At 32.3% G+C, this 115,064-nt stretch overlaps 17 protein-coding genes, 1 long non-coding RNA gene and 2 pseudogenes across 28 annotated transcripts; 7 read left to right on the top strand and 13 right to left on the bottom strand.

Annotated features, from left to right (window-relative positions):
* Positions 1-7,462: 7,462 nt before the first annotated feature.
* LOC123211805 (homeobox-leucine zipper protein HAT4-like) lies at positions 7,463-9,386 on the top strand. Of its 2 annotated transcripts, none has more exons than XM_044630711.1 (4): positions 7,463-7,793; positions 8,121-8,506; positions 8,598-8,677; positions 8,774-9,386. In XM_044630711.1, the coding sequence occupies exons 1-4, from the start codon at positions 7,634-7,636 to the stop codon at positions 9,108-9,110; spliced, it is 963 nt and encodes a 320-aa protein (XP_044486646.1). In that variant the 5' UTR covers positions 7,463-7,633; the 3' UTR covers positions 9,111-9,386. The 2 variants fall into 2 exon arrangements, with proteins under 2 accessions (XP_044486646.1, XP_044486647.1); XM_044630712.1 differs by having other exon boundaries at positions 7,481-7,793; positions 8,196-8,506.
* Positions 9,387-13,056: 3,670 nt separating this feature from the next.
* On the bottom strand, positions 13,057-15,480 carry LOC123211804. Its single transcript, XM_044630710.1, has one exon. The coding sequence runs from the start codon at positions 14,950-14,952 to the stop codon at positions 13,249-13,251; it is 1,704 nt and encodes a 567-aa protein (XP_044486645.1). The 5' UTR covers positions 14,953-15,480; the 3' UTR covers positions 13,057-13,248.
* A 2,689-nt stretch (positions 15,481-18,169) lies between these two features.
* Positions 18,170-18,652, top strand: LOC123210861 (pentatricopeptide repeat-containing protein At5g47360-like). Its single transcript, XM_044629353.1, has 2 exons — positions 18,170-18,355; positions 18,461-18,652. Exons 1-2 carry the CDS (start codon positions 18,170-18,172, stop codon positions 18,650-18,652), a joined length of 378 nt encoding a protein of 125 aa, XP_044485288.1.
* Positions 18,653-20,855: 2,203 nt separating this feature from the next.
* Positions 20,856-24,471, top strand: LOC123210684 (phosphatidylglycerophosphate phosphatase PTPMT1-like). Its single transcript, XM_044629169.1, has 6 exons — positions 20,856-21,616; positions 22,274-22,396; positions 22,734-22,827; positions 23,418-23,500; positions 23,587-23,676; positions 23,937-24,471. The coding sequence occupies exons 1-6, from the start codon at positions 21,356-21,358 to the stop codon at positions 24,324-24,326; spliced, it is 1,041 nt and encodes a 346-aa protein (XP_044485104.1). The 5' UTR covers positions 20,856-21,355; the 3' UTR covers positions 24,327-24,471.
* Positions 24,340-27,978, bottom strand: LOC123210685 (palmitoyl-protein thioesterase 1-like). Its single transcript, XM_044629170.1, has 12 exons — positions 27,785-27,978; positions 27,043-27,127; positions 26,677-26,728; positions 26,564-26,584; positions 26,434-26,487; positions 25,993-26,043; positions 25,806-25,868; positions 25,438-25,503; positions 25,302-25,340; positions 25,099-25,221; positions 24,895-24,987; positions 24,340-24,765 (listed from the first exon to the last, which is right to left on the bottom strand). The coding sequence occupies exons 1-12, from the start codon at positions 27,876-27,878 to the stop codon at positions 24,517-24,519; spliced, it is 990 nt and encodes a 329-aa protein (XP_044485105.1). The 5' UTR covers positions 27,879-27,978; the 3' UTR covers positions 24,340-24,516.
* A 2,987-nt stretch (positions 27,979-30,965) lies between these two features.
* On the bottom strand, positions 30,966-32,333 carry LOC123211989 (RING-H2 finger protein ATL22-like). Its single transcript, XM_044630985.1, has 2 exons — positions 31,429-32,333; positions 30,966-31,148 (listed from the first exon to the last, which is right to left on the bottom strand). Exons 1-2 carry the CDS (start codon positions 32,198-32,200, stop codon positions 31,129-31,131), a joined length of 792 nt encoding a protein of 263 aa, XP_044486920.1. The 5' UTR covers positions 32,201-32,333; the 3' UTR covers positions 30,966-31,128.
* A 511-nt stretch (positions 32,334-32,844) lies between these two features.
* Positions 32,845-37,028, bottom strand: LOC123211990 (deSI-like protein At4g17486). 5 transcript variants are annotated; one of them, XM_044630986.1, is made up of 7 exons: positions 36,894-37,028; positions 36,515-36,560; positions 36,199-36,392; positions 34,278-34,565; positions 34,034-34,114; positions 33,189-33,310; positions 32,845-33,088 (listed from the first exon to the last, which is right to left on the bottom strand). In XM_044630986.1, the coding sequence occupies exons 3-7, from the start codon at positions 36,356-36,358 to the stop codon at positions 33,062-33,064; spliced, it is 678 nt and encodes a 225-aa protein (XP_044486921.1). In that variant the 5' UTR covers positions 36,359-36,392; positions 36,515-36,560; positions 36,894-37,028; the 3' UTR covers positions 32,845-33,061. The 5 variants fall into 5 exon arrangements, with proteins under 5 accessions (XP_044486921.1, XP_044486922.1, XP_044486923.1 ...); XM_044630987.1 differs by having other exon boundaries at positions 36,199-36,386; XM_044630988.1 differs by having other exon boundaries at positions 36,881-36,993.
* A 931-nt stretch (positions 37,029-37,959) lies between these two features.
* On the bottom strand, positions 37,960-41,436 carry LOC123210481 (nudix hydrolase 8-like). 4 transcript variants are annotated; one of them, XM_044628861.1, is made up of 9 exons: positions 40,629-41,436; positions 39,981-40,192; positions 39,684-39,749; positions 39,413-39,550; positions 39,195-39,272; positions 39,025-39,087; positions 38,859-38,893; positions 38,674-38,782; positions 37,960-38,551 (listed from the first exon to the last, which is right to left on the bottom strand). In XM_044628861.1, the coding sequence occupies exons 1-9, from the start codon at positions 40,771-40,773 to the stop codon at positions 38,345-38,347; spliced, it is 1,053 nt and encodes a 350-aa protein (XP_044484796.1). In that variant the 5' UTR covers positions 40,774-41,436; the 3' UTR covers positions 37,960-38,344. The 4 variants fall into 4 exon arrangements, with proteins under 4 accessions (XP_044484796.1, XP_044484793.1, XP_044484792.1 ...); XM_044628858.1 differs by having other exon boundaries at positions 39,684-39,746; positions 39,981-40,264; positions 40,629-41,434; XM_044628857.1 differs by having other exon boundaries at positions 39,981-40,264; positions 40,629-41,431.
* Positions 41,437-44,331: 2,895 nt separating this feature from the next.
* Positions 44,332-47,501, bottom strand: LOC123210860 (annotated as a pseudogene).
* A 287-nt stretch (positions 47,502-47,788) lies between these two features.
* Positions 47,789-49,822, bottom strand: LOC123210007. Its single transcript, XR_006501189.1, has 2 exons — positions 48,560-49,822; positions 47,789-47,998 (listed from the first exon to the last, which is right to left on the bottom strand). It is a non-coding gene; the product is annotated as an uncharacterized LOC123210007 (long non-coding RNA).
* Positions 49,823-55,437: 5,615 nt separating this feature from the next.
* On the bottom strand, positions 55,438-56,735 carry LOC123210003 (ethylene-responsive transcription factor 5-like). Its single transcript, XM_044628150.1, has one exon. The coding sequence runs from the start codon at positions 56,596-56,598 to the stop codon at positions 55,618-55,620; it is 981 nt and encodes a 326-aa protein (XP_044484085.1). The 5' UTR covers positions 56,599-56,735; the 3' UTR covers positions 55,438-55,617.
* A 6,955-nt stretch (positions 56,736-63,690) lies between these two features.
* Positions 63,691-64,855, top strand: LOC123210004 (ethylene-responsive transcription factor 2). The gene has a single exon (XM_044628151.1). It carries the CDS (start codon positions 63,799-63,801, stop codon positions 64,627-64,629), a length of 831 nt encoding a protein of 276 aa, XP_044484086.1. The 5' UTR covers positions 63,691-63,798; the 3' UTR covers positions 64,630-64,855.
* Positions 64,856-64,929: 74 nt separating this feature from the next.
* LOC123210005 (ubiquitin carboxyl-terminal hydrolase 3) lies at positions 64,930-72,833 on the bottom strand. Of its 3 annotated transcripts, none has more exons than XM_044628153.1 (10): positions 72,666-72,833; positions 72,137-72,268; positions 71,970-72,008; positions 71,718-71,823; positions 70,780-70,838; positions 70,591-70,665; positions 68,829-68,877; positions 68,603-68,679; positions 68,028-68,127; positions 64,930-65,099 (listed from the first exon to the last, which is right to left on the bottom strand). In XM_044628153.1, exons 1-9 carry the CDS (start codon positions 72,738-72,740, stop codon positions 68,029-68,031), a joined length of 711 nt encoding a protein of 236 aa, XP_044484088.1. In that variant the 5' UTR covers positions 72,741-72,833; the 3' UTR covers positions 64,930-65,099; position 68,028. The 3 variants fall into 3 exon arrangements, with proteins under 3 accessions (XP_044484088.1, XP_044484089.1, XP_044484087.1); XM_044628154.1 differs by lacking the exon at positions 64,930-65,099 and adding an exon at positions 65,599-65,993; XM_044628152.1 differs by lacking the exon at positions 64,930-65,099 and adding an exon at positions 65,599-65,896.
* A 2,068-nt stretch (positions 72,834-74,901) lies between these two features.
* On the bottom strand, positions 74,902-77,697 carry LOC123210136 (probable enoyl-CoA hydratase 2, mitochondrial). Its single transcript, XM_044628360.1, has 8 exons — positions 77,386-77,697; positions 77,136-77,305; positions 76,679-76,753; positions 76,376-76,466; positions 76,235-76,286; positions 75,849-75,952; positions 75,695-75,771; positions 74,902-75,264 (listed from the first exon to the last, which is right to left on the bottom strand). Exons 1-8 carry the CDS (start codon positions 77,600-77,602, stop codon positions 75,088-75,090), a joined length of 963 nt encoding a protein of 320 aa, XP_044484295.1. The 5' UTR covers positions 77,603-77,697; the 3' UTR covers positions 74,902-75,087.
* Positions 77,698-81,073: 3,376 nt separating this feature from the next.
* On the top strand, positions 81,074-83,723 carry LOC123210859 (increased DNA methylation 1-like). The gene is made up of 8 exons (XM_044629352.1): positions 81,074-81,823; positions 82,107-82,200; positions 82,430-82,509; positions 82,625-82,866; positions 82,937-83,023; positions 83,158-83,257; positions 83,368-83,569; positions 83,653-83,723. Exons 1-8 carry the CDS (start codon positions 81,074-81,076, stop codon positions 83,721-83,723), a joined length of 1,626 nt encoding a protein of 541 aa, XP_044485287.1.
* Positions 83,724-86,347: 2,624 nt separating this feature from the next.
* LOC123210138 (probable enoyl-CoA hydratase 2, mitochondrial) lies at positions 86,348-88,262 on the bottom strand. The gene is made up of 6 exons (XM_044628361.1): positions 87,993-88,262; positions 87,743-87,912; positions 87,286-87,360; positions 86,983-87,073; positions 86,843-86,894; positions 86,348-86,560 (listed from the first exon to the last, which is right to left on the bottom strand). Exons 1-6 carry the CDS (start codon positions 88,207-88,209, stop codon positions 86,449-86,451), a joined length of 717 nt encoding a protein of 238 aa, XP_044484296.1. The 5' UTR covers positions 88,210-88,262; the 3' UTR covers positions 86,348-86,448.
* A 6,989-nt stretch (positions 88,263-95,251) lies between these two features.
* On the top strand, positions 95,252-95,928 carry LOC123210291. The gene is made up of 3 exons (XM_044628558.1): positions 95,252-95,346; positions 95,452-95,653; positions 95,737-95,928. The coding sequence occupies exons 1-3, from the start codon at positions 95,272-95,274 to the stop codon at positions 95,805-95,807; spliced, it is 348 nt and encodes a 115-aa protein (XP_044484493.1). The 5' UTR covers positions 95,252-95,271; the 3' UTR covers positions 95,808-95,928.
* Positions 95,929-98,304: 2,376 nt separating this feature from the next.
* LOC123210930 lies at positions 98,305-100,281 on the bottom strand (annotated as a pseudogene).
* Positions 100,282-104,440: 4,159 nt separating this feature from the next.
* LOC123210851 (increased DNA methylation 1-like) lies at positions 104,441-107,199 on the top strand. The gene is made up of 8 exons (XM_044629342.1): positions 104,441-105,190; positions 105,474-105,567; positions 105,797-105,876; positions 105,993-106,189; positions 106,305-106,391; positions 106,519-106,618; positions 106,723-106,924; positions 107,008-107,199. Exons 1-8 carry the CDS (start codon positions 104,441-104,443, stop codon positions 107,076-107,078), a joined length of 1,581 nt encoding a protein of 526 aa, XP_044485277.1. The 3' UTR covers positions 107,079-107,199.
* A 2,742-nt stretch (positions 107,200-109,941) lies between these two features.
* Positions 109,942-112,707, bottom strand: LOC123210847 (probable enoyl-CoA hydratase 2, mitochondrial). Its single transcript, XM_044629335.1, has 6 exons — positions 112,703-112,707; positions 111,301-111,413; positions 111,051-111,220; positions 110,595-110,669; positions 110,292-110,382; positions 109,942-110,203 (listed from the first exon to the last, which is right to left on the bottom strand). Exons 1-6 carry the CDS (start codon positions 112,705-112,707, stop codon positions 110,112-110,114), a joined length of 546 nt encoding a protein of 181 aa, XP_044485270.1. The 3' UTR covers positions 109,942-110,111.
* Between the last annotated feature and the right edge of the window lie 2,357 nt (positions 112,708-115,064).

The following is a 115,064-nucleotide window of genomic DNA, read 5'->3' as shown; positions in this document are numbered from 1 at the left end:
TCCTCATTAATAAATAATTTAAATTACTAAGAAATTAATAAATTTATTTAAGTCGTGTTTATTGTTTTAATGAAGCAGGGATATATAAGTCTTTTACATAGTTTATGAATTAAAAATTCAAATCAACACACGTGCAATCCAACTGTTTAACATCGACTTAACGGAAATTACAATCTAATCAACGATCTCATTAAACCGTTAATCACATGCTTTGATACGTGGGACCAGTGCAACAAAGCTGGCTCTTTTCACGACTTTGTTGGTAATGGTTGCATTGCACGTGGGAAAATCCCAGATTCAACTGATCCAACGGCCAGCAGAAGTTCACAGGGTATAATAGCAAGATTAAAAATATTACAAGCACATGACTTGGAGCGTGGCTTTTGACTGTTGACCAGATCCAGCGAAAACCAGGTAACTTTGACCGAAAGTCCACGTGCGCGTATCGAACAAACACGTGTGCTTTGTTGTCTCTTGGTTGTATAGAAATCTACGTGCCACGTAGGATTCACATGTTAAGTTAAGGTGCTCTTTAATTCATTGACAAATTGAACAAGGTCAAATATACATATCTCAAAGATTTATGTTAAAGTTTACCAAAATTTATAAAATGTTTTATTTATTTTTCTTTCTTACGTATGCAAAAATATGGATCTATAACCATTACATTGTTTTAATGAATTACCAAGTCAACAAAAATGCTTTCAATATTATTTATTATTAAATAATGATATATTATTATATAATTAAATATTATTTTATTTTTAATATTTAATTATAAGATAATATATTAATATTTATTATATATTAATTTTTTTTTTAATGGATGATAAATCACTGTTGTTCAAGCAAATAGGAGGGATATAAAATTGGTCAGAATTAGGGCAGGACAAGCAGCATGATTTAAACTTTATAAAGAAAGTTGAAAAGAAAAGTGAGTGACGAAAATGAAGTATTGACAATGTAGAGGACTTAATTTCAAGTTGAAATTTAGAGACATGGTGTTGAATTCAAACAACAGAAATCATTCCAACTAACAACTGCTCGCTCGCTCGCTCGCTCTTTCACATGTTGCGGCAAAAAATAAAAAGTTTGATTTTTTTGTAAACTTGAATTTATGATTAATTAATTTATCATTATTATTATTTGGCGTGTGGTGTTGGGAAGGTGACTGTCGATAATTTAAAAATGTTGAGAATTATGCATTCAGACTTCTCCATAAAGGAATTCATAAAATTGACATTAAATAATCAACTATGCCACCACATATGCTGGTCAACCACATCATTTACACATAAATCCTTATTTGTTTGGAGTATGAGAAGGAAAGTTGTGACAATTATAATTGTTTCTCGTGATTATATACATATTTTAAATATATAAATGAATTCATATTTATATGTATTATTATATAACATTTTTTTTGATATTATAAATAAAAGTTTAAACATAAATATTACGACAAAACTTTTTACACTAGTATTGTTCTCTGATGAATATTAACCAAAATCACTAATAATGTAATTGAGAATATAGACTTTCAAGTTATAGATCGAACCACCTTAAAAATGTCATTTTGTTCAACACAATTTTACTATTTAATTCGTTTTAATCCCTTGCACCAAATTGCACCCATGATTTGGTATAATAATCATTGGTGACCAATTTAGAGGGAAAAAAAACCCAATCTTAGTTACAATGTCATTCCTCTAAGACCATAAAATTCTATCGATGAAATCCAACTTTTCATGATAGTTAAAGATCAATTGATAAAACTTAATGAATAGGTGCAACTAAAAAATGTTATTAGAGGTCTGGTCAATGTTATCATTACTTTGATCAAATGACTATATAGTGTTTCCTTGACAGTAATATTAACGACTTTGATCCCTTCCTCATTAATTACAATTATAAGGTTTCAAGCCTCTTATATGACCACTTGATGTCTTTACTAGTAGAGATAACGATAAGGTTCCCCAAGGCTAAGAGGTTTGTCCCAACTGTAACCCCTAGCTTATGTAATAACATAGATAGCCAACAATTTGCATAACATGTCTTATTTATGGGTGGTGACAACCCTAGGATGTTAAGCGAAACTCAAATCATGACAATGTTAACAAAAAAACGTATAGACTAGAACGTGTGTCATGATGACATCAATCAATAACGTGCAAAACAAAACTCACGTTATCGAGGTATCAATCCACGCCATACAAATGATAACTTATGCTGTAAAGATATTGACTTTTGATGTGCAAAATTTATCTCATATTATTGAGATATAATCTACTTGCCATCACAACATGATGGCTTGATGACATCTTTCAAAGATTTTTGTGGCCATTTGAATGCTCAATAAATCTCCTTGAAAATGATCACTAAAAAAAATTTAATAAACATCTTGTTACAAAGGCTCAAACAAACCCTTGACTTAGTGGTTGTCTAAGAAAATGACTTAGAAATTGAAATTTAAGAATTTTTATTTTTTACATCATTGATTTGGTATATCATTTGATAGTGAGAATTATAAAATCACCAATAAGTCAAAAAAATAAAATTATAGATATAAATAAATTTAATTAATTTATCTATAAAAATAAATATAAAAATACATTATTTAATTATATTTATTTTTAATTTTAATTTTATCTCATTTTATTTAGTTGTATTAATTTGTATGGATAAAATATTTAGGATTTTTTTTTTTAGCGTATGGTATTATTCTAAGTTAAAAATAAACACAAAAAATTTAACCTGAAGTGGAAGGGTCGGGCGACTCATGATGATATGATCCAAAGGATGAGATTCATCAATCTGTATGATTAGGACAGGACTATACAGCAAGAGAGAGGTCTAATGATCTATAGAAAAGAGCGGGCCCAAATAGGAGAAAAGACAGCCACGTTAAAATACGCATCATTGAACAATTAATATGCTTTCATTCAAAACAACATCTCAATTATCAAATCGATCACCTTGATTGGAACTAAGGGGGGGCCAACTTCACGTGATTTTCACATGGAGTATGAAAAGACCAATCTCACATTTATTATGGGTCATCTGATGTTAACTTTAATTAAGAAGGATAATTTGGTAAAATAAACGATAAAATATTATTAATTTTTTTTAAAATTATAAATAAACTATTTTCAATTCATACTTAAAACAAATGGCTAATTATAATTTTTTTGAAAACAATTAATTAGTAAATTTAATTAACCAGATTGTTAAATGGGTAATTGGGTGGTGGGTGGGGTAAAGAAATGACAAAATGCAGAAGGGGCCATGTTCACGTGCACACCACGTGAAGAATGAGCCTCGTACGGTTAAGAAGGAGGATGGGACTGATGGTAGGGGGCGACGGAGGAGATAAAAAGAAATAGAAAATGATTTTAATTATTAAAATAAATAATATGTATATATTAGTGGTTAAAGGTTGAGTAGAGAGAATAGGTGGGACAGAGATCACGATTCACGCACCGGTGGGGACATCCCAATCATCATCCGACATCTTGTCTCTCACTTTCACTAGTTAGACCCACTCCCCTGTCTCTTAATTTGTTGTTCAATACTCATCATTTTTCAATCTATTTCTCACTTTCTCTATCACCGCGTGTTCCACACTTTCCCCATCAACATATCTAAACCAATGTTTTAAAACCTAAATCGGATTGACGGTGGTCAGTCCGGTATAGGCCAAAGCCAAAAAAAAACTTATATTCATGATTCATCATTTAGATCGAATTTAGAAAATAAAAAAAATATTAAATTACCTTAATCAATTTTGAATAATCCATTGAAAACCTTAGTTATTGGCGATTTCTTTCATCATTCTCAACATCATCAACTTTTAAAACTCTTTCTCTTGTTCAATTTGAGTTTTCATCAAGAATCCCTTCATTCAATCAATTTATTTATAACAATTTCAATAACGATGTAAGAGAGTTTTGGAGATTAAAACTTGTGATGTAACAATAAAAAAAAAGATCATGATACGAGGGAAGGAGTGGATTAAGACATTAAAATTGTAAATAGATTATCAAAAAAAGGAGATAATGTGGCTGATCAAAGATTCGATAAAAGGGTGAAAGTGAAAAAAATAAAATAAAATTTTTATAGAATTCAAATATTAAAGAGTTTTTTATTTTTATTAATTTAAGATTATATAATAATTTAAAAAATATATATATATAATGATAATTTTATTAATTGAGATTTTCTGTGACAACTTTGGGATGTAATTTACCCTTTGTAATGCCATTTCTTCCGGGAAGGACACGTAATCACATTAATATACGTGTAGTAATTATTGAATGTTTAGTTATGGTGATTTGATTTGAGGGGGGTCACTATTTTATAGTCAAAACTCAAAACACAATACCCTCAATTATGATGGGCAAAAGTTTTGAGTAACTTCGTGCTCCTAACACTAAATTGTTTTATGCAATACAAGAGACAAACGTGCCATGTGACTATGACCAGTGACCAACAATTTATCTTTGCATGTGCATTTCATTTTTTGTTATCATCATTTCTCATGCCCCAAAGCCCCACTCAAAATAATTTATTGGACCGTTTGATTCTTGGTTAAGGAAAATTATTTTAATAATTTATTTTTTATTATTTATAATAATATAATAAATAATATAAGTAATATTTTAATTAATATGTTTATCTTAGATATTAAAAAATTATTTATATTTAATTATTTTATAAATACTTTATTTTTAAGATAATTTTTTATCTTTAATAACAAAATATTATTTAAATCAAGTGGCCCTACAAGTTCAATTTCCATGCGTCAACATAAATTTATTTTACTTTTGGATTTAAAAATTCATTTTAAATAAACAAGACAAAAGGTTGGGTCTCAGAGTTTTGTTACGTGTAAAAGCAAAACAGCAATCATAATAACATGCTGAAACCGTGTTATCATATTCGTCAATGATTAAACCGTGCCACTTTATTTAATTACGGAGTAATCATTATTAACAAGCATCTTTCATCTCAGGGTTAACTTGGTAATTTTCTTTTTCAAATAAGGGTATTTCAGTAAATTAATAGTGAGGAAAACCTGGATCTAGACAAGGACCTATTGTGGATGTAGATATGCAGCAAGCGGTTGATACCAACAGATAGAATGCATCCTTCCATGTGTTGTACACGCTCCATTCAGATGGAAGAATAAGCCTGTAAAGTGGGGGGTGCTGGACGGGGAAATGAGAAGGCGCGTAAGTGTAGGTGCAGGGATATTAGAGAGTTCACTTCAAATGATTGTGAAGAAGAGAGTGTCGGGGCATGGAGGGACAAGATGACACGCACGATCGTGTGGGGGGTGGGAAGAGGAGTGTAGGAGCACGTGTCTGCAGGCAAGACATGTTTGGCCACGTGAGTTAGGGAGGAAGATGGAGAGATGCAGGCAGGTTTTTCTTCCACGCTTTTCCTTCCTAATTTTCTCACCCCGTCCTCAACCCTTCCCACTCTCTCTTGTCTCCTTTCCTCTTTCTTTCTCTTACTTAACCCCAAAATCTACTTCCTTTTTTCTTCTCTTGCTTCCAACCCGACTATTTCAACTATTTCGTTCCTTCCATTATTACTTTAAAACCATCAACAATTTAATTATCAATTTTACATTATTATTATTATTTATAAATTAAATATTTTATTATGTACTGTTAAGCATTCTAATTCTATGATGATCATGGTTTCAACAATGGTATTGTAATTTTAATTTTTTTCATTATTTTTTATGGTTATTATTTTTGTTATATAAACGTCAAATATGCAAGCAAGATTATATTAGATTTTCAAATATAATATATATAACTCAATCGTATATTAAAAAATATAGATTTTTAATATAAATTTATATGATTTTGAATTTTTTAATTTTAATAATTGATTTGAAACGTAATTTTCTTATGATTCATGTTATTTAGTATCAAAATCATTATCACGTTTTTTATTTATAATCATATATTACAGGTAATGACGCTAATTCATAATTAACTCAATAGGATATCGAAATTGTAAAACATGATTATATTAAGTTACATTAACCCAAATAAGTATTAAGACTTCGCATGTAAGTATGACGTGAAGAAGGCATGATTCTCCTTAAGTTTGTATTGGAGTATAATTTACAAATTAATTTTATATTTATATATAAATATATTTATTTATGCTTTTAATAAACAGTAAATTGTTAGAGTAAGAATTTATTAATCATTTAAAAAAAATTAATTTAAGATAATTCAAATGAGTTAAAATCTTAAAAAATAAATAATTGAAAAATCAGAGGCCATCCAATCAATCCGCTCCAAGCCATCTAGCAAAATAAATTATTAGGGACCACTCCACCTGCAACGCTCCATCCTTAAGCGTCAACGATACTTTAGATAGTGGAGAGACGCGTGAAAGACACGGAGATAAATGCGAATGTGATCCGTGAAGATAAATACCAGCCGTTGTTTTATAATAATAAAAAAGGTTAAGAAAGCGACGGTTTTGTCTAAAGAGAGTCCCTGTGGTGAAAAGATTTAAAAATTAAAATGAAATGGGGCCCAATAGAGAGCCATAAAAAAGTTGATCTGTCTGGTTCCACTCAATAACTATCCACTCATGATTTGATGGTTGTGTCGACCTTAACTTAACTGGCTTTGGTCCTAATTATGTAGCACTGGATAGGTGGAGCCCACGTTCGGGGAAATAATCTCAGCCGTTGATTTGATAAAAGAGTGAAGTGTTTTCAGGTGAGTCTGTGGGCCCCAGTGTTGAATGTAAATGATCTTGGGATTCTAGACAAAATATTGCATTGGTTTTGGGTTGGTGGGTTGGCAAAATAATGCATCACACTTTTCTTAAAAACCAATCGAAATTATCAACAGCATTTTCTTTTAATTTTGACTTATTTCAAGATATTAATAATAATTATTATAATTAAATTTTTATATATATATATATATATATATATATATATATATATATATATATATATATATCCATGTATAAGTTTGATTGTGTTATGGTTAAATGATGCCATCAAGCATGTTGCTTTGTCAAAACATGATAAATGCCATTATGCCACCATATCAAGTTTTTTCTATTTTAATTGTTGTATGTATACATCAATATTATTGTTAATTCCAATTTAGATTTTCTTTACCCAAATTAAAAAGAAATATCATTATTGTATGAATAATGCCTTTTTCCATACTATGTTGGTCACGGAAAACATGTTAAATGCCACTTTAATTTAATATATGCCATTTTTGTGTACATATTTATGATAATATTAATGAAATTACCATGGTTAATGAAGGTTAAAAAAATTGAAAGGCGAAAGGGATTTGACAAAAATTCAGAGATGGGTATTATTTTTTGGGGCAAAAGCCATGATTGACATAAATGGCCTCCTGACACAAAGTCATGATTGAATTTGCAGACCACCACTCTCCTCCAAACCTATTCTCTTCTTTCTATATAATCTCAACTCAACCCCTCTCTTACATTCATCAGCTGAGCTCTTTCAGTCTTTCTCTCTCTCTCTCTCTCTCTTTTTCAAAACGAGAAGCCTTCTGCCTAGGTTTTCTCATCATTTTACAGTTAATAACTCAACTGCTTCATCGATACCATGGTTGAGAAAGACGATCTGGGTTTGAGTCTTAGCTTGAGCTTTCCTCAGAATCATAATTCCCTACACCCTAATCTTATGCCTTCACTGGTTCCATCGTCTGCGTCTTCGTCTTCTCCTTCTTCTGTCTTCAATCTTCACAAACACTTCCCTTCTTCAGGTATTTTCTCTATCTTGTTACGCTTTCTTCCTTTCACCGGGTTTCTTTGTTTGTTTTGTTGTAGTTTCTAAATCTGCATGGCTTCTAGGTTTCAGATCTGTGGTTTAAAGAAATTATTTTTATCATACTTATTTTTTGCTGCATCTTTTCATCGTTTTCATTGAAGTTTGGATAAAATAAATTGTACTTTATTGCTTTTTCATATTTATTATCTTTTTCTAATCTATTCAACTTTTTCAACAGTTTTCCACGAAACTTTCTCATTTTCACTCTCAAAAGTTGCTCAATTTTCCTTTTTTCCCCTCATTCAGAAACCCTAATTTGCAGATCCAACCTCAAATATTCATAAGCCAGCTACCAAACCAAGTATTCTGTGTATCTTATTGGGGTTTTCACATGCAGATCCAAATTCCGAGTCCTGCCGTGTTGAGACCCGGTCTTTTCTTAGAGGAATCGACGTGAACCGGTTGCCATCTCAAGCGGATAACGAAGACGAAGCTGGTGTCTCCTCGCCTAACAGTACGATATCGACTGTGAGTGGCAAGAGAAGCGAGAGAGAACCGAATGGAGAAGAGCTTGAGATTGAGAGGTCTTGTTCTCGTGGTATCAGTGACGAAGAAGATGGTGATACTTCAAGAAAGAAGCTCAGGTTGTCTAAAGATCAGTCAGCCATTCTTGAAGAGAGCTTCAAAGAACACAACACTCTCAACCCCGTAAGTACATGTTTTCTCGCGAAAGTTTTATTTTCTTGTGAAACAAACAGGCTACTGAAACTCACAAAAGGATGGGTTTTTTTTCGGTCAGAAGCAAAAGACGGCCTTGGCTAAGCAGCTAGGCCTCAGACCTAGGCAAGTGGAAGTGTGGTTCCAGAACCGAAGGGCAAGGTGAGATATTTTATATATGTCCTGAGGGTATTTACGTCTTTTTATGGTTTATTCTGTCAATAATGGTTTTATTTTACCGTATTGAAATTATTTCAGGACCAAGCTGAAGCAAACAGAGGTTGACTGTGAGTTTTTAAAGAGATGCTGTGAAAATCTAACGGACGAGAACAGGAGGTTGCAGAAGGAAGTTCAAGAGCTGAGAGCACTGAAACTTTCCCCGCAATTCTACATGCAAATGACCCCACCCACAACACTCACCATGTGTCCATCATGTGAGCGTGTAGCAGTTCCACCTTCTGCCCCATCCTCTGCCGTTGATCACCGGTCCCATCAAATGGCTCAAACCCATCACAGGCCAATTCCCATCCACCCGTGGGCCCGGACAGCTCCGATGCCTCATGGACTGTTCGATGCTCTTCGTCCTAGATCGTAATTAGAGGGTTACATGGAAGGGTACAAGTGGAAAAGCAATTGTAATAGCGTAGTAGTAGCGTGGAATGTTCAAAGTCGTAGGCCTAAGATATGGTTAGTAGGGTATGATTTGGTGGGTCTCTCTAGAATTATGTTTTAACTTAATTCTAGTGCCAATTAGTAATTAATTTGGTGCTTATATCAAAGGGAGAAGCGAAACTCGGGGTGTAAAGTTGAATATCTCATTATTGATTTGACCAATTTAAGTAATTAATCTCATTGTCTTCTAATTTACCAATCATATCTCTTTTTACATTATTTTATTATCTATACTTTTTAAGCAATTTATCTGTGTGTTTATAGTCTTGTGTTATGGCTTGATTTCCGGATTTTGCAAGTATGTAAATGGTAGGCTGACAGTAATTAGTGAAGGAAATGGTAGTTGGGTGCTAGGCAGAGGGACCCAAACCTAAATTATTGTTTAATAAATAAACATGTTTCATGGTTTCAGGAGGTTTGGTCGAAAATTATTCCTTAATCATGGTGAAATGCTTCCTTAAAGCAATGGGATTTCATGTAAGTAAATCCATATTTTGTTGTTTGTTGGTCATATCTCATATGAATTAGCAAATAAATTTAAGAGCAAATTATTAATGCTTTTGGGTGGAAACCCATCAACGGACCCATATGAGCTTGGCTCAAACATTATTGAATAACCAAGGTGAGAGTATCGGACTTTTGGATCAAGCACTGAACTCGAAATTTTCTCTTAAGAAGTTTGGTATGGTATGATATGGACTTGATATATTGATTTGAATAATCATATGGGACCCTTCAAACATATATGTCTCTCCCAATTAAATCTACACCACGTACAATTGGATCACTGTGAAATTAGGTGAAGCCATATCTTCTTCTTTATCGCTCGTCAAGGTGTTGGAGATGACAAGCCGTGTGGTTGATGATATTCCTAAAGGAGGTAAACAGGAAAAGAAAGAAAACGTACACTATTTTCTTTAGACACAAGTTATGAAGACCAATTTGGTAAATGATCTCTACATTCCCCCATTTAAGTCAGCAACATAAACATAATTTACCAGACAACTCAACTACCATTTAGGCTTTTAGAAAGTGTGATCATCTTTGAGATTGGCATCGCCATCACAAGATAGAACAGTTGCTCATCACAACATCAGTGGATAGAGAAAAATTGTCGGCAAGCTTCTGTTCAACAAATTGACAGATAATATATTACGTGAGCTAAGTGACTTGTTCTTTATTTGGCCCTCTCTCTGTTCACAGATCACTCCTACATTTAAATCATTAAGGTCAGCTTCAACCTATCAACTGCAATATCATAAAGCAGTTTAGGGTCACTTTTATGGTTACTTGGAATATATATCCTCCATTCAGATAGAACCCTTAAAGATGTATTATGATTTTGCCAAGTTAAGTTCTTCAGAAACAAGATAAAACCTTCTGCCTCTGGTAGATTTATTCTTTTATTTTTGGAGAACAATGTGGTTGTACTCTGGCCTGTCAGAATCTGTTCTAATCCTCTGAAATTGGTGTCAGGAAGATGCAAATATTTATCATTTCTTCTGTTTTTTACCGCTCCAATTGGCCAAACAAAAAGAGAAAACTGTAAAACTGATAGAAATAAATTTTATTGCTATAGACGTATCAGGGGGCTAGAGTTATACTATACTGAACAGTGTTCCTGCCAGGGCAGGGGTGTCGATGTGCACAACATAATCCATCGAAATTTATTTGGATAATTGCTCTTTCTAAGGGGATAGCTGCATGAGGTCAGTCTAGTTTGGACCTATATGCTTCGGCCTAGTTTAGGATCTATAAAAGCCCACTCTGTTATATAGCGAATTTCTTTCCATCACAGTCTTTGGATTTTGGCCATCTGAAAAGACAATAAGAACCCAACAAACCCACAACCTCAATTCTCCTTCAAACTTCTAGAACCTGTAATCACTAACAACAAATCTGTCGTGAACAACTTTTTACTACGTAATTAAATATATTATTATATTATTAAATAATTTAAAATTTAAAATAAAATAAAAAAATATATTATTTATATATTAAATTATATTCTTTAAAAATATATGGCCAAATGACTATTTCCCACCGAAGGTTGGATGTTTTCTCAAGTTTTCATTATTTAACTATAGAAATCTCAAACACCCACTCATAGTCGATTAGATTTAACAAAATCCTAACTCCTAAAAATTTAATCTCATTTTCCCCCATAAAAGTTTAAAAACTAACATTTTTTCTCTAAGATAAGTTTGAAAAGATTGCATTTCCCCCCATAGGGTTTATTTCCCAACCCTTTCACTTTCTCTGACGCCATCGCCGACCGTCTTCCCCCCTCGATGGTTTCTCTTCCACCGACGACCCCCTTTCAACTCCACCCCAACACATTCGACGCAGAGAGAAGTCGTCTGGAAAGAGAAATCGTCTTCCCAGATGAAGACGACTCGTCTTCCCAGAGGACGACGAGTCGTCTCGTCTTTGTTTGGGAAGATGATCATCTTCCCAGACAACGATGACTGGGAAGACACAAAACTTTGTCTTCCCCGATGAAGTTTTTCATCTTTCACAGCTTCTCCGACTCCAATCAGGAGTCCAAATGGGAGGAAAGAGATCGCTGAAAGGAGAGGATGCTTCGGGAGGGAGAGGTCATCGGCAATGGAGCCGGAGATTTCAAAACGAAACCCTAGGGTTAAATTGTGATTTTTTAAAACTTAGGCTGGGGGAAAAATTAGATTCTATTTTAGTTTATTTTTAATATTATAGAGAAAATGATGATTTTACCCTTACCACCATTAGGGTTTTGTTAAAACTAACCAGTCATGGGTGGGTGTTTAGTGTTTCCATAGTTAAAGGGTGGAAACTTGAGAAAACATCAAACCTTGGGTGGGAAATAGTCGTTTGGCCAAAATATATACACGTACTATCGTTTTATCTATTATATTTATGCAACTAGCCTATCGTTAACTAAATGTCACCCATGCACTTATACTAAAATATATTTCTTATTAATAAAACTATATATATTAATTTTGAATGCATAAATACGTACATATTTGATATATATTATAAAATGATTAAATAATTTTGAATTAATAATAAAATAACATTAAGTCACATGATAATACACATAAATATGTATTTATTTATGTACTTAAAATAGGTATACATAATATTATTTATTCCTTATACATCTAGTGTCTATATTGAAAGTAATCATTTACTATCAAATGAAAAATATGGATTAAATTTGAATTTAATGTAACACATAGAAGGGTAACTCTTTTTTATCCTTTGAATAAAGGACCAGGGGAGACATAATTTTCTTGTAACTTGGCTAATGCAATGTTAACATGGAGCCATTGACAGAAATGTAAATAACATAAACACGGTGTAAGTTCTAAGTATAGAGTTGAATTACTTTTAAAATACCATTTTTTTCATTACTCACCGATAGTCATTTATTTTCTTTGTATATAGTTTAGATATATAAATAATATATTATCATATGATTAAGTATTTTTTTATCGTTAATTTAAAATGAACCAATCATACAATAATATATTATTTGTATACTTAAATTATATACAAAAAAATATATATATACGTATAGTTTTATTGTTTAAGTTTAATATATTAAAAAAACCATTTCAGAACCACCTCTTTTATGAACATAAGATTACTTCATTTTGGAGTAATATGATTCCAACTGAAAAAGAAGAATGAATAAAATCCACAAATATGAAATAGGGAAATAATATTCTTATTCTTTTTAAACATGGCCGTAGTGGTGGACTGAATTTGTTCTCTGGGTATCCAAACTAAGCTAATTACAGGCATAATTTATGAGTGAAATTACTGTCTAAACCAATTTGTCAAGTTGGAAGACATCAATTATGCAAACAATTTAAAGAACAAAATGAAGACAACTTTTCTGTAACGTAATTGTTGGTTGCATAGAATTCAACCAAACTTATCTCTGTATAACATCAGCTTAAATTGAAAAAAACTGAAACCAGATAATTCTGTCTATGCTTACAATAAGAACAAAGAAAAAAAGTTTAACGATGAAGTTGAATGACATCATATATAGATTGAATCTATATCCTGGATTACCTTGATGAGTTTCGACTAATTTGTGCACTTGATCTCTTGATAGATTCAATTCTCTGAAGCCTTATTTGCTCTCTGAATTTGGCTATGAACTCATCCGCCTTCTTATCAACATCAGGAGGTCCATCATTCACACTGCTTGAACTTGCTTCTTTATTGTTTGAGCTTCTTTCTGTGTTGGAAAAAATTGGACTTTCTCCAGTTTCATCATCATATTCTTCATCTTCAATCTCTGAATCTACATCAGTTTCCACCATCACCTTATCGATAAACTCCTCCTTTTCTTGCGTTGGAGCCTCCTTGAAAGTTGGCTTTGGCATATAAGTCATACTTTCACGGTTCAGCTTCTCAGTCTTGAAGGATGTCTGATCGAATGTTACTGTTTTTCTTCCTCCTTTCTCCATTGAAGTTGCATCAACTTCCTTAGACCATCTCTCGGCTTTGACATGTCCACTATCTTCAAAGTCTTGATCACTGGGTCTAAGCATTCTGACTGATTTCCCCATTGCACTCGCCCTGCTCATACTCGAGTCCTTTGGTTCGCTGGTGAGGCTTCGCTGGAAATACTTTTCAGTGAATGACCCCTCCTTATTCAAATTGTAACTAGCTTTCATGGACGAAGATCTATGGGTGAATTGTGGGGGTGGAGGAGGAGGAGGAGGAGGAGGCCGACAAAAGCACTTCTTCCTTATTGAGTCCTCTGAATTCTTTGCTTGAGACTCCGAGGAGGATATCGAAGGTGAAGAAGATGACTTCTTTGGAGAAGATAAAGACGATGAAGGAGACAGTTTTGGAGAAGAAGACGTAGAATTGGATCGAGATGATCGAGGCACTTGAGGCCTAGAAGACCGTGCTTCGTGTTGGTTCAATTCAAGTTCCTCCACTGAACGAGGCATATTAAACATGGGAGGATTTGGACTACCAACATCTTCTTTCATTTCCATTCTACCTGATCTTGATCTCCATGGAATTGGAGATGGAAGAACCACATTTTCATTTACTCTATCCTCCAAATTCACATGATCCGAGCCTCCCAATTCCCCATTTTTGAATTTGTTAGAACTGCCTGAAAATCTTCTTGAACCAGAATAAGAATTCGACCTACGGTGAGCAGCAGATTTATTATTTGTTTCTCTGATAGATTCAACATTCATTGAATCTGAAACACGCGACTTCAAACTCCTAACAGGTAAAAGAAGAGGTTTTTCTCCGATTCTTGAACCAGTACCTCTCTGTTCAACAGAATGCTCATTAGCTACAACAACTACAGGTTCGTTTCTATAGTACTGGTTACTCCACGTTTGGACCTTGTTGTCATCAGACCCCGACAAAATTTCACCCTCTTCATCAAAAACTGATGACACTTGAAGAAGTCTGGACACATAGGTTTGAGCATTTTCAAATTTTGATGGACTATTTGAAGGACTACTATTTTCCTTTTCTACTTCATTGTTTCGTTGACTAAAGAGGCCGTAAGAGACAGCAATACCAACAAAGAGAAGGTGTAGAAGCTCCCAGCTTCTGGTGAGGAGAGTTTGATTGATAAATTCGGGAGCTTGTGCAGGAAAAAGTGGGAGTATGACTAAGAAAATTGACACTATGAGAGCTTTGTAAAGGAAATGTGTATAGAACTTACTTGGGTTTGCCCTGTTTTGCTCTGTTTTTAGAAGTTTGTGCCTCATATAGACGTCCGTATCCGCCATTGAAAAAGAAATAAGAGATGGAGATGGCTTTCCTAAATTTGTTGCGTGTTGTTTTGTGTTAAAAGAAAATGAGAAAAGGTAGAAGAAGGAAGAAGAAGAAGACGAGAAGACTTAAGGCTTAAGGAAAAGTGGAGAAAGAGGAAAGGTGATAGATAAGAGAGAGTGGAGAGGAAAGTTTTGGGGAGATGCGACGAACATTTAAGAATGAATGGTTCTTTGCAAATGACACTAATGGCCTCTCCTTTTTTGTTTGTTTATTGTTCTTCTTTTCCCGCAACTGGGACACCCTTTTCTTCTCTTTGTTTTTCCATCAATGGATCTGGGTTGAAACCAACATGCCTAACTAAAATCCCAAAATGTGGTCGATTAAGACTGCTTTTTATGCACGCAATATGCTTTTGTTGTAAAACAGTCGGTTTAGTATAAGGATTTTGATGTGTTTGTAGAATCTTTTGCCATTACTGAGGTGACAATTTGCCAGCAAAATATATAGAGCAAAAGAATAAATTGCAGTAGAAAGAAAGCTGTAAAATGAGTTAAGGGATGAAAATAAAATGAGAATCTGAGTGGAGATTTGATGAGGGAATATGTATAAATATAATGCAAGGGGCAAAATGATTGCGTGGTTGTGGCCAGGATTCTTCTTTTGGACTGCGTACGCTAGCTTTTTCTCGAGTTAAAAACGAAAAAGAATGTTTTTGAAACTTTGTCTGGGTTGGCTTTTCTTCTCTTTCTTCCTTCTCCATTCTTCTTCATTGGCTATTCTCGCAGACAACTTTTTGATAGTCCTACTAAGTGCCACGCACTCTCTGAATTGGATACGCTTCATTAATTAAATTAATATTCTTTTTCATTGTTAAAAATAACAGTAAATTAAGAATTGTTCTTAAGGTTTGGGTTTATCCCAGTGGCGTATTCTACATAAGGCATTTTGCTTTCTGCCAGATACCATATTCATTACTTGCCAGGCACTTGGCTTGAAATTATTTCTTTTGAAAATACAGAAACTGGTATATAGAATAGCTCTCTAACCATAAATAATGTGCCTTCTTGACGTCCCATGTGCTCTCTGAAAGCTAGACACCAAGAGGCTGAATAGCTTGATGGTAATGTAACAAAAATTTTCACCAATGTGGGTATGTTTCACAGAATATTCTAAGAGATTTACAGGAAAAGATTTAAAGGTAACAAAAACAACTTTCAATCTATCAAATCCCATGACTCAAAAGAGAGTTTAGTTTGCATCAGAAATATCAACTATGCTTATCTAGTGGGATAAAGCTTGGTCTCAGCCTAGTAGATATCTACTGTTTTAGTGTCAAAAAAGGGTTTACTTTGAGATTTATGCCGGTGGAGTCACATAACCAGCAAACATGCGTGTGAAGGAATTGATTAATATTTTAGTCAATGGCTAAGGCTCTTAATAAACAAATGAAAATTGAGCCCTTAGATGAAGGGGGTCGATAAGGTATCGTTCTTTTCTCTAGCTGATGGCCGAAAGTTAAAGTATATTGGAAATTTTGTTGACAATGGATCCGATTCTCTCATGCTTTTGTATATTTCAAAGCTTCATGCCAATAAAGAAAAGTGCATCGAGTTGTGATTACAAAATTACTTGGGTTTTAGGCTTTCATCACTGTAGCCAATTGGAGTAAATGACAGGTTTTTTTGTTTTGTTTTGTCCATTATATAGAAGGTTTTGGTTAAAGATGAAAAGTAACATATATTGTCTCTAAAATAGATTGAATGGTATTAGTAAAAGATCTTTATATTGAGAGTGTGAGTTTGTAACTCAATAAAATCATATCAAGATCAAACTTTAATTTACTTATCCTAATAATTATAGTTTCAATAATTTTATGTAATCGTATTAAAATTTAAAAGATAATATTACTCTCGTTATCAAGAATAACATAATCTCAATAAAAATATCTGTCTTGTTTTATCATTTGCCACTTTCTTTATATTTATTTATTCATTATTATTTGATTAGGAAGGACACATTCTACTTACACATAAACATTCAAATTATATAAAAGTTTAATCATAATATTGATTGCTTTTCGAAATGACAATTAGCTACGGTGCCTAAGGCACCCCACCAGCCTCATCGTTCTCTCCAATCTCATCCTGAAATTACACTATTTGGGCAAGGAAGGGATTCTTCTCTACAGGAAAATGAGGACCCTCATGGTTCTTCAATCCATTAACACAAAAACTTATTATTTAATTATAATTTGCAGTTAACTAGAACATGATCAAAACTATAATTTATGTTAAAAAAAAAAAAACCCTGTATGCTAACCCACTTGTTTTTATAGCTTCATGTCAGATTAACTGTTTTAAGTCAAGAATTGTCAGCTTTAAATCCCACTCCATAAGCCGTTCCCAACACCTAACCTAAGTACTTTCAACTTGACCCGGGAAACTCTGACTGAGTTGGCAGGGAACTGCTCGTTTGGTTGGACCGTACTTTGATCTCAATCCCTTAGCCGGAGGTATTCAACTATCTTCATTTCAAGCGGGCTGCACTTCTAAAGTTTTGGGTTTGCTCTATTTTAACACACAGCGATTTTCTCTATATCGCTTTTTATAACTTCCAATCAATGCCCAAAAATCCAAAATCTTTACTTTACACATCACTACTTCTGCTACATCAGCTGATAAGTTGTACTAAGTTGTCCTGATCCTGATAACATTGAGATAACCTTATCTCCTGTAAAGGCATAATTGTGCTCCACTTGTGTGAATGACGTTTTACATCGGTGTTTGCCCCCTCAATCTCAATTGCTTATTAGTTTCTTCATATGGGCTGGTCTTCAATCTAGTATATGCACAATTTTTTCCTGCATGAAAAAGCTTGTGATTTTTAAAATTTGATCAAAACCACTGGAACGTTATTGATGTTATTGAAGCTTATAAGAAAGAAGAGTGTGATGTTAGTGTTAAGACAATGAAAGTGCCTTTAAATCTATGTGAAAAAGCCACCTTTGTGGTTATTGAGGAAATTGCCTGAATTCAATTAAAGAGCTGATGTGATCATGTATAATACTGTTATTAGGTTGTTCTATGAAAAGTGTGATCTGGTTACTGCAGATAATTTGATAAAGCGATGGGTTTGATTGATCCATACCCCAATATGATCAGAAATGTGTCAATGTTTAAAGGGTTTTGCAATGTAGATTGGTAAGAGGATGCTTGTAGGTTGCTTAAGACTATGAGAAGACATGGTTGTGCTCCCAATGCAGTTGCATATACAATCCTTCTTGATGGCATTTGTAAGTTAGGGAGTATGGAGATGGCATTGGAATTGTTAGGGAGAAATGAAAAAGAAGGTGGGGATTGTAGTCCTAATGTTGTCATGGATACATCTGTCATTGAGAGTTTTTTCAAAAAGGGTATGGTAATGGAAGGATTGAGGGTTTTGCATAGAATGAAAGCTTATGGTTGTGCTCCCAGTCGTGTCACAATCAGTATTTTGATTAAGGTTCTTTGCCTTAAAGGCTAGGAAGCATCTAAGTTGATTGATAAAGTTGTTGGGGGTAGTGTTTCATATGGCGTTCGCTACAGTTCTCCAGTGGCGGCATCGGTTAGGATTAAAAGACTTAAGGAAGCAGATAAACTCTTTTGGAAGATTTTGGCTACTGGGGTGAAACTTGATGGTCTAGCATGTAGTGTGGTGGATGGTTTTTACATGTAAGAGAAAATTGAGAAGATTGGGTGCTTATATTCAATTGACTCTGACATTCATTCGATCCTCTGAGATGCGCTTTGCAAAGAAGGCCATTCGCCGGAAGCTTCAAAGCTTTCAAGATTTATGCTGGAAAGGAGAATTCAACTTCAAGCTCAATATGCTGATAAAATAGTTTAACACTAGAAAAATCTGTAGATAAAGATCTAATTACATGTCTCACTAGGATTGGAGGGAGATGCTATGCAAAAAATAATAATAATAATATAGCCTTGTGAGGGCCCTGTTTGCTTTTTGGAGAACGGGTTGTGATAGTAAAGTCAGAAACTTTTGAATTAAAAACTCACTCACTCTGGATAAGTTTGTAGAGCTTCATAGACTACTAAGTCACTTCCAGATTAGCATTAAAAATGTGCAGCTTGGAGCATAAGTGAAGTAGTGTCGCCAATCCAAACAAATATGAATTAGCGTAAAGCGCATGATCCAGGTCTTTATGAGATTTCTATCTGGGCATGTCTTTATCTACCTATTTTCCTTCTAGTATGGAGCTTGCTCTGAGGTAACTCTTTCTTTTTTCCCTCAACTTAACCTATTTCTAAGATTGCTGAGGCTAATCAGTTTATCATTCCTTGTTTTGAAATTTTATTCTCTGTTGCTACCTTTCAATTTATAATTTGATCTTACAAAGGAGGTGTAGGGCTCTGTTAGACAACTAAAATGTCTGTAATCTGACAAAGGTGACATATCCTGAAACAACATTGTACTCTTTGGAAGCGTATTAGACTTGATCAAAAGCTGTGAGTTTTAAGTGGATGATGGTGTGATTACTCTGCGTGATCTTCTATAGCTCACATGATATTCGAAATGCTTAAAGGTATCCCCACTTCTATTGCTACAATAGGATTTACGTAATAAGTCAGATCATAGGGATATCCCTTTAATACAACATAGACCATCAAAATATTTCAGAAAATGGGCATATTTGCGATGCTGAAAAAAAGGATGAATAGCTTGATAATTTATGAACAAACAAGGATAGCATGATTGCAAAATTTTTTTTCCTTTTTATATATTTTAAGAGTGCATTGTCTACATACATGTTTTAAAAAGTAGAGGACAAGGTTATACTGGAGGTAATCTAACTTTGCATTAAGCTTCAAGTGTGTTTATTGAGAATACTCTTTACAAGCTGACATTTCTAGATAGATTTGTCTATTGGCCTATTCATTCCATCAACACCTAATATTTTGTTTCCTTATATGTGGATTCCATCAACACCTCAACCACCCACCTTTTCTTGTTTTTATTTTTTTATGTTAATTGTCATTATCTGTTAAATCTTTACACAAGTCTTGGGGATGCTAAATTTCAAAGGTACTGTCAATATTTACTACATTATTATACTGTATTTTTTCCTGAAGCTTCTTTTCTTGGCACAAGTTTTTGCAGGTGTGTCATATCACATGAATGCAGTTGTTGGTAAAATTGCTTCCATTTTGTCATTCAACTTGTATTCATTGCAAATGAGCATAACACTACCATGTGTACTCACTTAATATATATAATACATACTTTTATGTGTTATTATATAGTCGAATGTTATTTTATTTTTAATTAAAAATTATCTAATTTCATTTATATACTCAAAATTGACATACATAATTTTATTGACTTTTTATTGGTTTTATGCAATAACAATGTGCACAATAATACTAAACAAACACAATAACAATTATCATAATTTAAAGATTAACGCAATTTAAAACTAAAATTTATTTTGAAATTACATATTTTTCTGGCTTATTTTCATGTTTTAAATGTGAGATATTATAAATGAGAATTAAAGTTTGAGATATTACAAATGGCAGTTAGAGGTCAATTAAAAAGGTTTGAAATAAATACAAAATTATAATTAATTAAGTTAGTTGGTTAGATAATATGAACTTTATAAAGTTTAAAGTCAATGGTTACATTATTTTGGCCAAAGGATTATTTCCCACCCAAGGTTTAGTGCCTTGGGTAGACATAGTGATTTGGCCACTTTTGAAATCTGATCCTTGAATTTTGCCTGTCGGTCACAAACACTACCTCACGCACACCCATACCCACTCTCCATATGTCCCATGCAACACGTGTCACGCAGCAAACTTAGTCTCACAGTTTCCTTGGTGCATTGCATGTTCATTTATCCCTTCAACCCCGAAATCTATTCTTTGTAAATTGCAGTCTCTTTCACATCCAGCAGAGAGAGGTGAAAGTGTAGAACCGAGGCAATTCTCTGTCTCCAATCTCAAGAAATAGAACAATTCTAGTTCTAGGTTTAGCGTTTGGCTTCCAAATTTCTTTTAATTCAACCATTCATCACTGATCTATCTTACCGCTACCTTTCCTGTCTCGTTTTTACCGTCCGATCAACCCCGGTTCTTTTCAAGATGATCTCTGTTTCTTCTGGAAAACTCAATATGTTTGTTTCTCTGTCCATTTCTTCTATTAATCGCATTTCATGTTCAAATTCAAGGCTTCGCCGATCAATTCTCTGAAATGTTAGGGTTTTCTTTTTTTGGTTGCGAATGATGTGGAAAGATTTATTTTTAACCTGTTAATCAATCGTACTATCAATTGATCGTGTTTATTGTTCTTGATTGTGTGATTAGGGTTTCTTTTACTGTTTTTATTTGCGCTTGATTCTTTTTCAATTCGGGCTTGTATATTATGTATATTGAGGAATTGAAAGGAGCAGAGGAGGTGGAGGCTGTCGTGGAAAGTGGAGAAGAGGAGACTATAAAATCGTGTGGAGAAAACGATTCCGTTTCCGTTGGTAGTGAGATTAATAGTGGAAACATTGTCGTTTCTGGGACGAAGAGGGTTTTGGTTGGTGCAGGAGCTCGTGCACTGTTTTACCCGACTCTGCTTTACAATGTTGTCAGGAACAAGTTTCAGGCGGAGTTCCGGTGGTGGGATCGTGTTGGTGAGGTATAATTTCCTTAATACGTTTGACCTTTTTTTTTTTTTTTAATATACGATATAGTTGAATTATAATTGCCTTATCTCATGTATGATGATATAATCTTGGAGTTTTATGATGATCCCTGTCTTTGTAAAGTGATTGGTTTTGGCATTTAAAACAACTTCTTTTTTTGTATACTTGGAAATTATTTAATTATTTTAAGTTGTGTGGTTGTGTGATCTAGATACTAGATTTACTAATTTCCCTTGATGTTCATGAGGTGTGGTGGATGAAGCATAAACTGATTTACTAGTTTTTTTTTTTTTTTTAATGATTTTGGTTTTATGTCTGTGTTTTTTGGTTTGTTTTAGATGATATGTCAATTCGGTTTCTTTTTTGCTTTTGAGGTATAAATTTCATACATATGGCTATGAATATTTGTTTAAAGGATTCTGAGGTAACACGGATTATTTTCTTCTTTTTACTGTGGTTTTGTGCTTGCTTTATTTTAGAACTTATTTTGCCCCTTTTTTACTGATTATATTCCTGGAGGTAAGATTATGGGAGTTTCTGAAATTTTTTGAGTTATTTTGGATTTTTATTCTACGATTCACATTGGGAAGTTGTTATAATGTATTCCCATATTGATAAGCAATAGCTACATCTAATACATATATTTTCAGTTTTTACTGTTAGGAGCTGTTCCATTTCCTGTTGACGTTCCACACCTAAAGGGTCTTGGTGTTGGTGGAGTGGTCACACTAAATGAATCATATGAGACTTTAGTCCCAACATCTCTGTATCATGTGAGTTTGTTTGTCAGCTCTTTTGGCTTAGTTTTTTTCTTTACCTGTATTTTACTACTCATATGTTATCTAAATGAGCACTTTGAGACTTTAAAGCTTAATTCTGTTTTTGAGTTATAGAGTCTCATTTGACATGTTGATAAGTTATTTTATATGAAAATTTTTAATGTTTATGGTTATCCTGGAAATGGAGCTGTTAAGCTCACCAATTGAATAAATATTACTGCACTCTCAAGATCAACTTTTAAGTTTAGTCCTTGATACTACTGGCTTTTTTAATTAATTCCCTTCATCTTATCTCTAAATAATATTTGATTGTTCATTGCATTTTTGATAGGCGCACGGTATTGACCATTTGGTGATTCCAACAAGAGACTACTGCTTTGCACCATCTTTGAGTGACATATCTCAAGCTGTAGACTTTATTCATGGTAAGGATAATTACAATTGTACAATTGTTGGTCTGAGTGCTTGATTCCTCATCAAGTTCTATTTGGTTGTAATGTTGGGAATTTGTGCCTCTATCAAAATGGAGGGATCACCTTGGACCACCTGATCAGGCAGTTATTGATGATGCTTTGAATGGAGAACATGGAGCTAAATTTAAATCTGAAGGTCCAATATGTACTCATGTTCTTTATGTTTGTGTTCCATCTATTATGTGGAGTACACCTACGGTGGATCCTCTGGTACATGTGCCTTCATTGTTGTGGTCCTTGCTTTGTATGAGGTTTAGAAGGATGTCCTTCCTGTGCAATTTCTTTATTGTATTCTAGATTCAGTTATCAATCTAGTAACTGTATGTTGAAGTTGATCAGGAAATTATTAGTTTTTCTGTAGGTATCAGTTTTTCTAATGGGTCTTATTAATATCTCATCATTTCTTGTATTCTCTGAGGAGAAATGGTTTTACTTGTTAAGAAATATATAAGTTGAAGTAGATAATGTTTACTTAAATGTAAAAATATAAATGTTCCTGTTGAAGCAATTATTTATCTGAACTTCTTTATGTTGTCTTAAAGAAAATACATTGAGTAGGCTAACAACATATGTACACTGTAAAGCTGGCCGGGGACGTAGCACAACCATTGTAATTTGTTACCTGGTAAATGTTACTTGTAGAAATAGCTTTTGCTTATTTGTTAGAGACTCTGCCTTTTCTGAACTTCTATTTTTAAAATTTATTTGTAGGTGCATCACAAGCAGATGACACCAGATGACGCTTATGATTTTGTGAAATCCATCAGGCCAAGGGTTCTTTTAGCTTCTGCTCAGTGGCAGGTAAACCAGGATTCACCCCTGGCAATTATTTGGCGCCTCTAATTTTCCCATTGTTTTATTGAAGAGATGATATGTATGAGTACACTAGATTGGATGGTTATATTTAGTGTGCAAGCGGCCTACCCCATGGGTCAATTTTAATATTTTTATTTCTTCTGATAACACTTGTTTTGGTTGCTGTTGCCTTTTTATTGAATTTTATAAATAAATTTGTCCTATCACATTTCATTCTTAGCATTTCTTGTTGGTTATCATTGCAGGCTGTTTTGGAATACTACCACCTAAGAGTGAACAAGGCTTGTGTTTATAGACATGTGGCTGATCACGTTTTGAGAGCTCCACGTTCAATGAGTGCACAAGAACTTGTGGCATTTGATAATAGCTCTGTAGTCATTGTAACAGAGTCAGATCTTGATGGATATGACTCAAGCCGTGTTTCCAGTGATGTTGGGAGTCAGACGTGGGCTGATCTGAGTGTGGTTTACCGAGTTAGAGTTGCTGGTCAAGCAGCTCTGGCTAGAATCTCGTGCATGTTGTTTCGTTGCCACACCCAGCAGAAAATTCCAGGAAATAAAATGGGCAGGGTGAGCAGCTGCTCAATAAGTGCTGATCACCTGGGAGGCATTAGTGTAGACATTCATGTCTACTAAGATATCACTGTAGTTGCCGATAAAGGTGTTTATTAAGTTTTTTGTCTCCTTCCAGTATATAAAGTGCAAATAATGTTTTTTCAGGCACACATTCTTCAGTGAGATGGATTGCAATCTAAGTTACAATTACATCTTTATTGCTCAACCATATAATTATGTAGAATTTTCGGAACGCCTAACCAGGTCTCCATCAAGTTTCAGAAGATGCCAACTCATTCGCTTGCTTTATCTTTCTGCTTGTTGCCACTCTGTAATTGTGGTTATGATTCCTTTCTTCACCTTCTATCGACAATGCCTGATCACTCAAGTAAGGCACTACATACTTCTTCATATCAGGTTTCGAGATTCCAAGATGACCTCCGGCCACACTGACGTATTTCACCCTTCCACTCTCATTCAATCTTTTCAGCCCAATCCAATCTTCAGTGTAAAGTTTTGTCTGCACAGGACAAAAGCATGTATAGAGAAGTAAACAACCTTCTAAAACCTGAAAATTTAACATGCCTGGTATGAAGCACAGAAGTGAAAATGAATGTTATCAGAAGTCCAGACTTTTGTTTTTAAATACCTTTTCAGGAGGTTGAACTGGACTGAAGGCTCCATCAGGATAAAATCCAAACCAGGAAGTTTCCTTGGGTATTAAAACCTTGTCATCTTCAAACTGTAGAAAATAGAATTAAAGATGGTGAAAATATGAAAATCCTTCGGCTTAAACTGAGAAAATTCTAAGTAAATTCTCCAATACAGGAAAGGATAAGTTCTTATTGATCACCATTATAAGCACCAAATTCTGTAAGCTACTGAAACGTTCCTTGTAAGTGGAGTTCCTCTGATCAGGGTGTTCATTGTTCAGCTTTGGAAGAAACTTGCAGTTACTCAAATATTTAGAGATCTCCTGGAAAGAAAATGTTCATTTTGACATGTAATAAGTAATCAAAAGATCCACTGGTGTATTAATGTATACTACTCACTCACATTTGGAAGTTTAAGATATCCACTGGGAGCCAAATGTTCCTGTGATTCCACATACCAAAGAAACAATGTTAAGCCCTGATAAAAATCGAAGAATGATGGTTTTAAACTTAAAGAAGCTTGGACACAAAGATCATACTTGGACATAGTTGCTGTAGATCTCCGACTTGATCAGGGTAGCGGCAATTTCACATAAAACACCAGACTGCAGAAGGACAATCCACAATACCAATTATAGATCAAGAAAAGACAAGCAAAATTCTAACTGGGAATTAAACGGATGAAGTTTTTATTATTTATCTAATTGAATATCTATTATATGTGACTCATCGAGCGCTTCACACTTTCAAATCTTTTGCATAAAGAGCAGTTGGCCAAATTATACCTTCCAAATTGGAGAAAAGTAAAATAAAGCTTTCAATCAATATGAATGTGCCAAATTATACCTGATTTCCTTTCCATATTTGAATCAATTACAGTAAACAGATGATAGGCAGCAATACTTACACCACAGAGAGGCACAGATGCAGTACCAGCATGAGGGCCTGCTAAGGAGATAAAATTTTTAACCTGTTAAAATGATTGATGGAAGCTTGTCAAAAGATGCCCGATTTGCAAGAGAAATTAGTAATTTTAGAAAAAGTGATAGGAAGTCGGTTTATAGTAGGGAGCTTCACAGTAAAGTGGTTCTTACTGGAGGGCCACCGTCACAGAACTCAATCACACCACGACCTATTAAGTTACCCTGTTCAAAGAAATAACAACAATAAAAATGAAAGCAGAAAATACAAGTTTCCAGAAAGTTTACATTAAGAAAAATAAAAAATCTGGAAAAATAATTGTCTGCATTAAAGCACAGATACAGTGAGATGAGAATAAATAATATATTTTAATTAAAAAATACATTATCCTTCGCTCTCATCCATGTATTTATTCATCTAATTATTCATGATTAGATTGAATCAGTATTTTTTTTATAGACTAAAAGTTATATAGTAAAATATTGCAACATAACATAGAGATAGAGGAGATAAAGACTTCATTGAGTGTCCGTTATATATTCATTCAATTCTGTAACCGTGTAAAGAGCACAGAAAGCTATGTTAAAAGATTAAAAGAAGGCCTGATAAGTTACCTGGGAGAGACCAACTATGTTGTAACCTTCTCTCAGTTCTTTCATTGCCTTCACCTGTATGTAGAATACTTGTCAAAGGCAGATAGATCTACTGACGTTGACCAATTGATTAAACCCAAAGCTTAGTTACCTTGTCACAAACAATTTGAGTCTGTAGAAGTAGAACAAAAATCAGCCTCCAATCACTCACCTAAAAATATTACAGCCAAAATGAAAGGTTAGAATCTATTATCATGATTTTACCTGTTCTTGCAGAGGTTTAAACCAAGAATCCCATGTTCCATCCCCAACTTCTCTGCAGGATGAAATAAATAAAGCAATATCATCACATAAGGGAGAGAAAACAAAATAAAAAGGGAGATTATTTCTTCTGTCCAGGTGTTTGCTTTAATGAACAAACAATCAGAATTAACTGCAATGTATTCAAATTTTCATCAAGTTAGAATTAAGGTGACAGGTGAACCAATGATGATTTATCATCATAACTATAATTATTCCCACGACACAATACTAGGTTCTAAGATGAGATTTCGTTATAATTTAATGCATAATTAGAATTACATAAGGCTGATTTAAGCATAACAAAAATAAGGGATACTGCTAACATACACGCAATATCCTTGAACACCAGAGAATTCACTGAGTAGCTCAGTGAATTGTTTCACTCCTGGATTGGAGCACTGATCTCCAATACCTGTCATAATAAAATTAGACTGTTACCAAGATGTTGAAAAGCATTAATATGGAAAAAAATTATATTTTTTCAGACAAGTAAAACTATGGATGCTGAATCTATTCATTGAACAATATGTTTAAAAAAGAATTCTGGCCCCATTATTTTTTTTAACAATAAAAAATCAGTATATTATGATTTAACTTGAATGGATGCAAAACTCGAAAGGAACATTCAATACTAACTCACACAGCCAAACTTCAGCCATTTAATTGGATCAAATTTTGCGATATTCACTCTTTTCAAGACAGACTCGATCCAGTTCTATTTCATGGGCAGTAATAAAACATCTTACTTGCAAGTTGATTATCCTGTTCAGTGTAATTAATCAACAAAAAGGTTTCGGCCAATATACAACGACTTTTCTACTACAGCATGTTCAAACTACAAAACAATCTTTACAATCAATAATTTGCAACACAACTAACTAAGCAACAGGAATTCAGAAGGCTCAAATTTATAAAAATTATTTCGGTTCTTCAGCCAACAACGAAAGACGAATAATATCTAAACATATATCCCCCAAAAAAAAGGGAGCAGAGACAATATTCAGGATTCAGATTAAGATAAAAGCTAAAAGATCAAACACAATTAAAAAGAAAAAAAGAAGCGAGTTACCATGGAGTACTATGAAGGGAACGGAAAGAGAAACTGGGATGAATAAGAAGGCAAGAAAGGAGAAAAATAAAGTGAGTAGCAAGTGAAGAGCCATGTATTAGTGATGAGTGTTAGGACTGAGGCTCTGAATTTATAAAAGGGAGAACGAAAATTCCAAGAAGTTATTCAGGAAGTGTGAATAAAAAGAAAGAAATAGAAAGTTGTGATTGGTTAAGAGAAGTAAGAAGGGACGGTGGAATAGTATTCCATTTAATAATATTATAAGATATATGATTATATTGCATTTATTTTTTAAATTAATATCCTGTTTTTATATTTTATATATAATTTAAATATATAAATAATATGTTATTATATGATTGATTATTATATTATTTTTAATTTAAAATTATTTAATTATATAATAATATATTATTTATATATTTAAATAAATAAATAGAGAGGGGGGAGAGAGAGAGAGAGGGAGAGTTGTATTGACATAATTATTTGTATTCTCGGTAGATAGAATTATTCATGTATAGTTCAATCATCAATACATCATACATGACATACGCAAAAAGCAATCCATTCAATTCTTTATGTGTACCATAGTATTAATATCCTTTTGCACCCTATTGGTCTAATTACAGCTCATTTCAGTCTTTGGATTTTAAAACTTTCATTTTCGGCCCATACAATGGAAGATTCTCTTCCCAAAACTCCGTTGTTTTTCATCATTGTTATCTTAATTTCTGACCACAAACATGAGTTTTTGTGGGTTTCTTTTCACTAATTTTATATTGTATATTTCATTCATATTGTTTGTCTATTCATTGTTGCTCCTTCTATTACTTACTTTATGATTGTATTTCGTATCTTTGGATATATCAAAAGTATCATCCTTTTATTGTCTTTATTTTTTTGCTTAATCATCACTTATATTACATACATATTATGATATTGATTGGACGAGTGATCTTATAAATATATGTTTCATCATTGACTATTACATATTTCTATGAGATTCTTTTATCTTTTGATGTCGAAAAAAACAAACATTCGTTTTTCATTCAAGTATTAAAGTAAAATATAAGAACACTTGTAAATGCTATTTCCAAACTTCTATAACTTTGATAGTTCTGGTAGAATATAGAAGATCTTTAATCCAAAGCTATAAATATATACTGTGATAATCAAAGTGTCACTTAAATTATTTATAATGATATTTTTCATGAACATAGTAAACAAATTGAGATATATTATCACTTTGTCAGCTACTATTTGAGCAATAACACTTTTCATCTCATTTCAGCACATTACATTAATCAAATAACTAACGTATTTACCAAAACTCATCTCTTAATATGCTTTTATAATTTATATCACAAATTCAAGTTATCAAATTTTTTGTTCACTTTAATTCGAAGAGACGTTAGAATATACTATTTTCTACTTTATTTTGTGTATTAGTTTTCCTTATTATATAAAATTTTTTGTTTTTCTTGTATATAGTATAACTCATGTATAAATACAATAATGTAACAATACCTAAAACACAAAAATTGTTCCATTCGACTCTTTATAATTGTCATCTTTCTTCTTGTTAATTGAGTGCTTCTGCTTCTCACCAATTGGATTAATGGGTTCGTCTGGATGGCTTCAGCTATTTTATATTTGTTAACTGTACGTCTGGGCTGGGCTTCTCACGTCACGCCTTTGCAACTTGTCACAATTTATCAAGCATTTGGGATTTTAGCCTTCAGTTAGCTCGTTTGAAATTTAAGAAGCATGGTTATAAAGAAAATTGCGGAACAGATTTTGATAAGTTTCAATTACCATGTTTACTGTTATTAACTATAAGGACGCAGTTTTGCTAGATTTGTGTCGCCATTTAATTGGTTTTTACATGAAGTTCTAAAATTTCAGGCATGGACGTCAAGCTTTGATAATAAAACTACTCTCTATTCTCTTTTTTCTGTGAGATGTGGACTTCTACATTTTAGTAATAGCAGATTTTGTGTTTAATGTCCAACTGTTTCTCCCTGAGAGTAATTGTGTGACTGAAATTTGCAGCCTTAGAAAATTTGGAGGAATATAAAGATGAGGGAAAAGGACTATTTTCCACCCATTTTTTAGGCCAATCTCAAACTTATACTTATGGGAGATGAAAAACTATTTTTTCCACCCATGACCAAACTGCTATCCAATTTCTCAGTTAGAGACAGGGGCAAAATCGATATTTTACTTTTTAAAACCTTAAAACTTTAAAATTTCACAATTTCTCCCTCCAAGTTTTAAAAACTAACAACTCAACCCATCCTCAAATTTTAAAAAATTTAGATTTCACTTCTAGGGTTTGCTTCCTTCTCCGGCCACCATCGACGGTCGACGCATTCCACTGATCTCGTATCTCGACTACAAAGGATGACAAAGGACAATCCTTCGTAGTCCAGATCTGGACGACGAAGCATCGTCCCTATCTGGAAGAACAGACGAAGGACGACGCTTCATCGTCGTGTCTGGATGACACAAAGAAGGACGACGAAGCGTCGTTTGGATGGAGCGATGAAGAGATCTCTATCTCTTCGTTGCATCGTGCGATGAAGAGATCTTCGTCCCTTCGTCGCACCGTAGGATGAGGAGATGAAGATCTCTTCGAAGCACCAGAAGAAGGAGGAGGTCGGTGACGATGACGGAAGATGAAGTTGAAGAATGGGGGTGAAACTACTATTTTTGAAAGTTATGGGGGACGACTGCGTTTTGAAAAATAAGGAAACCCTAGGTTTGGGGGTGAAAATGTTAGTTTTCAAAGTTTAAAAATTTTGGTTAAAGATGAAATATTAATTTCTAAAACCTAAAAGGGGTGAAAAGTAATAAACTTTATAACTTTTTAATATAAACAGTAAAATATCGATTTTGCCCTTGTCCCTAATTGATAAATTAGACGGTAGTTTGGTCATGGCTGGGAAAAAAGGTTTTTCGTCTTTTTGGGTATAGGTTTGAGATAGGCCTAAAAAATGGGTGGACATAGTCCTTTTCCCTAAAGATGAACACATCTGGTTATTATGACTGGTATGGCCCCATTGAGCTCTCAGTTTGTTTTCGCATTCAATTCTGTTTCACACAAGATTTTGGACTTTTGGGTGCTTAGCTAACAACTAATTGGATGTGGGCTGCCGTCCCATTCCCGGGACTTCTGCTATTTGCCAGAATCAACCTTAGCACATTTACTGAACAAAATATATGACACGGCAGTTAGTGTAGCCATAGAATTACACATACGCAACAATATCTAAAATCATCCTCCCTAATTTCCCATCTGGACTTTTCATTCGTTGCTTCAATGTCTGATAATCAAGAATTCCTTAAACTTCAAGGTATAGCCCTGCTTCCACAAGGATGAATCACTATCAATATAGATTAGAGACTAAGTCAAGAAAGAAGAGATGATTCATATGGAGAAAAACCGAAAGCAATTTGTTTGTTTTTTTATTTGATACCATCTTTCCTAATTTATTCAATGTCACAAAAGATTAAAATTTTGAACACGATTGCAGATATATATGAGCTGTAAAGCTTTGTTGTACAGAATAAGAAACGGGTATGGAATGAGGACCTCTAACAAATTAACTATGAGAAGAAAAGCTCAAATAATGAAAACTTGCCTTGAAGGTATTTTATGTAATTGATAAATGTTGCTTTTGACAGGAATTTCTTCAGGCCTCCCTTTCCTTCACAGCCTTCACATCCAGGCAATTCCCAAGTTAGTCCAAGTCCGAAACTATTGTCAGAGAGATAAGGACTATATGCAAACGGAATCGCAATTGTTTTCACAGCCCTGCAAGACAACGGAACCGCCAAAGAAGGCTTCACAGTGTAAACAAAATGTGTAGAGCCACTTAAACATGGGACTTCCTTGAAAGCAGGCGGAAGCCTGGCTGAACAATTGAGGTATGTGTAGTTCCTCGCAATGAAGTAATAGTTGAAGAGCGAAGGAGGAGAAAGATTGAGATTCAGAAAAACTTCATGGACACAACTTTTGGGGTCAAGCAGTTCAATTTTTTTGGTATCGTATGAGATTGATTTCACAACCAAGTCACCAAAAGATGGAAAGTGAATCATAGTGGTGTTTTCTGTGCAAAACAGCTCGAAACCGGGGAGACCACAGTGTTGAAGCACCTGGTCTTTTAAGCGAAAAGGGAAATGAATATCAGGTTCAGGGGTGCCATGACTGCATTTCACTGCGGGGCAGTTTACCTCAGTGCGGTTTGTGTTAGCATACAATGAAGTTATATAGAGAATGAAGAAGAAAAAAGAACCCATTGCTGCAAATGATAAATAAACAAGAGCTTCAACTGCAGATGGTTGGTTCATGCTGCCCTGTTCAGTTTGAGCCACCCTGAAATTTCTCCTGCGTGATTCATTCATTAATTTCATTCTTTCTATTCACTCTTTTTCTTTTCGCTGGAAACTGGAAAGAAGAGGTGAATATATCCATTTCTACACAACACGGCCGGTTTGTGTAGAATGAAATTCATTGGTCGGCCTGCCACTTTCAGATTTCCATAGTCTATTGACCCTTCTTAATTACTAGTCCGACTTAAACCTTTGTTTAAATTATTAATTAAACAACTTGACAAGACAAGTTTGAATTCAGTTGGTGATAATTTTAGAATCATTAAGAAATTCTGATAAATATTTAAAAGTTTTTGTCTTTTTTAGTTGGTGTCTATCTGTTTTTGGGTTAGGTTTTGGGAAAGGGTACACTTGTAATTTAGTTCTTATCTCTTATATTAGCTTGTTTGATTTCTAATTAAACAGTTAAGGAAGACTAGGAAGTCAAGTAGCATGGGAATATTTAATTATTTTATAGACATTTAGCAAGTTCATACACTGCCAAGGTGACTTGACTGGAAGTCATTCTGTACCTGTGACAATTTACATCATCCTTCTTCACACGGCACATATTTCTCTCAATCACGCCAGCACTGCTCATCCTACTTACCAGTCAAATATCACCCACTTTCTGTACTTCTCCCAGCAATTTCTTGCAGCCAAAATCATATCCCATATATGAAATATGAAAAAGGATTCTACAAGATTCATATACTGATACAAAATAAAAAACACAAGAAATATGTTCCCAGTTTAATATGAATTTGTCGACATCTCTGGACTTACAGGGGTTACACGGCAACAAATTGAATCTTTCAATGGTTGAAATAAGCTGAATGCTAAACATAATTATGAGTTAGAACAAATGCATATGCAGCCAATAGAAATGAGTTACTGACAAGCTCAGATTAAACTGCGAAGGTGGGTTCCCTGATACAGATGACATTTTATACTACAATTACAAACCGGGAAAAAATAATAGGGATTGTAGGAAGAAAAAAATATCAAATTAACTCTTGGCTATTCTCACTGGTTTATCCTTCCGAAAAGCAAGATCACTATTTGGCGAAGTCAGCAGATGATGATCTGCCTCCTCATCTTCGCTCCCATCCGTTAAAGATGACCCAACTGACTCTAGTCTTCCATCTTCATCTGCATTACATTAGCAAATTAGTCAAGTTACAGCAATATTCATTTAAAGAATTTAAATCCGACACTTCTAATGCTTCGCAATTAAAATTATGCCTGAGAAGAATCAGGTCTTTTCTGCTGAATATATAGAGAGGACAGACTCAGATCCCCAAGCAATCTAGCAAAAAGCAAATCCACTAAGCTGTCACCATGCAGGATTGAACTAAAGACTAGAATTCACAAGTACTTTGCACATCAATCTCCCCATATATGGCAAAACAGGCTCATTTCTCAGGACCTAGAGGATTGTGCAACAAACATCCACTAATCCTCATACGTTACAGAAAAATTTCACTAGTCATTTAGACAATTTCAAGCAAATCATATTTTCAAATCAGTATAGCAATACAGAGCATGTTAGAGCATTTAATCATTGTACTTCAGATTTTCCACACATGCAATCCAGTAGCACAACAGATGATTTAACCAGTAACATAACCGATCTATCATACATGTAAAAAATTAATTAACTAAAATAGGAGCCATGTTTATGCTTTATCTGACTCATTCCTTTTCCCTCAAATGTAGAATAACATAATAAAATGAACAACAATATTCACACAGCCAAAACTTTTTGACAGTCAATAAGTGAATTGTTTACATGTCACAAGGAGAGAAAACAGGCAAGAATAAAACAAGTTGAGGTAATAAGCCTCAGAAGCATAGTTATCTGAACAAATTTACCAGAATATGATGGATGATCAGGAAGATGTCTAACTGCATTTATCTGAATGCTCTCCGGCAGCAGACAATTACAGAAAGAACCTGAAAATTCAAACAGCAACCTGATTATGTAAGGAAAATCTAGTTACATGTCGGCCAAAAGTTAGACACTATGTTACCCTCAAATAATTTCGGGGCACACTTATTATACTTTATGGGCCCTAGTTAGAATGCAGATTCTTCTTGATATATAATTTTCACTTACCTAATCGAGCCAGGCGATTTACCCATCCTGGAATATGCTTCCCAGTTAACTGAAAGCAGACTTCCTCAGTAAAATGGTTGCAATTCTTGGCAATCAAATGATACGTATCCCCATGATATTTCCCAGAGATCTGTTCCATGAAGGATCGAAATTCTGAACGAGACATGCTTGTGCTGCCCAGCAACACTGACCGCCTGAAAATAAAGCCAGGACAACTTCTTGGTTCCACCTCAAAAATTCCACTGGTAGAGAACTCATGGGCGCCAAAGCCATATTCCGATCCATGAGCTGATAAGACCGTGTCAATAGACAATGCAGCATAAGAATTATAATCCAGAAGTAAGATACAATTAAATTAGAAGAACATATTATATGAACAAACCTCATGCAGTGGTTAATATAGCATCTAAATAAACAAGTATATAATGATTACAACATGCGCCACACAACTTGCATATGCTTAATTCTGTTGTTTTAACATACAGCTTAGGTTGAATTCATTTGTAAAATCAACCTTTTGATTTAAGCTCTCCCACAGAGTTCCCAAGAGAGAGAGAGAGAAGGGTTGGGGGAACTGCATAGATGCTGGAACTCAACAGTTTTTTCCCTTAAAGGAAAAAACGTACGTAGTGTGCATCCAGCAGCTAGATCTTACAAACAGATCCTTGAGCCCTAAGAACCAAATTCCTTTGGCCTTTCACATTTTTTACATGTAGGATAAGAGGTGAGTAAAGCATCTATGATAACAAAAAAGGACTAAATTTTTTCTTGACAAATCTTGGCTGTATGCCAACAAGATAAGTGTAATCCATGTCCTAGCCTTTACACACAACCTTTCTGAGTTTTAAAAAATTCTTGATTTTAAACAGTGACAGATGTGGAATCAAATGCTTATAATGTTGATGTGAGAACTTAAGCGTGGCAAAGGAGGCATAGAGCTCATATAGCATAGCTTCAATGGAACGAAGTTTGTAGAGTAAATGATTCTTTGAATCCAAGGAAGCAGAACAAAATTGATGTAGCTTGTTAACAACCATACTTTTACGCTATGAACCCAACCAACAAATAGATCTAAGTCAGCCAAATCATTTCAAAAACCTTTTACTATCAGAATCATACATTAAATGCTTGGTGAAAGTGGCCTCAGAGCAGCTTAACTAGTTTCTAAAGCTCAAATGTGCCACAAATCTTGTTTATGTATCAAGTTGAGGATGATTCTTTCATGCTTATTATCGCAAATATCTTTGGTTCCAAATACTTAGTAATATTTGCTCAATTTCAACTTCCAAACCTCCACCCACAACCAAACACATACAAAGAAAAGCTTTGGTTCAGCCTCTTACTTTTTACACCCACATAAGCTATTTGTATCATCATTTAATATTGTATAAATAATCAATAAACTCACAACTGGTTAGAGTTTTAGAACATAATTAGTTTGATAATTCAAGGTTCTAGGCTACTTTACCTTGACTTGTTATCAACTACATTCTTTGAGTCAATTCAAAAACTGAAAAGCCAACCACCTCTTGGCTTTATAAAACAGACTTTCCATGTTCATTATTGAAGCATAAACCATAACAGCAAGCATTGTGCTTCTTTTAAGTCGTCTAATATGTCAAAGATACTAAACTATTGCATAGACACCAACATTCCAAGATTTAGTATTACAATATCCTCTCTAAAACTTGATTTTGAAAAACCTCATCAATGAAAGTACTACATGTGTGCTACATAGTCAATAATTCAGTAAACCAACTTATAGAAATGAATTTAAAAACCACCTAATAAAAAAAAAAGGCCACAAGTTATTAGACAAAATCCAACAATCAAAGGAAAAACCAAATTGTTCAAATCTGCACCTAAAAAGGTAAAAAACAAATTGATAATATACAACACTGAAAACGGCAAGTCTACGTACCTTCAATACCAGAATGGAATATCCCAAGCCCGAACCAGTAAAGGTAGTTATTTACTGGTGTAAGGTCATACACATTGAGATACAACGCCACACGATTGTTCCCTCCACTACTCTGCGCTTTCGTGAGGCTGAAGCTTGAACTTGATGAGAACAATCGCATTGTATCCAACAATCACACCTCAAAGCCTCTGATTCTTAATTAACAACTCATCATTAGTCCACATTAAACCAAGAAAAGACTAAAATAATAAAATAACAATAAAAAATTGAAATCAACAACATACACATTAGCTACTCAAAAACTCAATGAACATACCACAACACAGGAAATCCGTGTAGAGGCTTGTACATTCAATATCTCACTGCAAAAGATTACATAAAAAAAAAAAAAATTATGTTTTGATATCTGTTTCCGGTTGGTTTCTAAGGGAAAAGCAAAAAGAAAAGAAAAGGGAAAGAAAAATGATTGAGAGGTAGATTTCGTAAATTATGTTGAATTGGACGCCTTTTTTTTCAGCATGCAAACAAAGCTTGTAAAAAACAAATAAGCTGACGGATATAAGAGAAAAAAACCTAGAAACCCTACACAATTGAAAGATAATCAGGAACAATATAAAGAATTGTGAAAAGGAATCAATAAAGATAATTATGAATGTTAATAAAAATATATAAATAAATTTACAGAGAGGGTTTACGAGAGATAAGATGGACGCAATTGAGCAGAGACGGAAAAGAGGAACTGTTGAAGAAAATGAAAGAGAAAGGAGACGACCGGGGAGTTTTGGAGTAGTTTATTATAGGTGGAATTAATTAATTAATTCTTGCTTTATTGTTATTTTTTAGTTATTTGTGTGTCTTGTCTTATTAATGTTACAAATTAATTTTTAATGTTATCTACTTTATAAATTGGAATTAATAATATTTATTTCTCATACTGTGAGTTCTCTTTCCCAAGAACATCTCTGCCAGAGGTGATCGAAGACAAAAACCATCGGGGTGTTTTGATTAACGATAGACATTTCTTAATCAAAGAACAAACCACAAGAAACGCACTTCATTCATTAGTCGTCACAATTTTCATGTCATCTCTCGTAATAGAAAGTAATAAAAAAACAAACCACAAGGAACACATTCCGATGGTCGACACAATTTTCATGTCACCTCTCGTAATAAAAAAGTAATAACTTCGTATCTTATTTAATTTCTATTGCGATTTTATTCTTAATGTGACTATTTAGAATGTTAATATTTAAATTTGAATTTTAAATTATAACAAATGAAACAATAACCCATTTTCTGAATTCTATAAAAAATGAGGAATTACAAAGAAAAGAAAAGGTACAAGATTAATGTAAATAGTAACTAGTATCTTATTCATGATTAAAATTCATCATACATTAGTATTTAGTTATATGACGAGACTTTTAAACCCAATAATTTTATCAGAAGCTTCTATCTATAGGCGTTTGGTATTGGTGAAGACGAAAAACAGAGATACGGATTTTGTTTATGAGATAGATACATGAACGCATTGATGACCTTCCTAACCTATCTATAATTTCAAATTTACTAAGTCATTACAACTTTTGTAATTGTCTAAAGTTTGAATTTCTTATTTTCCTTGAATACATATTGTAGTTATTGTTTGAGTCATGAACTTCTCTGACTATTACAAATAGGTGCATCCATTTAAATCAATCACATTTTTACAAACTGTTTACAAGGATAACGTTTATCTGTTGAGAGACCAATTAGAACAAATTCATCCAAATAATCCCCATGTAATATATCCCAAAATGGAATATCAACATACAAGTTAATCGTTAAGTCACAGCAAACTACCATCATAGGACAAGGAAGTTCATGAATGTTGTTGTAGTGAATACCAAACAACCCAACCATACTAGATCTAACCATTAGAGTCCAGCTCTTGTGCCTAGTGCATTCACTTCAAGAGAGGAGATGTTTATGGGTAGCAAAAGAAAGAACTCTGCAAAGGTCACACAAATACAATATCCATATTCTGCATAAGAGTACATATTTACAAAAAAAAAAAAAAAAAACTATTTGAAATGCATTGTGCATTCTTTGATGATTGAACTCGACCAAAAAATAAGAAATGCAGAAATTCCCAGCTTCAGTGGCTTCAGTTGCTTGCACAGGTCGAGTCTTGTGCATCAAAGTCATTATAATAGAGGGACGATGTCTGCCTGTCAAATGCAGAAACCAGTTGATGAGGAAATAATCCGCAATATCGCTTCTTCAGCCTGGCTACGCATATATCAGTTATTTTCTTGAACATGCTGTCACCTTGGATGAGCGGCTGCTCCACAAACTCCATTAAGGGCATCCACTGAATGGTCACCAGATATAAATTTGTGACAAACCAATTATATTTGTGCTCAAAAGGTTTTTCTATTTGCATGATCTAATATTCCAAAGCATTCAATATTATTGATTTGAATTTTATATTACCTTGGCTGCCTGAATTTCAAAATCATCAACCTGGATGTCAGCTGATAGGGGAGTTAGCATGCAAACAAAGAACAAATCTGACTTCTCAAAAGCCAAATGATGGGCATGCCTGAAATTCAAAGCACAGAGCACATTTACATTTTTCCAACAAAAAGACTTAAATGCAAATGATTTCAGGTCATTACCTGAATGCTACCACTTCAACAAACTCAGTATCAATCTGTCAAAAAAACTGCAGCTGATTATATCTATACAGAATTAAGATTAAAAATTTTGAAATGTTTTTTATGCAAAATGGCTGTTGATATCAGTAGGCTTAATATATAATACTTAGAGACAAATTAAAAATACCAAGTTTCTTACACCAGTTTCTTCTTTGACTTCTCTTACAGCTCCCTGGTAAATCTCCTCAGACTGATATACCCAATAAATTGTTAGTGAAAAAAAAAAAGGCAAATAAATAGTAATTTCATGTTCTTTGCTAACACCAAAATCCGATAGTCTGAATTCACAGATTGTACCTCATGAATGAAACCAGTTGGTAATTTCCAAAGATCAGCGAATGCTGGATTGCAGTATTTTTCTTGCACTACAAGAACCTGTGTGAATGGCCATGATTAAAACCCTTTATATTCAAACATATGAATTCAGCTATAGAACAAATTGAATCAATTACTCTTTATTCTAAGAGATGGAACATTGTTATTTTTCCCTAATGTAAGAAAATCAAGCAACTTACCTCATTGTTCTGGTTGATGACGAATCCTCCAACCCCAACATGATGAGTAGCATTAGCAGGAAGCATGCAAGGCCCCTCAGGAATCCAGTAGGTTAACATCACATATCCTGGCTCCGCATGGTGGTATTGAAACCCTTCCTGTAACCAAGTTACTTACCTCAGTTTCACAGATACCCGAGTGGTTATCATGGCAATAGGCTCAACATAATTTATTTTAACGGTTAAGTTTACAGAGCTGATTTCAATGAATGATCAAGTAAAGGGAATGTACCTTTACAGCAACTGGAACAAGTTCTGCTCGTTCCAGCGGCAATTTGAGCCAAACTCCCTTCTTCTGCTGCAGTTAGCAAAGGCTGTGAGTATCGAGAATTATTTACAAGGATACTTAAAATCAAGAAAAAGTTATTTTTTTTGAATAGATGAACAATTTTAAAGACATTATAGCGAAAAGAAAGGAATTCTAGGAAGAAATTCTTTTTAGCCATATTGTTTTAAGGCTCCCATCACACACACAAATGATTCAAAAGTATGAATTTGCAGGGGAATGTATCTCTTTTAGAGAATTTACCCTCCTCCTCCAGTGGGTAAGAGAAAAACGAAGGATAGAAGAAAAGGCATCAGGAGTAGCAGGTAACCCCTCTGGATCAACAACAACTCCTTCGTATTCATCGTAAGAAGCTTCGAGTACTCTTGTGTCTCCAGAAAACAGAATTGAACTGGCGCCATATTTTCCATTAATCCGATAAACATAGTCTTCTCCTACGAGTTTTTCTGGGTCACCTGAAGCAATAGCTTTCCTTGTCAAGTATGCATTCTCTGAAATACTCGAAACAAAAACCCTTGGGAAAGCCCCTGATTACAAAAATGAAATAGAAGGGAAAAAAACAGGTCATCGATTTAGTGCAAATTAACGGGATGAGTTAAAAAATAAGTATCTTTGAATGTAAGGAGAAGCTTCTGTCTTCAATATGCATTTTTACTGGTTAATTATGTACTGTTCCAGTATTTTATGAATAGAAAAAGGAGGAAAAAAAAAAAAAGGCTCAAACAGGACAAACACGAAACTGAACATTCTGTAAGTTGACAGTGATAATATGCTGAGAAAATGAGTGAATCTAGCCATATATCTGATTCTTAAGAGTCTGAAACTTCAACTGTTTCCACTGTTTTAATGATCGGAATCAGCACAAAAGAAATAAAATAAGAATCCAATTACCTCTGCAAGAGCACAATCTGGGAGAAAACCTAACATCAACTCCATATCTGAAACTGGAAAAGGCGCTCGAGTAAGGTCTTCTACTGTGAGCTATCCCAGATACAGACTTGGGATCGAATAGTTTCAACTCCATCAGTGACAACATGAAAATCTCAACCACCTTAAAACAAACCAAATCAATCACCACAACTTCACAATCAAGTACTGAGATCAACGTCTTAATTTATTTTGACAAAATCCCAGATAAGTTAACACAAGACTCATCCAAAAAAGAGGGAAAAAAAACGTGATTTTGATTCCATAACACGTAACTTCATACAAGAAAAAGCTTGGGATTCATCGTCATTCGCATTTCGGAACAAACTAGAGTTTTAACGACAACGTAAAAGACTTTTCAATAATTCTGCAAGACGAACGCATCTATTAACAGACAACTCATTTACACCATAATTAAGCTTGTCTTCTTTTCCAATAAAACGAGATTAATGAAACGGGGTATGTTCGCTGATATGTGGGATGAAATAGACGTCGCACGAGTTATGACAAACAATGAAGGAATAATTATGAATATAAGGAAAATCTCCATTTCACTCTCAGCTAAGGGAATCAAACAAGGGTGGCAACTAAAATGTTTAGTGGGTTCCAGAAAACAAAAGTAAAAATAATAATAATAATAATAATGTAATTAAATTTAACAAACAGGACGACAAGACAGAGAGTGATGTAAGTGAATGTCTCTGTAGAAGACTGTAGTTGGAGTTGGAGGCCTCAAAGTGGGTAGAGTGTTTCAGAGGACTTGTTCTTCAACCCGCTGCAAAGAGAGTGATGGCACGCTCTACAAAATGCCATTGGTAGTGTTTATCCCTCTCAACTTGAAATTGCGTGGATAGCATTAAACCACGTGATTTTCAGATATTTGGCCCAGGCTTTTGAGACCTGAGGGAGTGATTTTGTAATAATAATGGATCCACGGCCACCACGTACAACTGAAATTATTATTTTTTTAAACAGAGGATTTCATCCGACCCAATTTAAAATATTATTGATAAAATTAAGTTTAAATTAGATTCAAAAAAATTTAAAACAAATTTGATTGAGTTTGAATTTAAACTCGAATCCAACCCTGATTATTGATCTATAATTACAGTTTTCATAAGATTTTGATACTTCAGCCACAGGCCATTGTCGGGTTTAAAATAAAAGCTGTCGTTCTAAGATAATATTAAATTATTTAATTTGTTTCATTAAAAAAAATGGGTGCTACGGAAATAATGAAATCCACGTGTATAGTGGGCCCATCCCTAACCAGCACTAGTGACACATGACACAGAATATGTCATGATTTATTATTATAAAAAAATTCTTATTTTGCTAACCCTGAATATTTTCAAATTATCAGTTATGTACTGATTTTAAGGAGATATGACACCCTTGACATTTGAAAATTTTTTTAAAATATCAGTTATTTAAAATTTTCAACATTCTTTAAGGTCTGAGAAAAGTAGAAAAGACTTAGTTTTCCTCCATAGCACTGACTATTTATTTCTTGAGTTAGCAATCCTTTTTTCTTCTCATTTTGTAATTTTTTCAATTTAGTTCCTGATTATGTTTGTTCTATTATTTAGATCTTTCATTTCTTTTTCTGTTGTGAGAAATTTGTTTAATATATAAATCGAATTTGAATAGACAATTCATTAATCGTATGATTTCGATTATTGTTATTAAATCTTTTTTAATTTCACCCAAATCCTCTATTTCTCTAATTTCTCCCGCTATAACTAATTGAATTGGGTTTCTTTTAAAAGTTCTTTTATTCTTTCTTTTAGAAGTGGAATGCTTTTAATTACCCATTTGTTTGTTTCTTTTGCCACTTTTGGGAAATTTTTTGTTCTTCCTTCTAAAAGTCTTGGTTTTCCATAATACAGATATAATCTAACTTTAATTAGATATATAAGTGATAATGGTAAAGCCACAAGCACTAAGGCTTTGCAAAATGATAATCATACTTGACAGCTTTTATTTATTCTTAACATAAACGCCTTAATTTGAGCCTACCTCGAAAAGTTGATAAGTATGGCAAATTAACTAATAAAGTATGGCTATGGCAGAATTAGAAAACAGATTATGAACCGAGAAAAGGGTAGTTGCAGGCAAAATATCAATGGGGATTGACTGAAGGTATGAAAAAGATGAGTTAGTCTTCTCAGATATTAATTTGTTAGTGTTTTCAAGAAATTGATAAGTGACCAACCTTGCAACCTCTGCTTGCCTTCTGGCTTCTTCAGCCATAACGTTAGTGTCCCTTAAAGTGTGCTTTTCAGTGAAATTCTTCGATTCTGAAGACTGCAGTGGAGAGTTCACTGTTGAGTTGCCCAAGCAGCCTCGCGCGCTTCCTTACCAAGGGACTTTTGGGTTGTTAATGCAGCCTGACAAGATAGCGAATCGAAGCCGCTCGTTGTTACCTCATCATGATATCTAAGACAAATCTAATTTTAGCAAAAGAGTCGTCAAGTACTGAGAGAAGATCTTGGCTTTACTGACTCCGTTTTTATACACCAGACGCCATGCTCTACCGAGTGGATATCTAACACCAAATTTGATAGGATCAAGCAGAATGTAAGTCAAAATGTTGTATAGCCAAATAACACCAGTCCAGCCCAGCCAATCTTTTCAATTCCTGCAACATCCCACGTTGTCATGCCAGATATTATAGTTGCGGCAACCACAAGAAGTCCAGGTCTTTCATACATTGTTTAGTCTTCTTGTGACAAATGTGACCTACATTGACATAATTAATGTGCCAAATTATTGAGATATGTTAATTATAAAGACAGTTAAGAGTGAGCTCATAGTGGGGTTTGGTTGAAGGTACAGTAAAATTACTTTGTTGACCTACAATTCATTATTAATATTATTTTATTTGGTTTATAAGTAATAAAATATTTTGATAATTTTTTATTATTAAGAATAATGTAACAGATAACATAAAGGATATTCTGATTACTACTTCTATCTTAATATTAATTTTGTTATATTTTTGTTCTTACTTATTAATATTTTAAGAGTAAAGTATATTTTTCAATTGATATAACAAGTAATAAGGATATTTAAGTTTATACCTATCAGTTTTTATCAAATCTAATAATAATTTATAAAAAATAATCTTTAAGATAGTTTGTTTTTGTACTAATCTTTTATTTTTTAAAATAAAATATTATTCGAATCAAATACATCTTATAAAGTTAGCAATGTATAACTATAAGTTGACGTACGTGGCCCAAGTGAGAGATTGTTAGGAAAAAATTTATCTATTTGTTATATTAGACATACATATTAATAATGGTATACATTGTATACTGTCAACATTTTGGGTAATGTCGTTAAACCTTATTTTATTGTGATCAAATATTATAATAAAATTATTGAGATTTAGGTATATCTCATTTACTAATACTTTTTTATACGGGCTTTGTAATTCATAGAAACCATAATTATTAAATTTTATTATTTATGATGTACTCATATAAAATATAATAAACATAGTATAAATATAATGAGATCTCAAAATAAACCTAATTTTATTTGTATCATTATTCACATCTCATTGTCGAGTGATACAAAAAGTGAAAGATTTTTTCTATGATTAAATTCTAAACAGTCAACCACATGATTTTACACCGATGTGAATTTAGGTATGTTTCTATAGATGTTCTTTCTTTATTCATTTGACATAAAATCTTGATTTGGTGGATTCAAATTTGTCTCACCATTATGATTCCTCCAAAAGATCGAAGTTATGAGAGAAGATTTTTGCTTCACTGACTTCATTGTAATACACCACCAGACCCCAAGCGCTACCACTGACTGCACATCGAACACCAAATTTGATGGGATCAAGCAGCATGTAAGTCAAAATGTCGTATAGCCAAATAACACCAGTCCAGTCCCAACCAATCTTTTCAATTCCTGCAACGTCCCATGTTGCCATGGCGGATATTATAGTTGCAGCCTGTCATCAGCAAGCACAGCTGTTTAAAACAAAAGATCAACAGTTACTGAGGCAAGCAATCTATGTGAGACCAATCTTTTAAGAGGATACAGATATATAGAGTATACAAAATTACAGATCTTCCAGTTATATTCAAAATTTTAGTCCAAGCGTTGACGCTCCAACTACTAAGATTTACAAAAAATGTTAATATTCAAACAAAATGGCAACAGTTATAGTCCACTTACAAGCTCATTAATGATGAAAGCAGCAATCAGAAGAAGTCCGGGTCTTTCTGTAAATGACCATCCCCTGGAGCGAGTCACAAATATTAGTGCCTGGCTGATGGTACTAACTTGAAGGTAGACAGTGGATGCTAGCTGTGCACTTAGTTTATCCAGGGCAGCATGATCATATTGCTGCCTGTTCAAATTTTTGACATGGAAATGATTCTAAGATAACAGAGAAAGAAGCAAAAGTTAGTATTTAGTAACTAGAGGTGGGATGAACACCAATAGTATCTTCATAACACAAGGATTGACAAGAAAAGATTAATTAAAATTTCATTTACCAGAAAGAAATCGGTCTCAGATGCTGCCCAGAAGAATACAACAGTCCACCTGGGGCGAGGTAACGTCCTATAACAATACCAGTTGCAAAAATTTCACTGAGCTTCCAACTGTCAGGAATTGGCGAAGGCTTGACCCTGTCTCTTGATATTGTCATAATGGTACCTGTGAACAGTAAATTCATAAATCAAGGAAATACAACCAGTAAGAAGATAGAAATGAAAGTGACGAGGATCGAGAATGAAAAAACGAGGGGGCTTTTAGAAGAAGGGGGAGGTAATTGAGAGAGATGGAAACGGAGAATAATTTTTATGTCATCCAAAAGTTTCCTTTCCCTAAAAACTTAAAAGGGTAATGCACGTACCACCATTAAGGACAGCAATGATTAGTACCATGAAAGGTGGGAAATCAAACTTCCATAAACGAGCAAGCATCATAAATCCCAACTGTTATATAAAACCAGTTGCTAGTGAGAGCTATCGCAGTTATGCAAAGATGATAGATGACTCATCCTATGATTCCAGCAACCAAAGTTTAACATTAATTTAGAAAAACACAAAAGGGAAAGAGTATGCACACCAATTGTGATAGATACTGCATATATCTGGAAAATGGAACGATAACAGTGAGATACTTAAAGATGTAAGGATAAAGAACCTAAATTTATATACTAAAGTCTCTGCTTCCTTCAATCATAAAAAGAGAACTTTCTCTTACAGTGTAATTCTTCATTCCCTGAAAAATAGCACGGCTTGTCAGAACAGCACTAATGATTACACTCAACCCTGGTTCTTAATAAAAACCGTTTGCTGAATTGAAAATATTTTATTTATATAATGTTGGGATACCGCCAATAAGTATCACAAGAAGGTTGTCTATACCAATTCTATATAAAGCGTTTGCTGAATCGCATAAATGACTACGATTTCAATAGCCATCCCAATAGCCATGAAGCAAATGCAGAAGTTTCCAATTGATGTCAAGGCCTGAAATTTAGAATCCAAAAGCATGCCTGCTTAAGATTTCAACTGCTTCTGAGCATTGAGTTCAAAATATTATAAAATTAAAAATAGTTCTAAGATCAACCTGCTGAAAGTGCCCAACATGTGTTGTAGTTTCCAGCAGATGAGCTGCCTTCCTAAAGAAAGTATATACTCCAGTTGCTATGACAACTGCTTCAATTTCACCTTGCTTACATGTTGAGCCAGAGTAAACTCCATCACCAGGACCTTTTGTTACCGGGAGTGACTCTCCAGTACGTGCTGACTGTAAAAGAAAATATATCACTGCAACCCCAGATAGAAATCTAAATTGACTTTCAAGAAGAACTATTCTTACAATCACCTGACATCTTGTGAGATTATTAAACTAAAAATTATAAAATACTAAGACAGCTCTATTTTGCTTACTTTTAGCTCAAAGTCATTACCAATGCCTGACTAATTTGGTTTCGCATATGCATCTTGACAATCATCAACTGGTATCTAGCATATCTAGCAAAGTTCAGGGTACGTTGTAAAGGTCTTTGCATGAATCATGAATCAATACCTGATCAATTTTCAAAGGATCTCCTTCAAACAAACAGGCATCAGCAGGAATTATGTCTCCTAGTTCAATGCTGATAATGTCTCCGCGAACCAACACAGAAGCATCTTCCTTGCTTCAACTTCCATCATGTAAAACCTGAGAAAGACAATCGATTTTTAGGAAGAGGAATAAAAATTTTCCAGGATTAAGGAAACAAAGAAAAAAAGAAAATGATTGATAAATTGCTAGAGAATAATTAAATGAAAAAATGCCTAGAAGCAAACCTTAGCCTTTGGAGCCAGCCTAGCCATTAGCGCTGCAGCGGCATTTCCAGCATTATTTTCCTCTATAAAGCTGATATAGTCTTATAATCAATCAAGAGTAAAATTCTAGAAGTGCAATCAGATTAAGTTCACATTTCCATCATAAAAGAGAAGATATAGTCCTATGGACTTACCCCTCCATGAGCAAGAGTGACGGCCATAATTGCAGCTGCTTCCATTACCCATGACAGAGGATTCCACATACAGCCCAAAAATTTGAGTATTTTACTTTCCTATGGAGCAAATGGTGGTTACAAATTCAAGATAATTGTGAGATATGGCAAAAGAAATTACCTTACAAATAATACCAAGATATAAGCAAGAGAAAAACAGAGAATAAGTCATATGACACCTTTTTCTCTTCCAATTTGTTATACCCAAAAAGCTCTAGTCGTGCTTGAACCTCATCTGAGTTTAGACCCTGTTTTGTACATTTAAGCTTTTCAAAAACTTCCTCAATCAGCATATTTTCCTGCAGAAGCAATTCCTAGATTAGGATAGCGAAAATGCAGATTTGAAACAATTATTTACTTCAACTTAGTTTTGAGACTTGTACCCCAAATTATGTATGGACGACTTCATCAGGAGGCATGTCCATCTAGTCTAGCGGAGTCTATGCAAGAACATTCATATTTTGCCATCAACAATCAGAAAGACTTTCATGTTTCCAACTTTTTTTTTATTCACAAGTTATCACCAGATCAATAGAACTTAAGGATTTAAACAACTTGCATCAAGAATAATATTGACTTCCAGCATTTGGGTTTTTTCTTATTGGGGATCAAATCTTTAGTATAATTATGAGAATAACTCTGCAGCAGGTAGAATAAATATAACAACATGATCAATAATAAGTACGTGCCAAATCAACAGTTCGTTGTTGATAGCTTCAAAAGCAGTAGATGTATTCTCCATTTTAGTTGTCCTGCTTCAACTCCCACCAAGCAGATTAATGTAGATAAGCTGCAGGATAAAACATGATGTTTATCTAATCACCCCCATTATAAACAATTCTTTTTCTTGTAAGAAGAAAAAAAATAGCAGAAACCCAATTTCTTTTTTGATTAATTTTAACGTCCACAGCTATAAGATATATTGAAGGTTCTTGGGTTCCAAATAGTGTAAAATTTGAAATACAATTTCTTTCAAACATTTTCACGTTAAGCAGGGAGATAAAATCGTATCTACCAACTGCCAGATTGCGTATTAATACAAACATTAACAAAAACACCATTAATAATTCAGAAATTCTTGCACTCGCTTTACAAAGCCCGAGTTTGAAACCGGAGCCCTATAAAACCCTGAAATAATTTACTCTCACTAAATTTTTTTTATGGGATACTCTCACTCAATTCAATACCTTTTGAAGAAGATTTTAACATAAAATCATTTTATCACCGGTATGTGTTATTCATCTTTTCAAAAGAAGCTTAGAAATGTGGACAGCCATGATCACCAGTAAACCTACTCAAAGTTATTAGAATGTCAAAAATATAAAATATGAGGAGTTTCTTCAGTATGTACCTGCAGTGTAAGCTCAAACAGGCGGCTCCTTTGCATGAACCCACAAAGGATATTTAGGAAACGCATGGAAAGACTTGGATTCTTGGAATATATAAGCTGCATTGTAAATCCAAACAAAATGGGAAGACACAAGAAAAAGACATGAAGAGAGGGAATGAAGTAAAAGACAAAGGTAGGCTTACACAACTCCGCCGCCGCCAGCATTTACACTGAAAACTGTTCCGCTTCCAAAGCTACTCAGACTTTGTAATGCTTGGAGGTTTTTGAGCTCTTGTTCACTTTGGTCTTTGCACATGCAAGTACCAATACAGGCAGTGGTCTGTACTTCAGTCTTCTTGTTTATCTATTTTTTGCTTATGCCAAAAGTGGCAATCCAACATATATCAAAATATCAACCATCCATACCTTTACATATATAACAAAGATTAAATTTCTCAAGTATGGAAATTCTATCCTATGTTTTATAAATCTATGAAAGTTGGTAAATACTATGAAAAAAATTCATAGTGTTTAATAGAATTTGTTTAAAACTGGGGAAATAATCTTGAAAACACGCCCCATGTAAGAAGTTCATGCGCTACTCAGTTTTAATTAACATGAGAGAGGGACTCTCTGTATCTACTGGCCAGAGATTAAACTTTTGAGTTTAATTCTTGAAGGAGATTGCGCAGATAAATACTAAGCATAGTTGTTAGATTCTTCCTCATTTCTTGCATAGTAATTTGGTAATGTACGATGGAACCAAGGTGTGGATATCGCACCTTTCAATGGAAGAAATCAAATTATATATACATAAATAAAATTTAAAGTCGAGTGAAATTTCCAAAACTTTAACAATGATATGCAATAAAGGATTCTCGACCCCTTGATTTGCCAAATTTCCAAGCTCTTCCTTACCAGTAATTTGCCCTCCAACCTGTATCCATTAGAAGAGATATTGGGCTTCAGAGCCCCCATTAGAGGGTGGGTAGTTGAGTCAGCAGCCCAATCACGACTCAAGTCAAAGTCTAACTTCAACATATTCTTCTAATTCGCACGTGCAATTCACTCAAAGAGCACCCGCTACATTCAAACTTGACTTACTTGACTGCACGCTGAAAGATAAATAAATCTCTGAAATCTCCAACTTATTTGAATCAAACTAGTCCTCAAACTACTTGAAAATGCATCATTCACCCCTAAATGTTTACATCTTCACCGACACACACCCACCCTGCAAAGCAGCTCCTACCTTCCCGCTCCTAAAGCAGCACGGCCGTGGCTTTAGCCTTGAATTTAGTTACTTATTTTGTTTATTCATGTGTTAATTTTGAAATTATTTATCAATATGCTATGAGAGTGAGGGAAAGTAAAAGTCAACCGTTCGATTAAAATTAAGTTTGTATTGACATTTTTGCCCTTCATATATCAAACCCCGATGGATGTTTTCTGATTTTGACAATTGGTAATGTGACGACAATAATTGCTATCCCATCAACTTTGAAGAAAGTTTACGTGTCATTATCAGAAAACAGAAGGAGAATTTTCCCAGCTCGGCAAGTAACATGGATGGAGATTTGAGGATTAACAATAGCCAAGTATACAGAGTTTTAGTGTTCAATTGAAAGTCAAACATTCATGAGATTATATGAAAGTTTCAGGTTGGTCAAACTCCAAATGTGCCTATTTGTTTTATTTGTCCATGCATATTATATTTTAAATAATACCAAATTAATTAAAACTTTATAATATATTATTTTATCTAAATTTGATGGACTTGAAAATTTTTTGATCTAATACTATTTGTTTATAAATTAAAAAAACAAAATAAATATATGAATTTTACGATAATAGAGATAAGTAAGTTAATTCAACACCGTTATGACTATTAAATAAGTAGAGAATTTTGTTTAATCTAATTCTATTGTAGGGTAATTGGGTAGGTTAACTTAACACTGTCATGAACACTAAGCAAATATAAAAATGTGTTCAATCCAAGTCCAACTCTATTGTGAGGGCAATTTGTTAATGAGACTTTGATCATCTATTCAGAGATTTAATAAGTAATTTCAAAATGAAGTTATAAAAAAAAATTGACATTTTCTTTCGCCGGTCAATCATAAGAATTCGAGCTATTTAGAGTTTTTGAAATTTTTATTTGGAATATTCCTAAAGACCATATAATTATAGTAAAATTAAATTTAGCCATAATATTATAAATAATTAAACGTGAAACCAATTTTGAGTCTATTAGTTTTCTAAAGTTATCATATGATTGAGTGTTATTTTATTTTTAATTTAATATCATCTAATAATATATTAATACATTATTTAAATACACAATTAACAATTAGATGCTTAAAACTGATTAAACAAAGTTTTATTAATAGTTTAATTACCAAGACTATGTCTCCTTCTCAAAAAATAAAAAGAACAATGTATCAATCATTTCCTTGAACATTAATTAATTATATCTTCATTTGAATTTTATTATATTAAAAGGATAATTTTATTTGAAAATATTAAACTATCACATTTTTTTATCAAAAAAAATTGAATTTTATTTTATTTTATTAAAAATATTAAACTCTTAAATTTTTTTATTAAAGAAATCAAGATTTCAATTTTTTTTTTATAAAATTGACTAATCTCTTATACCATCCTTATCAAATAACAAACATATGATCAATTAAATTAAATTAATTTAGATTTTGAATTTATCAAATCGTCTATCAAAACCAATTAGACAAACTAAAAAAATTATAATCGAGTAAAAAATCTTTAAGACCGAAGAAACTTATGCATCAATGGATCTCGAAAAATTACTGTGGCATTTAAATATTTAATTATTTAGTTTTAATTTAGCAAATAAACAGTTAAATAGATTTACTAATTTATCAGTTTAATTACATTGAAATTTCTATTTAAGGATGGAACATAACGGTCCACTCCTTCCGTCTTCTGTTTATCTTTTTACCTATGCCTTGGCCGTTTCCTTACAAAAACACACGCCGTGGTGACCACGTCTCTATTGCTGCAAGTGACAACCATGGTAGAAGAAAAAGTCAAATAGAAGTAGAAAATTATGCAAATCGACAAATAATCAGGCGATTACTTGGTCAATCAGGGAAACCTAATTTGTTTGGTTTTGGTGACTTTGACTTATCTGCAGGCTACAAATATTAATATATTATTCATTTATTTCCAGAAATCAAGGCTGATGTTATATTTTGTTCAGAATAATCTTATTATAGAATATATATTTATGTTAACGGCGCTCTAGAAACAGTAATATCCATGACCTTCTTATCTCTTTCTGTTCTCAGATTTCAAGGCATTGAGATAAGTCTTTATCTTCATTGGGTCCGTCTTGAAATTCAATGATTCCTTGCATACCTCCTCATACATTGTATTCAGATAAGAGTTTTGGATCTATGAATATCCGCCGTATAATTAAATTATTGGCCAGTACATATCATATTTTTCAAACATTATCTAATAAATGATAAAATTTTATGTCAGAATTACGATTGCTATAGATCATGATCAAAGTTTGAGTCTTCGCTCCCGTTGCTAGTTTCGCCGTGCACACACAGTGAGGATACTCCTAGTTATTCCAAAATTGATAAATCCGGTCAAAGCTGCAAGGGCTAGCAATGCAGGATAAAAAAACTAAAGAACAAAACCAAAAAAATGACGTGTCGAAACGTTGACTATGACTATTAAAGAAGGGGAAAAATACAGGCCAAGACAAATAGTACTACTCTCCGCTTAATTTATCAGTTTTGTATAAAGGCCAGAGGACTTGTTCACACCCAAATTATACCTTTGTTTTTTCACAATTTTATTTTTTAATTTTAAAAATTCTAAATATTTATTTATAGAAAATTAAAAGTATTTTTAATCTCTTAAATTTTTTTCCCTCTCAAATCCTAAAGATTAAAAGTTTTATTTTTAAATCAAGTTTTAAAAAATAAGGTTTCTCCCCTAAAATTTAGTTTTCAATCTCCGATGATAAAGAGCATATGATGTCTCACCATATTTTAAAGGTCTCTTTCTCCTCCTTTAGAATTTTAACTGACGAAAATTTTTTTTTCGTTTTCTTATACAAAATTTTCGTTTATCCGAGTTCTAAAAGAAGAGAGAGAGATCGTTAGAGCATGATAATGCATCGGAGACTCTTTATCATTAGCGATAACGCCGGAGATTAAAAACTAAATTTTAAAGGAGGATTTGTCATTTTTAAAACTTGACTTAAAAGAAAACTTTTAGTTTTTAAGGTTTAAAAAAATAAAATAAAATAAAATAAAATTTGAATTTATTTTTAATATTATAGATAAAATAAAGATTTTATTGTTAAAATTAATACAATTAATATTTTATATACGTGCATTTAATATTTTTAAAATTAAAAAATAAAAATTTAAAAACATATTTTAAATAGAAATAAGTCCTTTGACCTTCTAAAAATATTTAAAAAATGAGTACATATTAAAATCTATAATTTGAAGACTCTGAAAATCTATAATGACTGAGGGGTTACTGAAATACAAACTAAACTTTATTTATATATTTTTGAAAATATTGTATTTCACGGTTTTGATATTGGAAACATATGGTTTATATAAAAAATCACATAAACCAGAAGTACAAAAGCGTGAATGATTAATTATTCAAAATTAATTTATATATTATTTTTAATATTTATTTAAATAATTTATTGATTTAACTACTGATTTGGTTTAATTAAATGACTCTTTTATTAAATTGATGTCTAATTTAACCCTAAAAATATTGTTTAGTACATCAAATTAAATGACTCTTTGAATGGAAGACTTCTACCTACGTGCATTTTTCCATTTATAAAAAAAATTTATTTAATTTAAACAAATTAATTATATCCAGAGACCAAGGGACTACTACGTTTTTTGTATCTATATAATTTAATTATTTTGAAGCAAAAATTACGTATAAATAATGATAAACCACCAGTTTCTACTTCTTCTGATGGCAAAATAACATAGATTTGCATTAGCATTTGATTTTTAATCGAACAAACGTCTGTGACTAAGGAATGAAACATCCTAATAATGCATGATTTTCAGATGATTGTTAATCAAACGGTGGAACGTTTGTCGGTTGACTAAGTCAAGAATTGAGTCAATCTTTACTGTACTGGAGGAGCAAGTACCTAACCCACTAGGTCTTTGGGCTCTCCGGTCCCCAGAAGTCACATCACGTCGTCGTAATATTAACTATTCTTCAGCACTTCGTCAGAATTGATCAGATGGAAGACTTTTCTCGAAGAGAAGGCCAAATGACTTCATTCCATCCAAGCTGCAATGAAATCTTGAAGGGGTTCTCTCCCAAATTTTTAAAATTTAAATATTTATTTATGGACAAAATTTTGGTAAAAAAATTCAATTAGAGTTCAAAACAAAAGTTTTGAAATTTTTATTATTTATAATATTATGGTTAAATTTAATTTTACTATAATTGTAGGGTTTTTAAGAATATTCTAAATAAAAATTTCAAAAACTCTAAATAATTCGAATTCTAAGTTCATTATTAATTTTAATATAATTTTTTAACATAATTTTATTTATAAATAAGTATTTAAGTTTTCAAAAATTGAAAGAGATTACTTTAAAATTTCATTATATCTTAGATAAAAACAAGTTTTTTGGCTATTGAAGAATCGTAAGGGATTGCATATACATCATATACAATCAAGTAATGTTATATATATATATATATAAATGATAAGGGAAAGCTCTTTGGACAACTAACTCATCTTCATGAAAGTGAAGATCAATTTTGATATATTGAGCGAGTATGAAAGACAAAATCGGTTATATGATAGTAGACTAATCGTTACGTAGCAACAATGGAGAAAAATGAAAGGGGATACCAAACCCACCCAAAAAATAATAAAACCATTAAACATTAATAATAATATAATCAAAGATATGATACTCAAATTTTGTATTAGATCAAAACACTTATTTTTTAACACTCCATAAAATCAAAGGTTGTGACACAGAGAGCAAGAATCATGGTAGAAGCAACATAGCAAATCCACGGTATAGCGATGTGAGACAAATACAAGATAATGGGTTGTTTAGTAACTTTTGAAATGTCTAGCTTAAGTGAGTGACAGGAGTTTAATTAAAACATTTTTAATACAAAAGCAACAAGAAGAAAGAAAGAACCAATGAACTGCGTTAAATGTAAAGAAGACAATAATTTTTTACGGTTGCGTATTCACTATAATGGCCAACGACGGCTGTAGATGGTGGCAACTGGCAGAAGAGAATGCCTGAGTTGGTGGTAGGGGCGCCGTGTGGGAAGAAAACAACGACGATAAAGTAGCGTCGATGGTAGGCAACTTTAACGACAACGCCAAACAAAAAGAGGAGGATTGGCAAATCAGGAGATGAAGTGCTGGAGCTGGTGGCAGCCGCAGCAACAGTGGTGGAGGTCGAATCAAGACGAGAGGAACGATAGAGAATGAACACCGGCAGAGAAGGAGAGGGACTAATTATCGGTGCAGAGATTAGGGCAAATTACAACAAACAACAGCAACAAATCGTGCCAGGGAAGGCAACACGATTGGGGCTGTCTTGGCAGTTTCATAAGAGATAGCAGCAGTTTCGACGGGAATCGGCGACACGGTGAGCACAATCGATAGACAAAAGCAACGACAGTAGCGGAACGTCGGGCTAAAGGGCTTTGTTGTGGCCTGAAAATGGACTAGTGAAGTGGGTGAGGCTGTGAGATTTCAAACTTATGGGGAGGCCAATGTAACAAAAAAATGATAAAACTCTGATTACAGGGTTTAAATCGCTAGTTTTTAGAATTGAGAGACATTCGCGGATTTGAAGCTCTGATAGCATGAATGGTTGTGAATGATTGTATGCAACTTTTATTGATCATCAATTCATCATACAGATCCTAAGTCCTATAAAAGAAACGTGAATTACATCTACTGGATTAAAATCTCATAAAGAAAAATATGAAATTATTTAGCATATACATTCTCTCGAAAAATTTCACGCCATACAGTAACTGTAACTCCATCAGAGAACCATTAACTGCTGATAGCCCAACGGCGGGTGAGGCGATAAGGGCGACAATAAAGGAACGTTGAAGATTCCTTTCACATCACTCTCCGACTCCATATCCCACAATGCTAAGAAGCTCGACGGCGTCCATGGCGCATCCTTAACCGTCTCTACACTTTCCGTTTTCACTACCTTCACTTGCCTCTTCTCTTCTTCCTCATTTTCAACTGCTCTTTTCCGCTTTGTCTCACACGCGCTAGCCTCTACGCGCGAGTCGTACTTACTAGCCTCGGCTCCCGAGTAGCACTCGCCGGCTTCCAGTGGAAAGTTGAGGATGGCTTTTGAGCCGCGTAGCTTGAACGCCGCTCTATCGTAGGCTCTGGCGGCTTTAATGGCAGTGTCAAAAGTCCCTAACCAGACACGTGATCCTCTCCGGTTAGGATCCCGGATCTCCGCCGCGTACTTTCCCCATGGCCTCCGTCGAACGCCTCTGTAATGCTGTGTTTCCGCCACAACTTCTGAACTCATCTGTTTGGGCTGTGTATCTTGGTTAGAAAAGTCGAGCCACTCGGTTTTTTTGGGGAGTGAGATTTGTAGAGAGGGTTTTCTAGTGGCTTGAGATGATGAATTCCGAGAAACGTTTGGCTTGGATTCGAATTGGGAGCCATAAATATTCGTTTGAAATTGAGGTTTGATGTCAAACACAAAGGAATCGTCAGCCGATTGAGAGATCTTCGGCGAAACAAGATTGATGATTTGAGGTTTGGTTTCAAATTCACAGAAAGGGGAGGTGTTGAAGTAGCTATTCGAGGAATCAGAGCTAGAAGCTTGTGAGCTCAAACAAGAATCCGACACAGAAGTCGAAACTTGAGATTTAGCTTGGTTTATCCACTGACCTGCACAAAAATTCGAATTAAATCCGGCCATAGGAGAATTTTCATCAAACAGTTGTCGCTCGATGAACTCAAGCGCAGATATTTCATTAGGCGTGGCCATAGAAACTGAGGAAGCTAACGGTTTAGGAGAGCTTTAGATCTAAAAAGTTTGAATGTGGAAGTGGAAGATTTTGAATATGGAGAAGGAGAATGGGCACGTTTATATAGAATGGATATTGTTAATGTCAATCCCGACTTTTTCCGACGGAGCATTTAATATTAAAGGAGGGAACGCGTGTCATGTCAACCGTTGGATCAAGTTGCATATGAGGTCAAAGAATGCGTAGGAGGGCTCTGGTACACTACTTTTTTATGCATTATTGTATTGTATTATTTCATTGTCTTGTTTGCTTGTATTTTGGTGTTTGTGATTGGAAGCTGGTTCCATAAAGTGAACGTTTGGATAGACTATTAAAAAGGTGAATTGGTTGAAAAAAGTGAAGAGAAAGCTACGCAATTTGCATATGAGTTATAGATTTGGTCTTACCTTTTGACAAGGCACCTGCTTCTTTCTTGTGAAAAACGAACCAAGACTTGATCAAGAAACATTTGATAATCCTTTTTTTATCAACAAGTCTCTTTATCTTTTTACCTGGCTTTCAAATTAATACTCCTGGAATGATTTACGATAGATTTCGTGCCTTGAAAGTCAAAAATAACTAATATTTTTCTTTATTATTATTTTTTTTTGGGTAATGGTATAGTCCAATTTACAATATAATATGCTTGGAATAAATATTAATCTAGTAAAATTCAAAAAGCCAAATGCCTAACGTGTTCATTTCTTTTGCCTGAATCAACGTTCTTAACTTTTGGAATCCAGGGTTCATCCATCTTTTTTTCCGGGTTGAATTTTATTTATCTGAAATATCTTTATACCATCTTCATTAGTATTTAGGCATTACAACTGTGCATCTGTTAACCTCGCCCTTCTCCAATTGTGTTGTATTTGTACCATTGTTAAGCTGCAGAGGAAGCATTTCTTTTGATTCATTGCTTGACCAAGTATGAACCAGAACTTTTCTTTTAGCTTGTGGCTTGGGAATCCATAATTTAGTAGAAGTTGGTGATTTAGTTAAATTTGATTTGATGTTATAATAAAGACCGATTAATATATTTATAAAGTGGGAAGCAGTCAATTGTAGCAGTTGAACTGCTGGTTCTATCTCTCTATTCTTTAACCAATCTCAACCCTAATCACATTCATTATTGGAGAATGATTTGAAAAACAACTAAAGTATCTTTGTCATGTTTCAAAAAGCAATTTACATTGAAATTGAAAATTCAACCAAGTTCAAGAATTTGCCGTGCGTTAAATGGTGAAAATATCATATTGTATACCTTTTGACAATGCTCCAAAACACGGAAGCCTTGAAAACTTATGGTGACAATGAATTATTGAATTAGCTGTGTTATGCGGCAATTGGTGATTGTTCTGTTAACTATACACACATATATAGAATAAATATGTCAATATAGAAACATGCATTTTTTTTTTAACTATATTTCATGGCTTGACTATTTCATCAATTATCTTTAGTTCTCTTTCTCAACTGTAATAGGTGCATAAAACAAAGTTTTAATTTCCAAAATCTGCAGTCGATATGCATCATGTTTTACAGTAGAATTTTTCCCCGCTTCTAGTTCTGGGAAAGACAAAAAGAAACATGTTGATTGCTTAGGAATATTTCATCTTCTAGATTGTGTCTAAAGAAAGAAGACTCCATTGCCAGAAGGAGACTTTCTTGGGTGGCAACGAAGATAATATTAATGCCTTTCAAACTTGGATTTGTGTTTTTTATTGTTATATAGATTATTCAGATCTCCTGTGGTTGACTGCAATTAAAGTTAACATGTTATTTTTAATTATTTTTCTTCATACAATGGGAGGTGTAAGGTGCAATTTCAATGTCAACCAAATTGTGAAATGTCAATTCAACTGTTGTGTGATAAACGATAACTCTGACTGGCTCCGTTTACATGTATCAATTTCAACCAAAAATAAAAATTATACCATTGAATCTTTAGTTGATGTTGAATCCTAAACCTATCTTAATTGATGCAAATTATTTTTTCGGTATGTTTAAAACTTTTTTGATGAATCTAATTGAGCAAACCTTTTTTATCAGTTGACTCAAATGCACAGCGTAATTTTAGATTGAAATCTTTGTTCCAAACATCATATAAATAAGGCAAAGGACTTCTGTGGTTTGTCAAATTGACAAGCTCAACGCTCACAAAAGTTGTGTCATGACTGGAGCTTCAACTTCGACTGTTAGTCCTGATGATATATTATTGTAACTTCAGACTCAATTCCAGGAGTTCAATACCTACTAAGACAACAGATACGTTCTATGCTTAACAATTTTGTAGTCTTGGAATCTCCTGAAACATCATCTTTAAACATTGTATGTTTTAGAGTATTCCTGAACTCAGAAACTAATTATGCATTCATGATTTTTGGGGAAACACTGTTAAGGCTGACTTTAGGGCTTGCTATTGTGGGAGCAATTGTGTTTTGATTTCCTCATAGTACAAGAAGGATCATGGATTTCACAAACAGAATTTTCTTTCTTGGAGACCCTTGATTGTTAGACAATTTTAATCATCAAGGGATAGCAGCTTTCTTTTGCTTTAGAAGCTGTTTCTCCCCAAAGATTGGCATTCCTAATAACTCCGTGCCAAAACCGCAGAGGCAGTCTGTCTATAATATCCACATGCCTTTTTCTGAATTTGAAAGGACCTGGAAAAAGAGGGGAAGACGGTTGAGTCTTCCCGTCTTTTGTTCAGTTTTCAAATCTCTGAACTTTTGAAGTCTTGTTTTTTATTGTTCCCCAACTTCAACGTCTGACGTCTGCTATACAGTATCTTCTCTAACCCTTGATCATAATATTGTTTTATACTGTTCAATTCTTAGATTTTTATATATGTCACAAATTCCTTCAGTGGATCATCCATCGTTCACATTTCTTTGTTATTGATTTGACATGTTCATTTTCTAGTCATAATTGAAGAAGATCATGAATTTTAAGCATCCTTTAGAGGCTGTGAATTAAAGGTTCAACTTCTGATACTTGAAGGGCTCTATCTGGAAGAGTGGAAGTGCCATTGATGATATGGTCAATCCTTAGTGATGTGTGCTAATTAATATATAGAGAAGATCTTGTACAACATATACATGATTTAGATATCTTCCAATGATAGAGAAGGCCTGAGTAATTTGTATGTCAGATTCTTATTGGAGGTAGTAAAAATCTTCAGGATTGATGCGGCATTGTTTTTAGCTTTAGCTTTCACTTATCATCTCATGCTGAAACTCATTATCTTTTTGTAACATAGGTGTTAGGCTATTTTCTGCTTCAAGAAAGTTGGTTGATCAGCTGCATTAACCTATTCTTTGGTGTGCACAATGATCTGTCGAGATCTTCTTTATTTTGCAGTTTCCTGTCATCTTTGTCTTTCTGAAATAGCTGAAACACTGAAACTGAGCAACTCTGAAGGTTGGAGATTTCTTTGAGAGAGAAATCTTGGGAATACTGAACTTAAAAGACTTCGGTTCGGTGTGAGGATAAGTAGGTCAGTTCCAGTGATTATGGATGCTTGAACTCTTGTATTAAAATGGGCCACAATTCATCATACAAGTCCGTCAGGATTGGGGCAAGCCAGAACTATTGATCCAACCCAATATGAGACCGGCTCTTTATTAGTTTTTGCATCAATGTGTAGTTTGTCACCGCTCACGTTGTAACATATTAGAGTATATTCAACTATTGTTGGTTTTTTTTTTTTGTCAAAAAAACTTATTTTTAGATTTTTTCTTTTTTAAATTTTAAAAACTTTTTCATCTATTTATGATTTTATTAATTTTAAGATTTTATTTTATTTTTTAAAAAACTAATAATTTTTTCCTAGAAATTTTTTTCATTTTTTGACGATTTTTTTTTCTTTTAATGATCACTCTTTCTCGATCTCTCTATATAATTGATTGTCTAAAAATTAAGAAGATGAAGCATTTAAAAGTTTTATCGAGATTAGATGGTGTTTTATCTTTTTCGATAAATTAATTTTATCTTTTTAATTTTTAAATTTATATTTTTTTATATACAAAGTTTCTCCATTTACCGTCGCTTGGAGTAACTCCGCGAAACTATTTCCAGTTACGTTGCTATCTTGGATAAGTAACCTTTTAACTTGCCAGATCAGCATCCGGCGCACACAATTTCAAGTATGAGTTTGTAGATTCGCCTCATAACATATCCTTTTGAAATAGTGGTCAAATGTTACGGATGGCTCTTTATAATTTGATCTTTTTAATAATTATTATTTAAGCCTGCTAAAGCAGAGGAATTTTGTTCAACATTCAATTATGAAACTATTGACTCAGACATTGCTTCACGTAGAAAACAAGAAAACAAGCTACAATGCAGCCTCTTATTTTAACACGTGCACTATTCATTATTTTATTTTACTTTTTCTTGTCCTTTTGGTGGAAAAATTTATCCAGGTCTAGCATTGCGGTACACTGCACGTGTTGGCGGTTGTCACGTGTGACGGTAAGTCGACAAGCAGTTAGCGAGGAGCCAGGAGATTCAAAGTCAAAGTCATATTTGACCAGGTTGGTCAAGTTTTACTGACGTGTCTGTTAATTACGAGAATATGATAAAAGGCAAAAATCTTATTCCCGTTTAAATATGGTTAAACCTACCAATAGTTTCTAACTTCTAAAAATTTAAATATATATTTATAAAATATTTTTTTATTAAAAATTTTAAATAAAATTATTATATAATAAAAATTTTTAAAAAATTAAATTTTTATCATTTTTTTTGTTTAATTTAAAAATCTCATTATTCTCTTATCTCTCTCCCCAAAATTTTTCTTTAAAATTTAAAAGATAATAATTTTTTTCTTAAAATTTTTTTCCTTTAATTCAGTTATGTAGTCTTTGATAATCAATCGTTCTCTCTCCCTCTTGACCTCTCTCAATCAACAAAAATTGTTTAAAAATCTAAACGAAACTCATTGATCATTATTCAAAAATAGATTAGAAGAGAGAGATAAGACAGAAAGAAAGATAGTCGATGATCGAAAACGATAAATCCTTATCAAAAAAGAGAGAAAAAACCTTAATACCAAAATTGTCAACTCTGAAACTTTGTATTGGAGAGAAATTATAAGTTTTTAAACATAAAAAAAATATGATAAAATTTTATTTATTAAATTTTGTAATAAATAATAATTTTATTTATAATTCTATCTAAAATTTTTAATAAAAATTATTTTATAAATAAATATTTAAAATTTTAAAATATAAAAAATTTTTACCATATCCCGAACGAGAATAAGCCGATTTTAAGTTGAGGGACGCAGTAATCAAAGGCCAATGGAGATTAGAGGTAAAAAAAGAGTGAATGTCCAAAGGTAAATAATAAAGTGAAGAAGCCGACAAGCAGCATTTGCAAAATTGATACAAGTGGACATTGACTTCCCTTGTTATTATATATTTTTTTAAATCAATATGTCTACAAACATTGAATTTGTGCAAACCGACGGTCCCTGTCCCTTTCCTCCATCTCCATCTTAACCTTAATCTTCATCCGTTTTTTAATCGGTCAAATTCCTATCTCCCACCCAACCTTTGACGAAATCACAGTGTCACCTGTTCTTTAATCCATCCATGAATTCTGTTTGATTTCTTAAAAATAATTTTTTATCCTTCTATTGAAATTATAAAATTATCAATAATACCTAATATAAATATTAAATTAAAAAATTTATTTGTTTAGATCTCTAAAAAATATAAAATCAAATCCTGAAATGTTTAATTTTGTTTCGTTTTTATAAAGTGTAACTTTTTTATTGACTACTAAGAGACAATATTCAAATTTTAAAAATTTTAAAAACACATTAAACTTTTTTTAAAATTTAAAAAAATCTAAAAACTTTATTGCACCTCTAATATTTTAAAAAGTTACAGGTCATCCTGAATATACGTAGAATATAAAATTTTATGTAAAATGATTTTTTACATTTTAACTAAACAAAATTCATTAATAAAAGTAGATGATTAGTAAGAATTAGCTTGTCATTTTGACAAGCCTTTGGTGGGAGATAGTCTTTTGGCTATCTATTTTTAATCTTTCTTATTATTTATTAGATTGCTTGAAAAGACCAAAAATATTATTATTTTCATGTATATAATATAATCAAAAGAGTAAAATCACATTTTCCACCAAAGTTTAGCCTAAAACACTTTCCATCATAAATGATATAAAATCACTTTTTTTACTGAAAATCAAACTCTATTTGAAAAAACAATCATATAAGACAAAATAAATAATAATTTTACCATTTATAAATTAAAAAAATAATTTTCTTATACATCAAATCCCAATGTTTTTAATATGACAATTTAACCTTAAAAAATGTTTTAAACTTATATCAATCTCTAACTTATTTTTGGAGACGCAAACACCAACATTGCTTCTTTACCATTGTCATAATCTCATTGTTGCCAATTACCGACTTTAGACTATCACTTTTTTCATTGATTTCAAGTTGTTGCCAAATCAATTGACTAAAAATTGTCATCAATGAAAACTTTTAGTCAACGAATCAATTGGTCGATTGAATTGAAATTGACAAAATCAACTGAAAGGAAGAAGAGGATATACATGAAAAAAATGAGAAATAAGTGAATTTTAATATAATGTGGATATTTATAGGATTTTTGTTTGTTAATTTTAGGTTATATAATAATTTTAAAAATAAATAATAAAATAAGAAATGAGTAATTTCACTTTTTACTACTTTATAAGTTTTTTTTAATTTGTACGTATTATTTATTTTGTGATATGTAGAGGTACAAAAGTGTTCGTATGCCAAACCTTGGGTAGGACAATGAAATTAAGTATAAACAAAAAGATAAAATTTCTGATGAACTACATCATCAAAATATACGTCAGGGTGAATTGGGACTGTATGATAAGCTCGTCACCCTTGTTCAATAATCTACAAACAAGTTGACAAGTGGGCATTAAAAAACAGAAAACCACGTGATAAAAATCCCCATCGGAGTTGGAAGTTTCAAAGAAACCCATTCCCATTTGCAATTATATTAATATTATTTCCCAAAATTTTCCACGTTCATGCACCTGTCTTTTCTATATATTTCCCTCTTCTCCTCACGACCAAAAAATTCGACGCCCACTACAATCAAATTCCTCCTCTTCTTTCCTCTCTTTATCCAATTCATCCAATTATGATGCACGGGCAAAGCATTGTTCAATCTGATTTTGCAATTTTAGAGTCAGTTCGCCGTCATTTACTCGGTGAATCGGACCCTGGACTCACTGTTTCAACTGCTACTTGTAATTCTACTGCCACTGCTCCTCCTCCTACCGCCACTTCTTATTGCCGGAGTTCCAGTTTCAGCCGCTTGTACCCTTGTTTAACTGACACTTGGGGGGCTCTTCCTTTGAAGGAAAATGATTCTGAGGATATGCTTGTCTACAATTTCTTGCAGGATGCTCTCACTCAAGGTTGGGTTCCAGTCCAACAGGAGGTTACCGACAGCTTTCAGCTTAATTTCCCGGTGAAGGAGGAGCCTTTCGTGGCTGTTGACCAGCCAATTAGCGCTCTTCCTGCTGCTCTGCCTGAGGCCCCGGCCACTCCAGCGGTGGCTGCTCCTTCGAAGGGAAAACATTACAGGGGAGTTAGACAGAGACCGTGGGGAAAGTTCGCTGCTGAAATTCGGGACCCGGCAAAAAATGGAGCCCGGGTTTGGTTGGGAACTTTTGAGACGGCTGAAGACGCCGCTTTGGCTTATGACCGAGCCGCTTATAGGATGAGGGGTTCAAGAGCTTTGTTGAATTTTCCTTTGAGGATTAATTCTGGCGAACCAGAGCCGGTTAGAATCACTTCGAAGCGATCATCGCCAGAGCCGACTTCTTCAGCGGAAAGTAAGTCACCAAAGAGGAGGAGAAAAGTTGGAAGCAACAGCCCAGCCGCAGCTCAAGCCGGGTTGGAAACGGGGAGTGCAGTGGCACAAGTGGCATCGTGTACACGTGTGGAAGAATCATTGGTTTTATAATTCTGAGGTGGAAGATATCTGAAGTGACTCAATAATTGATAGTTTCCGCCTTTCCGGAGCTGTATGTATGAGCACGAGCACGAGGGCATATTCATTTATTGGGTGACCACTTTAATTAGGGAAAAGAATATAAATAAGAAAAAATCGGACGGTGCTGATGGATTGTGAATACAAAGACTTGTTTCTGTCTTTTGGGTAATTGGATAAAAACACATATTGTTTTTAATTATAAGCAAGCAAGAACAGCCAACATCTCAACTTTATGAATTAATACAGTAACCATTTAGGATAAGATAGAGGTAATAAAATATTACCTTAGATATAATGTATTCTTATATTATATTATAAGCATCAATTCAGTAACATAAATATAACCAACCAACCATAGCTTACAATATTTAAGAAAATGGATTAATTTTAGACACCCTGAATTAATGGCGAGACCACGACAGAGAAGGCTGCACGTGCGCCTACAAATACAATCAGATTGTTAACATATATGGTCCAAACCTACAACAGTAATAGCTTTTCTATAACAAAAGATCTTTGAAATTGAATGTTTGACTTGACTGCATGAGGATTTTGATTATTCATCATCTGGATTCAAAAATATGCTTCAACTAATAATTCATTCACATTACTGTCTGACAATTATAAAGTTTTAATTACATTTTTCTGACTTTTCTTGTTAGTTGATCAGTAGGATTACCGATTGATGCATGAACATATGCTCAAGTTCAAACATCATTCAAACCTGGATAACCCTCAAAGCCAAAAAGGGTGACCCATATTCACACTTATTGAATTGAAGCAGCGCATTCATCCAAAAGACATTATGGAGACAGGAAACCCTTATTCAGACTTTAGTAACCCTTTTCAAAAGTCCCATTAATGTTTTGAGTGAGACACTTTTCTTACTAGGAACACCAGAAGGGAACACAAGAAAAATCACAAGGAACAACAAAGCAATACAGAAAAATTACCAAGGATTTGTGAAATTTCGACATACAATACCGTTATATTGCAATTCTATAATCATGATTGACTACTTTAACAACAATTTCGCATAAAGTTTGAACAAATTTTGGCTGCAATGGTAGCTTGGATTTATTCAATCCGGATGGAATCAAAGCAAGAAATAGTTTGAACAACTGCTCGGTATATTAAGACACCAATGAAATAGACAAATAACCTCAAAAGAACATCAACCAACTCATAGATGGAATTATCTTTGGTTCTTGAAAACTAGTATCTTTGCGACCATCTCCTGCAGTTGGACAAGTAATGAGATTTTAATGCCAACCAGAAAGACATGGCAAAACTCTAATCCATAATCAGCCTGATTGTTCATCCCCCTATTCATTCTCAAATTTTTACCAAAGTGAATGAGATTAAAAAAACTTCTAAATAAGCAATGTAAATAAGGTGAATGGATGTTACATTAATTTTCAGTTCAACTAGAATATCCAGTGCAGTGCATAACGTATGAACTGAAATAACTCTTTGATTGGCCTAGATCTTTCCTCATAGTCCATTTCACCATCAAATTGACCAATCTTTAGCAGCAAGTATAAATTACTTCTCTATATATGCAAATAATACAAAAAAAACACAGTGAAAGAAGCAGGGAACTAATTATTAAAAACTGGGCAGAGACATATGAGAGATGAAAAAAAAACTGTCCAAAATTCATAAATATAAGGTGTATTTTTTAAGTTTATCACCAAAACAATTTCATTCCAAGCCATTTATGTAGTTTTTGAAATGGATTACCTTAACACATTTGGAAAACATGAAGTATAGAATCATGGATAAGCAAGTTTCTGACTCTCTAAGATACCCTTATTCAGCATTGTTACTCAGAAACTGAAATAGCTGAGAAGTTACAGTTGGCTCTGCTGAAACTGGAATTCGCATCAGTGTGAGAAAAACATGTAGAATTGCCTATTTGACTGTTTCTAGACTTAGGTATATGTCATTGGACTCGGCTAATACCTTTCAAACCTCCATGTAAATATAAAATTTTAAATAGCGTAGTTTATCAAAGAGTTCTTTAGATTGCTTTCTCTTCTTCCATGCTTTGCTATACATATACAGTTGGAGGGTGGAAACAACGAAGAAACATTGTTCAGTTTCAGAAAGGAACCTTCTACAGGTTCTTTTAATCAAGATCCTACTATTGGACCATCCCAATGAATGCAATCTTGCCTAGTTAGTAGTTACAAAGTAAAGAATCAGAATTTGCTAGTACTTTGATGACAAAACCAATTTGAGATCAACTGAAAACCACCTTGCACATTGAGGTTTCTGTGAAACCTTTCAAAAAATATACTTCCTCAACCTCAAGTAGGTTTTTTTTTGGCTACAACTTAGTCAAGCCGAATCAAGTATTGTTGGGCTCAGGCTCAGCTCGATTGGTTTATGCAAGGCTCGAGCTCGAAATAGGAACTGCTGACTTGAGTTCAACTTTAAAAATACAATTAAACTTCATAACTTATATTTATTGAATATCCCTCCCCGATATTCAAAGTTCAGCATTAAGTTGTATACGTGAATTTTAAAAGTTGCGAGGGCTAGATGAAATTTTTTATAATAAGATATAAACAAATTGATAGGAGTAAGCATAAAATTTTGGGGGTTAAGTGCAAAATTTTAAACATGAAAGGCTTTATTGGTATCATACACAAGCAGCGAGCTTACAAGCTCACTTGGCTGAAAAAACGAGTTCAAGATTGTCTCGAGTATAATGCTCGGAGCTCTAGCTTGAGCTTAGCTCAACAATAATCAAGTCAAGCCTAACTTGACATGAGCTGAGCTGCGAATAGCTCGGCTCATTTGCAGCCTTAGTTCATAAGAAGCATCTCAAAAATACACCAAAACAGCCTCAAGTCTAACACAACACACAGACAGTCCCAATAAAATATTCAATTCACATTGGGTCAAAACTGACAAACAAATAATTTAACATTTTTTTGAGAAGATCAAATAATTATAGATTCAAATTAGGCATGATACTCGATATCTAACAAATCAGAGATTCAGAATCCATTCTCGACTTTGCAATGCATGAGTTGGAACAATAAGGAAAATCAAATGGACTCAACCAAGTGCATCATAGAATTATAAAAGAAATGATCAGTCTATATCATCAGTTTAACACTAAATTTTTGGTTGAGTCATGATAACAGTGTCCACCTGTAAATCCAACTGACCTAAACCCAGCTATGGTCTACACCCAGGCAAGGAATGAGTTTGTTTACGTCACTGTATGCAAGTGCATAAACTGAAAGGGGGTACCATGGTACAGACAATAATGCCTACTACTTATATCAAAACCAGCTCAAGTTTATGAATATTAACTACTTGTGAGAAACTTAAATCAGCACAAAATTGCCAACCTTAAGATGTATCTCCCTTCTTTTTTGAAAAAGCAATTACATTGAAGTTGAGTGATTGAGGATTTTTCTGGATCATACCCTGTATGACTTTGGCAGCATCCTGTCAAGGGAAAAAAAAATAGAAGTCACATATGAAACCATGCAATGAAGACAAACATGCCAACAAATAAAGCTGCAACTGAGACATGCTCAATTGGCTTGGATTCCAACAAGCCATTAACCCAAGCCAAACAGGCAAGCTATGATAGCAAGTCAAATCTCCTTGATTGAATTTTGTAAAACTGATTAACTTTTGGTACCTCATACCCCAAAATAAATCCAAGTGTGCACTACCACTCCAAGGTTAGCCCCAGTCCCACAAAAAGTTGGTAATAGTTTTAAACTTGATGAACATTATTCTTTTAACAAAATAGAAGCATCTGCCTCAATACCAGTAAACTCTTTTCACCATATGGCACTTATTCCTCGAAGATCCAAAATAGAAAGTATTTCATTATTTTTTCAACTTCTCCGGCTTCTTGGAACTGAAGACACTAGAGTAAAATAGCAAGGTATCATAGTTCCAATTACTATACCTGCAACAGGCTGCTCGGTGAGGAAGCACCATGAGATATTGGTCTTGACTTCCTTCCATCAAGTTCGTAAAGTTCCCCTACATATTGCAAGATAAGAGATTCGTAAGGAGAAAGAAAAACAATAAAAGCACAGAATAAACAGCAGAGTTAATAAAAGTACAACACCATATCCTATATTCTAAGAAAGAGGGAGAAACCATGAAAAAAATATGGAAGAAGTATGTACCATTCACACAACTGAAGCAGATAAAATGAGTATCCACATCGTCAGAGGCCTGTAAATTGGAATAGGTCAAAGAAAAGAGATTTGCAATCCGAACTGTAAAATGAAGATAAACAATCGTGACTTTTAAATGACTATTTATATAAGACACTAAAGAATCTGTTAGGCCACCTATCAGTCAGGAGTACCAAAAGAGGAGTAAGGGTAGGAGTGGTGGACAATTGCTATGTGGTGAAGTGGAGTGTTAAAAAAGGGAGCTAAAAGTTGGCACACATAGAGGATACAAAAGGAAAGATAGAACAGATAGACAGGCAACCATATAAAAGGGGGAGGATAAGAGAAAAAGGAGAACCAAGGAATTAGGAGGAAACTTGGAAAAGGGAGCTCCGGCCTGGAAGGATCTTGCACCTGTTGCCAGAATAAATTCTATTCTTCTGTTACCATTTCGCTACTGTTTTTTCCATTTAATGAACACTAAGAGTTGGGACTAGATTTGTCTAAAAATATAAATCTTTGTTCTGTTGTGTTCTAATGACTTTCCTTTGCTGGACTGTGAATTGATAGGTGAGTGTGCGTTGGACTCGAATACTGTTGGTTTGGGTGAGTTTTTGCAGGTTTTTCTTGTTTTGGCTTGGTAAGAGCAGTGCTTGCCTGGGTGGAGTTTGCAGGTATCTATCAGAATCTAATTAATGAAATCCACAAAGAAATTTTAAAAGAATCCATAGGGAACAAACCTATAAGGACAGTGATTAAATTATATCAAACATCATGTTCCCTACCCTATCCCAAAACAAGCAGATTGTACAAAGTTAGCCCAAAACTCCCTCCTAATTAAAATGTATAAAGAAAAAAGAAACTTGATTAAATTCTTTGAAACTGAAGCTGAAATAAAAGAATAAAATCTAACTCTGACTCATAAAGCTTTTTCCTATCATCTCTCTCTCTCACCAAAATACAATTATTTCTTTCTTACCACATAACCAGACAGACTAATACAACACATCTCCATAGAGATTTAGCTGTTTTCCTTCTCCAACAGCAAAAACATTCATTGTAAGTAAAGAATCACAAGAAACTGGAATAGTCCATGACTTCCTGGATTCTTTACAAACTCTAGCCCAAAAAATTAGAATTCACAGAACAATTAAGGACGAACTAAAAAATCTTGTTAAACCAGCTTCTCTATCATAAGCGTGCTGGAAAAGTCATTTGACCAGTTTCTCTATCAAAATCAATCCTACCTTCATACAACAATGTAGCACTCTGAGCTATGATTCTACAAAGTCCTAAAACTACCTATTATAAGGCTTGCTTCATGGGAATTCCAAAATTTGAATAAGCAACAAGTGGTTGGCTGTCTATTTGACAGTTTGCTGAAATTCAAATCAACACAGATTATTCATCAATTCCCTCAAAAGAGTGAAAATTGCAATTCCATCTCCACAAGCAGTAATCATCAATTTTCAATTCTTGTGGCTAGGTTTATGAGAGTGTCTAATTTAATAGTTAGGCCTAAATTTGGTCAGAGAGGGAATAAACATAATTTACACAACTTCGATAATACTGACAATTCTTACCCCAAAAAAGAAAACAGAAAAGGGACAAGAGCCAAATTAACAAATAATTTTTGATCAAATAGCATAATTGATGAGTTTTTAAAGATCTAATGCCCAGCTGTGAGTTTACCAGACTTGCATAATATCCTTCAAGAAAAAAGTAATCACAGCTTTATTCACTTAACATTACATCACCTATAGATACATACATCTGTTTCGCCAGCAGTAGCTGCAACTGAATGAGCAATTTCCATTTCTTGGTCATTTTCTAGAAACAATGCACGCTACACAAGCATATGAAAATTAAAAAATAAGTCAAAGCAAAAAATGAGGAAACCATATTCCAAAGTCAACAGTCAAGGCCACAGGTGGGAAAGAAGGAAGATTAGAAAGAGAACCTCTTGTGGCCCCAAGCTTGCTGTGGATTTGAAAAACCTATCCAAGAATGATCCATCAACTGAGATAACAAGGAAATACAAAGCAAAGGTTAAGTTAAAAACAAGCATTTGGTTCATAATCAAAACTCCCAGCATTTTGAAGAACCATGAAACAAGCAAAAGCTATATGCTTTTATCAAAACGATCATACTCCCAGCAATACAGCTGCAGCACAATAAAACCCTCTTTTTTTGGCTTGGATATCTATACATGATCCACAAAGTTGCCTAGGCAGAAAATACAAAAGGGCACCTCCAGCTGCAACATCAATTACAAGAACCTAATTGTTTCCCCTCTAATTTACCTATTTTTTATATTAAGTCTAAATGATGACAGACAATATAGTATCAGAAGTTCTTAATTTTTATTTGGTTTTTCTATGTACATCCTTCATTCAATTGGCTAAAGGAAAGTGCTTAATAAAGTGAACGTTATATCCTGGGTTCTTCATATAATGCTCTTTCTTTGACTCTTTTTCTTCGCTGAGTGCTAAAGAAATTTCTGAAAATTTGCTGCAATTATACAATCTTGACTCAATTGTTTGCCTGAATTGGTTGTAGTTGTAAAATGGAAGCCTAATAGCTCCTAAATCACAACATGGCACAGCCTAAGCATAATTCCAAAAACAAAAAGACAACTTCATGAAAGATGGTTTTTTTAATTTCATTTGGAAATTTCAAGAATCCACAAACTTATCTAAATTTATCTACTATGCCACCTGTTAACACATATCATAGCAGAATTATCAGTGATTGCCCAAGTAGTAATGAGTGCAATAACAGTGAATTATTTCTAGCTTTTACATTGTCTCCTCATACAAAATTAATTGCATCTTTAGAAGGACCATGCATCTATTAAGTCATGATTTGGTAATGAAATAAAAAGTAGGCTCTATTTACCAAGTTTGATTTCTGAAGTGATGTTCCCAACTGCATGAAGAAGCCCAACTGTTCCACAAGCATTTCCAACAGTTTGTTTCATAAAATATACATCACTGCTATATTCCTATAATCAGAAATTTTTGAAAAGATCTTAGTAAAATCATACTAAACAAAGCAAAGTATATTGCAATACAACATCACTATAGTTTGAATCCAGAATCCAAAAAAATAAAAAATTATTTAAAATTAAGGAATTATGTTGGCAGTCACCTTTTCGTCAGTTTCCTGCACCAGTCTTTCCTCCTCACTCTTCACAAAGAAATTTGAAGAAAATCAACAAACTAGAATATTCTCATAATTCAATCAAAGACAGAAATTCAGATTAAAAGACAACCATTTATTGTAAATGAACCAAAAAGAAAGATCACTTTGATAACCTGTGCAGTTATGGGATAAAGAAACAACACGGCAAGAACAGGCTGTGGAACCATTGCCAGTAGTTCTTCATCCAAGCCATACACATCGTAGCACTCAGCCGCGTCCTGAGGAAGACCCAGACCCCAAAGGAACTGCACAATTAGAATACAAACAAACAGTTTGTCAGTGACAACTTAACATTCTCAGCCAATACAATCTAGTCATAACTCACGAACATATATAATCATAATTATTTTGACTTTTGTAGAAAAAGTAATAATCAAATTTAAGAGATAGTCATAAGAATTCGTCTTTTCCAAACAAAACTATTATTTAGTAAGCAAGCAACATCTCTGAAACAACCTCCACAAACTAGCACTGAAAATATGAAGACAATCAGTCAGCGACTATAGGAAAATTAGGAACCAATACGATTCGTAAAAATCTCGTAATAAACACGCCGATTAAATCTATGGCCACGAATGAGAGACAGGATTACATAACAACGATAATAACCCAACCAAAAAAAAAAATTGGCTGTATTGAAACCTGGTTCATGACATCGGGATTAGCTTCTAGAGGAAGCCACCTCTTAGCCGCAGGAGACGCACTTACGGTTGTCATTTCGCTTCTAAAAACTTTTGGAATACAATGGTGATCGGAAAACGGTTAGTTCTCTTTAAGCTTCTACTTCGTTTTTGCTTTATACATATTTTTCGACTTTTTTTTGTGGGTTAAAATACTCTACAGTTTATGGCCCATTCAATGGAATAAGAGTATTAAAATCCTTTTCTACCCCTATGTGTATAAATAACATTTTCCCAACCATAAATCAAACTTTGATTTAAAAGAAAAAAAAAACCTTATCATCTAAAGTTAAAATAATAATTTCACTACCCATAAATTTTAGATTAAAAAATAACTCTTTTACAAATTAGATTAAATATTTTAAATATAATAGTTTAACTCAAACTATTTTTCAAATCAGATTCGAAATATTTGAAAACTTACAAATAAATCATTATAGTTTTATAAAAATTATAGTAGTCAATATCTTCTTCACCACCATCATAATCTCATTATTATTTTCACCATCATCGTAATATGAGTTATTGTCAACAATAGCCTTCATTTTATTAACGACTTGAATGAAGGTTATTGTCAACGACAATTTAAGTGAAGGTTGTTGCTAATAATAGTACATATTGCAACAGTAATGAGGGTGGAGGTTGATGGTAGTGAAATTGTGGCAGTGAAAAGGAAAATATAAAAGGGTTATAATGCAATTTTGATTTTTAAAGGTTTTAGATTTTAGGGATATTAATTAAAATAGGCAAAATTTTTTCCGCGTAAATATTTTTAGGCAAACGTACAGTAGTTTTACTTTTATAAGCAAATTTTTTTATAACTCCAACAGTACCCTCTGACTTATTACGTCATTTTCAACCATTCCATGTGTGGAATGTCAAGGGTCGTACAGGGTGTGTAAGTGCATACAGAGTGCTTGAGTGCGTGCGGATATGTACAGAGTATGTGGGTGTGCGTAGAGTGCGCACAGGGTGCGTGGATGCATGCGGAGTGCGTACAGAGTATATGGGTGTGTGAGTGCGTGTGGGGTGCATGAAAAGTGCGTGAGTGCGTGAGTGTGTGCATATATATATATATATATATATATATAAAATTAAATAATAAATAAATATAAATAATAATATAATATATATTTAAAATTTATTATTATTATTTATATATATTATATTAAATATTATAGGCATATTATAATTATATTAAATCATGATGCATATAATTTTACTCTGCACGCACCCTGCGCATTCCGTACGCACTCAAACATTCTTTCTCACGCCTACACACCCTGTATGACATCTACAGGGCCAGGAGGGTATTCTTGAAATTACAAATAAATTTACTTATAAAAGTAAAATGACTGTACGTTTGCCTAAAAAGATTTAAGCGGATAAAATTTTGCCTATCTTAATTAATAACCCTAGATTTTATATATTTGAAGTTATATGATAATTTTTAAAAAAGGTTGTATAGATAAAATAGCAATTTCAGTCTCTATACTTGGTATTGTGTTAAGTTTTTTTTTTTTTAATTAATATAATTTGATTTTGGATAAAAAAATATTATTCATATCATTTTAGGGTGGAAAAGGCTTTTAGATTAAACCCTGGGTGCGAACTAAGTCACTGATTTCGTAATCATCAGGCTGCTGTTAACGGGAGATTTAGTCTTTTTACTTTTATATCTGGGTTTTGTGCTCCCTGATTAAGGCCCACGGAACTCATGGGCCTAAGTTACGAACAATTTCACATTCCACAACTGAAAAGGATTAGAGATTATGAATCACCATTATGCTTATTTTAATTATTATTTTATATGAAATTACAAGTTAAAATTTGTCTATTCTTACCTCAGAATAAAGTGATATGCTCATGTCCCATGATGGATCTCATTTTCAACATCCATGTAAGTTCAGTTGTGCACAATTTGAAATTTGTAGATGCGGAAAGATGATATTTCTTGGCTACCAATGTAATGTTCCTTTCCAACAAATGGGAAATGGTCTCCGTCTATCCCTTTTCTCTCCCCACATTTCCTTCTATATCTGTCCTCAGTAGAAACCTTGGCTTGCATATTTACAAATGCTATGACTAGATGAACCCATGAGCAAGGGTCTGGCACTTCATCTAAACGTACTAGGCCCTTCCGTGATGTGCATATCAGTCACAGAAACTAGGTCACTTCGGCTATATAGAGATTCAAATGAACCAAACAACCATTGCAACATCCAACCACCATTAACTATAGCATGAAATGTTGATATAAGTTACCATTATTGTTACCATTTTACATCTGATGCCTGTCTAACATGCGTGCTGATTTTTGGGCACACATTATTATTAACAAGAGTAATGCCGACATGCCCAATAATTGTTAAAACATTCTCTTTCTATATTCCAGAATAACTAGGTTTCCGCTTCTCAGCAAATGCTGCCAACCCCTCCAACCGATCCTTCGTATCTAAGGTCTCTAGGTAGCACTCTTCTTCCAGTTGCAAAGCTGATGCCCTATCAATCTCAACTCCCTCACTAATAGCCTTTTTTGCCATCCTAATTGCTATCGGACCCTGCAAACAATAGATGTTAACTTAAAAGTTGAAAAATCAGATGTCATTATTTGTCCAAGAAAATAATTCAATTCGATCTACCTTTTCATGTTGAGCATTACTCAGATAGTTTGAAGTTCATCAATAACTCACCATGCTAAAAGAAACGAAGGGATAATCAACAATGCAAAATCACAAGTTGCAAATCATACAAAAACTGGTGTACATAATACAACACACGGTTATGGTCCTTTCTTACCAGTTTGCTTAAATAAAATATTTCATGGCTCTCAAACATGCATAAACTAACTTACAGACACATCGATCATGATACAAAAGATCTCCCAAATGTCCTAACTTTTGGCTGCCAAGAGACTTAGCAGCATTTCATTTAGATTCCACAGCACATATATTTTCCTTTAAGATAATGGTGAAAGACATAGATTAATACCTTCTGATTGATTTCCCGTGCAATTTCAAGCGCCTTCAACTGAGCTTGACCAGCAGGAGCACAGTAATTGACAAGACCTGCACACTAAAGCCTTTGATTGCTATATAATAGATACATATATGTTTGTGTATGCATCTGCTGCAATCTTACTCACCTATAGACATTGCATCTCTGCCACCAACTTTCCGACCAGTAAATATAAGATCCTTTGCTACTGACCTTCCAACCAATCTAGGCAGCCGCTGTGTCCCACCTGCTCTGTTAAAAGCCAGGACTGTATGAGTAATCTATCACTGCCATTACTTTTTGAAAAGGAAAAGTATTCACACGACCCATTTAATACCGTTACAACGCAATTAGAAGCCACTCTTCTGAGCAAAAATACTGATCTACTTTGGCGGAACAAATCATATGTTATTACAATTTGCAAGCAAGTGGACAGAACTGATCTAAATCCTCACCATCAAACAAAATTAAATCAAGTTGTAAACCATGAGATGTCACTTAAACTTTGATTTAAAAACAAAATTTAGTACATACCCAGGAATTATAGCAAGTCCTGTTTCAGGCAAACCCAATACTGCATCTTCTCCTGATTAACCAGAAATTAAAATCCATGAAAAATTCTATTTTATCCTTTTCAGGAAAAAGAAACTTTCTCAATGAATAAATTAGAACTACCACAGACGCGAAGATCACATGCTAGAGCCATTTCAAGTCCCCCACCCAATGCCGCTCCTTCAATGACAGCAATGGTAGGAACAGGAAGTGCCTGTATAAAGTAAAAGCAAGTTATATAAGCACAAAAGTAAGATAAAATTCACCACAAAATGCAATGATATAAGCAAATGTATAAAGAATATTTAACGGCAAAGGAGAATAAGTATCAACTCTCCATAAGTAGTAGGCTTTAACATTTTCTATACACAAATATGTACATGGAAATCTTCTGTAAAAGGGTGACCAAACATCAAGTCTTATTACCTCTAAGTATGAGAAGGTGGATCGCAGAGAGTTGACAAAAAAATGAATCTCAGATGCACTCATTGCCCTGCGTTCCTAACAAACCAATAAAAGGCAGAACCGTTTAGTATCTACTATATAAGTAATGTCCCCAAGGAAAACCACAGTCAACACAACCACATTATGAAGCCACTAACCAAGAAAATAACCAATTATTTCATGATTCTACCAAGAGCCCAAGCTGCTGCTCAACAACGAATGTTGACAGAAGAAAATGATATTCTCAATTTAATCACTATAACTTCAATTTCCAGTACAAATTCATGACCAAACTTTTTTCCTCTGATTTATAGTTTTTTTCTAAAAAAGGAAGTTGATTATGTTCGCTTTGCATCGCATTTAAAATAAAGAAATAAACCCGTGAAATCTCGGTGATTAGAATTGTGATAATACATAAAAAGAGCAATTGATATCTTACCTTCAAATCAGCACCAGCACAGAACACTTTAGGTACCGAACTAGAAATCATTACAACATTAGCAGAAGAATCCTCACTAATAGTTTCAAATGTATGCTTTAGGCCTCTCAATAGGTCCGTTCCAATCGCATTTCTAGCTCCAGGCCTGTTTAAACTAACCTCAATAATTCCTGTTAATCACAACGGTAAGTACTTCAAATTAACAACAAACATTTCTAAGTCTAAGTAAAACAAACACATGAGCAAGCACCAGAATCAGAGTCGGAGAGTCGCTGAAGTTTGACCGATTCAGAGGAAGCGGATTCCAGAATGAGAGTTCTACGGCTCCGGTACTGATGAAGTTGGTTCAAATTTTCTTCTGAAACTAACAAGTTTAGCAATGGATGAGAAGGTTTATACCAATAGGTTTTGGATTTCTTCATGCAGTGCTGAGTCACAGATTTTGTTAGAGTCGTTATGGTGGCCATGTTTGATCAAACAGATTTGAGCAGTGAGACTGTGAGAAAGAGATGGAGTTGGAAAATTTGATCAAAGTGATTTGATATTATCTTAAAGTCCTACAAAACTCTAGGCTGGCTGTGTAAAACGCAGCGTTTGGCATCGTGCACTCTGTTAAAATATTAAAAGAAGAGTTGTGGGCTAATGGGCCTCCACAATGTACTCCTTCGGGCCTCTCCATTTCCAAATGTTTAAAAAAGTTCCGTGGATTTATTTAGGCCTATGCCAAATTTACAAATAATTGGATCACTGAGTAAGTTCACACAGTCGGCACATGTCCAATTTGAGCCCAATAGACCTGTTTTAGCATATGTTATAAACCAGGAATTTATCCATATTGGGGTTTAGGAATATTTTCTCATCACCAACTATGCTTATTTGGACATTGTTGTTGTTTATTGAGAATACTTGAAATATTGAAATTTTAATGTGAGTGTATAACATTATGTACATGATTATTCTAATAACGGATGTTAATAGAAATTAAATCATCTTTATCTCTTAATTCATGTATGTATCAACACATTCCCTAATAGAGGTATGAAAGATCTTTTTAGATTTTTTTAAGTTGAATTTCTTTAGCTTTCGTTTGTTTTTATACACTTTGACTTAAATTCATTAGTTTATATAACCTATTACAATAGACCACAACACGAGAATTTATACTACTTAATTTAACTTTTTTTTATGAAAAGATGTTTGATACCCATACTTATACCAATTGCAAATATAGTATATTCTTTTTGTCAAACAATTAGATAAAAATACAACATTAGAGTCATCATTATACTCCCACTTAACATTGTATAGATATTTCATATTCATTTTGGTAAAATTTATAGATTTTATGGTTTTCTCTGAACAAATGTTCTAGGTTCTTAACATTCTTATGACTCCTCAAATAAAACTCATCAACTTGAATACCCAATCAATTCCTTTTCAAGATTAATATCATTAGTTGTGATATAGTCACATCCACTTCTAGGCATTATCCATAGAAATTGTCATTGAATATTAATTGGTCAAACTTTTGCATATGGTATGCAACACCAATAAAGGCATTTAAATTTATTTTAGCGTCACTGTAGGTTTCAATTTTCATCATCATAAATGACCGATATGTTTTTCAAGAGTTGTAAGAAATTTAATTCTTATACCTCGTTATATCTACAAAATTTATATATAAATAGGTAAATGATTTGCTTTTTTTTTTAGAATAAATGATTTTCACTGTGATGATCAACTATTTTTTATAACACATTATTCATTTTATATCTATACTATTTTGTGAATTAGAACTCGATTGAATTATCTTTCCATCTCAATTGTTCTTTTAAAAAATGACGTTCAAAATAATCTTTAAAGCGGGTTTTAAAACTTGTCCAAACAATATTTTTAAATTTTCTTTAGAGTATTTGATAAGATAGTCTTATTTAACTAATGGTTTAATCAATTCAATTTAATTGCTCAATATTAGTGTCATTACTATTGTCAAATAAAATACATATGATGTGTTATACATAGACACAAACAACACATATATAGGTTACAATCTCTAAGTTATTGCATTATCTTTAGTGGGCAACATAGCTCCCACTATACCCCAGGTGTTAAAATGAACATTATAATGATATGTATTCATCTCATTGGCTCATCCCAAGTAGTCAAAATTTATGTTTCTTTAAAATATTTTCATTATCATGAAGCGCACCGTTTTGATATACAATCAACTGACGGATATTTCACCGTCGTTATTAACTCCGTTAACATACATTCTAACGGTTAGAATTCTTTAAAATAGAAATCTCATAATATATTTTCCTTTTTAATACGTAATTATGAATTAAATTTATTGAGGTGTAATATATGGAAAACAAATAAAATAAGTCTAGGTGTATTTTATACAAAAATGCAATTTTGACAAATAAAATATAATTATTGACAATTTCAATGAAATTTCAAACATCTACACAAACAAACTTGTATACTATATATTCTACCTCCATTGTCTTTCTTCTTCACACCCATTCCTACTTTGAGTCTCTTTTAAAGTTTCATTTGTTTCAAGTCTCTTTTATAACACCCATATCACAAATAAACGCTCTCGTATCGGTCATATTACTAGATAGTTCAACCATTTTCAATTATTTAATTGTCTCATCTTAATTGCCCAACATATATTTTTTATTCACCTTCGTATAAATATCTAAGGTAATATTTCTTCTTCATTAAAATCTAAGGTGTATGATTATGCTATAGATTTAAAATTTCATTTTGTTTTCAAAGCGAGAAAATTTACTCACCCAAAAACGATGAATAAATCATAAATATTATTATTGATTATTTACTTATTTTTTTAAGATATAATTGATTTACGTGTTATGCATTAGGAGGAATAAAACAGTTGGTGTTGACACCTTCGACTGTAATTTCAGTTTCAACAAATTTGATTTGAGTAAGTTTTTTGAATAAAATATAACATTTTTATTTTTGAAATCTATCTAAATAAAATATATTTATTTGGTGTTGTTCTTTTAATTTTTTTTTACATAGATCTCTTAGTTAATTTATAACTTGGATTTAAAAAAAAAAAATTGAATTTTTTTATTTTCCAAATTTTTTTTCTATGTCTCGTTATATATCTTATATTGTATTGTAGTAAGTTTTTTGAATAAAATATAACATTTTTATCTTTGAAATCTATCTAAATAAAATATATTTATTTGGTGTTGTTATTTTAATTTTTTTTAAATAGATCTCTTAGTTAATTTATAACTTGGAGTTTTTTTATTTTTCAAAATTTTTTCTGTGTTTTGTTATATACCATATATCATACCGTAGTAATTTTTTTAAATAAAATATAACATTTTTATTTTTGAAATCTACCTAAATAAAATATATTTGTTTGGTATTTTTAGTTTAATTTTTTTAGTAGATCTTTTAGTTAATTTATAACTTGGATTCTTTTTTATTTTTTGAACTTTTTTATATTTTTAAATTTTTTCTTCTGTGTTTGGTTATATATCGTATATCATATTGTATATCAAAAATTTTTTCATATCATATATAGTATATCATATATCATATTTTTTTTAAAAAGATGAGAAAATTATTGATGTATGAAATATAACAAAAGTACAATAAACCATGAATTAAATATAGAGAAATTTACTTTATTTTTTTTATTTTATAAATATTTAATTTGTGCAAATCATAGTTATTAATATCTTACGATATGATATATGTGAAAAACGATAATATATTGTATTGAATTAATATAATACGATAGATGTATAAGAATATATAAGTAAAAAAATGAAGTGGAATGATTAAAATGAATTTGATTCCTTATAAATATTCTATTATAATCTTGGCTTCTTGTTTGAATTTTCTTAAACCATGAATTCTTTGTTTAGTTATTAGTTATAGCTTGACATCAGATGAGGACTCGAAAGCAGAAGAGGATTTATTTTTCTCATTCAAGTAGTTCTGAAGATGAAGGATATGACTCAACGTACTCAGACCCTGACTACACAATTATTAGGCGACAAAGAAGATGTAGAAGCAACAATGTGGGCTCATCATCATCAAACGCTCCAACGCAAATGGCAGATCGTACTGTTCAAATGGAGGGAACAGCACCTGAAATAGAAAGCTCTAGCAAATCAAATAATGGTAGTGCTATTGAGAGGAGACGTGGACGTCGTCAAAATAATGGGGGTGAACAAGGACCACCATCTAGACAACCAAGTAATCGACTCCTAGCAAGGACAACTAGGAGAAGTAGAAGCTCAGACTTGCATCAAACGCCGAGTACTTCCAACAATAGCAGCGAAGTACTTTCAAGCAAAAAAACAGTCCTGTCATGGTTGATTGACAAGGAGATTATTCAAAAAAATGAGCAAGTTTGGTACATGGATGAGAGCCACAATGTTGTGCTTCAAAAGGGAAAGATTACTCCGGCTGGTGTGCTTTGTTGTTGCTGTGACAAAGTGATTACAGTTGATGAGTTTGAGAGTCATGCCCAAAGACGTGACCTCAAGGGGCCATATGACAACATTTATCTCGTTAGATTGCAGAGTTATCTATTATCCATTATGGTAAAGGCATTGCAACGAGAGGATGAAGTCACATTCAATCTCATTCAACTACATACAATTGCGTCAGATAGAAATGATGACGCCTGCATTGTTTGTGCCGATGGGGGAGACTTAATTTGTTGCCACCAATGCCCCTCTACCTATCATTTAAACTGTTTGGATATGGAGGTAGTGAATCTCTCTAGTATTTCTTCACTAGGCAACCTTGTCCCAAGAACATAGTCCCTGCACATGCTTATTTATATACATTTATGCACGATTTTCATATTTATTTTCTGATGCAAATGTCTTCAAAAAGATAGATAAAGTACAATTTACTGTTATTTTAATCTCTCTTAATTAATTCTTAAGCTGAGTCTGGCAAATTGTGCAGAATGTACCCCAAGGAGATTGGCTATGTCCTCGCTGTGTTTGCAAATTTTGTGGTGCTGGCAGCAATACAGAATGCTTAGAATGTGAAATGAAATGTATGTTATTATTCCCCTTTTCTCTGTTATGATTTAGAATTATGTATATCATTGCCACCTTATGGCCATGGATGCATCTGCCCTCAGAAACCAAATTGAAGTCTATAATATCACCATGATATTATAGGCTTACTCTTTCAGATATCTATTATTTACATCTCATAGCAAATTAAGTACGTAGTTCTATAAAAATAAAGCTGTCACATTTGTTGCTTTGATTCTGATACAGATCACGAGGAATGTCTTCTGGAAACAAAAGACATAGATCTCAATTGTCCAACTGCATTTTGCAGCAACATCTGTGGGGAGGTGCTTCTTCAGTTTATGCTATTGTTGTATTATTTATATGATCATTCAAAATATTATGACGATGCCGTTTCTCTTTGCTATTGCTATATTTAACTTCTTTTTCCCTCTTTATAAGATATATACGAAGCTTCAAAAGATAGCGGGAGTAAGAAATGAACTAGATAATGGTTATTCTTGCACTCTCCTGCAATGGATGCCAGCATGGACGACGTCTAAAAGTGGTAATGATATGCGCAAAATGGTCGAATGCAACTGCAAAATTGCAGTAGCATGGACCGTCATGGATGAAATCTTTTTACCCAACATTGATCGGTTTACCACAATAAATATTATCCAGAGTGTCGTCTATAATCGTGGGTAAGTATTATTTTTTTCGAAATCAATCTTCTTGTTTGAAGGAAAAATTCATTTAAATTCTGTCTTTCAGGTCTAATTTAGTTCGGTTAAATTTTGGACGTTTTTTCACTGCTGTGTTGGAACACAATGATGAAATTATATCAGTCGCATCCTTAAGGTATATAATATATTGATTATTTTTATTTTTATTTTTGTCTTGTTTTTGTGATATATCCATTGTTAAGCTTGTGCAAAGTGCAGCATGACTATCCATTTAACGTAATAAGTGTTGGGTTGATGATGATTCTATAGGGTGCATGGAAACAAGCTAGCTGAGATGCCATTTGTTGGAACCTGTGAAAAGTACAGGGGCAAAGGAATGCTGCAGAAACTACTTACTGCCCTAGAATCTGTAAGCTTTTTTTTTTTTTTTTTTTTTAAGAATAATAAAAATTTATTAATCACTTGTTTAATCTTTATTCTCTTTTCTTGGAACAATTCGTAATGGAAATTAATTTGCAGGCCCTTTGCTTTCTGAAAGTGGAAAATCTTGTGATTCCATCAGTACCTGAGCTTGTTCCAATGTGGAAGGAAAAGTACAGCTTTTCCCCCATCAGCAATAGCTTGATGAAGGATTTAATCTTCACCAACACACTGATGTTTCCAACTGCTGTCAGACTTCAAAAATCCTTAGCGCTACAACCCACAGACCCAATCGATGCAGGTTTTTCTCCATCTTCAAAATCTTTTCATACCTGATCTTATATATTCATTCATTAATTCAGTTAAACTTTCTAATTTCTGCAGATGATGATAAATTGAACAGAGTCGCACTTCCAGACCTGAATCTTGCACCCCCAGAAGACGATCTTAATTAATATCTTATTTTGTTTCAGAGTGTCTTGTACGTGTACCACTGTCATACCATTATTTGATTATTACATAATTAATAATAATGATAAGCATACAAGGTATGTAATAAGCAAACAAGGGTATGACAGCGGCAAATACTTGAAATTAAAAATTGGTCTTTCTTTCTTATGTGTTTCAAAAATAATAATATTTTTAATGGGATAATTTATCGTACATATATTATAAAATAAAAAAAGACTCAGTCTATTTTTATAAATCCAATAAATTTAATACCATAATAATCAAGATTTTATCTATTTATAAATGGTATCATAATTATTATTAGTTACCATATAATTTATCCTTAAATGGAAGCAAAATTAATCTGACTACCAAATATAAACCTCCTTTCAATTTTTTCTGTATTCTCACCTGTATTTTCCTTTTCTCTCTAATGTAATTTTAATTGTTTTGTTTTTTTCCTAGAAAGGATTATAAATGTAATTATATTTTATATAAAATGAGAATTTGGTGATCTGTATTTGCTTTATATCTTTAGATTCCTTTTCTGGTCAATTATGTTATGTATATAACATATGGCCATGGATGCATCTGCCTTCAGAGTCCAAAATGAAGTCTATAATATCTATAATATCACCATGATGATATTATAGACTTACTCTTATTTAAGATCTCTTATTTACCTCTCATAGCAAATTAATGAAGAGATCTCATGTATGGTTGAGGCATTGCAACGAGAGGATGAAGTCCAATGCCATGCATTTGATTTCATTCAGTTGTATAGAATTTCCTTTGATAGAAATGATATGCATGTATTATATGTGCCATGGAGACTTAATTTATTGCGACAAATGCCCCTTGAACTGTTTGGATATGGAGGTAAGATTGTTTGATTACTGTTGTACTCCCCCTTGTCCCTGGGGACAAGGTTACCTATTTGGAACCTTGTCCGAGGGACTATTTATATACATTTATGTACTATTTTCATAGTTTTTTCATAAATACTTTCTTATGCAAATGTCTTTTAGAAGATAGATAAAGTGCAATTTAATGTTTTTTTTAATCTCTCTTAATTAATTATTAAGCTGAGCCTCACATTGACAGACTCAACTTAAGACTAATTTCTCTTAATATTTAATATATGATATTAATTTTATGATATATATTATTTTTTAATTATATTATATCATAATATAAAAAACGTATCTTATATTATAGAATACTAATAACTATAATTAAGATATCATATTTGAATATAAAATTCATAAATAAAATAAAATAATTCAAATGATTTTGAATCTTTATAGATATTCTACAATCTTGGTTTCTTGTTTGAATTTTATTAATTCATGAATTTTTTGTTTAATCACTTGTTAAAGTCTGAAATAACACTAACATTTGAAATTACAGTTTACAAGATGAAAACTCGTAAACAGAATGAGGATTTATTTGACTCATTCAAACAGTTCAGAAGATGAGAGTTATGACTCCTCATGCTCAGACTCTTGACTACACAATGACTAAGCCACAAAGAAGATCAAGAAGCAACAATGTGGGCTCATCGTCATCAAACACTCTACTGTAAATGGCGGATCGTACTGCCAAATGAAGGGAATAGCACCTGAAATTGGAAGCTCAAGCAGATCAAATAATAGTAGTGCTATTGAGAGGAGGAGTGTACGCCGTCCAAAGAATAATAATCATAATAATGGGGGTGAACAAGGATGACTTACTAGACAGCCAAGTAATCCACTCCAAGCAAGGACAACTTGGAGAAGTCGAAGCTAAAACTTGCACCAAATGCCGAGCGTACTTCGAATAATTGCAGAGAAGTACTTTCAAGCCAAAAAACAGTTTTCTCTTGGTTGATTGCAATGGAGATTATTAAAAAAAATGAGCAAGTCTGGTACATGGATAAGAGCCGCCATGCTGTGCTTCAAGTGGGAAAGATTACTTGCACTGTTGTGCTTTGTCGTTGCTGTTACAAGGTGATTACAGTTCATGAGTTTGAGGACCATGCCCAAAGAAGTGGCCTCAAGAGGCCATATGACAACATCTATCTGGTCAGATGACAATAAGAAGGTTGCACTTCCTGACCTGAATCTTGAACCCCTCAAAGAGGATCTTAATTGATATTTTAATTTGTTTCACAGAGGCTTGTATGTAAAAATGAACACAAATGTTTGCCGCTGTCATATATACCATTGTTTGCTTATTATGTACTTTTCATGTTTGTATTATCTTCTCTCTTCTATTTAAATGAAAATACATTAATAAAAAAATTAACCATAATAGTCAAAATATCGAAATACATTTAGGCATATTTTATCTTAAAAATTAATCAAATATTTTTTAAATTAATAACATTACTTTTACTTTAAATATTCAATATGGGCAAGAAAGCTAAAGAACCTAAAATTTATATGATTCAATAGGATCCGTTAGATAACTTTAGTCAGAAATCACTCGGTATGAGACCGTTGTTTGACTTTGCCAAGGTATTAGGCCGATTTTAGAAAGGATTGAACCTCTCTAATTAAGGGATGTAACAAAAGGTTTTGTCTTTATAGAATTAAACAACAAATTCATATTTTTTTTGAATTTTCAACAACTCAATATTGATAAATTATTTAAATTAAAACTGAAAAGATAATTTTCTAATAATAATATGTATCTCAAGAATTATATATAATAGATACATATATGTTTGTGCATGCATCTGCTGCAATCTTACTCACCTATAGACATTGCATCTCTGCCACCAACTTTCCGACCAGTAAATATAAGATCCTTTGGTGCTGACCTTCCAACCAATCTAGGCAGCCGCTGTGTCCCACCTGCTCTGTTAAAAGTCACGACTGTATGAGTAATCTATCACTGCAATTACTTTTCGAAAAGGAAAAGTATTCACACAACCCATTTAATACTGTTACAATGCAATTAGAAGTCACTCTTCTAAGCAAAAATACTGATCTACTTTGGTGCAAAAAATCATATGTTATTACAATTTGCAAGCAAGCGAACAGAACTAATCTAAACCCTCACCATCAAACAAAAATAAATCAAGTAGTAAACCATGAGATGTCACTTAAACTTTGATTTAAAAACAAAATTTAGTACATACCCAGGAATTATAGCAAGTCCTGTTTCAGGTAAACCCAACACTGCATCTTCTCCTGAGTAATCAGAAATTAAAATCCATGAAAATTCTATTTTATCCTTTTCAGGAGAAAGAAACTTTCTCAATGAATAAATTAGAACTACCACAGACACGAAGATCACACGCTAGAGCCATTTCAAGTCCACCACCCAATGCCGCTCCTTGAATGACGGCTATGGTAGGAACAGGAATTGCCTGTATCAAGTGCAAACAAGTTATATAAGCTCAAAAGTAAGATAAAATTCACCAAAAAATGTAATGATATAAGCAAATGTATAAAGAATATTTAACGGCAAAGGAGAATAAGTATCAGCTCAGCATAAGTAATAGGCTTTAACATTTTCTATACACACATATGTACATGGAAATCTTCTGTAAAAGGGTGACCAAACATCAAGTCTTATTACCTCTAAGTATGAGAAGGTGGATCCCAGAGAGTTGACAAAATAATGAATCTCAGATGCACTCATTGCCCTGCGTTCCTAACAAGCCAATAAAAGGCGGAACCGTTTAGTATCCACTATATAAGCAATGTCCCCAAGGAAAACTACAGTCAACACAACCACATTATGAAGCCACTAACCAAGAAAATAACCCATTATTTCATGATTCTACCAAGTGCCCAAGCTGCTACTCAACAACGAATGTTGACAGAAGAAAAAGATATTCTCAATTTAATCACTATAACTTCAATTTCCAGTACAAATTCATGATCAAACTTTTTTCCTCTGATTTATAGTTTTAATAAAAAAAAGGAAATTGATTATGTTCGCTTTGCATCACATTTAAAATAAAGAAATAAACCCGTGAAATCTCGGTGATTAAAATTGTAACAATACATAAAAAGAGCAATTGATATCTTACCTTCAAATCAGCACCAGCACAGAACACTTTGGGTACCGAACTAGAAATCATTACAACATTAGCAGAAGAATCCTCACTAATGGTTTCAAATGTATGCTTTAGGCCTCTCAATATTTCCGTTCCAATCGCATTTCTAGCTCCGGGCCTGTTTAAACTAACTTCAATAATTCCTGTTAATCACAACGGTAAGTACTTCAAATTAACAACAAACATTTCTAAGTCTAAGCAAAACAAACACATGAGCAAGCACCAGAATCAGAGTTGGAGAGTCGCTGAAGTTTGACCGATTCAGAGGAAGCGGATTCCAGAATGAGAGTTCTACGGCTCCGGTACTGATGAGGTTGGTTCAAATTTTCTTCTGAAACTAACAAGTTTAGCAATGGATGAGAAGGTTTATACCAATAGGTTTTGGATTTCTTCATGCAATGCTCAGCCACAGATTTTGTTAGAGTCGTTATGGTGGCCATGTTTGATCAAACAGATTTGAGCAGCGTGACTGAAAGAGAGAGACGGAGTTGGAAAATTTGATTGAAGTGATTTAATATTAGGGAAACTGAAATTTTTAGCCTTATTTTAATTTTTGATACCACTCATTTTAAAATTTAAACAAATATACCACAACAGTAATCTATTTTCCTAAAATACCACTCTTTAAATAACCCATATAGAGATTTTTTTTTTCTTTAAAAATTTGTTCTCTCTTCTTTCTCAAGTTTTGAATGAGGATTTATGCAAAGAGATCCTCTCTCTTTTTCTCTACAACCTTAAAACTGTACTGTGATGAGTAAAAAAATCATTTGGTAGAATTTAATTAAAAAAAATAAAGAGTTCACGTTTAACTGAAAAAATAGTTATAAAAAAATTTAAAAAAACGTTGGCATTGAATTAAAAAGGGTTGGCATAGCCCACCCTTTTATAAAATAAAATGGTTGGCGTTGGCCAATCCTTTTATAAAATAAAGGGTTGGCGTAACGCCAACCCTTCTTAAAGCTAAAAAGAGTTGCCAAGCCAACTCTTTTATTTTACTGTTATGAATTTTTGGATTCTTTTGCATGTGATGAGGCCATATAAATTAAAATATTATTTCTATGAAAGGGAATCCAGAAATCTTTAAATGCAGTGGATCCCATTATATGAAAGAGAATCCAGAAATTTTCAAATTCAATGAGACCCACTATATGGGTGTTGGCGTAAACTAAATTTAAAAAAAACATAAACCAATGGGTGTTGGCGTCACCGCCAAGGGTTGGCGACGTCAACCCGTTCTTCGTCTGAAAATTTTTCAGATTTAAAATTTTGTATTTTATAATCATTAATATAATATTATAACAACTTTAAACAATAAAAACAATATGAAATAACAGTATTAAATACTCTAACAATATAAAATCACAATAAAATTAAATTTCACATGAACTCATGAACATGAATCTATCATACATTATTTTATTTTCAATTATTCATAAAGAAAACACATAACATATAAGTTTTATTGTTCAATCACATATTTTCTTTATTGAAAATTTTTTTTCCATACTATAGAGATTTCTTTCTCACTGGATGGTTGAAAAAAAAAAAAGAGATGGTATTCTCTTTTTTTGCATGAGTTACATCAATAAAGATATTTTAGAAAAATGTTATACTGTTGTAGTAGTTTTGTTTAAACTTTAAAATGAGTGATATATATATATATATACACAACAAAAAAGAATAAAAATTTCAATTTCCCTTTATATATTATCCTAAAATCATACATAACTCAACCCTGACATCGTGCACTCTTTGTTAAAATAATAAAAGAATAGTTGTGGTCTAATGGGCCTCCATAATGTACTCCTTCGGCCCTCCCATTTCCAAGTGTTTAAAAATTTTCGGTGGATTTATTTAGGCTTTTGCTAAATTTACAAATTATTTGATCACTGAGTAAGTTCACACACTTGGCACATGTCCAATTTGAGCCCAATGGACCTGTTTTAGCGTATATTATCAACCACGATACTTATTTGGACATAATTAATATTTTTTTAGAATACCCAAATTATTGAGATTTCAATTTAAGTACATCATATGACACACATGATTAATGTAATAGCGGATGTTAGTAGAAATTAAATCATTGTTTTCTCTCAATTAATGTATGTAACAACACATTTCCCAATAGAGGTATGAAAAATCTTTTTGAATTCTTTTAAGTTGAATTTTTTTAGTTTTCGTTAGTTTTATACACTTTGACTTAAATTCATTAATTTATACAATTTATCGTAATAGATCACAACACAAGAATATATACTACTTAGTTTAACTTTTTTATGAAAGATGTTTGATTACCCTATACTTATACCAACGACAAATATGGTATATTCATTTTGTCATACAATTATATAAAAATATAACGTCATAATCATCATTATACTCTCACTTATCATTATATACATATTTCATATTCATTTTGGTAAAATTTATAGATTTTATAGTTTTCTAATTCTCTAGGTTTTTATCATTCTTGTAACTCTTCAAATAGAACTCATCAACTTGAATACTCGATCAATTCCTTTTTAAGATTAAAATCATTAATTGTGATATAATCTCATCCACTTCTAGGTATTATCCAAAAAAATTGTCATTGAATATTAATTGGTCAAACTTTTGCATATAGTATGCAACACCCATAAACCCATTTTAATTTATTTCAATGTCACTGTCGCTTCAATCCCTATCATCATGAATGGTCGGTATGTTTATTAAAAGTTGTAAGAAATTTAATTCTTATACCTCATCATACCTATACATTTTTTGTATAAATAGGTAAATAACTTGCGTCCCTTTCGAGAATAAATGATTTTTGCTGTAATGATCAACTATTTTTTATAGCACATTGTTCGTTTTATGTCTATACTTTCTTGTGAATTAGAACTTGATTAAGTTCTCTTTCCATCTCATTTATTCTTTTAGAAAATAATGTCTAAAATAAGTTTTAAAACTTATCTAAGCAATATTTTAAAATTTTCTTTCGAATATTTGACAAGATAGTCTTATTTAACTAATGTTTCAATCAATTCAATTTAATTACTTAATATTAGTGTCATTACCATTGTCAAATAAAATACATATGGTGTGTTAAACATAGACACAAACAACATATATATAGGTTACAATCTCTAAGTTATTGCATTATCTTTAGTGGGCAATATAGCTCCCACTATATCCTAGGTGTTAAAATGAACATTATAATGATATGTATTCATCTCATTGGGTTATCCCAAGTAGTCAAAATATATGTTTCTTTAAAATATTTTCCTCATCATGAAGCGCACCGTTTTGATATACAGTCAACTAACGGATATTTCATCGTCGTTACTAACTCCGTTAACATACATTCTAACGGTTAGAATTCCTTAAAATAGAAATCTCATAATATATTTTCCTTTTTAATACGTAATTATGAATTAAATTTATTAAGGTGCAATATATGGAAAACAAATAAAATAAGTCTAGGTGTATTTTATACAAAAATGCAATTTTGACAAATAAAATATAATTATTGACAATTTCAATGAAATTTCAAACATCAACACAAACAAACTTGCATACTATATATTCTACCTTCATTGTCTCTCTTCTTCACACCTATTCCTACTTTGAGTCTCTTTTATATCACCCATATCACAGATAAACGATCTAGTATCGGTCATATTACTAGATAGTTCAACCATTTTCAATTATTTAATTGTCTTATCTTAATTGCCCGACATACATTTTGTATTCACCTTCATATAAATATTTAAGGTAATATTTCTTCTTCATTAAAATCTAAGGTGCATGATTATGCTACAGATTTAAAATTTCATTTTGTTTTCAAAGCGAGAAAATTTACTCACCCAAAAGCGATGAATAAATCATAAATATTATTATTGATTATTTACTTATTTTTTCTTAAAATATATTTGATTTATGTGTTATGCATGTAGGGGCGAATAAAGCAGGTGGCGTTGACACCTTCGACTGTAATTTTAGTTTCAACAGATTTGATTTGAGTAAGTTTTTTGAATAAAATATAACATTTTTATTTTTGAAATCTATCTAAATAAAATATATTTATTTGGTGTTGTTATTTTAATTTTTTTTTAAATAGATCTCTTAGTTAATTTATAACTTGGATTTTTTTTTAAAGTTTTTTGAATTTTTTTATTTTCCAAAATTTTTTTTCTATGTTTCGTTATATATCTTATATCGTATTGTAGTAAGTTTTTTGAATAAAATATAACATTTTTATTTTTGAAATCTATCTAAATAAAATATATTTATTTGGTGTTGTTATTTTAATTTTTTTTAAAATAGATCTCTTAGTTAATTTATAACTTGGATTTTTTTAAAAAAAATTTGAACTTTTTTATTTTCCAAAATTTTTTTTCTATGTTTCGTTATATATCTTATATCGTATTGTAGTAAGTTTTTTAAATAAAATATAACATTTTTATTTTTGAAATCTATCTAAATAAAATATATTTATTTGGTGTTGTTATTTTAATTTTTTTTAAAATAGATCTCTTAGTTAATTTATAACTTGGATTTTTTAAAAAAAATTTGAACTTTTTTATTTTCCAAATTTTTTTTTCTATGTTTCGTTATACATCTTATATCGTATTGTAGTAAGTTTTTTGAATAAAATATAACATTTTTATTTTTGAAATCTATCTAACTAAAATATATTTATTTGGTGTTGTTATTTTAATTTTTTTTTAAATAGATCTCTTAGTTAATTTATAACTTGGAGTTTTTTTATTTTTCAAATTTTTTTCTGTGTTTTGTTATATATCATATATCATATCAAAGTAAATTTTTTAAATAAAATATAAAATTTTTATTTTTGAAATCTACCTAAATAAAATATATTATTTGGTGTTGTTATTTTAATTTTTTTAGTAGATCTTTTAGTGAATTTATAACTTGGATTCTTTTTTATTTTGAACTTTTTTTTTATTTTTAAATTTTTTCTTTTATGTTTGGTTATATATCGTATTGTATATCAAAAAAAATTTTCATATCATATATCATATATCATATATCTTTTTAAAAAGATGAGAAAGTTATTGTTGTATGAAATATAACAAAAGTACAAGAAACCATGAATTAAATATAGAGAAATTTAAGTTATTTTGTTTTTATTTTATAAATATTTAATTAGTGTAAATCATAATTATTAGTATCTTATGATATGATATATGTGAAAAACGATCATATTTTAAAGTATATCGAATTAATATAATATAATAGGTGTATAAGAATATATAAGTAAAAAAATGAAGTGGAATGATTAAAATGAATTTGATTCTTTATAAATATTCTATTACAATCTTGGCTTCTTGTTTGAATTTTGTTAAACCATGGATTCTTTGTTTAGTTACTAGTTACAGTTTGACATCAGATGAGGACTCAAAAGCAGAAGAGAGTTTATTTTTCTCATTCAAATAGTTCTGAAGATGACGGATATGACTCAATGTACTCGGACCCTGATTACACAATTATTAGGTGACAAAGAAGATGTAGAAGCAACAATGTGGGCTCATCATCATCAAACGCTCCAACGCAAATGGCAGATCGTACTGTTCAAATGGAGGGAACAGCACTTGAAATAGGAAGCTCTAGTAGATCAAATAATGGTAGTGCTGTTGAGAGGAGATGTGGACGTCGTCCAAATAATGGGGGTGAACAAGGACCACCATCTAGACAACCAAGTAATCGACTCCTAGCAAGGACAACTAGGAGAAGTAGAAGCTCAGACTTGCATCAAATGCCGAGTACTTCCAACAATAGCAGCGAAGTACTTTCAAGCAAAAAAACAGTCCTGTCATGGTTGATTGACAAGGAGATTATTCAAAAAAATGAGCAAGTTTGGTACATGGATGAGAGCCACAATGTTGTGCTTCAAAAGGGAAAGATTACTCCGGCTGGTGTGCTTTGTTGCTGCTGTGACAAAGTGATTACAGTTCATGAGTTTAAGGGTCATGCCCAAAGACGTGACCTCAAGATGCCATATGACAACATTTATCTCGTTAGATTGCAGAGTTATCTATTATCCATTATGGTAAAGGCATTGCAACGAGAGGATGAAGTCACATTCAATCTCATTCAACTACATACAATTGCGTCAGATAGAAATGATGACGCCTGCATTGTATGTGCCGATGGGGGAGACTTAATTTGTTGCCACCAATGCCCCTCTACCTATCATTTAAACTGTTTGGATATGGAGGTACTGAATCTCTCTACTGTTTCTTCACTAGGCAACCTTGTCCCAAGAACATAGTCCCTGCACATGCTTATTTATATACATTTATGCACGATTTTCATATTTATTTTCTGATGCAAATGTCTTCTAAAAGATAAATAAAGTGCAATTTACTGTTATTTTAATCTCTCTTAATTAATTCTTAAGCTGAGTCTGGCAAATTGTGCAGAATGTACCTCAAGGAGATTGGCTATGTCCTCGCTGTGTTTGCAAATTTTGTGGTGCTGGCAGCAATACAGAATGCTTAGAATGTGAAATGAAATGTATGTTTTTATTCCCCTTTTCTCTGTTATGATTTAGAATTATGTATATCATTGCCACCTTCTGGCCAGGGATGCATCTGCCCTCAGAAACCAAATTGAAGTCTATAATATCACCATGATATTATAGGCTTACTCTTTCAGATATCTATTATTTACATCTCATAGCAAATTAAGTACATAGTTCTATAAAAATAAAGCTCTCACATGTGTTGCTTTGATTCTGATACAGATCACGAGGAATGTCTTCTGGAAACAAAAGACATAGATCTCAATTGTCCCAATGCATTTTGCAGCAACATCTGTGGGGAGGTGCTTCTTCAGTTTATGCTATTGTTGTATTATTTAAATGATCATTCAAAATATTATGAAGATGTCGTTTCTCTTTGCTATTGTTATATTCAACTTTCTTTTTTCCCTCTTTATAAGATATATACGAAGCTGAAGGAGATGGTGGGAGTAAGAAATGAACTAGATAATGGTTATTCTTGGACTCTACTGCAATGGATGCCAGCATCGACAACGTCTAAAAGTGGTAATGATTTACACAAAATGGTCGAATGCAATTGCAAAATTACAGTAACATGGACCGTCATGGATGAAATCTTTTTACCCAACATTGATCGGTTTACCACAATAAATATCATTCAGAGTGTTGTATATAGTCGTGGGTAAGCATTATTTTTTTCGACATCAATCTTCTTATTTGAAGGGAAATTTTATTTAAATTTTGTCTTTCAGGTCTAATTTAGTTCGGTTGAATTTTCGACGTTTTTTCACTGCTGTGTTAGAATACAATGATGAAATTATATCAGTCGCATCCTTAAGGTATATTGATTATTTTTATTTTTATTTTTGTCTTGTTTTTCTGATATATCCATTGTTAAGCTTGTGCAAAGTGCAGCGTGACTATCCATTTAACGTAATGAGTGTTGGGTTGATAATGATTCTATAGGGTGCATGGAAACAAGCTAGCTGAGATGCCATTTGTTGGAACCTGTGAAAAGTACAGGGGCAAAGGAATGCTGCAGAAACTACTTACTGCCCTAGAATCTGTAAGTTTTTTTTTTTTTTTTTAAGAATAATAAAAATTTATTAATCACTTGTTTAATCTTTATTCTCTTTTCTTGGAACAATTCGTAATGGAAATTAATTTGCAGGCCCTTTGCTTTCTGAAAGTGGAAAATCTTGTGATTCCATCAGTACCTGAGCTTGTTCCAATGTGGAAGGAAAAGTACAGCTTTTCCCCCATCAGCAATAGCTCGATGAAGGATTTAATCTTCACCAACACACTGATGTTTCCAACTGCTGTCAGACTTCAAAAATCCTTGGCACTACAACCCACAGACCCAACCGATGCAGGTTTTACTCCATTTTCAAAATCTTTTTATATCTGATCTTACATATTCATTCATTAATTCAGTTAAACTTTCTAATTTCTGCAGATGATGATAAATTGAACAGAGTCGCACTTCCAGACCTGAATCTGGCACCCCCAGAAGACGATCTTAATTAATATCTTATTTTGTTTCACAGTGTCTTGTACGTGTACCACTGTCATACCATTATTTGATTATTACATAATTAATAATAATAATAAGCATACAAGGTATGTAATAAGCAAACAAGGGTATGACAGCGGCAAATACTTGAAATTAAAAATTGGTCTTTCTTTCTTACGTGTTTCCAAAATAATAACATTTTTAATGGGATAATTTATCGTACCTATATTATAAAATAAAATAAGACTCAGTCTATTTTTATAAATCCAATAAATTTAATACCATGATAATCAAGATTTTTATTTATTTATAAATGGTATCATAATTATTATTAGTTACCATATAATTTATCCTTAAATAGAAGCAAAATTAATCTGACTACCAAATATAAACCTCCTTTCAATTTCTTTCTGTATTCTCACCTGTATTTTCCTTTTCTCTCTAATGTAATTTTAATTGTTTTGTTTTTTTGCCTAGAAAGGATTATAATGTAATTATATTTTATGTAAAATGAGAATTTGGTGATCTGTATTTGCTTTATATCTTTAGATTCCTTTTCTGGTCAACTATGTTATGTATATAACATATGGCCATGGATGCATCTGCCTTCAGAGTCCAAAATGAAGTCTATAATATCTATAATATCACCATGATATTAGAGACTTACTCGTATTTAAGATCTCCGTTATTTACCTCTCATAGCAAATTAATAAAGAGATCTCATATATGCTCAAGGCATTGCAACGAGAGGATGAAGTCCGATGCCATGCATTCGATTTCATTCAGTTGCATAGAATTGCCTTTGATAGCAATGATATGCATATATTATACGTGCCATGGAGACTTAATTTATTGCGACAAATACCCCTTGAACTGTTTGGATATGAAGGTAAGACTGATTGATTACTGTTGTACTCCCCCTTGTCCCTTTGGAACCTTGTCCGAGGGACTATTTATATACATTTATGTATTATTTTCATAGTTTTTTCATAGATACTTTCTTATGCAAATGTCTTAATCTCTCTTAATGTTTTTTTTAATCTTTCTTAATTAATTATTAAGCTGAGCCTGACATTGACAGACTCAACTTAAGATTAATCTCTCTTAACCTTTAATATATGGTATTAATTTTATGGTATACATTATTTTTTACTTATATTATATCATAATATAAAAAACGTATCTTATATTATAGAATACTAATAACTATAATTAAGACATCATATTTGATTATAAAATGAAATGATTCAAATGATTTTGAATCTTTATAGATATTCTACAATCTTGGCTTCTTATTTGAAATTTGTTAATCCATGAATTTTTTGTTTAATTACTTGTTAAAGCCCGAAATAACACTAACATTTGAAATTACAGCTTCCAAGATGAAAACTCGAACGCAGAATGAGGGTTTATTTTACTCATTCAAACAGTTCAGAAGATGAGAGTTATGACTCCTCATGCTCAGAGTCTAACTACACAATGACTAGGCCACAAAGAAGATCAAGAAGCAACAATGTGGGCTCATCGTCATCAAACACTCCATTGTAAATGGCGGATCGTATTGCTCAAATGAAGGGAATAGCACCTGAAATTGGAAGCTTAAGCAGATCAAATAATAGTAGTGCTATTGAGAGGAGACGTGTACGCCGTCCAAAGAATAATAATCATAATAATGGGGGTGAAGAAGGATGACTTTCTAGACAACTAAGTAATCCACTCCAAGCAAAGACAACTTAGAGAAGTCGAAGCTAAAACTTGCACCAAATGCCGAGCGTACTTCTAATAATTGCAGAGAAGTACTTTCAAGCAAAAAAACAGTCTTCTCATGGTTGATTGCAATGGAGATTATTCAAAAAAATGAGCAAATCGGGTACATGGATAAGAGCCGCCATGTTGTGCTTCAAGTGGGAAAGATTACTTGCACTGTTGTGCTTTGTCGTTGCTGTTACAAGGTGATTACAGTTCATAAGATTGAGGAGCATGCCCAAAGAAGTGACCTCAAGAGGTCATATGACAACATCTATCTGGTCAGATGACAATAAGAAGGTTACACTTCCTGACCTGAATCTTGAACCCCTCGAAGAGGATCTTAATTGATATTTTAAGTTGTTTCACAGAGGCTTGTATGTAAAAATGAACACAAATGTTCGCCGCTGTCATATATACCATTGTTTGCTTATTATGTAGTTTTCATGTTTGTATTATCTTCTCTCTTCTATATAAATGAAAAAACGTTAATAAAAAAAATTAATCATAATAGTCAAAATATCGAAATACATCTAGACATATTTTATCTAAAAAATTAATCAAATATTTTTTAAATTTATAACATTAGTTTTACTTTAAATATTCAATATGGGCAAGAAAGCTAAAGAGCCTAAAATTTACCTGAATCAATAGGATCCATTAAGCAGTTTTAGTCAGAAATCACTCAGCATGAGGCCGTTGTTCGACTTTGCCAAGGCATTGGGCCAATTCTAGAAAGGATTGGACCTCTCTAATTAAGGGATGTAACAAAAGACTCTCTCTTTATGGAATTAAACAACAAATTCATATTTTTTTGAATTTTCAACAACTCAACATTGATAAATTATTAAAATTAAAACTGAAAAGATAATTTTCTAATAATAATATGTATCTCAAGAATTATATATAATAGATACATATATGTTTGTGTATGCATCTGCTGCAATCTTCCTCACCTATAGACATTGCATCTCTGCCACCAACTTTCCGACCGGTAAATATAAGATCCTTTGCTACTGACCTTCCAACCAATCTAGGCAGCCGCGGTGTCCCACCTGCTCTGTTAAAAGCCAGGACTGTATGAGTAATCTATCACTGCAATTACTTTTCGAAAAGGAAAAGTATTCACACAACCCATTTAATACTGTTACAATGCAATTAGAAGCCACTCTTCTGAGCAAAAATACAGAACTAATCTAAACCCTCACCATCAAACAAAAATAAATCAAGTAGTAAACCATGAGATGTCACTTAAACTTTGATTTAAAAACAAAATTTAGTACATCCCCCGGAATTATAGCAAGTCCTGTTTCAGGTAAACCCAATACTGCATCTTCTCCTGAGTAATCAGAAATTAAAATCCATGAAAATTATATTTTATCCTTTTCAGGAGAAAGAAACTTTCTCAATGAATAAATTAGAACTACCACAGACACGAAGATCACACGCTAGAGCCATTTCAAGTCCACCACCCAATGCCTCTCCTTCAATGACGGCAATGGTAGGAACAGGAAGTGCCTGTATCAAGTGCAAACAAGTTATATAAGCTCAAAAGTAAGATAAAATTCACCACAAAATGTAATGATATAAGCAAATGTATAAAGAATATTTAACGGCAAAGGAGAATAAGTATCAGCTCAGCATAAGTAGTAGGCTTTAACATTCTCTATACAGACATATGTACATGGAAATCTTCTGTAAAAGGGTAACCAAACATCAAGTCTTATTACCTCTAACTATGAGAAGGTGGATCGCAGAGAGTTGACAAAATAATGAATCTCAGATGCACTCATTGCCCTGCGTTCCTAACAAACCAATAAAAGGCGGAACCGTTTAGCATCCACTATATAAGTAATGTCCCCAAGGAAAACTACAGTCAACACAACCACATTATGAAGCCACTAACCAAGAAAATAACCCATTATTTCATGATTCTACCAAGTGCCCAAGCTGCTACTCAACAACGAATGTTGACAGAAGAAAAGGATATTCTCAATTTAATCACTATAACTTCAATTTCCAGTACAAATTCATGATCAAACTTTTTTCCTCTGATTTATAGTTTTAATAAAAAAAGGAAATTGATTATGTTCGCTTTGCATCACATTTAAAATAAAGAAATAAACCCGTGAAATCTCAGTGATTAAAATTGTAATAATACATAAAAAGAGCAACTGATACCTTCAAATCAGCACCAGGACAGAACACTTTAGGCACCGAACTAGAAATCATTACAACATTAGCAGAAGAATCCTCACTAATAGTTTCAAATGTATGCTTTAGGCCTCTCAATAGTTCCGTTCCAATCGCATTCCTAGCTCCAGGCCTGTTTAAATTAACTTCAATAATTCCTGTTAATCACAACGGTAAGTACTTCAAATTAACAACAAATATTTCTAAGTCTAAGCAAAACAAACACATGAGCAAGCACGAGAATCAGAGTCGGAGAGTCGCTGAAGTTTGACCGATTCAGAGGAAACGGATTCCAGAATGAGAGTTCTACGGCTCCGGTACTGATGAGGTTGGTTCAAATTTTCTTCTGAAACTAACAAGTTTAGCAATGGATGAGAAGGTTTATACCAATAGGTTTTGGATTTCTTCATGCAATGCTCAGCCACAGATTTTGTTAGAGTCGTTATGGTGGCCATGTTTGATCAAACAGACTTGAGCAGCGAGACTGAAAGAGAGAGATGCAGTTGGAAATTTTGATCAAAGTGATTTGATATTATCCTGAAATCCTACATAACTCAAGGCTGGCATCGTGCACTGTTTGTTAAAATATTAAAAGAATAGTTGTGGGCTAATGGGCCTCCATAATGTACTCCTTCGGCCCTCCCCATTTCCAAATGTTTAAAAATTTTCGGTGAATTTATTTAGGCCTATGCTAAATTTACAAATTATTTGATCACTGAGTAAGTTCACACACTTGGCACATGTCCAATTTGAGCCCAATGGACCTGTTTTAGCGTATATTTTCAACCACTATACTTAGGGATATTAATTAAAATAGGTAAAAATTTTTCCGCTTATACCTTATTAAGCAAACACACAGTAGTTTTATTTTTATAAGTAATTTTTTTTGGAACTTCAAAAATACCCTCCCAGTCCTGTAGCGTAGGCGCTGGAAGGAAGATGTGGTGCACGCGGTGCGTGCGTAGTGCGTGCGGTGCGTACGCAGTGTGTGTGGTGCGCACGGTGCGTGCCCATATATAAACAATTGCGTGTACACTTTCTTTTATATATATATATATATTAAATAATATAATATAATATAATATTTAAAAAATATAATAAATAAATAAATATATATTAAATATTATAATATTTAATATAATATAGATAAATAATAATAATAATAATTTTTAAATATATATTATATTATTATATATATTTAAAAATTATTATTATTATTTATATATATTATATTAAATATTATAATATTTAATATATATATTTATTTATTATTTAATATATATATATATAATAAATATTATAATATTTAATATAATATATAATATAAAAAAAATAATAATAATAATTTTTAAATATATATTTATTATATTATAATATTATATATAATATATATTTAAAAATTATTATTATTATTATTATTATTATTTATACATATTATATTAAATATTATAAAATATATATATATATATATATATATATATATATATGAGGGTGTACGCACTCTGTACGCACCGCGCGCACCACACCTTCCTTCTAGCGCCTACAGCTACAGGGCTGAGAGGGTATTTTTGGAGTTATAAAAAAAATTGCTTATAAAAGTAAAACTACTGTGTGTTTGTCTAAAAAGGTATAAGCGGAAAAATTTTCACCTATTTTAATTAATATTCCCTATACTTATTTGGACATAATTGATATTTTTTGAGGATACCCGAATTATTGAAATTTTAATTTGAGTATATAATATGACATACATGATTAATTAAAAAGCAGATGTTAGTAAAAATTAAATCATCTTTTTCTCTTAGTTCATGTATGTAACAACACATTTCCCAATAGAGGCATGAAGGATATTTTTGAATTCTTTTAAGTTGAATTTTTTTATTTTTTGTCAGATTTATACACTTTGACTTAAATTCATTAATTTGTACAATCTACTGCAATAGATTACAATACAAGAATATATACTACTTAGTTTAACTTTCTTTATGAAAAGATGTTTGATTACCCTATACTTATACCAACGACAAATACTGTATATTCTTTTTGTCATACAATTATATAAAAATACAACGTTAGAATCATCATTATACTATCACTTATCATTGTATACATATTTCATATTCATTTTGGTAAAATTTATTGATTTTATAGTTTTCTCTTAACGAATTCCCTCGGTTTTTATCATTCTTGTAACTCCTCAAATATAACTCATCAACTTGAATACCCGATCAATTCCTTTTCAAGATTAAAATCATTAGTTGTGATATAATCTCATCCATTTCTAGGCGTTATCCAAAAAAATTGTCATTGAATATTAATTGGTCAAACTTTTGCATATGGTATGCAACATCCATAAACACATTTGAATTTATTTCAACGTCACCATAGATTTCAATCTCTATCATCATGAATGACCAGTATGTTTATCAAGAGTTGTGAGAAATTTAATTCTTACACCTCATCGTACCTATAAATTTTTTGTATAAATAGGTAAATAACTTGCATCCTTTTCAAGAATAAATGATTTTTGTTGTAATGATCAACTATTTTTTATAGCACATTATTCGTTGTATGTCTATACTATCTTGTGAATTAGAATTTGATTGAGTTCTCTTTCCATCTCATTTGTTCTTTTAGAAAATGACGTCTAAAATAATCTCTAAAATAAGTTTTAAAACTTATCCGAGCAATATTTTCAATTTTTTTTTAGAATATTTGACAAGATAGTCTTATTTAACTAATGGTCCAATCAATTCAATTTAATTACTTAATATTAGTGTCATTACCATTGTCAAATAAAATACATATGGTGTGTTATACATAGACACAAACAACACATATATAGGTTACAATCTCTAAGTTTTTGCATTATCTTTAGCGGGCAATATAGCTCCCACCATACCCTAGGTGTTAAAATGAACATTATAATGATATGTATTCATCTCATTGGGCCATCCCAAGTAGTCAAAATTTATGTTTCTTTAAAATATTTTCATTATCATGAAACGCACCGTTTTGATATACAATCAACTAACGGATATTTCATCGTCGTTACTAACTCCGTTAACATACATTCTAACGGTTAGAATTCCTTAAAATAGAAATCTCATAATATATTTTCCTTTTTAATACGTAATTATGAATTAAATTTATTGAGGTGTAATATATGGAAAACAAATAAAATAAGTCTAGGTGTATTTTATACAAAAATGCAATTTTGACAAATAAAATATAATTATTGATAATTTCAATGAAATTTCAAACATCAACACAAACAAACTTGCATACTATATATTCTACCTTCATTGTCTCTCTTCTTCACACCTATTCCTACCTTGAATCTCTTTTAAAGCTTCATTTGTTTCGAGTCTCTTTTATAGCACTCATATCACAAATAAACAATGTCATATTACTAGATAGTTTAACCATTTTCAATTATTTAATTGTCTTATCTTAATTGCCCAACATACATTTTTTATTCACCTCCGTATAAATATCTAAGGTAATATTTCTTCTTCATTAAAATCTATGGTGTATGATTATGCTACAGATTTAAAATTTCATTTTGTTTTCAAAGCGAGAAAATTTACTCATCCAAAAGCGATGAATAAATCATAAATATTATTATTGATTATTTACTTATTTTTTCTTAAGATATAATTGATATATGTATTATGCATGTAGGGACGAATAAAACAGTTGGCGTTGACACTTTCGACTGTAATTTCAGTTTCAACAGATTTGATTTGAGTAAGTTTTTTGAATAAAATATAAAATTTTTATTTTTGAAATCTATCTAAATAAAATATATTTATTTGGTGTTGTTATTTTAATTTTTTTTAAAATAGATCTCTTAGTTAATTTATCACTTGGATTTTTTTTTTAAATTTTGAACTTTTTTATTTTTCAAAATTTTTTTTCTATGTTTCGTTATATATCTTGTTATATATCTTATATCGTATTGTAGTAAGTTTTTTGAATAAAATATAACATTTTTATTTTTGGAATCTATCTAAATAAAATATATTTATTTGGTGTTGTTATTTTAATTTTTTTTTAAATAGATCTCTTAGTTAATTTATAACTTGGAGATTTTTTATTTTTCAAATTTTTTTTTGTGTTTTGTTATATACCATATATCATATAGTAGTAATTTTTTTAAACAAAATATAACATTTTTATTTTTGAAATCTACCTAAATAAAATATATTTGTTTTGTGTTGTTATTTTAATTTTTTTAGTTGATCTTTTAGTGAATTTATAACTTGGATTCTTTTTTATTTTTTGAACTTTTTTTTTATTTTTAAATGTTTTCTTTTATGTTTGGTTATATATCGTATATCGTATTGCATATCAAAAAAAATTTTCATATCATATATCATATATCATATATTTTTTTAAAAAGATGAGAAAATTATTGTTGTATGAAACATAACAAAAGTACAATAAACCATGAATTAAATATAGGGAAATTTACTTTATTTTGTTTTTATTTTATAAATATTTAATTTATGTAATTATAATTATTAATATCTTAAGATATGATATAATTTATGGGTGTATAAGAATATATAAGTAAAAAAATGAAGTGGAATGATTAAAATGAATTTGATTCTTTATAAATATTCTATTACAATCTTGGCTTTTTGTTTGAATTTTGTTAAACCATGGATTCTTTGTTTAGTTACTAGTTACAGCTTGGTATCAGATGAGGACTCGAAAACAGAAGAGGATTTATTTTTCTCATTTAAATAGTTCTGAAGATGAGGGATATGACTCAACATACTCGGACCCTGACTACACAATTATTAGGCAACAAAGAAGATCTAGAAGCAACAATGTGGGCTCATCATCATCAAACGCTCCAACGCAAATGGCAGATCGTACTGTTCAAATGGAGGGAACAACACCTGAAATAGGAAGCTCTAGCAGATCAAATAATGGTAGTGCTGTTGAGAGGAGATGTGGACGTCGTCCAAATTATGGGGGTGAACGAGGACCACTATCTAGACAACCAAGTAATCGACTCCTAGCAAGGACAACTAGGAGAAGTAGAAGCTCAGACTTGCATCAAACGCCGAGTACTTCCAACAATAGCAGCGAAGTACTTTCAAGCAAAAAAACAGTCCTGTCATGGTTGATTGACAAGGAGATAATTCAAAAAAATGAGCAAGTTTGGTACATGGATGAGAGCCACAATGTTGTGCTTCAAAAGGGAAAGATTACTCCGGCTGGTGTGCTTTGTTGTTGCTGTGACAAAGTGATTACAGTTCACGAGTTTGAGGGTCATGCCCAAAGACGTGACCTCAAGATGCCATATGACAACATTTATCTCGTTAGATTGCAGAGTTATCTATTATCCATTATGGTAAAGGCATTGCAACGAGAGGATGAAGTCACATTCAATCTTATTCAACTACATAAAATTGCGTCAGATAGAAATGATGACGCCTGCATTGTATGTGCCGATGGGGGAGACCTAATTTGTTGCCACCAATGCCCCTCTACCTATCATTTAAACTGTTTGGATATGGAGGTACTGAATCTCTCTACTATTTCTTCACTAGGCAACCTTGTCCCAAGAACATAGTCCCTGCACATACTTATTTATATACATTTATGCACGATTTTCATATTTATTTTCTGATGCAAATGTCTTCTAAAAGATAAATAAAGTGCAATTTACTGTTATTTTAATCTCTCTTAATTAATTCTTAAGCGGAGTCTGGCAAATTGTGCAGAATGTACCTCAAGGAGATTGGCTATGTCCTCGCTGTGTTTGCAAATTTTGTGGTGCTGGCAGCAATACAGAATGCTTAGAATGTGAAATGAAATGTATGTTATTATTCCCCTTTTCTCTGTTAAAATTTAGAATTATGTATATCATTGCCACCTTATGGCCATGGATGCATCTGCCCTCAGAAACCAAATTGAAGTCTATAATATCACCATGATATTATAGGCTTACTCTTTCAGATATCTATTATTTACATCTCATAGCAAATTAAGTACATAGTTCTATAAAAATAAAGCTCTCACATGTGTTGCTTTGATTCTGATACAGATCACGAGGAATGTCTTCTGGAAACAAAGGACATAGATCTCAATTGTCCCAATGCATTTTGCAGCAACATCTGTGGGGAGGTGCTTCTTCAGTTTATGCTATTGTTATATAATTTACATGATCATTCAAAATATTATGACGATGCCGTTTCTCTTTGCTATTGCTATATTTAACTTCTTTTTTCCCTCTTTATAAGATATATACGAAGCTTCAACAGATGGCGGGAGTAAGAAATGAACTAGATAATGGTTATTCTTGGACTCTCCTGCAATGGATGCCAGCATGGACGTCGTCTAAAAGTGGTAATCATCTACATAAAATGGTCGAATGCAACTGCAAAATTGCAGTAATATGGACCGTCATGGATGAAATCTTTTTACCCAACATTGATCGGTTTACCACAATAAATATCATCCAGAGTGTCATCTATAGTCGTGGGTAAGCATTATTTTTTTCAACATCAATCTTCTTATTTGAAGGAAAAATTCATTTAAATTCTGTCTTTCAGGTCTAATTTAGTTCGGTTGAATTTTGGACGTTTTTTCACTGCTGTGTTGGAACACAATGATGAAATTATATCAGTCGCATCCTTAAGGTATATTGATTATTTTTATTTTTATTTCTGTCTCGTTTTTCTGATATGTCCATCGTTAAGCTTGTGCAAAGTGCAGCATGTCTATCCATTTAACGTAATGAGTGTTGGGTTGATGATGATTCTATAGGGTGCATGGAAACAAGCTAGCTGAGATGCCATTTGTTGGAACCTGTGAAAAGTACAGGGGCAAAGGAATGCTGCAGAAACTACTTACTGCCCTAGAATCTGTAAGTTTTTTTTTTTTTTTTAAGAATAATAAAAATTTATTAATCACTTGTTTAATCTTTGTTCTCTTTTCTTGGAACAATTCGTAATGGAAATTAATTTGCAGGCCCTTTGCTTTCTGAAAGTGGAAAATCTTGTGATTCCATCAGTACCTGAGCTTGTTCCAATGTGGAAGGAAAAGTACAGCTTTTCCCCCATCAGCAATAGCTTGATGAACGATTTAATCTTCACCAACACACTGATGTTTCCAACTGCTATCAGACTTCAAAAATCCTTGGCACTACAACCCACAGACCCAACCGATGCAGGTTTTACTCCATTTTCAAAATCTTTCTATATCTGATCTTACATATTCATTCATTAATTCAGTTAAACTATCTAATTTCTGCAGATGATGATAAATTGAACAGAGTCGCACTTCCAGACCTGAATCTGGCACCCCCAGAAGACGATCTTAATTAATATCTTATTTTGTTTCACAGTGTCTTGTACGTGTACCACTGTCATACCATTATTTGATTATTACATAATTAATAATAATAATAAGCATACAAGGTATGTAATAAGCAAACAAGGGTATGACAGCGGCAAATACTTGAAATTAAAAATTGGTCTTTCTTTCTTATGTGTTTCCAAAATAATAACATTTTTAATGGGATAATTTATCGTACCTATATTATAAAATAAAAAAAGACTCAGTCTATTTTTATAAATCCAATAAATTTAATACCATAATAATCAAGATTTTATTTATATATAAATGGTCTCATAATTATTATTAGTTACCATTTAATTTATCCTTAAATAGAAGCAAAATTAACCTGACAGATATTAGATGCATGTACAAATTTATTATGACTACCAAATATAAACCCCCATTCAATTTCTTTCTGTATTCTTACCTGTATTTTCCTTTTCTCTCTAATGTAATTTTAATTTTTTTGTTTTTTTCCTAGAAAGGATTATAAATGTAATTATATTTTATGTAAAATGAGAATTTGGTGATCTGTATTTGCTTTATATTATCTTTAGATTCCTTTTCTGGTCAATTATGTTATGTATATAACATGTGGCCATGGATGCATTTGCCTTCAGAATCCAAAATGAAGTCTATAATATCTAGAATATCACCATGATATTAGAGACTTACTCTTATTTAAGATTTCCGTTATTTATCTCTCATAGCAAATTAATAAGGAGATCTCATATATGGTTAAGGTATTGCAACGAGAGGATGAAGTCCAATGCCATGCATTCGATTTCATTCAGTTGCATAGAATTGCCTTTGATAGAAATTATATGCATGTATTATATGTGCCATGGAGACTTAATTTATTGCGACAAATGCCCCTTGAACTGTTTGGATATGGAGGTAAGTTTGATTGATTACTGTTGTACTCCCCTTGTCCCTGGGGACAAGGTTACCTATTTGGAACCTTGTCCGAGGGACTATTTATATATATTTATGTACTATTTTCATAGTTTTTTTTAGATACTTTATTATGCAAATGCCTTTTAAAAGATCGGTAAAGTGTAATTTAATGTTTTTTTAAATCTCTCTTAATTAATTATTAAGATTAATCTCTTTTAATTTTTAATGTATAGTATTAATTTTGTGGTATATATTATTTTTTACTTATATTATATCATAACATAAAAAATGTATCTTATATTATAAAATACTAATAACTATAATTAAGACATCATATTTGAATATAAAATTCATAAATAAAATGAAATGATTCAAATGATTTTGAATCTTTATACATATTCTACAATCTTGGCTTTTTGTTTGAATTTTGTTAATCCATGAATTTTTTGTTTAATTACTTGTTAAAGTCCGAAATAACACTGACATTTGAAATTACAGCTTACAAGATGAAAACTCGTAAGCAGAATGAGGATTTATTTTACTCATTCAAACAGTTCAGAAGATGAGAGTTATGACTCCTCATGCTTAGAATCTAACAACACAATTACTAGGGCACAAAGAAGATCAAGAAGCAACAATGTGGGCTCATCGTCATCAAACACTCCACTGTAAATGGCGGATCGTACTGCTCAAATGAAGGGAATAGCACCTGAAATTGGAAGCTCAAGCAGATCAAATAATAGTAGTGCTATTGAGAGGAGACGTGTACGCCGTCCAAAGAATAATAATCATAATAATGGGGGTGAACAAGGATGACTTACTAGACAGCCAAGTAATCCACTCCAAGCAATGACAACTTAGAGAAGTCGAAGCTAAAACTTGCACCAAATGCCGAGCGTACTTCTACTAATTGCAGAGAAGTACCTTCAAGCAAAAAAACAGTTTTCTCTTGGTTGATTGCAATGGAGATTATTCAAAAAAATGAGCAAGTCTGGTACATGGATAAGAGTTGCCATGCTGTGCTTCAAGTGGGAAAGATTACTTGCACCGTTGTGCTTTGTCGTTGCTGTTACAAGGTGATTACAGTTCATGAGACTGAGGAGCATGCCCAAAGAAGTGACCTCAAGAGGCCATATGACAACATCTATCTGTTCAGATGACAATAAGAAGGTTGCATTTCCTGCCCTGAATCTTGAACCCCTCGAAGAGGATCTTAATTGATATTTTAAGTTGTTTCACAGAGGCTTGTATGTAAAAATGAAACACAAATGTTTGCCGCTGTCATATATACCATTGTTTGCTTATTATGTAGTTTTCATGACTGTATTATCTTCTCTCTTCTGTGTAAATGAAAATACATTAATAAAAAAAGAAAATTCATAATAGTCAAAATATCGAAATAGGTCTAGGCATATTTTATCTAAAACATTAATCTAATATTTTTTAAATTTATAACGTTACTTTTACTTTAAATATTCAATATGGGCAAGAAAGCTAAAGAGTTTAAAATTTACATGATTCAAGAGGATCCGTTAGGTAGCTTTAATAGAAAATCACTTAGCATGAGCTCGTTTTTCGACTTTGCCAAGGCATTAGGCCGATTCTAGAGAGGATTGGACCTCTCTAATTAAAGGATGTAACAAAAGACTTTATCTTTATAGAATTAAACAATAAATTCATATTTTTTTTAATTTTCAACGATTGAACATTGATCAATTATTTGAATTAAAACTGAAAAGATAATTTTCTAATAATAATATGTATCTCAAGAATCGTATATAATAGATACATATATGTTTGTGTATGCATCTGCTGCAATCTGACTCACCTATAGACATTGCCTCTCTGCCACCAACTGTCCGACCAGTAAATATAAGATCCTTTGCTACTGACCTTCCAACCAATCTAGGCAGCCGCTGTGTGTGTCCCACCTGCTCTGTTAAAAGTCAGGACTGTATGAGTAATCTATCACTGCAATTACTTTTCGAAAAGGAAAAGTATTCACACAACCCATTTAATACTGTTACAATGCAATTAGAAGCCACTCTTCTGAGCAAAAATACAGAACTAATCTAAACCCTCACCATCAAACAAAAATAAATCAAGTAGTAAACCATGAGATGTCACTTAAACTTTGATTTAAAAACAAAATTTAGTACATCCCCCGGAATTATAGCAAGTCCTGTTTCAGGTAAACCCAATACTGCATCTTCTCCTGAGTAATCAGAAATTAAAATCCATGAAAATTATATTTTATCCTTTTCAGGAGAAAGAAACTTTCTCAATGAATAAATTAGAACTACCACAGACACGAAGATCACACGCTAGAGCCATTTCAAGTCCACCACCCAATGCCGCTCCTTCAATGACGGCAATGGTAGGAACAGGAAGTGCCTGTATCAAGTGCAAACAAGTTATATAAGCTCAAAAGTAAGATAAAATTCACCACAAAATTTAATGATATAAGCAAATGTATAAAGAATATTTAACGACAAAGGAGAATAAGTATCAGCTCAGCATAAGTAATAGGCTTTAACATTTTCTATACACACATATGTACATGGAAATCTTCTGTAAAAGGGTGACCAAACATCAAGTCTTATTACCTCTAAGTATGAGAAGGTGGATCGCAGAGAGTTGACAAAATAATGAATCTCAGATGCACTCATTGCCCTGCGTTCCTAACAAGCCAATAAAAGGCGGAACCGTTTAGTATCCACTATATAAGTAATGTCCCCAAGGAAAACTACAGTCAACACAACCACATTATGAAGCCACTAACCAAGAAAATAACCCATTATTTCATGATTCTACCAAGTGCCCAAGCTGCTACTCAACAACGAATGTTGACAGAAGAAAAAGATATTCTCAATTTAATCACTATAACTTCAATTTCCAGTACAAATTCATGATCAAACTTTTTTCCTCTGATTTATAGTTTTAATAAAAAAAGGAAATTGATTATGTTCGCTTTGCATCACATTTAAAATAAAGAAATAAACCCGTGAAATCTCGGTGATTAAAATTGTAATAATACATAAAAAGAGCAATTGATATCTTGCCTTCAAATCAGCACCAGCACAGAACACTTTAGGTACCGAACTAGAAATCATTACAACATTAGCAGAAGAATCCTCACTAATAGTTTCAAATGTATGCTTTAGGCCTCTCAATAGTTCCGTTCCAATCGCATTCCTAGCTCCAGGCCTGTTTAAACTAACTTCAATAATTCCTGTTAATCACAACGGTAAGTACTTCAAATTAACAACAAACATTTCTAAGTCTAAGCAAAACAAACACATGAGCAAGCACCAGAATCAGAGTCGGAGAGTCGCTGAAGTTTGACCGATTCAGAGGAAGCGGATTCCAGAATGAGAGTTCTACGGCTCCGGTACTGATGAGGTGGTTCAAATTTTCTACTGAAACTAAAAAGTTTAGCAATGGATGAGAAGGTTTATACCAATAGGTTTTGGATTTCTTCATGCAATGCCCTGCCACAGATTTTGTTAGAGTCGTTATGGTGGCCATGTTTGATCAAACAGATTTGAGCAGCAATTAAATCATCTTTTTCTCTCAATTCATGTATGTAACAACACATTTCCCAATAGAGGGATGAATGATCTTTTTGAATTCTTTTAAGTTGAATTTCTTTAGCTTTAGTCAATTTTATACACTTTGATTTAAATTCATTAATTTATGCAATCTACTGCAATAGATCACAATACAATAATATATATTATTTACGGGACGTTTGGTTTGAGTAATGTTTTATTATTAAAATAGAAAAATTACCTTGAAGATAGATTATCTAGAAGATTATTGGGTATAAATGATTACTATGTTTAATAAAATTTGATAGGTATAAATAACTATTATATTTAGTTAAAGGTAGTAAAAGATTACTAATAAATTATTTTACTTAAATGCCCTTGAATATAATTATTTTTAAATATTTTTTATATTATTTGTCATATTAATTAAAAATAAATTTATTTTTGTCTTAAAAAACTAATAAATAATAATATAATTATAATAAAATCAGGATTACATTAGTAATTTTTAAATACCTAAGGTGAATGTGGTAATCAGATTATCACTTATATTACTTGTCACGTCAACATTGGTAATAAAATATTATTGTAATATTTTATTACTGACAAATCAAAAAAAGGAATAAAAGATAGATTACTAAGGTAATCTATCTTAACTGGATCCAAACGACCCCTTAGTTTAACTTTTTTTATTAAAAGATGTTTAATTACCCTATACTTATACCAACGACAAATATGATATATTCTTTTTGTCATACAATTATATAAAAATACAATGTTAGAATCATCATTATACTCTCATTTATCATTGTATATATATTTCATATTCATTTTGGTAAAATTTATAGATTTTATAGTCTTCTTTGAACGAATTCTCTAGGTTCTTATCATTCTTGTAACTCCTTAAATAGAACTCATCAACTTGAATACTCAATCAATTCCTTTTCAAGAATAAAATCATGAGTTGTGATATAATCTCCTCCACTTCTAGGAGTTATCCAAAAAAATTGTCATTGAATATTAATTGGTCAAACTTTTGCATATGGTATGCAACACCCATAAACACATTTGAATTTATTTCAACGTCACCGTAGGTTTCAATCTCTATCATCATGAATGACCAGTATGTTTATTAAAAGTTGTGAGAAATTTAATTCTTATACCTCATCATACCTATAAATTTTTTGTATAAATAGGTAAATAACTCGCGTCCCTTTTGAGAATAAATGATTTTTGCTGTAATGATCAACTATTTTTTATAACACATTATTCGTTTTATGTCTATATTATCTTGTGAATTAGAACTTGATTGAGTTCTCTTTCCATCTCATTTGTTCTTTTAGAAAATGACGTCTAAAATAATCTCTAAAATAAGTTTTAAAACTTATTTGAGCAATATTTTAAAATTTTCTTTAGAATATTTGATAAGATAGTCTTATTTAACTAATGGTTCAATCAATTCAATTTAATTACTTAATATTAGTGTCTTTACTATTGTCAAATAAAATACATATGGTGTGTTATACATAGACACAAACAACACATATATAGGTTACAATCTCTAAGTTATTGCATTATCTTTAGTGGGCAATATAGCTCCCACTATACCCTAGGTGTTAAAATGAACATTATAATGATATGTATTCATCTCATTGGGTCATCCCAAGTAGTCAAAATTTATGTTTCTTTGAAATATTTTCATTATCATGAAGCGCACCGTTTTGATATACAATCAACTAACGGACATTTCACTGTCGTTACTAACTCCGTTAACATACATTCTAACGGTTAGAATTCCTTAAAATAGAAATCTCATAATATATTTTCCTTTTTAATACGTAATTATGAATTAAATTTATTGAGGTGCAATATATGGAAAACAAATAAAATAAGTCTAGGTGTATTTTATACAAAAATGCAATTTTGACAAATAAAAATAATTATTGACAATTTCAATGAAATTTCAAACATCAACACAAACAAACTTGCATACTATATATTCTACCTTCATTGTCTCTCTTCTTCACACCCATTCATACTTTGAGTCTCTTTTAAAGCTTCATTTGTTTCGAGTCTCTTTTATAGCATTCATATCCCAGATAAATGATCTAGTATCGGTCATATTACTAGATAATTCAACCATTTTCAATTATTTAATTGTCTCATCTTAATTGCCCAACATACATTTTTTATTCACCTTCGTATTAATATCTAAGGTAATATTTCTTCTTCATTAAAATCTAAGGTGTATGATTATGCTATAGATTTAAAATTTTGTTTTGTTTTCAAAGTGAGAAAATTTACTCACCCAAAATCGATGAATAAATCATAAATATTATTATTGATTATTTACTTATTTTTTTTAAGATATAATTGATTTACGTGTTATGCATGTAGGGACGAATAAAGTAGTTGGCGTTGACACCTTTGACTGTAATTTTAGTTTCAACAAATTTGATTTGAGTAAGTTTTTTGAATAAAATATAAAATTTTTATTTTTGAAATTTATCTTTTTGAATAAAATATAAAATTTTTATTTTTGAAATTTATCTAAATAAAATATATTTATTTGGTGTTGTTATTTTAATTTTGTTTGAATAGATCTCTTAGTTAATTTATAACTTGGATTTTTTTTAAAAATTTTTGAATTTTTGAATTTTTTTATTTTCCAAAATTTTTTTTCAATGTTTCGTTATATATCTTATATCGTATTGTAGTAAGTTTTTTGAATAAAATATAACATTTTTATTTTTGAAATCTATCTAAATAAAATATATTTATTTTGTGTTGTTATTTTAATTTTTTTTAAATAGATCTCTTAGTTAATTTATAATTTGGATTTTTTTTTAAAAAATTTTGAATTTTTTTATTTTCCAAAATTTTTTTTCTATGTTTCGTTATATATCATATATCGTATTGTAGTAAGTTTTTTGAATAAAATATAACATTTTTATTTTTAAAATCTATCTAAATAAAATATATTTATTTTGTGTTTTTATTTTAATTTTTTTTAAATAGATCTCTTAGTTAATTTATAACTTGGATTTTTTTCAAAATTTTTTGAATTTTTTTATTTTCCAAATTTTTTTTCTATGTTTCATTATATATCTTATATCATATCGTAGTAAATTTTTTAAATAAAATATAAAATTTTTATTTTTGAAATCTACCTAAATAAACTATATTTGTTTGGTGTTGTTATTTTAATTTTTTTAGTAGATCTTTTAGTGAATTTATAACTTGAATTCTTTTTTATTTTTTGAATTTTTTTTTTATTTTTAGATTTTTTCTTTTATGTTTGGTTATATATCGTATATCATATTATATATCAAAAGAATTTTTTATATCACATATCATATATCATATATTTTTTCAAAAAGATGAGAAAATTGTTGTTGTATGAAATATAACAAAAGTACAATAAACCATGAATTAAATATAGAGAAATTTATGTTATTTTCTTTTTATTTTATAAATATTTAATTAGTGTAAATCATAGTTATTAGTATTTTATGATATGATATA

The sequence above is a fragment of the Mangifera indica genome, chromosome 3, assembly GCF_011075055.1.
Source record: "Mangifera indica cultivar Alphonso chromosome 3, CATAS_Mindica_2.1, whole genome shotgun sequence".
Taxonomy (NCBI): Eukaryota; Viridiplantae; Streptophyta; class Magnoliopsida; order Sapindales; family Anacardiaceae; genus Mangifera; species Mangifera indica.
The sequence above is the reverse complement of the archived record's forward strand: the minus strand, read 5'-3'. Positions and strand labels throughout refer to the sequence as shown.

What these genes read in the sequence shown, in the direction of transcription:
- LOC123211805 (XM_044630711.1), top strand. Translation starts at nt 7,634, where the DNA reads ATGGTTGAGAAAGACGATCTGGGTTTGAGTCTTAGCTTGAGCTTTCCT. An exon ending in CAAACACTTCCCTTCTTCAG is followed by an intron (nt 7,794 to 8,120) that starts GTATTTTCTCTA and finishes CCTAATTTGCAG; the next exon opens with ATCCAACCTCAAATATTCAT. An exon ending in TTCCAGAACCGAAGGGCAAG is followed by an intron (nt 8,678 to 8,773) that starts GTGAGATATTTT and finishes AAATTATTTCAG; the next exon opens with GACCAAGCTGAAGCAAACAG.
- LOC123211804 (XM_044630710.1), bottom strand. Translation starts at nt 14,952, where the DNA reads ATGGCGGATACGGACGTCTATATGAGGCACAAACTTCTAAAAACAGAG.
- LOC123210861 (XM_044629353.1), top strand. Translation starts at nt 18,170, where the DNA reads ATGAGAAGACATGGTTGTGCTCCCAATGCAGTTGCATATACAATCCTT. An exon ending in GTTTTTTCAAAAAGGGTATG is followed by an intron (nt 18,356 to 18,460) that starts GTAATGGAAGGA and finishes CTTAAAGGCTAG; the next exon opens with GAAGCATCTAAGTTGATTGA.
- LOC123210684 (XM_044629169.1), top strand. Translation starts at nt 21,356, where the DNA reads ATGTATATTGAGGAATTGAAAGGAGCAGAGGAGGTGGAGGCTGTCGTG. An exon ending in CCATTGTAATTTGTTACCTG is followed by an intron (nt 23,501 to 23,586) that starts GTAAATGTTACT and finishes ATTTATTTGTAG; the next exon opens with GTGCATCACAAGCAGATGAC. An exon ending in TAGCTTCTGCTCAGTGGCAG is followed by an intron (nt 23,677 to 23,936) that starts GTAAACCAGGAT and finishes TTATCATTGCAG; the next exon opens with GCTGTTTTGGAATACTACCA.
- LOC123210685 (XM_044629170.1), bottom strand. Translation starts at nt 27,878, where the DNA reads ATGGCTCTTCACTTGCTACTCACTTTATTTTTCTCCTTTCTTGCCTTC. An exon ending in TCCCTTCATAGTACTCCATG is followed by an intron (nt 27,128 to 27,784) that starts GTAACTCGCTTC and finishes TTATTATGACAG; the next exon opens with GTATTGGAGATCAGTGCTCC. An exon ending in CATCTGTGCCTCTCTGTGGT is followed by an intron (nt 25,504 to 25,805) that starts GTAAGTATTGCT and finishes GTCCTTCTGCAG; the next exon opens with TCTGGTGTTTTATGTGAAAT.
- LOC123211989 (XM_044630985.1), bottom strand. Translation starts at nt 32,200, where the DNA reads ATGAAATTAATGAATGAATCACGCAGGAGAAATTTCAGGGTGGCTCAA. An exon ending in TTACATAAAATACCTTCAAG is followed by an intron (nt 31,149 to 31,428) that starts GCAAGTTTTCAT and finishes TTGTGGAAGCAG; the next exon opens with GGCTATACCTTGAAGTTTAA.
- LOC123211990 (XM_044630986.1), bottom strand. Translation starts at nt 36,358, where the DNA reads ATGCGATTGTTCTCATCAAGTTCAAGCTTCAGCCTCACGAAAGCGCAG. An exon ending in TGATCATCCATCATATTCTG is followed by an intron (nt 33,311 to 34,033) that starts GTAAATTTGTTC and finishes AATGTAATGCAG; the next exon opens with ATGAAGATGGAAGACTAGAG. An exon ending in CTTTTCGGAAGGATAAACCA is followed by an intron (nt 33,089 to 33,188) that starts GTGAGAATAGCC and finishes CATCTGTATCAG; the next exon opens with GGAACCCACCTTCGCAGTTT.
- LOC123210481 (XM_044628857.1), bottom strand. Translation starts at nt 40,773, where the DNA reads ATGTTGTCACTGATGGAGTTGAAACTATTCGATCCCAAGTCTGTATCT. An exon ending in TTGTTCCAGTTGCTGTAAAG is followed by an intron (nt 39,551 to 39,683) that starts GTACATTCCCTT and finishes ACTTGGTTACAG; the next exon opens with GAAGGGTTTCAATACCACCA. An exon ending in TCATCAACCAGAACAATGAG is followed by an intron (nt 39,273 to 39,412) that starts GTAAGTTGCTTG and finishes CCATTCACACAG; the next exon opens with GTTCTTGTAGTGCAAGAAAA.
- LOC123210003 (XM_044628150.1), bottom strand. Translation starts at nt 56,598, where the DNA reads ATGGCCACGCCTAATGAAATATCTGCGCTTGAGTTCATCGAGCGACAA.
- LOC123210004 (XM_044628151.1), top strand. Translation starts at nt 63,799, where the DNA reads ATGATGCACGGGCAAAGCATTGTTCAATCTGATTTTGCAATTTTAGAG.
- LOC123210005 (XM_044628153.1), bottom strand. Translation starts at nt 72,740, where the DNA reads ATGACAACCGTAAGTGCGTCTCCTGCGGCTAAGAGGTGGCTTCCTCTA. An exon ending in ATCCCGATGTCATGAACCAG is followed by an intron (nt 72,269 to 72,665) that starts GTTTCAATACAG and finishes CTAATTGTGCAG; the next exon opens with TTCCTTTGGGGTCTGGGTCT. An exon ending in CACTTCAGAAATCAAACTTG is followed by an intron (nt 70,839 to 71,717) that starts GTAAATAGAGCC and finishes TTGTTATCTCAG; the next exon opens with TTGATGGATCATTCTTGGAT.
- LOC123210136 (XM_044628360.1), bottom strand. Translation starts at nt 77,602, where the DNA reads ATGGCCACCATAACGACTCTAACAAAATCTGTGACTCAGCACTGCATG. An exon ending in GTGCTGGTGCTGATTTGAAG is followed by an intron (nt 76,754 to 77,135) that starts GTAAGATATCAA and finishes TTGGTTTGTTAG; the next exon opens with GAACGCAGGGCAATGAGTGC. An exon ending in ATGTGATCTTCGCGTCTGTG is followed by an intron (nt 76,287 to 76,375) that starts GTAGTTCTAATT and finishes CTGGTTAATCAG; the next exon opens with GAGAAGATGCAGTATTGGGT.
- LOC123210859 (XM_044629352.1), top strand. Translation starts at nt 81,074, where the DNA reads ATGAGGACTCGAAAGCAGAAGAGGATTTATTTTTCTCATTCAAGTAGT. An exon ending in ATATCAGTCGCATCCTTAAG is followed by an intron (nt 83,024 to 83,157) that starts GTATATAATATA and finishes ATGATTCTATAG; the next exon opens with GGTGCATGGAAACAAGCTAG. An exon ending in CACAGACCCAATCGATGCAG is followed by an intron (nt 83,570 to 83,652) that starts GTTTTTCTCCAT and finishes TAATTTCTGCAG; the next exon opens with ATGATGATAAATTGAACAGA.
- LOC123210138 (XM_044628361.1), bottom strand. Translation starts at nt 88,209, where the DNA reads ATGGCCACCATAACGACTCTAACAAAATCTGTGGCTGAGCATTGCATG. An exon ending in ACTCTCCAACTCTGATTCTG is followed by an intron (nt 87,913 to 87,992) that starts GTGCTTGCTCAT and finishes TGTGATTAACAG; the next exon opens with GAATTATTGAAGTTAGTTTA. An exon ending in GTGTGATCTTCGTGTCTGTG is followed by an intron (nt 86,895 to 86,982) that starts GTAGTTCTAATT and finishes CTGATTACTCAG; the next exon opens with GAGAAGATGCAGTGTTGGGT.
- LOC123210291 (XM_044628558.1), top strand. Translation starts at nt 95,272, where the DNA reads ATGCCATTTGTTGGAACCTGTGAAAAGTACAGGGGCAAAGGAATGCTG. An exon ending in TACTTACTGCCCTAGAATCT is followed by an intron (nt 95,347 to 95,451) that starts GTAAGTTTTTTT and finishes ATTAATTTGCAG; the next exon opens with GCCCTTTGCTTTCTGAAAGT. An exon ending in CACAGACCCAACCGATGCAG is followed by an intron (nt 95,654 to 95,736) that starts GTTTTACTCCAT and finishes TAATTTCTGCAG; the next exon opens with ATGATGATAAATTGAACAGA.
- LOC123210851 (XM_044629342.1), top strand. Translation starts at nt 104,441, where the DNA reads ATGAGGACTCGAAAACAGAAGAGGATTTATTTTTCTCATTTAAATAGT. An exon ending in TACTTACTGCCCTAGAATCT is followed by an intron (nt 106,619 to 106,722) that starts GTAAGTTTTTTT and finishes ATTAATTTGCAG; the next exon opens with GCCCTTTGCTTTCTGAAAGT. An exon ending in CACAGACCCAACCGATGCAG is followed by an intron (nt 106,925 to 107,007) that starts GTTTTACTCCAT and finishes TAATTTCTGCAG; the next exon opens with ATGATGATAAATTGAACAGA.
- LOC123210847 (XM_044629335.1), bottom strand. An exon ending in GTGCTGGTGCTGATTTGAAG is followed by an intron (nt 110,670 to 111,050) that starts GCAAGATATCAA and finishes TTGGCTTGTTAG; the next exon opens with GAACGCAGGGCAATGAGTGC. An exon ending in GTGTGATCTTCGTGTCTGTG is followed by an intron (nt 110,204 to 110,291) that starts GTAGTTCTAATT and finishes CTGATTACTCAG; the next exon opens with GAGAAGATGCAGTATTGGGT.